At 43.6% G+C, this 144179-nt stretch overlaps 3 protein-coding genes across 3 annotated transcripts; 2 read left to right on the top strand and 1 right to left on the bottom strand.

Moving 5' to 3' along the window:
- Positions 1-59478: 59478 nt before the first annotated feature.
- Positions 59479-60522, top strand: LOC310855614 (aquaporin-3-like; the record flags this gene model as incomplete). The annotated part of the gene is made up of 1 exon (XM_083760699.1): positions 59479-60522. One exon carries the CDS (start codon positions 59479-59481, stop codon positions 60520-60522), a length of 1044 nt encoding a protein of 347 aa, XP_083616825.1.
- Positions 60523-75971: 15449 nt separating this feature from the next.
- On the top strand, positions 75972-86229 carry vps26c (VPS26 endosomal protein sorting factor C). The gene is made up of 8 exons (XM_083769686.1): positions 75972-76205; positions 77477-77620; positions 78425-78574; positions 80031-80111; positions 81973-82047; positions 82358-82508; positions 84489-84641; positions 85674-86229. The coding sequence occupies exons 1-8, from the start codon at positions 76146-76148 to the stop codon at positions 85754-85756; spliced, it is 897 nt and encodes a 298-aa protein (XP_083625812.1). The 5' UTR covers positions 75972-76145; the 3' UTR covers positions 85757-86229.
- A 1254-nt stretch (positions 86230-87483) lies between these two features.
- Positions 87484-141600, bottom strand: ttc3 (tetratricopeptide repeat domain 3). The gene is made up of 47 exons (XM_083760901.1): positions 141546-141600; positions 139870-139986; positions 137063-137105; positions 136562-136721; positions 130852-130933; positions 129384-129437; positions 127546-127675; positions 126082-126167; positions 124638-124732; positions 124168-124230; positions 123633-123687; positions 120916-121090; positions 120042-120111; positions 119456-119513; positions 118575-118611; positions 117789-117858; positions 117300-117606; positions 116333-116479; positions 115650-115730; positions 114795-114904; positions 114092-114218; positions 112477-112599; positions 112273-112374; positions 111259-111351; positions 110236-110300; positions 109638-109780; positions 108637-108975; positions 107780-108034; positions 107509-107555; positions 106021-106071; positions 105760-105842; positions 105331-105489; positions 104294-104599; positions 103008-103260; positions 102558-102617; positions 100563-100712; positions 99496-99635; positions 98722-98790; positions 98077-98173; positions 97563-97666; positions 96619-96703; positions 94747-94848; positions 93943-94214; positions 93070-93184; positions 91433-91564; positions 89198-89290; positions 87484-88115 (listed from the first exon to the last, which is right to left on the bottom strand). The coding sequence occupies exons 2-47, from the start codon at positions 139969-139971 to the stop codon at positions 87975-87977; spliced, it is 5631 nt and encodes a 1876-aa protein (XP_083617027.1). The 5' UTR covers positions 139972-139986; positions 141546-141600; the 3' UTR covers positions 87484-87974.
- Positions 141601-144179: the final 2579 nt, after the last annotated feature.

The following is a 144179-nucleotide window of genomic DNA, read 5'->3' as shown; positions in this document are numbered from 1 at the left end:
ATGAAATAATGTGCATTGTGCATTATTTTTGACATCAATTGTAATTATCCATTTGTGTGTGTGTGTGTGTGTGTGTGTGTGTGTGTGTGGGTGTGGGTGTGGGTGTGGGTGTGGGTGTGGGTGTGGGTGTGGGTCGGTGCATGGACAGCTAATCTCTGGCACCGTTGGCGTCATCACCACCATACTCTGCGCACACACACACACACACTCCCTGAATGCCAGAGCTGAACCCAGAGACACATAAACTTAGACAAGACGCCCTTTCCGGCTCTGAGGCGCGTGTTTAAATTGAGGCGCAATTTTCCCGACATTCCTTGCAAAGCATTTTGCCTTCAATGAGCACTTCCGCGTGCGTAACTTAAGTCCCGGAAAAAGACGCGCTGTGATTGGTCCAGACCAGTAGTCACTTGAGTGACAGCGAGAGACATGGAGGAGTCGTATGAGTGAGTGACGTCACTCGGGCAGTGACGCAGCATGCCTTCGGCAAACGCCTTCAGCACTTCTAAATAAGAAAGCTGTGGAGAACTGTTGCTTTGTGTTCACTCTTTAAAGTGTTCTGTTAGTAATACCCCTGGCTGTGATTGTTGTATTAATATGTTTGTAATAAATGTTTGTTGGTCTTGTTTCGTATTGTAATGTATTGTCATGACTGTTAAATTATTTGTTTAAAAAAAGAAAAAAAAAAAGAAGCACTGCACTGCACTTCTGCTTGACTTCCTGTCTTCATAGGGAGACACGTCGCACCAATGAACTGCAAGGCATCTATTTATTTTAATATATATGGCTGAAACTCTGCCCCAAGGTTTTCACATTGGCCTCTTATAGCGCCACCAGGAGGCCGCTTTGTGCAAAACAATTTTTTCGACAGTACACCTACCGATTTTGTCAATCTAGAGCCATTCAACGAAACAATGCTGCAAATCGTGAGCACTTTGTGTGATTTCCGTGAAATTGTGCACGCACATTCCCACTAGGCCGAGGAAGAAAGGCCACTGGAACATTTTCAACTCAGCCTCATGGTGGCGCTATAACTGGACAATTAGTGTTTTTACCTCTAACTGCACGGATCTGTGTAAAACTTTCTATGCACACTCCCTAAAGGCCAAGGAAAAACCTTTGCCTGGAACTTTTCACATCTGATCTTTCTAGCGCCACCAGGAAGCCGACATATGTAAAACACATTTTCTAATATTACTCCTTCCTTTCCAAATTTCACGCAAATCGGTACACATGCTCTCCATGATCAAGATAGGTTTGTTTGATTTCTCATAATCCATCCTGATTGGCTACAATTGGCTTCTAAAGGTTTCAGGAGTAGCCCGCTTTGTACAAATCGCCACAACTCCTCAATGCAATGTCCAATTGCGGTGAAACTGCATCCATATTCCCACTACGCTGAAGAAGAAATGCCACTTGGCAATTATCAAATCAGTGTCATGGTGGCGCTACAACAGGCCAAGTCACGTCACACACATTGCATGGCTGCCTGCATGCATAGCTAACAGGGGCCCTTTCGCCAACCCCGCCTCGGGTGGGTACTGATGACGCGGAGGTGGGAACACGCCCCCCCCAGCACCCACAGTGTGTCCAGTGGGAATCGAACCCAGGACCTTCTAGCTGTGAGGTGACAGCACTACCAACTATCAACTTAAATTTTCTTCAACACCACTTTGAGTGCCAGGCTAGGCACTCGAAGGGGTGCCTATAGAGCGTCGCAGTCCCGCCCCCTCGAGAGACCCGGAAAAGAAATCCCCGTTCATTTTCCTCATAGACTTTTCAGAAAGTATTTATTTAAAGACGTTTACGCCGCGGACAAAGCCAACTCTTGTCGTGACAAATCATGACAACAAACACAATTTGTCGGGCCAAACAAAGAATTAGTAAGTAGAAAAAACGGCAGCTTACAACACTTTTTTGGTTGTTTTTCTTCTTTGTAATTATTTGTTTGGTCCAAAATATTGTGTGTGTTGTCATGATTTGTCACGACAAGAGTTGGCTTCGTACAACGCTTAAAATGTCTTTAAATAAATACGTTTTGAAATGCCTATGGGAAAAATGCATTGGGATTAATTTCCTGGGCCACTCGTTGTTCTGAAACGGGGAGGGACTGCGACGCTCTATAGCCTAATGCTATCTTTTGCTGATAGCATTGGAGTCTATATTCTTCATTATTCAGTGGTGAGAGTCCTTGGTGAGATATTGTTGATTTACACAGTGATGATTTGGAGCCATGTCATCTGCATTGGCCACTGACAGTGAAAACTTCACACTGGAGTCAACACAGCCATCCACCAGAATAATAATGGAATGCACTTCCCATCACAGTCAGAACTGCAGCCTCACTCCCAATCTTCCGCCGTAGTCTGAAAACCCACCTCTTCAGACTCCACCATTGCCCTCCGTAGCACTTGCCCTAGCCTAGCCCCTTAGATAGCACTTTATGTAGACTTAGATAGTGTTTTAAACTGACTTATAGCTTGTTACGTAGACAGCACTAGAATTGCATTTTATGTAGTCATAGCACTTTATAGTAGATGATTCATGATAACTATACTGTTTATATATGTGATGTACTGTAAGCCATGCTTTTTGTTATTGCTTAATGTAAGTCGCTCTGGATTAAGAGCGTCTGCTAAATGCCTAGATTGTAAATTGTAATGTTTGAGCGCGTCGTGCTTCAGTACGTTGACAAGCTATATGGAGATGCTGATATTCCTTACCAGCTGGATTTGGCCCCTTCCCGCAGAGCCAAAACTACTAATAGGTGTACTGACCATGGTATTACTGCGATTAACTGGCCAGCCAACTGGCCTGACCTGAACCCCACAGAGAAGCTAGGTTGTATTGTCAAGAGGAAGGTGTGAGACGCCATAGATTCAACAGTACAAATCAAAGGAAACGTGTATGGGCTCATGCCACGCCCCATAGATGAAATAATTGGTTCAAAAGTAGCCCAGAAAATGTATGGACTGCATATATTAATACACTTTTCGACATTTCTTGATTAAAATAATCATGTTTTTAGTGGTCACGTAAAATGTTAGAATATTTTGAGTTAGGATTATTTTTTTCATGAGCTGTATGACATTCAAACCAAAAAAAAAAGGTTGTAAAGTATTTCACTTGTATGCTTTTAAGTAAACAATTGGGAGTACTTATTTCACCACTGTAAACTGCCTGCATGCACTTATCTCCTACGTCAGGGGTTCTCAACCTGGGGGTCGCGAAATAATTAAAAAGGATTGTAAGGATAATTTAAAGGATATTTCAGGAGGAAGGAGTGTGTCGTGTGTGTGTGTGTGTGTGTGTGTGTGTGTGTGTGTGTGTGTGTGTGTTAGTCAGTCAGGTGTAAAATCTCCCCTCTAGTAGTTGCTCCTATCTGTCGAGGTTGTCGAAAAGTTGTCGAAAGTTGACATAAGAATCCCCCAGTGAAATAACTAGTGGGTTGTTGTTGCAACTTGCTGGCTGCAATGCAATGCTATTATCCCATTGGCCTCTCGGCTAGAGGCAAAAAGTGTCCGGTTGCCATATAGGGAACAGCCATTCAGAAAGATAGGTGACTACGGGCAGCCAATGAAATGATGAGTTGCCACTATATCAACCTGATAGAAAGTAGACCAGCCTGGCAGCTGGTAAAAATAGCTGATCTGCAGCTCAAAGCGCTTCACAGTGCAATGTGAAGCTTATAGATGGCCTACTTTCGGCCTGAAGCCCAGAGGGTCGGGTCGGGTCAGGACAAAACGCTTTTTACGGTAAACCACACCAATGCAACTCATGGCAACTCAATGTGTTGCATTGGTGTGGTTTTCCTTAAAAAACGGTTTGTCGCTACCCGACCCTTTGGTGTGGTTTGAGCTTAGAAGGGATGAAATTAAAATGTTTCTTTAGTCATAGAAACACGTGTGCTTGCATGGATGTGTGTGTGTGTGTGTGTGTGTGTGTGTGTGTGTGTGTGTGTGTGTGTGTGTGTGTGTGTGCTTGCACGTGTGTCCATGTTCATGTTTTATGTGTGCGAGCAACAAAATAAACCCGCTTCTGGGTCTCTTTTGCCGTGACAGTCGTGTTTCTCACTCTGGCTCCTCAAAGTCATCCTGTGTGCGCACGCACGCATGTGTGTGCGTGCACACACACAGAGCATTGCATGGCTGCCTGCATGCATATAGCTAACAGGGGAACGTTCGTTCACTTTGCATTTCTGCTGACATTGCAGATCCCACAAGCTCATAAACAGCAGTGTTTATCACACTTCATGTGGAGCACGGTTTATTGCTAAAGAATGACAGGCAAATCCTCCACAGAATCCACAGCGATCAGCTTTAAAATAAAAGACCAGAATCATATGGTGGAACGGATTCTGTAGGCCTACTCAAATTTGTATTTGTTTTTTACTCAATTTTGTACTTCATTAGACACCCTGGAGTTGTTTTTATGTGCAATGGTGTATTAACTTTGTATTTAGGGTTTCTTCCTGGAGGCTGAACCCTTGACAGTCAAACGGGCCAATGAAGTAAACAGTAATATAGTGACACCACACTATCAGCCCCTCCCCTAACCCCTCCCCCTTTATCATACAACTACATCTGTGGGTGCGGCTTCAGTTCAGGTGGATCACCACCCATCACCACCCACCAGGCAATCCAGGCATACTTAAATGAACTGGTGGGCGTGTCCACATAAAAGCATGATTTTAACAAATACTGTACACTTTTTGGAAAAAGTTCTTCCCCCTTATATTGTAATAATACCTGATGATCATGTTTTAGGGTGGAAAAAAATGGTGGCACTCCATCTTTAAAATATTCACTATGAGTAAAAGCACACAATTATTGACTTTTTTTCCCCTTCTTTTTGTAATAGGTGACGAGCTCACAACGCTCCGATATGTAGTGGAGTGGAAAGTAACCCAATTCCCGCCAGCATTAATTAATCCCTCGATAGCGCATTGCCAAGATTTTATCGCACATAACACTTACTTTGAAGGGAATCGCAATGAAAAAATGCTGTGTGTGTGGTGTCTTCAGTCTTCACCGTTTGTTGTTCTCTCGGTCGGTGGTGCTACAGGCCGTTGTGAAAAACCTTGTCTTCCCCAGAAACGGCCCCTCGATGTCGTTTCTGAGATACAGGGCTTTGAATGTCCAGCCTATACAATGCAAGTGGATGCGTGCGGATCTTAAAAATGGCCGCGGCCACTGTCCCACTTGGCCTGCAGCTAACATTTCGATCGGATAAAAACATGGAGTAAAGAATATAAACCCTGGAAAACGGAGGTTCCGGGTTTGGCAGGCTATAGGGTATTAAATTATACCTTAGGGTTTCGCCAGGTTAAGTAGTGACATTTACAGTATATAAGTAGTTCTCAAGCTTTTTTTGCTGGCGACCCCCAAAATAGAGTTGACCCCCGTCCTTCACACCTCACCTGTGGTCACATAGATAGGCTACTTGCCAGTTGCATGGTGCTTTTAGGTGGATCTCACACAGTAGCAGCTAGAGGTGCACTGTTCCATCCACCATTCCAAGCAGAGTTGTTTTTGGCGGCACATTTAGATTTTAGTTTTAGTCATAGTCTCTTGAATAGCTTTCATTTAGTTTTAGTCACATTTTAGTCACCTGGAATGTGTCTGGTTGGTTTCAGCATGCAACAAAGTGTAAAATGACATACTGGATCTCTTCCACTAGTCCCTTCCTAACATTTTAGTCTAGTTTGTATTTGTTGACCAAATTTCTTTTAGTCATCGTAGCTTAGTTTTCATTTAGTTTCCATGTAGTTTTCGTCAGTGAAAAAAGATAGTTGACGAACATTTTTTTGTCATAGTTTTAGTCGACGTGTTTCTGAACTGCACACAGCCCTCCCATGAGACACAGACCCAGTGGAAAACTAGACAAAGTGCCAATCGGCACAGGTCTCCACCAGGGCAGGTCAGGTTGTGGCCTCATGGTGGCACTATAACAGGCTGTTGAGGAAGATTTGGGCCGGAGGTTCGTGTTGGAGGGATGCAGGTACAATGTTTTTCCATGTGTGCATACATAAGTTGTATACAGATCGATGCAGTTATTACGGAGCCCCTAAGGGGACATTTCTAGGTAGATTATTTAAGAGATGGTGGTTTATGTTTTCTGGTATGGAAAAACATTTTAGATGTTGGCAGGAAAAAAACAAGGCTATAACATTTTTCTTTTAGGAGATGGAAATGTTTTGAAAGGGGAAAGATATTTTTTTTGGAGGGGATGACAATTTTCGAGGGGGTGACAAAAATAAATCAAGGCTGTGACTATTTTTTTTTAGGAGATGAAAATGTTTTTAAAGTGGAAAGACTTTTTCAAAGTCGTGCGCACGACTTTGAACTCGTGCGCACGACTTTGAAGTAAACAGAAGCACATGGCTACCTGTCAACAGAAGCACATGGCTACTTGACCCCCAGCGACCCCCAAATGGTAACTCTGTCATTCCTCTACCGTTTTGGACGGGGGTGGGCTCATTTGAATCGTGTCGCCCCCCTGGGGGCGTCTTTGGGGGTCTCAAGGTTCGGGGACCCCCAGGGACCCCCAGGGACCCCCAAATGGTAACTCTGTCATTTCTCTACCGTTTTGGACGGGGGTGGGCTCATTTGAATCGTGTCGCCCCCCCGGGGGCGTCTCTGGGGGTCTCAAGGTTCGGGGACCCCCAGGGACCCCCAGGGACCCCCAAATGGTAACTCTGTCATTTCTCTACCGTTTTGGAAGGGGGTGGGCTCATTTGAATCGTGTCGCCCCCCGGGGGCGTCTCTGGGGGTCTCAAGGTTCGGGGACCCCCAGGGACCCCCAGGGACCCCCAAATGGTAACTCTGTCATTTCTCTACCGTTTTGGACGGGGGTGGGCTCATTTGAATCGTGTCGCCCCCCCGGGGGCGTCTCTGGGGGTCTCAAGGTTCGGGGACCCCCAGGGACCCCCAGGGACCCCCAAATGGTAACTCTGTCATTTCTCTACCGTTTTGGAAGGGGGTGGGCTCATTTGAATCGTGTCGCCCCCCGGGGGCGTCTCTGGGGGTCTCAAGGTTCGGGGACCCCCAGGGACCCCCAGGGACCCCCAAATGGTAACTCTGTCATTTCTCTACCGTTTTGGAAGGGGGTGGGCTCATTTGAATCGTGTCGCCCCCCGGGGGCGTCTCTGGGGGTCTCAAGGTTCGGGGACCCCCAGGGACCCCCAGGGACCCCCAAATGGTAACTCTGTCATTTCTCTACCGTTTTGGACGGGGGTGGGCTCATTTGAAATGTGTCGCCCCCCTGGGGGCGTCTTTGGGGGTCTCAAGGTTCGGGGACCCCCAGGGACCCCCAAATGGTAACTCTGTCATTTCTCTACCGTTTTGGACGGGGGTGCGCTCATTTGAATCGTGTCGCCCCCCGGGGGCGTCTCTGGGGGTCTCAAGGTTCGGGGACCCCCAGGGACCCCCAGGGACCCCCAAATGGTAACTCTGTCATTTCTCTACCGTTTTGGACGGGGGTGGGCTCATTTGAAATGTGTCGCCCCCCTGGGGGCGTCATTGGGGGTCTCAAGGTTCGGGGACCCCCAGGGACCCCCAAATGGTAACTCTGTCATTTCTCTACCGTTTTGGACGGGGGTGGGCTCATTTGAATCGTGTCGCCCCCCAGGGGGCGTCTTTGGGGGTCTCAAGGTTCGGGGACCCCCAGGGACCCCCAAATGGTAACTCTGTCATTTCTCTACCGTTTTGGATGGGGGTGGGCTCATTTGAAATGTGTCGCCCCCCTGGGGGCGTCTTTGGGGGTCTCAAGGTTCGGGGACCCCCAGGGACCCCTAAATGGTAACTCTGTCATTTCTCTACCGTTTTGGACGGGGGTGGGCTCATTTGAATCGTGTCGCCCCCCAGGGGGCGTCTTTGGGGGTCTCAAGGTTCGGGGACCCCCAGGGACCCCAAAATGGTAACTCTGTCATTTCTCTACCGTTTTGGACGGGGGTGGGCTCATTTGAATCGGTGGTCTCAGGGTTCGGGGACCCCCAGGGACCCCCAAAGACGCCCCCGAACCTTGTATCCCCCAGGGGGGATACACGATTCAAATGAGCCCACCCCCGTCCAAAACGGTAGAGAAATGACAGAGTTACCATTTGGGGGTCCCTGGGGTCCCCGAACCTTGAGACCCCCAAAGACACCCCCAGGGGGGTGACACATTTCAAATGAGCCCACCCCCGTCCAAAACGGTAGAGAAATGACAGAGTTACCATTTGGGGGTCCCTGGGGGTCCCCGAACCTTGAGACCCCCAGAGACGCCCCCGGGGGGCGACACGATTCAAATGAGCCCACCCCCTTCCAAAACGGTAGAGAAATGACAGAGTTACCATTTGGGGGTCCCTGGGGGTCCCTGGGGGTCCCCGAACCTTGAGACCCCCAGAGACGCCCCCGGGGGGCGACACGATTCAAATGAGCCCACCCCCGTCCAAAACGGTAGAGAAATGACAGAGTTACCATTTGGGGGTCCCTGGGGGTCCCTGGGGGTCCCTGGGGGTCCCTGGGGGTCCCCGAACCTTGAGACCCCCAGAGACGCCCCCGGGGGGCGACACGATTCAAATGAGCCCACCCCCTTCCAAAACGGTAGAGAAATGACAGAGTTACCATTTGGGGGTCCCTGGGGGTCCCCGAACCTTGAGACCCCCAAAGACGCCCCCTGGGGGGCGACACGATTCAAATGAGCCCACCCCCTTCCAAAACGGTAGAGAAATGACAGAGTTACCATTTGGGGGTCCCTGGGGGTCCCCGAACCTTGAGACCCCCAGAGACGCCCCCTAGGGGCGACACGATTCAAATGAGCCCACCCCCGTCCAAAACGGTAGAGAAATGACAGAGTTACCATTTGGGGGTCCCTGGGGGTCCCTGGGGGTCCCCGAACCTTGAGACCCCCAGAGACGCCCCCGGGGGGCGACACGATTCAAATGAGCCCACCCCCTTCCAAAACGGTAGAGAAATGACAGAGTTACCATTTGGGGGTCCCTGGGGGTCCCTGGGGGTCCCCGAACCTTGAGACCCCCAGAGACGCCCCCGGGGGGGCGACACGATTCAAATGAGCCCACCCCCGTCCAAAACGGTAGAGAAATGACAGAGTTACCATTTGGGGGTCCCTGGGGTCCCCGAACCTTGAGACCCCCAAAGACACCCCCAGGGGGGTGACACATTTCAAATGAGCCCACCCCCGTCCAAAACGGTAGAGAAATGACAGAGTTACCATTTGGGGGTCCCTGGGGGTCCCTGGGGGTCCCCGAACCTTGAGACCCCCAGAGACGCCCCCGGGGGGCGACACGATTCAAATGAGCCCACCCCCTTCCAAAACGGTAGAGAAATGACAGAGTTACCATTTGGGGGTCCCTGGGGGTCCCCGAACCTTGAGACCCCCAGAGACGCCCCCGGGGGGCGACACGATTCAAATGAGCCCACCCCCGTCCAAAACGGTAGAGAAATGACAGAGTTACCATTTGGGGGTCCCTGGGGGTCCCTGGGGGTCCCCGAACCTTGAGACCCCCAGAGACGCCCCCGGGGGGCGACACGATTCAAATGAGCCCACCCCCTTCCAAAACGGTAGAGAAATGACAGAGTTACCATTTGGGGGTCCCTGGGGGTCCCTGGGGGTCCCCGAACCTTGAGACCCCCAGAGACGCCCCCGGGGGGCGACACGATTCAAATGAGCCCACCCCCTTCCAAAACGGTAGAGAAATGACAGAGTTACCATTTGGGGGTCCCTGGGGGTCCCTGGGGGTCCCCGAACCTTGAGACCCCCAGAGACGCCCCCGGGGGGGCGACACGATTCAAATGAGCCCACCCCCGTCCAAAACGGTAGAGAAATGACAGAGTTACCATTTGGGGGTCCCTGGGGGTCCCTGGGGGTCCCCGAACCTTGAGACCCCCAAAGACGCCCCCAGGGGGGCGACACGATTCAAATGAGCCCATCCCCGTCCAAAACGGTAGAGGAATGACAGAGTTACCATTTGGGGGTCGCTGGGGGTCAAGTAGCCATGTGCTTCTGTTGACAGGTAGCCATGTGCTTCTGTTTACTTCAAAGTCGTGCGCACGAGTTCAAAGTCGTGCGCACGACTTTGAAAAAGTCTTTCCACTTTAAAAACATTTTCATCTCCTAAAAAAAAATAGTCACAGCCTTGATTTATTTTTGTCACCCCCTCGAAAATTGTCATCCCCTCCAAAAAAAATATCTTTCCCCTTTCAAAACATTTCCATCTCCTAAAAGAAAAATGTTATAGCCTTGTTTTTTTCCTGCCAACATCTAAAATGTTTTTCCATACCAGAAAACATAAACCACCATCTCTTAAATAATCTACCTAGAAATGTCCCCTTAGGGGCTCCGTAAGTTATAGCTAAAAACAGGAATTGGCCTGTTATAGCGCCACCGTGAGGCTGATTTTGAGGAAAAAATTGTGGCATGTCGTCCTCGGCCTAGTGAAAATGTGCGTGTATAATTTAACGGAAATTGCACACTGTGTTTGTGATTTGTGGCCTTTTTTCGAAATGGACGAATCGTGTGAGCTTTGGAAGCCAATCTTAGCCAATTAGGATGGAAGATGGGAAATGGTGCCGCTCCGTGTTGATCTCATGACTATGGAGATCATGTGTACCGATTTGCGTGAAATTTGGATAAAATCTGAAGGAGTAATAATAGAAAATGTGTTTTACATATGTCGGCCTCCTGGTGGCGCTATAAAGAGCAGATGTGAAAAATTCCAGGCAAAGGTTTTTCCTTGGCCTCTAGGGAGTTGGCATACAACGTTATCCACAGATCCGTGCAGTTAGAGGTGAAAACACTTTTCGGCCAGTTATAGCGCCACCTTGAGGCTGAGTTGAAATTGTTCATGTGGCATTTCGTCCTCGGCCTAGTGGGAATGTGGGTGCACAATTTCACGGAAATCACGCGATGTGTTCATGATTTTCAGCATTTTGTTTGAAACTGAGCACTCCTGTGAATTTTGGAAGCCAATCTTAACCAATCAGGATGGAGTGTGAGAAATCTGAAAGACCGGTTTCGTTGAATGGCTCTAGAGAGACTGTGTACCAATTTGCGTGATGTTTGGACAAAATCTGTAGGTGTACTGTGCAAAAACTTGTTTTGCACAAAGCGGCCTCCTGGTGGCGCTATAACAGGCCGTTGTGGAAAGTTTGGGGCAGAGGTTCATCGTTGGCATCCAGGGAGTGTGTGTGCAAAATTTGGCATCGATGGGGTTAACGGTGGCCGAGATTAGCTGCTCACGGACGGACGGACGGACGGACGGACACACGGACACACGGACGGACGGAGTGCAAAACATACTCTCCCCACATGCCTTCGGCCTGGTGGAGACAATAATCGTGGCTTTTTATCATGATCATTAGTGAGGATATGAAGATAGTGGTGAAGTGGTCGTTTAACGGACGTTGCAGGATCACAATGTCAAAGCAGAAGGAAGACGCTTGAGCTCAATGCGCCAGAGGCCATTCTGCTACAAATGAAACCTACTACTATACTCCATTTTGTTGCAACATGAGAATGACACAGCTCCTATATTTTCTGAGATATACATAGCCTACCCCGCAAGTGATTTGTGTCTCGTGTGAATGGGGCTAATGCCGCAATGGATAGGCCTAAGGACTCTGCTGTCGGGCAGAAACCCTTTTATATCCATCTTTTTATTTAGGAAAAGTTAATATTTGCCTAAATCAGCTCTTCGTGAGTCGTGACATTGGCCACATACAGTATGGTAAAATGGCCTATATCCTGATTGAAAAGGATCATGCTGAGTGTGACCTATAGCCATTTTATGTTGCCTAAGTTATAATTAAAGACCATGTATGCGACATGGGCTACTTGTCTTTGGCCTAAGTCTCATTGTCTTGTGGCTTGTGACGTTGGTTATTAATTCGGCCCAAGTCAGGTTTACAATTGCACAAATTGGCCTGTGTTTAATCCTCTATCTATGTTACATAACTGACTCATGTCATTAATAGTCATACATTGTTATAAATGTCAAATGATTAAGAAACATCAGTTTGCTTTGGTTCAATGTGATGAAAAAGTTGATTTTAAAATGACACAGGCCACTATTTTAAGAAGTTGACACTAAAGGAAAGGGTGGGGGCTTGCAGTCTTTGTTGGCTCTGACGTGAGTCCCTGTCAAAACAGCCAGAGAAATGAAAGTGACACGTAACTCCATCATAATGGGCCATTTATAGTGAAAGGCAGAGTGCACATACAAAAGGCTAATATCTCACACAGCCGAGCCAGCGCTGTGCTGCCCCAGATAGCAGTGTTATTATTGTCTCCACCAGGCCGAAGGCATGGGGGGAGAGTATGTTTTGCACTCCGTCCGTCCGTCCGTGTGTCCGTCCGTGTGTCCGTCCGTCCGTGTGTCCGTGAGCAGCTAATCTCGGCCACCGTTAACCCGGTCGATGCCAAATTTTGCACACACACTCCCTGGATGCCAACGATGAACCTCTGCCCCAAACTTTCCAGAACGGCCTGTTATAGCGCCACCAGGAGGCCGCTTTGTGCAAAACAAGTTTGTGCACAGTACACCTACAGATTTTGTCCAAACATCACGCAAATTGGTACACAGTCTCTCTAGAGCCATTCAACGAAACCGGTCTTTCAGATTTCTCACACTCCATCCTGATTGGTTCAGATTGGCTTCCAAAGTTCACAGGAGTGCTCAGTTTCAAACAAAATGCTGAAAATCATGAACACATCGCGTGATTTCCGTGAAATTGTGCACCCACATTCCCACTAGGCCCAGGACGAAATGCCACATGAACAATTTCAACTCAGCCTCAAGGTCGCCTATAACTGGCCGAAAAGTGCTTTTACCTCTAACTGCACGTATCTGTGGATAACTTTGTATGCCAACTCCCTAGAGGCCAAGGAAAAACCTTTGTCTGGAATTTTTCACATCTGCTCTTTATAGCGCCACCAGGAGACCGACATATGTAAAACACATTTTCTATTATTACTGCTTCAGATTTTATCCAAATTTCACGCAAACACATGATCTCCATAGTCATGTGATCAAGACAGGTTTGTTTGATTTCTCATATTCCATCCTGATTGGCCACGATTGGCTCCTACAGTTTTCAGGAGTAGCCCGCTTTGTACAAATTGCCACAACTCCTCAACGCAGCGTCCGATTGCGATGAAACTGTGCACGCATATTCCCACTAGGCTGAGGAAGAATCCTGGTGGAGATAATAATAATAATAATAATGTTGCTGTTGTCTGAGGTGATGTCTGGTTGTTGGCTGATCCAAGATTTGGGTCACACTCACAAGGTGGCGGTAATGCACCAACAACTGGATGCCAACTGCCGTAAAACAAGAAGAAGAAGAAGAAGAAGAAGCCATTTTGACAGAATGGTGTTCACTGTTCATCAAGCATGGTAGGCCAAATTGTTTGTTGCAGCTGATGCTGCCACTGGCTTTTGGTTGTTTTAGCACTTTAGTCTGTGTCAACATTAATCAAATGAGTTGACCACAAATGAAGTGCTCTGCTGCTGTGTCTATAGAGACGTGGAGATACCGGTAAAAAGCATACATGTGTTGTACATTCTACCTGTATCTGTGTATTTAAATGCACTTTTAGTTTTGTAATATCACTGTCTTTTCTTGTAGCTGTGGTGCTGTTGATGTCCCCGGCCTTGCCCTCACATTGATTGTGCTGTAGTATCACTGCAAATCAAAGTAGTTTTTGTTCTTTTAATAATGATTTGAATGCAGTGTTTGCTTATACCAGGGCTGGCAACTAATGTGTTTTTCCGTTTCCTTAACCCATTTAGACCTGAGAACAGATTTTACAAATGTCTTCTAAATCATGACAGATTTCTGAAAAAACTGTTTCTATGTCAGTGGTGCTCAAACTATTTCATGTCAAGGACCCCCAGAATTATCTGTATTTGGCTGTGGACCCCCACCTCAATATATGGTGTTCCAGGGACCCCCCCCCCCCCCCCCCCCCCAGAACGATATATTTGAGTTAAAAATGTTCACTGTGAAAGAATATATATAAGATTTTCACACATTTTCAAGATTTTTCAAAAATCGCAGACCTACAAGCTCGTAGAGCGGAGGTTGTAGATCTATTTTTCAACAGTTAAAGTTTAAAATAATGGTTAAAGTGGTTAAAAGCTATAAGGCGACACCGATGCGACCCCATGGTCTAAATGGGTTGAGGGGACCAGTCTTTTTATGTTGTTGTTAAATTGAGTTATCCATTTAGTTTGTATAGGCAGTTACTGTAGACATTTGAGTTGTTTTCTATACTGGCACGTTTTAATTGTTTTCTCTAATCTGTAACAATCTGTTACCTTGTTCACGGCCGGGTCCGCCCTGCTGCACACGACTTTCCTCTGTTGTTGGGACCTTTGGGTGTTTATTGGTGTGTATGTTTACCTCCACTGCCTTGACTATACAATAACTATTGTATTGTTGGATAAACCTGAAGCCAATCCCTAAATAGGCTATTTAAAGTTTAAGTCACGCACTAGAGGGTTTACAGGAGGTATAATACATTGAGTTGTCCCCTTTTCTTTCCCCAATATAATTTTGGTATAATAGTTGGTGTTTTTATATACTGTGTAGCCACATTGAAATAGTTATATTGTACACACACACACACACACACACACACACACACACACACACACACACACACACACACACACATTACTGCTTGTTTGATATTTTGCTGTGGTTACTTATTTACTTTTATCATCAGTATATCTTTTAACTTTTAATTTAATTTTTTACGTGTAGGGCACAGTTTATGGAAACCTCGCTCAATGTCTTCGCTACTCCTGCACAGCAACGACCCACTGCGCAGACAGAGCACCAAGGACCCACTGCGCAGACAGAGCACCAAGGACCCAATGCGCAGACAGAGCACCATGGACCCACTGCGCAGACAGAGCACCAAGGACCCACTGCGCAGACAGAGCACCAAGGACCCACTGCGCAGACGGAGCACCAAGGACCCACTGCGCAGACGGAGCACCAAGGACCCACTGCGCAGACGGAGCACCAAGGACCCACTGCGCAGACAGAGCACCATGGACCCACTGCGCAGACAGAGCACCATGGACCCACTGCGCAGACAGAGCACCAAGGACCCACTGCGCAGACAGAGCACCATGGACCCACTGCGCAGACAGGATGGACATCACAGTGAGTACCACTCGGCACCCCCTGCTCTCTCTCTAACCGTGCACAAACACCCAGCATCATATTTTATATTCAGTGGTGGAAGAATTAAGTACAAGGATGATTTACTTGACCCATTCAGGACGGGAACCCGCTACGAGCTTGTAGACCTGCTATTTGTTTTGAATGGTGAAAATGTGGTGCAAATCTTTGAATATATATATATATATATATTCTTTCACATTTTTAATTCAAATCTTTGCTTCTGGGGCGGTCCCATATTTTTAGATGGGGGGGGGGTGTCCAATTAGTACTTTTACTTTTTACTTTAAGTATATTTTGGTGCCAATACTTTTGTACTTTTACTCGAGTAATTCTTGAATACCAAACCAGACTATGTATACGATTTGGTAATGATACTGTACTTTTACTTAAGTACAAACTGTGAGTACGTCCTTCTTTTCTTGGAAATACATTGAACTGCTATTACAAGATTACAAAAGGCATAATACATAAGCAGTGTAATATTAAAAATAAGAACAGCAGCATGAAATGTGTTAGCCTATATAAAGTAAAAACAAGCATAGAACGGTGTGAAAACAATACTGTCATCTCATTTTAAACGGTAACAAATGAAAACAAGATTAGCTTGCAAGTTTATAAATTGCCCCATGCAATGACATCATGGAGTCCATTATTGAAGTCCATTGTAATTGATTCCAGGTAAATGGAGCGCTAAAACTGAAGGCTGTTTTACGGCCGGCTGGCTGGCTGGCAATTAAAGCAGACGGGAAACCCTGGGCTGTTCCAATCATTATCAAAAAGGTTTTATATTTATTTGGCTTGCTATACTAGGGATACTATACTGTAAGAAGCTTGGGGGCTCTTTTGGGTCAAACAACAGTAGTGTGTTGCTGCTAGAGGCCCATTGGCTCTGTGTCTCTCCAATTGATGATGTTTGGTTGTAACCCCAATCCTTGTGTTGGGAATTGAAGTCTCCTGTATATATGGCAGCTGCAAATCCCAGCAGGGGTGAAGGAATTCACATTATCATGTCTTCTGCAGATGAACTTCCACCAACTTCTTCTAATACCACCACCTTCTAATACCACCTCTTTCTGACACGTCCTAACACCACCTCTTTCCATGTTGGTGGAAGCTGATCTACAGAAGAGTATAGATGTGACCAGATTTGACTGAGGGACTGCCATCGCGCAGCCTCCAACTTTTCACCAGAGGAGAAAAACTGAAATGATTTATGTTGTATCCAAAATGAGATAATACCTTTTTTAAGAGTTTAGGTAGGTGGTTCCACAATTAAATACATTTAAATTGAAGTTTTAACTTTATGTTGAATTATTGAGAGTAATCGAAATCTAAACGCAATATTCTTTGTAAAATGTATAAAGTTGATTATATTGATTTGAAATCAATATAATCAACTTTATACATTTTACAAAGAATATTGCATTATTGGTAGTTGACATTACACATACACCAAACCAATCATGATCTTAATATATTGGTTAACTCACTATCTTTGACTTTAGACAATCAAAGACAGTGGGGTTGTAACCCCAATCCTTGTGTTGGGAATTGAAGTCCCCTGTATATATGGCAGGTGCAAATACCAGCAGGAGTGAATGAATTCACATTATCATATGTCTTCTGCAGATGAACTTCCACCACCTTCTTCTAATACCACCTAGAAGAAGATCTAGATCAGCTTCCACCAACTTCTTCTGAAAAAAATCCAAAATGAGTTAATAGCATAGGCATGCAGACTCTTCACAAGCATGTCTCAAATAAATGTGCCTGCCTTCTATAAAGGGGGACTTCAATTCCCAATACAAGGATTGGGGTTACAGCCAAACATCATCAAATGGAGTGACACAGAGCCAATGGGCCTCTAACGCCAACACACTACCGTTGTTTGACCTAAAAGAAGCTTCCACTCTGCACAATGGAATACCCATACCGGTAACAAGAAGACTCGCCCCGTTTCTGTTTTCCTCCCAGAATTTTCCCCAATGTGAGGGGTGGGAGAGGCTGGACAGCAGACGGCTGGACTTTGAATTTCTCTAACTATAAACTTTCATGACAGCAGACAGCATAAGTACAAATATAATTCATGAAAAGCTACTACAGTGAAGTCTGTTCACAGAAGTTGTTGTAGGATATGTGGGGATTATCTGACGAGGTACCATTTGAGTGTGCAAAACCTTACATATACTAAATAATACTAAATTGTTTATAGGGTCAATATAAGTAAAAATAATATAGCCTTTCCACAGGAGTATCTTTTTATATTTTTCCAAAAAGAATACAAACAGCCAATAGCATATTACAAAGTTATCCCCCTCACTGGTGACAATTCCGGGAGGAAAAACGGGCAAGCACCGGGTCGAGTCTTCCGGTATTCCCCATACCAACCCAGACCTGGCCTTTGCCATGTGTCAGCAATGTAAATGCATCAGTACCTCAGTCAAGTGCAGTATCTTGCAATTTATTACAATTTAGGCATTTAGCAGAAGCTCTTAATCCAAAGCGATTTACATTAAGAACGAACGAAAAGCATGGCAATACATCACACACAAAACAACACGAACACACACGAAACATGAGTAAGCTAAGAACGTAACAGTATATATCTATATAATGAAACTATACATATATGGGCCTATGGGCCATTCTACCGAATTTCTTCAAATTCAGAGTTGGAAATTGTGTGAAATTTGTATCCTATTTTGGAAGAACTTTGCACCATATTTAAGGGACACATATTTAGTAAAGGCACAGTCATTTATCATATCGTATTTTAATAATGTATTGGAATATCTTTTCTCTCCCCAGATTTGTCAAAAGTCTATTATATTTTTTATTCCCCCCTGTAGACCATTTTTAAGAATTTATGGGGTTCCACAATTGAATACATTTAAACTGTAAATGTATGTTGAATTATTGAGAGTAATCAAAATTTTAACGCAATATTCTTTGTAAAATGTATAAAGTTGATTATATTGATTGAAATCAATATAATCAACTTTATACATTTTACTATAAGAATATTGCATTATTGGTAGTTGACATTACACATACAACTAACCAATCGTGATCTTAATATATTGTTTGATAACTCACTAAAACCAGTGTTTCGGTAGTGACTGCACTGTTTCGCTAGTGACCACAGCATTGTCTTTACAATGCGATGCCATAGTCACTTAACTATTTTGCTAAATATTAACTCATAAGATGCTTTACATTTGCTCAAGCTACTACTAAACTACTACTGCCTGATCACTTCGGTGCTAGGTCGTGTGGAAGCCCAACCATCTCCTTTGCCTCCATTCTCACTCTGTCTCTCTCTGCCACATTTTTTACATTTTGTTTTGGTATTTTCAAATTTGGTATTTTCAAATGTCATATTGATTCCTTGTGCAAAAAGCTTAAATTCACTCTGGGTTTCTTCTACAGATTGAAGGCTTGTTTTGCTTGTTCAGCTCGTAAAAAACTGGTCATTGGTCTCTTTCTGTCCCAATTGGATTATGGTGATACCATTTATAGGTTTGCCTGCTCCTCAACCTTGACCAAATTGGATCCCTTGTACCATGCTGCATTGAGATTCATAACAAATGCACCTTTCAGAACACATCACTGCACGTTGTTTGCTGCAGTCGGTTGGTTCTCATTGGCAGCTCGCAGGCTTCAGCATTGGCATATTTTCATTTATAAAGTAATTCTGGGTGACCTGCCGTCTTACATTTCATCCAATTTCGACCTGGTCCAAAACGGCTTAAACCTCAGGTCAAATGCTTGGCTGCGGTGTGTAGTACCAGCATTCAAATCCGAGGGGGGTAAAAAATGTCTGGCCTTCTTTGGCCCTTGGTCGTGGAATGATCTACAGTCCAGACTAAAATTGGCTTTGAAAGTTCCCTTGAGAAGTTTCAAAAGGATCATCTTTGATGTACTATCCAACACTTGCACATGTTTGGATATGTACTAGCCTATGTTCATGCCTATATATTTATTATATCGGCTCAGATCGTGGGTATTGTGTATATGGTGTATTTTGCCCTGCTACTAAAAGGACAGGTGACTTGTTGTATTTATGCATATATAGGTACTTTAAGGTGTATTATGGATGTTGTATTTATGCATATATAGGTACTTTAAGGATGTATTATGGATGTTGTATTTGCTGGTTAAAAATGTAACATTGACGATGTGGTATTGAAGTGTATTTTTTATTTATTTAAAAAAAAAATCATGAATTGAACTTTAGGGGTTAGAGGTTGGGACAGCCACCGTCCAATAGGAAGTAACATATAAAGTATGTTTTTTATATATTTAATTTCACATTATCTCAATTAATGTTTTGTGATTAATTAGACCATACTATGACATTACAGTGAAAAGTCTGAACACTACACTGTGTTTTTCATTGTGGGACTGCAATTTGAACTAATTCGGTAGAATGGCCCATATACTATACTAATATACTATAAAGTGCTATGACTACATCTATGTAACTGCTATACGGTAAGTCAGTATAAAATGGCTGTTGGGACAGATGTTACCAGGGCGTTGTCTTTGTTTGGTGTCCGTTCTCTCACACAATCACTCAGTATATTGAACCATCTACTGGCCTAACATTTTGGTACTTATTATGGTCGGGGCTGAGCCTCGGGCCGGCCTGGGTAGGGTAGGGCCGGGCCTTAATTTTCAGGCCCATTGAGAACTCTACATCTACCCCTTCCCTTCCCCATCCCCTCCTCCCTTTTCTCCTCCCTTTTCTCCTCCTCCCCTTGGTTGCGTGGGTTCGTTTCCCATCAGTGCGATTGTTATTAACACTGTACAGACTCACAGTCCAGTAAGGCCTGCCACTAATTCATCATCCGGGGAGCCACTCCCCGGAGTTATTTTCTGTCTCCCACTCTGCAGTTCCATGACTGTGGACCAGGCTTCTTCACGGAGCCTTCACTGAGCCTATCAAGAGTGTGACTGTGGACCCGGCCTCCTCACAGAGCATGACCATGGACTGCTACCATATCATAGTACACCACAACACTGTATTTTATCTTAACATTTATACCACTTCATATGATCTGACATCATTGTGGCAACATGTTGAATGTCCTCACTTGTAGCAGGCATTATGTATGTGGGGACATGTGGGTGAATGTCATTGCTCGTAATGGCTTAGGTATGTGACTCTTCCCTTTGCATCAGGTATCATCTGCTTGACTCTTCTCGACACCCACAAGCTCTCTGGCACTGAATCGTCCATAATCATAACGTCTGCTGTTGCCAGGTTCTTCTTAATCCGAGTGCATTTTTGTGGCTCTTGAAGCAGAGACAGGTACTCGCCCATCTCTTCCAATACAAGTCAACAAGATACTGCACTTTTTCACCCTTCAGCATGTATGAGACTTATTTTGTGAACAGCTGAAATGGCAAGACTGAGGTGCTGATATAATTCCATTGCTGACCCACGGCAAAGGCCAGGTATGGGTGTTCCATCGTGCTGGGCTCTTTTGGGTCAAACAGTAGTGTGCTCTGTGTCTCTTCATTTGATGTTTGGCTGTAACCCCAAACCTTGTGTTGGGAATTGAAGTCCCCTGTATACAGTATATGGCAGGTGCAAGTAGACCTCAGCTTCCACCAACTTCTAAAACCACCTTCTTCTAACACCACCTCCTTCTAACACGTCCTTCTAACACCACCTCCTTCCATGTTGGTGGAAGCTGATCTGCAGAAGATATATGATGATGTGAATTCACTCACTCCCACTGGTACCAACCCAGACCTGGCCTTTGCCGTGTGTCAGAAATGGAAATGCATCGGCACCTCAGTCATGCCACTTGAACTGTTCACAAAAAACTAGTACATACACACTGAAGGGTGAAAAACACCACCTCCTTCCATGATGTGGTGGAAGCTGATCTGCAGAAGACATGTGGAATTTAGAAAATCTATGTAAAAATGTTAAAAGAAAGACATGTACGGTTAACATTGAACGTGTCTGTTACATAAGTGTCAAATAAACTTTATCATGAAAACCTTTGTCTCCCACTCTGCAGGTCCATGCACTTCTATTATGTACCCCCAGCTGCCTCAAGTGTGTGACCGTGGACCAGGCCTCTTCATGGAGCCAGCAACAGAGTGCCTGCCTGGAAATGGTCAAGTATCATATGTAAGCTAAGAACCTAATTTCTATGTAATGAAACTATGCATAGATACTATAGTGCTACTGTATGTCTAGAGTCACACAGATGATACCTGAGGAAAGGGGCTGGTCATTTGTGTGCAGGCCAAGACGAGCACACTGGAAAGACCTGTGGACAAGTTATGCCTCATCTGTGAGACGGAAACTAACGTTTAATGTGTTCATGAAAAAGTTTATTTATTGGATCAGTGTCTCTCCATTTGATGTTTAGCTGTAACCCTAATCCTTGTGTTGGGAATGATAGTCCCTTGTATAGACCGATTCAGTAGCGGGTCTCATGGTCGCAGCCTACGTATTTCCTGTAGGCGGACTCGACATAGCTGCGGGAGTAAAACCCTCACCAGGCGCACCTCTTCCACTACAGTGAACGGCAGAGTGACTGATGTTAGTTTGCCTCAAACTTTACTCCTTTACCTGCTTTTTTACTAACACTAACATTACAAAGATGCCCAGAACATCGAGATGAACCTGTGTAGTTTATGGCTGCTCCAACAGTAGTGGCAACATAAAAATAAAATAAAAACGGAATGTCTAATATCCACCGCGATGGCGGAGACCAGAGCCATTGAGTAATGGTTGAGACGAAGCAGTGAAAGATACATAACGCCAGTCTTACCCAATACCAAATATTTCTGTTTTATTAACACAAGGCTGCTGTACTTTATACCTCATACTTTAAATGCTTAGTATGAGGTATAAAATACAGCAGCCTTGTGTTCATAAAACAGAAAGATTGGGTATTGGGTAAGACTGAAATGATGTATCTTGCAGGATTCTTCACTGCTTTGTCTCAACCATTACTCAATGGCTCTGGTCTCAGCCATCGCGGTGGATATTAGACATTCCGTTTTATTGTATTTGTTATGTTGCCACTACTGTTGGAGCAGCCATAAACTACACAGGTTCATCTCGATGTTCTGGGCATCTTTGTAATGTTAGTGTTAGTAAAAAAGCAGGTAAAGGAGTAAAGTTTGAGGCAAACTAACATCAGTCACTCTGCCGTTCACTGTAGTGGAAGAGGTGCGCCTGGTGAGGGTTTTACCCCCGCAGCTACGTCGAGTCCGCCTACAGGAAATACGTAGGCTGCGACCATGAAACCGGTACGGAATCGGTCTAGATAGCACGTGCAGGTAAAAGCGGTAGTGAGTGAATTCACATTTCCGTGTATCTTCTGCAGATCAGCTTCCACCACCTCCTCTACCATTTCCTTCTAACAACACCACCTCCTTCTAACACCACCTCCTTCTACCACCACCTCCTAACACCACCTCCTCCTAACACCACCTCCTAACACCACCTCCTTCCATTATTTCTGCAGAAGCTGATCTGCAGAAGACATGTGAAATTTAGAAATTATGTATAAAATTGAAAAGAAAGTCATGTACTGGGTATGGTGTGTCAAAATGTCTCCTCCCCCCTTGTATTGTATGTGTTTTTGTATGGATAGTTTTATCATTTTTAAGAATGTGCTCAGGGACTACAGATGTAAACTATCTTTTGGCTAACTCTGTCCCATTTACATGGATGTGAAAACTGACATGTTGATTAATGAGCATTGTCCCTGTCAAATAAATAAGCATTGTACAGACTCACTGTCCAGTAAGGCCTGCCACTAACTCCTCATCCGGGGAGCCACTCCCCGGTTTTTATTTTTGTCTCACACTCTGCAGTTCCATGGACTTCTACTATGGACCCCCAGCTGCCTATCAAGAGTGTGACTGTGGACCAGGCTTCTTCAGAGAGCCTTCACTGAGCCTATCAAGAGTGACTGTGGACCCGGCCTCCTCACAGAGCATGACCATGGACCATATCATAGTACACCACAACACTATTTTATCTAAACATTATTATACCACTGCATATGATCTGACATCATTGTGGCAACCTGTTGGTGACTGTCCTCGCTTGTAGCAGGCAATATGTATGTGGGGACACGTGGGTGACCACGGAAAAGGCCAGGTCTGGGTTGGTATGGGTGTTCCATCGTGCAGAGAAGAAGCTTGGGTGCACTTTTGGGTCAAACGGTATAACCCCAAACCTTGTGTTGGGAATTTAAGACCCCTGTATATATGGCAGGTGCAAGTAGACCAGCAGATCAGCTTCCAACAACTTCTAATACCCCCTTCTTCTAACACGTCCTTCTAACACGTCATTCTAACACCACCTCCTAACACCACCTCCTTCCATGTTGGTGGAAGCTGATCTGCAGAAGTGTGTGAATTCACTCACTCCCACTGGTACAAACCCAGACCTGGCCTTTGCTGTGTGTCAGCAATGGAAATGCATCGGTACCTCAGTCATGCCACTTGAACTGTTCACAAAAGACTTGTATACACGCTGAAGGGTGAAAAGTGCAGTATCTCGTTGACTTATTTTGGAAGAGATGGGGTGATTAACCCCATGGTCTCTGTCCCTACTATATGAAGTTGTAAAACTGTGGAATAATGTTGTGATTCAGTCATGGAATAACGCTATGTCAAGCCTGGATCTGTAACATCTTTTCACTGAGAATCAATTCATATAAATTCCCCTAAACTTTGTAATTCAGTGTGGTCTGTATTCCTGCGTCTTTTTAAGGGTCTTTTACCAAGGTGTTTTATCCATTGCCTGGATTGTGTTCAAAGTGTTTTTCTAGGATTGGCTAAGGTGACTAAAGGATTGTATTTAAAGGGTACCCTTTAAATAAAATCCTTTAGTCAGTCATTTGTGAAAGGAAATGTATATAGTTGTATACTGATTCATTTGGTATAATTCAACCTTCTCTCAAAGGTTTATCCATTGTGCTATCTTAAATTGACAGCTCACTATATTTGAAAACTAGGCCTAAGGTTTTTGAAAATGTTTCTTACGGTCTTAAACTGACAGTCCTATATTTCTATAACTATTAGAATAATTTCTTTGGGGTTTTTCCATTACATTTTTCTGGTGGTCTGGACATATTTTAATTTAAGGTCCTGGTTCAGACTTACATTATTAACTTATACATATAAAATAAAAACATTCTCATCATAATGGTAAAATTAGAACCATCACTGTCTCTCCATTTGATGTTTTGCTGTAACCCTCTTCACAGAGCCTATGTGACTATGTACTCTGCCTCCTCAGAGATCACAACCATGCACTGCTACCATGTTATATTACACCACTACACTGTATTTTATCTTAACATTCTTATTCCACTATATACTGTATTATCTGACATTGTTATACTATATATTATCTTACACTATTACCTTTACTGCATGTCTTCCCCCACCTCTCTCCCGTTTCCTGTCAGCCTACTGTCTGTCCCTTCAAAAAATAAATAAAAAAAAAGGCGTAAGCCGCAAAAAAATATCTTAAAAAAAAGACATTTGAGGTTTTGGTGGCATGGGATAATAAAGTTGTTTTTATTTTTGTTGCTTCCTCTTGCCTCATGTAAAGCATCTTTGGGTAGTCAGAAAGGCGCTTTATAAGTGTGAGATATTGTTGCGACCATAGGTCGCATTTACTATGAAAACCTGCATCTCCCGTCCGTCCGTTAGTTAGTCACCCAGGCCTCCATACTGTATATGCATGTCGGGAGCGACGGTGTTGTCGGACTAATGCTTGTCGGACTGATGGTATGTCTAACAAATGTATGCACCCCAGATATCACAATCACATTGCACAATTTGTAGATGTTTTGCTTACTGTGTAAGCACCTGTCCACAGGAGACTTTTCTAAAATATGTTAACACTATATTCTACATATCAAAATCACACAAAAAACAAGCAGACATAATCATTCAGGTAACCAATCAGTGAAATTGAGAATAAATAAAATTTGAATGAATGAATAAATATTTTGGGAGTAATTAAACGTTAGAGTTGTCGAGAAATACAATATCATGAAGAAAAAACAAAAGGCATACATGTGTATTACATCTAAAACAGTAAACAGTAAAACAAAGGTCATTCCATTTATTAGGACCACAGAAGCTAAAAGCAGATCTACCAAGTTCAGAGTTAACTTTTGGTACCTTGAATTTGGGGAAATTAATTGACTGGGTGTGGTAGGGTTCAGAGACCCTTTTCAGGAACGATGAGATGTATTTAGGACAATCTCCAAGCATGGCTTAACAAGTTGTGTAATGTTGTGTCTTCCTCTGTAATGTATTTTTTGTTGTCATTGATGTTTTTTGTGTGGCTGTAGCTGGGGTGAAAGCCCAAGACAAATTTCCCTTGTGGACATCGATGAGTGGTAAACAGAGTCTAGGGATTTAAGAGTGGATACTACTACATGTCTATAGATTATGTCTCCATAATCCAAGACGGACAGGAACACTGCCTCAACTACCCTCTTTGTGCTAATGACACTTCTGGAAAATAACAGAAGACAAGTAACACATTATTGTCTGCTGTGTTGCTATTCGATGTGTACACTGTAATTTATTATAGAGGTATGGCATCTAAAGAGCACAAAGTACCTTTCTGAACGCACCAAGTATCGCCAAATCTCGCGATACTTCAGAGCCAGAAACGATACCTGCTGCTGTTTAGATCCTCAGATAAAATTATATACTGTGAATTCTGTGCACATCAAAAAGTAAGTGATTAGAAAACAACCTGTGATATGTCTTCTGTTATTTTCCAGAAGTGATTACTTTACAAAAGGTCTCAATTGTTCATAAATGTTTGTTATGAGCTGGTCCAGCCGGCTCCATTCACTGCCATGTATTAATTGCACTTCCGGTGTGAGTTTGGCTCCCATGAAAGTGTCCATGAAAGTGTCATGGCGCAGCCCAGTCACGTGACCACTTCTCTTCCTTCTCAGAGCTTCTTTGGTGTCAATAGCTTGTAGTGCACAAAGAACATCATTACAGGACACAGGTTGAAAGTGGAAATTAAAATCATGTCTTTCCGCCTGTACCTGATGATTTCCATCAATATGGGGCCCCCGAATAGTTGGTGTCAAATAAGTTGCCTGCATTTACAAAATGCATGTTAAAATATACCAAGTTTAACTGGAACGGATCACTGACACATGCAGGTGCTTCTTCGCAAACCCTCTCAGTACTTTATTCTAGTGTATTTCTCGTTTTCTGTTGTGCGGAAAGCCTTTTCTGCTGAAAATAGCCGACTGACAACCTTGTCGATATGATATTTTGCTTGTTTGGGATGGCTCGGGTTAGGGTAAATAAAATATCACATCATTATCAATAATGGTCTAAGGGACGGTGCCCTCAGTACCTCTCATACCTGTGTGTGTGCCCCCAGCATCCCCGGCGGGAATCGAACCTGGGACCGTCCAGCTGTGAGGCGACAGTGCTACCATTACCAACTGCACCAGGGTTGGGAATCATTCGTCTAAAACGCAACAGGCCAGTGTTTTTATGCATCTCACAAAGTCACAAGTGTACTTTATACATGATAGATTAATGAAAATGTGTTCATGTTTAAGTTTGTTTATAGTTTGAATTGTTATGCCTAAATTAGTCTGTACCTTCGTTTTATTACAGTACTACAACTCCCACCCTCCGGCCCCCCAGCAGTACTACAACTCCCAGCCTCCGCCCCCCAGCAGTACTACAACTCCCAGCCTCCGGCCCCCCAGCAGTACTACAACTCCCAGCCTCTGGGCCCCCAGCGGTACTACAACTCCCAGCCTCCGGCCCCCCAGCAGTACTACAACTCCCAGCCTCTGGGCCCCCAGCAGTACTACAACTCCCAGCCTCTGGGCCCCCAGCGGTACTACAACTCCCAGCCTCCGGCCCCCCAGCAGTACTACAACTCCCAGCCTCCGGCCCCCCAGCAGTACTACAACTCCCAGCCTCCGGCCCCCCAGCAGTACTACAACTCCCAGCCTCCGGCCCCCCAGCAGTACTACAACTCCCAGCCTCCGGCCCCCCAACAGTACTACAACTCCCAGCCTCCGGCCCCCCAGCAGTATACCTCACCCCAGCCAGTCTCCTCCTCCTATGCCTCACCCCAGCAGCCGGCCTCCTACGCTTCGCTTCAGCAGCCACCGGTCTCCTCCTCCTCCTCCTACACCTCCCAGCAGCACCCTAACCCTAACCATAACCCTAACCCGCCGGCCTCCTCCTCCTACGCCTCCCAGCAGCCGCCGGTCTCCTCCTCCTCCTCCTACACCTCCCAGCAGCACCCTAACCCTAACCCTAACCCGCCGGCCTCCTCCTCCTACGCCTCCCAGCAGCTGCCGGTCTCTTCCTCCTCCTCCTATACCTCCCAGCAGCCCTAACCCTAACCCTAACCCTAACCCGCCGGTCTCCTCCTCCTCCTTCTCCCAGCAGCCGCCGGCCTCCTCCTCCTACGCCTCCCAGCAGCCGCCGGTCTCCTCCTCCTACACCTCGCCCCAGCAGCCGGCCTCCAGTTCAGCGCTACCCGACCCAGCCCCCCGCCCGACTTAAAGCCAAGCCGTACCCAGTGCATCCTCCATCACCTCTCTACCCAGCGGTTAGTCTCCAGGTATTCCCATGGCTCCACTCCACATGCCCCCTATGCCTGATCCCCTCCAAGTAGTACCTGCTCAACCCAAGCCCTGTCCAGCACCAGCTCCTTTCCAGGCTCCCACCACGCCTCCCCTCTTAGTGGTGCCTCCAGAGACACCCCAGACAGAGCGCACCCGGCACCATCCCCATCGCTGCTGCACGTCCAGACGCACCCATGGCTGCAGCACATCCAGCTACACTCTGCACCTCCTCTGCAGCAGCCGTGGTCCTTAACTCCCCTCCAACACCGATTCCCTGACTGGATCCAACCCCTTGGTCGGCCCCCAGACCTTCATCCGAGGTGGCTCTGCCACCAGACCAGGGTTGTGAGCTCTCATGGGGCGGCTTAGTGGCTAAGGATAGACATTGCCATCCCTAGGTATATCGACCTGGGACAGTGGCAATTTGTTTTTGGTTTATTTTCTGTGTCTTGTTAGACGGGTGCGGGGTTCGGCTCAAGTCTTTACTATCAAGACCAATTTCAGAAGAAGAAAACAAACAAAAAAGCTGTGTAGTAGTATCCAGCAGTTAGCTCAGTCTGATGAGAGGCTGGCCTTGGGAGCCACAGGTCCAGCGTTCAAATCCCACATTAGTCAAAACTGTGACACTTTGCTTTGCACACTGAGTTCCAGAAGGACAACTTTAAAGCAGCCCAGAAATTCACCATGATTGTCTGCCTCAGTGGCCCAGCGGATAAGTCAAATGATATCCGTAGTATACCTAGTAGAAGTGTGCCGGTTCAAACCCGACATACTCCTAGTAGGCCGTGATGGTTCAAATCACTGACACCTAGAGTAGGAGTGGCCCAGTGGATAAATCAGATGATATCCATAGAATACCTATTACAATGTGCGAGGTTCGACACAAGTCTTTACTATCAAGACCGATTTCAGAAGAAGAAAACAAACAAGAAATCTGTGAAGTAGTATCCAGCAGTTAGCTCAGTCAGATGAGAGGCTGTCCTTGGGAGCCACAGGTCCAGCGTTCAAATCCCACATTAGTCATAACTGTGACACTTTGCTTTGCACACTGATTTCCAGAAGGACAACTTTAAAGCAGCCCAGAAATTCACCATGATTGTGTGCCTCAGTGGCCCAGCGGATAAGTCAAATGATATCCGTAGTATACCTAGTAGAAGTGTGCCGGTTCAAACCCGACATACTCCTAGTAGGCGGTGATGGTTCAAATCACTGACACCTAGAGTAGGAGTGGCCCAGTGGATAAATCAGATGCTATCCATAGAATACCTATTACAAGGTGCGGGGTTCGACTCAAGTCTTTACTATCAAGACCAATTTCAGAAGAAGAAAACAAACAAAAAAGCTGTGTAGTAGTATCCAGCAGTTAGCTCAGTCTGATGAGAGGCTGGCCTTGGGAGCCACAGGTCCATGGTTCAAATCCCACATTAGTCAAAACTTTGACACTTTGCTTTGCACACTGAGTTCCAGAAGGACAACTTTAAAGCAGCCCAGAAATTCACCATGATTGTGTGCCTCAGTGGCCCAGTGGATAAGTCAAGTGATATCCGTAGTATACCTAGTAGAAGTGTGCCGGTTCAAACCCGACATACTCCAAGTAGGAGGTGATGGTTCAAATCACTGACACCTAGAGTAGGAGTGGCCCAGTGGATATATCAGATGATATCCATAGAATACCTATTACAATGTGTGAGTTTCGACACAAGTCTTTACTATCAAGACCGATTTCAGAAGAAGAAAACAAACAAGAAATCTGTCTAGTAGTATCCAGCAGTTAGCTCAGTCTGATGAGAGGCTGTCCTTGGGAGCCACAGGTCCAGGGTTCAAATCCCACATTAGTCATAACTGTGACACTTTGCTTTGCACACTGATTTCCAGAAGGACAACTTTAAAGCAGCCCAGAAATTCACCATGATTGTGTGCCTCAGTGGCCCAGCGGATAAGTCAAATGATATCCCTAGTATACCTAGTAGAAGTGTGCCGGTTCAAACCCGACATACTCCTAGTAGGCGGTGATGGTTCAAATCACTGACACCTAGAGTAGGAGTGGCCCAGTGGATAAATCAGATGCTATCCATAGAATACCTATTACAAGTTGCGGGGTTCGACTCAAGTCTTTACTATCAAGACCAATTTCAGAAGAAGAAAACAAACAAAAAAGCTGTGTAGTAGTATCCAGCAGTTAGCTCAGTCTGATGAGAGGCTGGCCTTGGGAGCCACAGGTCCAGGGTTCAAATCCCACATTAGTCAAAACTGCGACACTTTGCTTTGCACACTGAGTTCCATAAGGACAACTTTAACACAGCCCAGAAATTCACCATGATTGTGTGCCTCAGTGGCCCAGTGGATAAGTCAAGTGATATCCGTAGTATACCTAGTAGAAGTGTGCCGGTTCAAACCCGACATACTCCAAGTAGGAGTTGATGGTTCAAATCACTGACACCTAGAGTAGGAGTGGCCCAGTGGATATATCAGATGATATCCATAGAATACCTATTACAATGTGTGAGTTTCGACACAAGTCTTTACTATCAAGACCGATTTCAGAAGAAGAAAACAAACAAGAAATCTGTCTAGTAGTATCCAGCAGTTAGCTCAGTCTGATGAGAGGCTGTCCTTGGGAGCCACAGGTCCAGGGTTCAAATCCCACATTAGTCATAACTGTGACACTTTGCTTTGCACACTGATTTCCAGAAGGACAACTTTAAAGCAGCCCAGAAATTCACCATGATTGTGTGCCTCAGTGGCCCAGCGGATAAGTCAAATGATATCCCTAGTATAGCTAGTAGAAGTGTGCCGGTTCAAACCCGACATACTCCTAGTAGGCGGTGATGGTTCAAATCACTGATACCTAGAGTAGGAGTGGCCCAGTGGATAAATCAGATGCTATCCATAGCATACCTATTACAAGGTGCGGGGTTCGACTCAAGTCTTTACTATCAAGACCGATTTCAGAAGAAGAAAACAAACAAAAAAGCTTTGTTGTAGTATCCATCAGTTAGCTCAGTCTGATGAGATGCTGTCCTTGGGATCACAGGTCCAGGGTTCAAATCCCACATTAGTCATAACTGTGACACTTTGCTTTGCACACTGATTTCCAGAAGGACAACTTTAAAGCAGCCCAGAAATTCACCATGATTGTGTGCCTCAGTGGCCCAGCGGATAAGTCAAATGATATCCGTAGTATACCTAGTAGAAGTGCGCCGGTTCAAACCCGACATACTCCTAGTAGGCGGTGATGGTTCAAATCACTGACACCTAGAGTAGGAGTGGCCCAGTGGATAAATCAGATGATATCCATAGAATACCCCAGGTAGGAGGACAGTAGGCTGAGTTCAGTCAGGGGTAGTGGGAGAGTAGGAAGGGGATGGGCCAGTCAGTGGGAGAGTAGGAAAGGGAGGGGCCAGGCAGGGGGAGAGTAGGAAGGGGAGGGGCCAGGCAGGATATCCATAGAATACCCCATAGAATACCTAGTACAAGGTGTGGGGTTCAGGTAGGAGGACAGTAGGCTGAGTTCAGTCAGGGGTAGTGGGAGAGTAGGAAGGGGATGGGCCAGTCAGGGGGAGAGTAGGAAAGGGAGGGGCCAGGCAGGGGGAGAGTAGGAAGGGGAGGGGCCAGGCAGGAGGAGAGTAGGAAGGGGAGGGGCCAGGCAGGAGGAGAGTAGGAAGGGGGGGGGGCAGGCAGGGGGGGAGTAGGAAGGGGAGGGGCCAGGCACGGGGGGAGTAGGAAGGGGAGGGGCCAGGCAGGGGGATAGTAGGAAGGGGAGGGGCCAGGCAGGGGGAGAGTAGGAAGGGGAGGGGCCAGGCAGGGGCAGAGTAGGAAGGGGAGGGGCCAGGCAGGGGCAGAGTAGGAAGGGGAGGGGCCAGGCAGGGGCAGAGTAGGAAGGGGAGGGGCCAGGCAGGGGGAGGGGCCAGGCAGGGGGAGGGGCCAGGCAGGGGGAGGGGCCAGGCAGGGGGAGAGTAGGAAGGGGGAGGGGCCAGGCAGGGGGAGAGTAGGAAGGGGGAGGGGCCAGGCAGGGGGAGAGTAGGAAGGGGAGGGGCCAGGCAGGGGGAGAGAAGTCAGAGGGGGGTATTCCTATTTTTTTTAATAAGTTTTTATATTTAAATAAAAAATAAAAAAATAAAAAAATAAAAATTAAAAATTAAAAATTAAAAATTAAAATTAAAATTAAAATTAAAATTAAAATTAAAATTAAAATTAAAATTAAAATTAAAATTAAAATTAAAATTTATAAAATTATTTAAAAAATCAGGAAGACCCCCCCCTCTGACTCTCCTACTCTCCCCCTGCCTGGCCCCTCCTTCCTACTCTCCCCCTGCCTGGCCCCTCCCCCTGCCTGGCCCCTCCCCTTCCTACTCTCCCCCTGCCTGGCCCCTCCCCTTCCTACTCTCCCCCTGCCTGGCCCCTCCCCTTCCTACTCTCCCCCTGCCTGGCCCCTCCCCTTGGTACACTCCCCCTGCCTGGCCCCTCCCTTTCCTACTCTCCCCCTGACTGGCCCATCCCCTTCCTACTCTCCCACTACCCCTGACTGAACTCAGCCTACTGTCCTCCTACCTGAACCCCACACCTTGTACTAGGTATTCTATGGGGTATTCTATGGATATCCTGCCTGGCCCCTCCCCTTCCTACTCTCCCCCTGCCTGGCCCCTCCCTTTCCTACTCTCCCCCTGACTGGCCCATCCCCTTCCTACTCTCCCACTACCCCTGACTGAACTCAGCCTACTGTCCTCCTACCTGAACCCCACACCTTGTACTAGGCATTCTATGGGGTATTCTATGGATATCATCTGATTTATCCACTGGGCCACTCCTACTCTAGGTGTCAGTGATTTGAACCATCACCGCCTACTAGGAGTATGTCGGGTTTGAACCGGCACACTTCTACTAGGTATACTACGGATATCATTTGACTTATCCGCTGGGCCACTGAGGCACACAATCATGGTGAATTTCTGGGCTGCTTTAAAGTTGTCCTTCTGGAAATCAGTGTGCAAAGCAAAGTGTCACAGTTTTGACTAATGTGGGATTTGAACCCTGGACCTGTGGCTCCCAAGGCCAGCCTCTCATCAGACTGAGCTAACTGCTGGATACTACTACACAGCTTTTTTGTTTGTTTTCTTCTTCTGAAATTGGTCTTGATAGTAAAGACTTGAGTAGAACCCCGCAACTTGTAATAGGTATTCTATGGATAGCATCTGATTTATCCACTGGGTGACTCCTACTCTAGGTGTCAGTGATTTGAACCATCACCGCCTACTAGGAGTATGTCGGGTTTGAACCGGCACACTTCTACTAGGTATACTACGGATATCATTTGACTTATCCGCTGGGCCACTGAGGCACACAATCATGGTGAATTTCTGGGCTGCTTTAAAGTTGTCCTTCTGGAAATCAGTGTGCAAAGCAAAGTGTCACAGTTATGACTAATGTGGGATTTGAACCCTGGACCTGTGGCTCCCAAGGACAGCCTCTCATCAGACTGAGCTAACTGCTGGATACTACTAGAAAGATTTCTTGTTTGTTTTCTTCTTCTGAAATCGGTCTTGATAGTAAAGACTTGTGTCGAAACTCACACATTGTAATAGGTATTCTATGGATATCATCTGATATATCCACTGGGCCACTCCTACTCTAGGTGTCAGTGATTTGAACCATCACCTCCTACTAGGAGTATGTCGGGTTTGAACCGGCACACTTCTACTAGGTATACTACGGATATCATTTGACTTATCCACTGGGCCACTGAGGCGCACAATCATGGTGAATTTCTGGGCTGCTTTAAAGTTGTCCTTCTGGAACTCAGTGTGCAAAGCAAAGTGTCACAGTTTTGACTAATGTGGGATTTGAACCATGGACCTGTGGCTCCCAAGGCCAGCCTCTCATCAGACTGAGCTAACTGCTGGATTCTACTACACAGCTTTTTTGTTTGTTTTCTTCTTCTGAAATTGGTCTTGATAGTAAAGACTTGAGTCGAACCCCGCACCTTGTAATAGGTATTCTATGGATAGCATCTGATTTATCCACTGGGCCACTCCTACTCTAGGTGTCAGTGATTTGAACCATCACCGCCTACTAGGAGTATGTCGGGTTTGAACCGGCACACTTCTACTAGGTATACTACGGATATCATTTGACTTATCCGCTGGGCCACTGAGGCACACAATATTGGTGAATTTCTGGGCTGCTTTAAAGTTGTCCTTCTAGAAATCAGTGTGCAAAGCAAAGTGTCACAGTTATGACTAATGCGGGATTTGAACCCTGGACCTGGGATCCCAAGGACAAACTCTCATCAGACTGAGCTAACTGATGGATACTACTAGAAAGCTTTTTTGTTTGTTTTCTTCTTCTGAAATCGGTCTTGATAGTAAAGACTTGAGTCGAACCCCGCACCTTGTAATAGGTATTCTATGGATAGCATCTGATTTATCCACTGGGCCACTCCTACTCTAGGTGTCAGTGATTTGAACCATCACCGCCTACTAGGAGTATGTCGGGTTTGAACCGGCACACTTCTACTAGGTATACTACGGATATCATTTGACTTATCCGCTGGGCCACTGAGGCACACAATCATGGTGAATTTCTGGGCTGCTTTAAAGTGTCCTTCTGGAAATCAGTGTGCAAAGCAAAGTGTCACAGTTATGACTAATGTGGGATTTGAACCCTGGACCTGTGGCTCCCAAGGACAGCCTCTCATCTGACTGAGCTAACTGCTGGATACTACTTCACAGATTTCTTGTTTGTTTTCTTCTTCTGAAATCGGTCTTGATAGTAAAGACTTGTGTCGAACCTCGCACATTGTAATAGGTATTCTATGGATATCATCTGATTTATCCACTGGGCCACTCCTACTCTAGGTGTCAGTGATTTGAACCATCACGGCCTACTAGGAGTATGTCGGGTTTGAACCGGCACACTTCTACTAGGTATACTACGGATATCATTTGACTTATCCGCTGGGCCACTGAGGCAGACAATCATGGTGAATTTCTGGGCTGCTTTAAAGTTGTCCTTCTGGAACTCAGTGTGCAAAGCAAAGTGTCACAGTTTTGACTAATGTGGGATTTGTACCCTGGACCTGTGGCTCCCAAGGCCAGCCTCTCATCAGACTGAGCTAACTGCTGGATACTACTACACAGCTTTTTTGTTTGTTTTCTTCTTCTGAAATTGGTCTTGATAGTAAAGACTTGAGCCGAACCCCGCACCCGTCTAACAAGACACAGAAAATAAACCAAAAACAAATTGCCACTGTCCCAGGTCGATATACCTAGGGATGGCAATGTCTATCCTTAGCCACTAAGCCGCCCCATGAGAGCTCACAACCCTGGTCTGGTGGCAGAGCCACCTCGGATGAAGGTCTGGGGGCCGACCAAGGGGTTGGATCCAGTCAGGGAATCGGTGTTGGAGGGGAGTTAAGGACCACGGCTGCTGCAGAGGAGGTGCAGAGTGTAGCTGGATGTGCTGCAGCCATGGGTGCGTCTGGACGTGCAGCAGCGATGGGGATGGTGCCGGGTGCGCTCTGTCTGGGGAGGTCTCTGGAGGCACCACTAAGAGGGGAGGCGTGGTGGGAGCCTGGAAAGGAGCTGGTGCTGGACAGGGCTTGGGTTGAGCAGGTACTACTTGGAGGGGATCAGGCATAGGGGGCATGTGGAGTGGAGCCATGGGAATACCTGGAGACTAACCGCTGGGTAGAGAGGTGATGGAGGATGCACTGGGTACGGCTTGGCTTTAAGTCGGGCGGGGGGCTGGGTCGGGTAGCGCTGAACTGGAGGCCGGCTGCTGGGGCGAGGTGTAGGAGGAGGAGACCGGCGGCTGCTGGGAGGCGTAGGAGGAGGAGGCCGGCGACTGCTGGGAGAAGGAGGAGGAGGAGACCGGCGGGTTAGGGTTAGGGTTAGGGCTGCTGGGAGGTGTAGGAGGAGGAGGAAGAGACCGGCAGCTGCTGGGAGGCGTAGGAGGAGGAGGCCGGCGGGTTAGGGTTAGGGTGCTGCTGGGAGGTGTAGGAGGAGGAGGAGGAGACCGGCAGCTGCTGGGAGGCGTAGGAGGAGGAGGCCGGCGGGTTAGGGTTATGGTTAGGGTTAGGGTGCTGCTGGGAGGTGTAGGAGGAGGAGGAGGAGACCGGCGGCTGCTGAAGCGAAGCGTAGGAGGCCGGCTGCTGGGGTGAGGCATAGGAGGAGGAGACTGGCTGGGGTGAGGTATACTGCTGGGGGGCCGGAGGCTGGGAGTTGTAGTACTGCTGGGGGGCCGGAGGCTGGGAGTTGTAGTACCGCTGGGGGGCCGGAGGCTGGGAGTTGTAGTACTGCTGGGGGGCCGGAGGCTGGGAGTTGTAGTACCGCTGGGGGCCCAGAGGCTGGGAGTTGTAGTACTGCTGGGGGGCCGGAGGCTGGGAGTTGTAGTACTGCTGGGGGGCAGAGGCTGGGAGTTGTAGTACTGCTGGGGGGCCGGAGGCTGGGAGTTGTAGTACCGCTGGGGGACCGGAGGCTGGGAGTTGTAGTACTGCTGGGGGGCCGGAGGCTGGGAGTTGTAGTACTGCTGGGGGGCCGGAGGGTGGTAGTTGTAGTACTGTAATAAAACGAAGGTACAGACTAATTTAGGCATAACAATTCAAACTATAAACAAACTTAAACATGAACACATTTTCATTAATCTATCATGTATAAAGTACACTTGTGACTTTGTGAGATGCATAAAAACACTGGCCTGTTGCGTTTTAGACGAATGATTCCCAACCCTGGTGCAGTTGGTAATGGTAGCACTGTCGCCTCACAGCTGGACGGTCCCAGGTTCGATTCCCGCCGGGGATGCTGGGGGCACACACACAGGTATGAGAGGTACTGAGGGCACCGTCCCTTAGACCATTATTGATAATGATGTGATATTTTATTTACCCTAACCCGAGCCATCCCAAACAAGCAAAATATCATATCGACAAGGTTGTCAGTCGGCTATTTTCAGCAGAAAAGGCTTTCCGCACAACAGAAAACGAGAAATACACTAGAATAAAGTACTGAGAGGGTTTGCGAAGAAGCACCTGCATGTGTCAGTGATCCGTTCCAGTTAAACTTGGTATATTTTAACATGCATTTTGTAAATGCAGGCAACTTATTTGACACCAACTATTCGGGGCCCCATATTGATGGAAATCATCAGGTACAGGCGGAAAGACATGATTTTAATTTCCACTTTCAACCTGTGTCCTGTAATGATGTTCTTTGTGCACTACAAGCTATTGACACCAAAGAAGCTCTGAGAAGGAAGAGAAGTGGTCACGTGACTGGGCTGCGCCATGACACTTTCATGGGAGCCAAACTCACACCGGAAGTGCAATTAATACATGGCAGTGAATGGAGCCGGCTGGAACAGCTTATAACAAACATTTATGAACAATTGAGACCTTTTGTAAAGTAATCACTTAACAGTAACAATAACAGAAGACATATCACAGGTTGTTTTCTAATCACTTACTTTTTGATGTGCACAGAATTCACAGTATATAATTTTATCTGAGGATCTAAACAGCAGCAGGTATCGTTTCTGGCTACGAAGTATCGCGAGATTTGGCGATACTTGGTGCGTTCAGAAAGGTACTTTGTGCTCTTTAGATGCCATACCTCTATAACAAATTACAGTGTACACATCGAATAGCAACACAGCAGACAATAATGTGTTACTTGTCTTGTTATTTTCCAGAAGTGTCATTAGCACAAAGAGGGTAGTTGAGGCAGTGTTCCTGCTAATCTATAGACATAGCATCCACTCTTAAATCCCTAGACTCTGTTTACCACTCATCGATTCGATTTATTATGGTATACTCACCATTGTGTCTATTATAAGGTCAAGGTAAACTTTGTCCACAAGGGAAATTTGTCTTGGGCTTTCACCCCAGCTACAGCCACACAAAAAACATCAATGACAACAAAAAATACATTACAGAGGAAGACACATTACACAACTTGTTAAGCCATGCTTGGAGATTGTCCTAAATACATCTCATCTTTCCTGAAAAGGGTCTCTGAACCCTACCACACCAGGTCAATTAATTTCACCAAATTCAAGGTACCAAAAGTTAACTCTGAACTTGGTAGATCTGCTTTTAGCTTCTGTGGCCCTAATAATGGAATGACCTGCAAACAACATTAAAATTGACCACATTGGTACCCTTGAGTCGTTTTGAAACCTTGGTGAGCATGTAATACACATGTATGCCTTTTTTTTCTTCACAATATTGTATTTCTCGACAACTCTAACGTTTAATTACTCCCAAAATATTTATTCATTCATTCAAGTTTTATTTATTCTCGAAATTTCACTGATTTGTTACCTGAATGGTTATGTCTGCTTGTTTTTTGTGTGATTTTGATATGTAGAATATAGTGAAAAAGTCTCCTGTGGACAGGTGCTTACACTGTAAGCAAAACATCTACAAATTGTGCAATGTGATTGTGATATCTGGGGTGCATACATTTGTTAGACATACTATCAGTCCGACAAGCATTAGTCCGACAACACCGTCGCTCCCGACATGCATATACAGTATGGATGCCTGGGTGACTAACGGACGGACGGACGGGAGATGCAGGTTTTCATAGTAAATGCGACCTATGGTCGCAACAATATCTCACACTTATATAGCGCCTTTCTGACTACCCAAAGATGCTTTACATGAGGCAAGAGGAAGCAACAAAAATAAAAACTTTATTATCCCATGCCACCAAAAGCTCAAATGTCTTTAAGATATTTTTTTGTGGCTTACGCCTTTTTTATTTTTATTTTTATTTTATTTTAAAGGGACAGACAGTAGGCTGACAGGAAACGGGAGAGAGGTGGGGGAAGACATGCAGTAAAGGCCGTGTCGGGCTCGGGAGTCGAACCCGCGGCACACTGCGACTGGATTACCAGTCGGGTGCCCAGACGGTTACGCCACCGCCTGGGCTCAAATATCCTTTTGAACATAGTCCAATCCCCTTACACAATAGTCCACATTTCACATATAAAAGCCTGTATTCCAATACCTCAAAATCTCAGCCACTCCAGCATGGTGGTGTTACGATGACATTGGTGACCTGCTGAAATATGTGAAATTCGTGTAGACAATCACAATGTCAATGCCTAGTGGTATTTAGGCCTTATTGTATTGAAAGATCTCCATAAAGTTGTGTGACGTCCACAAGATCGATGGTCACATATTTCAGCAGGTCACCAATATCACCGAGTGTGAGTGAGCAAGTGGGCGAGATTTGGGGTATTGGAATTTAGAAGAAACATCAAGCAGAACCCGACTATGTCGGGGGAAGAGAAAAATAGAGAGACAGAGGAAACACAGGCAATAGTAGTAGCAATAGAAATAAACGTAATAGTGTAAGATAATATATAGTATAACAATGTCAGATAATACAGTATATAGTGGAATAAGAATGTTAAGATAAAATACAGTGTAGTGGTGTAATATAACATGGTAGCAGTGCATGGTTGTGATCTGTGAGGAGTCAGAGTCCATAGTCACATAGGCTCTGTGAAGAGGGTTACAGCAAAACATCAAATGGAGAGACAGTGATGGTTCTAATTTTACCATTATGATGAGAATGTTTTTATTTTATATTTATAAGTGAATAATGTAAGTCTGAACCAGGACCTTAAATTAAAATATGTCCAGACCACCAGAAAAATGTAATGGAAAAACCCCAAAGAAATTATCCTAATAGTTATAGAAATATAGGACAGTAAGAAACATTTTCAAAAACCTTAGGCCTAGTTGTCAAATATAGTGAGCTGTCAATTTAAGATAGAGCAATGGATAAACCTTTGAGAGAACGTTGAATGATACCAAATTAATCTATATACATTACCTTTCACAAATGACTGACTAAAGGATTTTATTTAAAGGGTATTTCACATACCCTTTCAATAAAATCCTTTAGTCACCTTAGCCAATCCTAGAAAAACCCTTTGAACACAATCCAGGCAATGGATAAAACACCTTGGTAAAGACGCAGGGATTCAGACCACACTGAATTATAAAGTTTAGGGGAATTTATATAAATTGATTCTCAGTGAAAAGATGTTACAGATCCAGGCTTGACATAGCATTATTCCATGACTGACATCACAACATTATTCCACAGTTTTACAACTTCATATAGTAGTAGGGACAGAGACCAGGGGGTTAATCACCCATCTGATCTCTTCCAAAACAAGTCAACGAGATACTGCACTTTTCACTCTTCACTTCAGCGTGTATACAAGTCTTTTGTGAACAGTTCAAGTGGCATGACTGAGGTACCGATGCATTTCCATTGCTGACACACAGCAAAGGCCAGGTCTGGGTTGGTACCAGTGGGAGTGAGTGAATTCACACACTTCTGCAGATCAGCTTCCACCAACATGGAAGGAGGTGGTGTTAGGAGGTGGTGTTAGGATGTGTTAGAAGGAGGTGGTGTTAGGAGGTGGTGTTAGAATGACGTGTTAGAAGGAGGTGGTTAGAAGTTGGTGGAAGCTGATCTGCTGATCTCTCGATCTACTTGCACCTGCCATATATACAGGGGACTTCAATTCCCAACACAAGGTTTGGGGTTATACCGTTTGACCCAAAAGAGCCCCCAAGCTTCTTCTCTGCACGATGGAACACCTATATCAACCCAGACCTGGCCTTTTCCGTGGTCACCCACGTGTCCCCACATACATATTGCCTGCTACAAGCAAGGACAGTCACCAACATGTTGCCACAATGATGTCAGATCATATGAAGTAAGTAGTATAATAATGTTTAGATAAAATAATGTTGTGGTGTACTATGATATGGTCCATGGTCATGCTCTGTGATGAGGCCGGGTCCACAGTCACTCTTGATAGGCTCAGTGAAGGCTCTGTGAAGAAGCCTGGTCCACAGTCACACCCTTGATAGGCAGCTGGGGGTCCATAATACAAGTCCATGGAACTGCAGATTGTGAGACAAAAATAAACACCGGGGAGTGGCTCCCCGGATGATGAGTTAGTGGCAGGCCTTACTGGACTGTGAGTCTTAATGTTTATTTATTTGACGGGGACAATGCTCATTAATTAATCAACATGTCAGTTTTCACATCCATGTAAATGGGACAGAGTTAGCCAAAAGATAGTTTACATCTGTAGTCCCTGAGCACGTTCTTAAAAATATCCATACAAAAACACATACAATACAAGTGTTGTAACAATCGCACTGAATGGAAATGAACCCACACAACCAAGGGGGGAGGAGACACTTTGACACACAATACCCAGTACATGACTTTCCTTTAAATTTTATACATATTTTCTAAATTTCACATGTCTTCTGCAGATCAGCTTCCACCACATAATGGAAGGAGGTGCATGGTGTTAGGAGGTGGTGTTAGAAGGAAATGGTAGAGGAGGTGGTGGAAGCTGATCTGCAGAAGACACACGGAAATGTGAATTCACTCACTACCGCTTTTACCTGCATTTGCTATCTATACAAGGGACTATCATTCCCAACACAAGGATTAGGGTTACAGCTAAACATCAAATGGAGAGACACTGATCCAATAAATACACTTTTTCATGAAAACATTAAACGTTAGTTTCCGTCTCACAGATGAGGCATAACTTGTCCACAGGTCTTTCCAGTGTGCTCGTCTTGGCCTGCACACAAATGACCAGCCCCTTTCCTCAGGTATCATCTGTGTGACTCTAGTCTAGACATACAGTAGCACTATAGTATCTATATGCATAGTTTCATTACATAGAAATTAGGTTCTTAGCTTACATATGATACTTGATGGCCATTTCCAGGCAGGCACTCTGTTGCTGGCTCCATGAAGAGGCCTGGTCCACGGTCACACACTTGAGGCAGCTGGGGGTACATAATAGAAGTGCATGGACCTGCAGAGTGGGAGACAAAGCTTTTCATAATAAAGTTTATTTGACACTTTTTTGACACTTCAATTAACCATACATTTAATGCTTGCGACCAGCAGCAATAACTTTGGTTTGATTCATGTATATGTGTTTCAAGCCTTATGGCCTGCTGTAAAACCTTTTGCCCTTCGGGGACACTAATAAACAACCTTGAACCTTGATACATGTCTTTCTTTTAATTTTTTGTACATAGATTTTCTAAATTTCACATGTCTTCTGCAGATCAGCTTCCAACACATCATGGAAGGAGGTGGTGTTTTTCACCCTTCAGTGTGTATACAAGTTTTTTGTGAACAGTTCAATTGGCATGACTGAGGTGCCGATGCATTTCCATTTCTGACACACGGCAAAGGCCAGGTCTGGGTTGGTACCAGTGGGAGTGAGTGAATTCACATCATCATATATCTTCTGCAGATCAGCTTCCACCAACATGGAAGGAGGTGGTGTTAGAAGGACGTGTTAGAAGGAGGTGGTGTTAGAAGAAGGTGGTTTTAGAAGTTGGTGGAAGCTGAGGTCTACTTGCACCTGCCATATACTGTATACAGGGGACTTCAATTCCCAACACAAGGTTTGGGGTTACAGCCAAACATCAAATGAAGAGACACAGAGCACACTACTGTTTGACCCAAAAGAGCCCAGCACGATGGAACACCCATACCTGGCCTTTGCCGTGGGTCAGCAATGGAATTATATCAGCACCTCAGTCTTGCCATTTCAGCTGTTCACAAAATAAGTCTCATACATGCTGAAGGGTGAAAAAGTGCAGTATCTTGTTGACTTGTATTGGAAGAGATGGGCGAGTACCTGTCTCTGCTTCAAGAGCCAGCAGAAATGCACTCGGATTAAGAAGAACCTGGCAACAGCAGACGTTATGATTATGGACGATTCAGTGCCAGAGAGCTTGTGGGTGTCGAGAAGAGTCAAGCAGATGATACCTGATGCAAAGGGAAGAGTCACATACCTAAGCCATTACGAGCAATGACATTCACCCACATGTCCCCACATACATAATGCCTGCTACAAGTGAGGACATTCAACATGTTGCCACAATGATGTCAGATCATATGAAGTGGTATAAATGTTAAGATAAAATACAGTGTTGTGGTGTACTATGATATGGTAGCAGTCCATGGTCATGCTCTGTGAGGAGGCCGGGTCCACAGTCACACTCTTGATAGGCTCAGTGAAGGCTCCGTGAAGAAGCCTGGTCCACAGTCATGGAACTGCAGAGTGGGAGACAAAAAATAACTCCGGGGAGTGGCTCCCCGGATGATGAATTAGTGGCAGGCCTTACTGGACTGTGAGTCTGTACAGTGTCAATAACAATCGCACTGATGGGAAACGAATCCACGCAACCAAGGGGAGGAGGAGAAAAGGGAGGAGAAAAGGGAGGAGGGGATGGGGAAGGGAAGGGGTAGATGTAGAGTTCTCAATGGGCCTGAGAATTAAGGCCCGGCCCTACCCTACCCAGGCCGGCCCGAGGCTCAGCCCCGACCATAACAAGTACCAAAATGTTAGGCCAGTAGATGGTTCAATATACTGAGTGATTGTGTGAGAGAACGGACACCAAACAAAGACAACGCCCTGGTAACATCTGTCCCAACAGCCATTTTATACTGACTTACCGTATAGCAGTTACATAGATGTAGTCATAGCACTTTATAGTATATTAGTATAGTATATGGGCCATTCTACCGAATTAGTTCAAATTGCAGTCCCACAATGAAAAACGCAGTGTAGTGTTCAGACTTTTCACTGTAATGTCATAGTATGGTCTAATTAATCACAAAACATTAATTGAGATAATGTGAAATTAAATATATAAAAAACATACTTTATATGTTACTTCCTATTGGACGGTGGCTGTCCCAACCTCTAACCCCTAAAGTTCAATTCATTAAAAAGTAATGATTTGTCACTTTCCTAGATTTATTTTATAAGGAAGTTGAAATAATGAAATTGATTGATTTGTTTTAATTAAAAAAATATATATAAAAAAATGCTGTCCCAATGCTGTTTTCATGTCACTACCGGAACAGAAAGAGTTTAAGTCCATAGATGGAGCCTGGTTTAAGCCACACCCCCACACTCTTCACTAAGAAGTGACAGACTTCATGGCCAAATGATGAGTTTTTTTGATTTTCTGCTAAATGTGATGTTTCTATTCATGTACATCAGTTTAAAGCTGTTTTTCTTAGGCATGTTTTGCCTAGCATTGTAGAGTAAAGCTAAAAACTAGATAAAATTGTCACTACCGAAACAGTCACTACAGAAACAATTAGTCACTAATTAGTGACATGATTGTTTCGGTAATGACAAAATTGGATGTTTATGCTTTTTAATGTACTTAATTCTGATTTCTATTTCATCATGTGGTCCAAATGTTTTATTTTATTGTTGTTTTATGTTTTATTAACCTTTATTTAACCAGTAAAATCACATTGAGACTGCGTCTCTTTTACAAGTGGAAACTGGCCAAGAAGAGGCAGAAATAAAAATAAAAAACCACATTGTCAATGTTACATTTTATATATATGCATAAATACAACAACTCACCTGTCCTACTTTTTAGTAGCAGGGAAAAATACACCATATACACAATCTCCACGATCTGAGCCGATATAATAAATATATAGGCATGAACATAGGCTAGTACATATCCAAACATGTGCAAGTGTTGGATAGTACATCAAAGATGATCCTTTTGAAACTTCTCAAGGGAACTTTCAAAGCCAATTTTAGTCTGGACTGTAGATCATTCCACGACCAAGGGCCGAAGAAGGCCAGACATTTTTTACCCCCCTCGGATTTGAATGCTGGTACTACACACCGCAGCCAAGCATTTGACCTGAGGTTTAAGCCGTTTTGGACCAGGTCGAATTTGGATGAAATGTAAGACGGCAGGTCACCCAGAATTACTTTATAAATGAAAATATGGCAATGCTGAAGCCTGCGAGCTGCCAATGAGAACCAACCGACTGCAGCAAACAACGTGCAGTGATGTGTTCTGAAAGGTGCATTTGTTATGAATCTCAATGCAGCATGGTAGGCCTACAAGGGATCCAATTTGGTCAAGGTTGAGGAGCAGGCAAACCTATAAATGGTATCACCATAATCCAATTGGGACAGAAAGAGACCAATGACCAGTTTTTTACGAGCTGAACAAGCAAAACAAGCCTTCAATCTGTAGAAGAAACCCAGAGTGAATTTAAGCTTTTTGCACAAGGAATCAATATGACATTTGAAAATACCAAATTTGAAAATACCAAAACAAAATGTAAAAAATGTGGCAGAGAGAGACAGAGTGAGAATGGAGGCAAAGGAGATGGTTGGGCTTCCACACGACCTAGCACCGAAGTGATCAGGCAGTAGTAGTTTAGTAGTAGCTTGAGCAAATGTAAAGCATCTTATGAGTTAATATTTAGCAAAATAGTTAAGTGACTATGGCATCGCATTGTAAAGACAATGCTGTGGTCACTAGCGAAACAGTGCAGTCATTACCGAAACACTGGTTTTAGTGAGTTATCAAACAATATATTAAGATCACGATTGGTTAGTTGTATGTGTAATGTCAACTACCAATAATGCAATATTCTTATAGTAAAATGTATAAAGTTGATTATATTGATTTCAATCAATATAATCAACTTTATACATTTTACAAAGAATATTGCGTTACATTTTTGATTACTCTCAATAATTCAACATACATTTACAGTTTAAATGTATTCAATTGTGGAACCCCATAAATTATTAAAAATGGTCTACAGGGGGGAATAAAAAATATAATAGACTTTTGACAAATCTGGGGAGAGAAAAGATATTCCAATACATTATTAAAATACGATATGATAATTGACTGTGCCTTTACTAAATATGTGTCCCTTAAATATGGTGCAAAGTTTTTCAACAATTTCCAACTCTGAATTTGAACAAATTCGGTAGAATGGCCCATATATGTATAGTTTCATTATATAGATATATACTGTTACGTTCTTAGCTTACTCATGTTTCGTGTGTGTTCGTGTTGTTTTGTGTGTGATGTATTGCCATGCTTTTCGTTCGTTCTTAATGTAAATCGCTCTGGATTAAGAGTGTCTGCTAAATGCCTAAATTGTAATAAATTGCAAGATACTGCACTTGACTGAGGTACTGATGCATTTACATTGCTGACACATGGCAAAGGCCAGGTCTGGGTTGGTATGGGTGTTCCATTGTGCAGAGTGGAAGCTTCTTTTGGGTCAAACAACGGTAGTGTGTTGGCGTTAGAGGCCCATTGGCTCTGTGTCACTCCATTTGATGATGTTTGGCTTCCCCAATCCTTGTATTGGGAATTGAAGTCCCCCTTTATAGAAGGCAGGCACATTTATTTGAGATATGCTTGTGAAGAGTCTGCATGCCTATGCTATTAACTCATTTTGGATTTTTTTCAGAAGAAGTTGGTGGAAGCTGATCTAGATCTTCTTCTAGGTGGTATTAGAAGAAGGTGGTGGAAGTTCATCTGCAGAAGACATATGATAATGTGAATTCAATTCACTCCTGCTGGTATTTGCACCTGCCATATATACAGGGGACTTCAATTCCCAACACAAGGATTGGGGTTACAACCCCACTGTCTTTGATTGTCTAAAGTCAAAGATAGTGAGTTAACAACCAATATATTAAGATCATGATTGGTTTGGTGTATGTGTAATGTCAACTACCAATAATGCAATATTCTTTGTAAAATGTATAAAGTTGATTATATTGATTTCAAATCAATATAATCAACTTTATACATTTTACAAAGAATATTGCGTTTAGATTTCGATTACTCTCAATAATTCAACATAAAGTTAAAACTTCAATTTAAATGTATTTAATTGTGGAACCACCTACCTAAACTCTTAAAAAAGGTATTATCTAATTTTGGATACAACATAAATCATTTCAGTTTTTCTCCTCTGGTGAAAAGTTGGAGGCTGTGCGATGGCAGTCCCTCAGTCAAATCTGGTCACATCTATACTCTTCTGTAGATCAGCTTCCACCAACATGGAAAGAGGTGGTGTTAGGCAGGTCAGAAAGAGGTGATATTAGAAGGTGGTGGTATTAGAAGAAGGTGGTGGAAGTTCATCTGCAGAAGACATGATAATGTGAATTCCTTCACCCCTGCTGGTATTTGCAGCTGCCATATATACAGGAGACTTCAATTCCCAACACAAGGATTGGGGTTACAACCAAACATCATCAATTGGAGAGACACAGAGCCAATGGGCCTCTAGCAGCAACACACTACTGTTGTTTGACCCAAAAGAGCCCCCAAGCTTCTTACAGTATAGTATCCATACAGTATAGCAAGCCAAATAAATATCAAACTTTTTTGATAATGATTGGAACGGCCCAGGGTTTCCCGTCTGCTTTAATTGCCAGCCAGCCAGCCAGCCGTGAAACAGCCTTCGGTTTTAGCGCTCCATTTACCTGGAATCAATTACAATAGACTTCAATAATGGACTCCATGATGTCATTGCATGGGGCAATTTATAAACTTGCAAGCTAATCTTGTTTTCATTTGTTACCGTTTAAAATGAGATGACAGTATTGTTTTCACACCGTTCTATGCTTGTTTTTACTTTATATAACACATTTCATGCTGCTGTTCTTATTTTTAATATTACACTGCTTATGTATTATGCCTTTTGTAATCTTGTAATACGCAGTTCAATGTATTTCCAAGAAAAGAAGGACGTACTCACAGTTTGTACTTAAGTAAAAGTACAGTATCATTACCAAATCGTATACATAGTCTGGTTTGGTATTCAAGAATTACTTGAGTAAAAGTACAAAAGTATTGGCACCAAAATATACTTAAAGTACTAATTGGTTAAAAACGTCAAAGAATATATATGAAATAATATATATATATTCAAAGATTTGCACCACATTTTCACCATTCAAAACAAATAGCAGGTCTACAAGCTCGTAGCGGGTTCCCGTCCTGAATGGGTCAAGTAAATCATCCTTGTACTTAATTCTTCCACCACTGAATATAAAATATGATGCTGGGTGTTTGTGCACGGTTAGAGAGAGAGCAGGGGGTGCCGAGTGGTACTCACTGTGATGTCCATCCTGTCTGCGCAGTGGGTCCTTGGTGCTCTGTCTGCGCAGTGGGTCCATGGTGCTCTGTCTGCGCAGTGGGTCCTTGGTGCTCTGTCTGCGCAGTGGGTCCTTGGTGCTCTGTCTGCGCAGTGGGTCCTTGGTGCTCTGTCTGCGCAGTGGGTCCTTGGTTCTCTGTCTGCGCAGTGGGTCCATGGTGCTCTGTCTGCGCAGTGGGTCCTTGGTGCTCTGTCTGCGCAGTGGGTCCTTGGTGCTCTGTCTGCGCAGTGGGTCGTTGCTGTGCAGGAGTAGCGAAGACATTGAGCGAGGTTTCCATAAACTGTGCCCTACACGTAAAAAATTAAAATAAAAGTTAAAAGATATACTGATGATAACAAAGTAAATAAGTAACCACAGCAAAATCCCAAACAAGCAGTAATGTGTGTGTGTGTGTGTGTGTGTGTGTGTGTGTGTGCGTGCGCGTGCGTGCACAATATAACAAATCTACTTTAATGTGGCTACACAGTATATAAAAAATGGCAGGCAAGATAAGATAATAAGGTGACAAGTTTATAATTAGCTCTCCTATGAAAGGGCGGGTCGTACCGAGGACACCAACTATTATACCGAAATTATATTGGGGAAAGAAAAGGGGACAACTCAATGTATTATACCTCCTGTAAACCCTCTAGTGCGTGACTTAAACTTTAAATAGCCTATTTAGGGATTGGCTTCAGGTTTATCCAACAATACAATAGTTATTGTATAGTCAAGGCAGTGGAGGTAAACATACACACCAATAAACACCCAAAGGTCCCAACAACAGAGGAAAGTCGTGTGCAGCAGGGCGGACCCGGCCGTGAACAAGGTAACAGATTGTTACAGATTAGAGAAAACAATTAAAACGTGCCAGTATAGAAAACAACTCAAATGTCTACAGTAACTGCCTATACAAACTAAATGGATAACTCAATTTAACAACAACATAAAAAGACTGGTCCCCTCAACCCATTTAGACCATGGGGTCGCATCGGTGTCGCCTTATAGCTTTTAACCACTTTAACCATTATTTTAAACTTTAACTGTTGAAAAATAGATCTACAACCTCCGCTCTACGAGCTTGTAGGTCTTCGATTTTTGAAAAATCTTGAAAATGTGTGCAAATCTTATATATATTCTTTCACAGTGAACATTTTTAACTCAAATATATCGTTCTGGGGGGGGGGGGGGGGTCCCTGGAACACCATATATTGAGGTGGGGGTCCACAGCCAAATACAGATAATTCTGGGGGTCCTTGACATGAAATAGTTTGAGCACCACTGACATAGAAACAGTTTTTTCAGAAATCTGTCATGATTTAGAAGACATTTGTAAAATCTGTTCTCAGGTCTAAATGGGTTAAGGAAACGGAAAAACACATTAGTTGCCAGCCCTGGTATAAACAAAAAAACTACTTTGATTTGCAGTGATACTACAGCACAATCAATGCGAGGGCAAGGCCGGGAACATCAACAGCACCACAGCTACAAGAAAAGACAGTGATATTACAAAACTAAAAGTGCATTTAAATACACAGATACAGGTAGAATGTACAACACATGTATGCTTTTTACCGGTATCTCCACGTCTCTATAGACACAGCAGCAGAGCACTTCATTTGTGGTCAACTCATTTGAAGACATTAATGTTGACACAGAATAAAGTGCTAAAACAACCAAAAGCCAGTGGCAGCATCAGCTGCAACAAACATTTTGGCCTACCATGCTTGGTGAACAGTGAACAGTGAACACCATTCTGTCAAAATGGCTTTCTTCTTCTTCTTCTTCTTCTTCTTCTTGTTTTACGGCAGTTGGCATCCAGTTGTTGGTGCATTACCGCCACCTTGTGAGTGTGACCCAAATCTTGGATCAGCCAACAACCAGACATCACCTCAGACAACAGCAACATTATGAAAATTACACAAATATAAGGTTAGTGTTCTATAGGGTTAACAAAACTCACTTTTTATTGAAGGATTAGGTTAATAAAGGAATTCTTACATTGGGCCCCTTATGAAAAGAATACTCTCTTAGGTAAATTGGTTGATGATCTACCGGTAGTTACAGAATCCGGCCTTCCCAGATCTACATTCTGGCAATATTTGGAATTGGGGTTTGAACTCACCATCTCCCGATCATGTGGCAGCATTCTAACACACTGAGCCACTGGGTCCAGACAATTCACACTGCTTTTTTGTTTGTTTTATGTGAGATCAGCCTAAGAGTCATAGGATTTTCTGTACAGCATTTCAACTGCCGAAAGCCTGGATTGAACCAGGGACCTTTAAATATTCATTCTAATGCTCTTACCAACTGCGCTATTTCGGCTTGTAAGTGTCACATCCAGAATATATTTTTCAATGTTGATAGATAAAAAGCGTCTTATTTGTTTACAAACTAATGTCCAATGGTCAAGGTCTCATATTCTCCTGAACTTTGACCCAGGCCGGATTCATAATTGTCACCTTATGCTCCAGATCATCATTTTACTCTTAACCTACTGCCTGTTGTTCTCCTTATAATGTCATGTCATTCATATGTTTATGGTCAAAATATGTTTTCATCTGTCCCATTTAATATCTTGTTGACTCCTTATTCAGTCTCCATGGGGTCTGCCTTCAGCCACAAACTTTCAATACTGTAGGCGCTGTTTTTAATTTGATATGCAGCTGCTGTGTTATCAGTCTAGTTTGACCTTGGCCTAGTAACTTGGTGCATGGAAAGAAGTTATCTACAGGTTGCCTGGTAACGCCTGCCTAGGCGCTGCCGCTCTCCAGGCTTCAATGGGCATCCCTGTGCGGGACAGAGGACATGAGCGCCATCCTCATCATCTAGGCGTTGGACTAATGAGGGAGCGCCAACACTGGTTTTGTCATCTGACATTGCGGACATGAAACATCTCCAGCCAATGAACTTGATATCAACCAATCTGACGTGATCTGCAGTATTTAGCCTGGAACAATACTGTGAAGAGGAGTTCAGTTCAGTTCAGTTCCGGAGTTCAGCTCAGCTTCGGTGATTCATTTGGAATCAACAATTGATTATTCTAAATTATATTGATGTAAATAATATTCTGAACCTGTAGCACATTCTCTATGTAAATTGACTATATACCTACTAAAATAATTGTTAAACCTTAAGCTCTCTCCGAAACTTATTTCATCCTGCCTCCAAATAATTTTTGTCTCCACCAGGCCGAAGGCATGGGGGGAGAGTATGTTTTGCACTCCGTCCGTCCGTCCGTCCGTCCGTCCGTGTGTGTGTGTGTGTGTGTGTGTGTGTGTGTGTGTGTGTGTGTGTGTGTGTGTGTGTGTGTGTGTGTGTGTGTGTGTGTCCGTCCGTGTGTCCGTGAGCAGCTAATCTCGGCCACCGTTAACCCGGTCGATGCCAAATTTTGCACACACACTCCCTGGATGCCAACGATGAACCTCTGCCCCAAACTTTCCAGAAGGGCCTGTTATAGCGCCACCAGGAGGCCGCTTTGTGCAAAACAAGTTTTTGCACAGTACACCTACAGATTTTGTCCAAACATCACGCAAATTGGTACACAGTCTCTCTAGAGCCATTCAACCAAAATGGTCTTTCAGATTTCTCACACTCCATCCTGATTGGTTAAGATTGGCTTCCAAAGTTCACAGGAGTGCTCAGTTTCAAACAAAATGCTGCAAATCATGAACACATCGCGTGATTTCCGTGAAATTGTGCACCCACATTCCCACTAGGCCGAGGACGAAATGCCACATGAACAATTTCAACTCAGCCTCAAGGTGGCGCTATAACTGGCCGAAAAGTGTTTTTACCTCTAACTGCATGGATCTGTGGATAACTTTGTATGCCAACTCCCTAGAGGCCAAGGAAAAACCTTTGTCTGGAATTTTTCACATCTGCTCTTTATAGCGCCACCAGGAGGCCGACATATGTAAAACACATTTTCTATTATTACTCCTTCAGATTTTATCAAAAAATCACGCAAATCGGTACTAATGATCTCCATAGTCATGTGATCAAGACAGGTTTGTTTGATTTCTCATATTCCATCCTGATTGGCCACGATTGGCTCCTACAGTTTTCAGGAGTAGCCCGCTTTATACAAATCGCCACAACTCCTCAACGCAGCGTCCCATTGCGATGAAACTGTGCACGCATATTCCCACTAGGCTGAGGAAGAATCCTGGTGGAGACCTGTGCCCAGAAGGGCACTTTTTCTAGTTCTTATTAGTATGAATGGGAAAGGAGATGGTGTTCCTTTGAACAAAGTCTCATGTGTTGTGGCCTTATGGAAACCAACCTTATGAATGGCTGATGTGTGATTGTTTGTACAGTGTGTACAGGACACACACACACACACACACACACACACACACACACACACACACACACACATGCATGTCTGCCATAATGTATCCTCTCCTCCTCTCCTTTCTTCTCCTGTAGGACTGCTGTCAAAGAAGCGTTGTTATGGATCCCACCAACATTATAGGTGTCTGATTGGCTCCCAGGCGGACATAGTTTTACTGGGGTTAGGGTTAAGGTTAGGTTTAAGTAGGGCTATAGTTTTACTGGTGCTAGGGTTAGGTTTCTGGGACTTCAGTGTTTTGTACCATGTAATTGTATGTAAAAAGAACAGAATGGTTGCTTTATAGCCATTTTTGTTGAAGAAGACTCTGGGCAATTATGTTTTTTGATGGGCGCTATGCGCCATGCCCCTCCTATATAAAGGTTTAATGTTTGTCTTTAGTTCAATGTTTGTTTTGTAAACGCCATTGACAATGAAGGGAAAATGTACATTATAATGTACCTCATTACGTCATATTGTCTCTGTATTGTTAATGGCGTTTAATGTTTGTGTTGGCACCGTCAACATGAGTTAGACTTTAATATATTAGCACCCCTCACGTCACACGGTGTGATTTTGTTTTTCTTTTATGCCAGTGTTAATTTTTCGTTGGCTAAGATTCAAACTAAATTGTTTAAGTTACCTAGGCAGGCCTAAAGTTCAATGGTGTGTTCAAAGACTGAGCTTAAAGGCTAAGGTTAGGTTTACAGTAGGACTATAGTAGCATGCCAGAGTTTGTGTTATTGCCATTGAGAATTCATTGGGCATTTAAATTAAATAACTCAGAAACTACAAAACATTTCAAAGTAAAGAGTTCCAGCATGTGTCTCCACAGTAAGCTGAATTATAAAAAGTGTGAATTGAGTTTCTAGGTGAAGTGATTTGCCATGAAAGGTGAAAGTGATTTTTTTACATTGAGCCCCATTATACATGTCTCATATTTGGTTTCGGACGGCATACTATAGTATGTCGTTTTTCGTGATTTTGGAGGATTTGAACAAAAGATGAAAATCACGAAACAGGCCTACTATAGTTCATGGTTTCAGAGAGCATACTATAGTATGTCATTTTTTCATGATTTTGGGACACTATGTAAGAGCCAGGACTTGAACTTGTGGCCTCCTGATTCCCAGGCAGGCTCTGTACCCAGTGAGAAACTGTGCTCTCTGTGTACGAAAAGCAAAATAAATAATGAGAAGAGCCAGAGACTTGTTTCCAATGTGGTTAATAAGCATTCAAACGTCTAGAGATAAACAGCCCATGGCCTCAGACGGCATACTATGCATGCCGTTTTTCATCATTTTTGAGGATTTGAAAAAAAAGACAAAAATCACTCCGAGGCCATGGGCTGAAGGAAACTGACCCCATGTTTTGTATATTGTGTATATTTTATTTGAATCATTTACATATTTTGCAAGAAAGTGTGAAGCATGACTGGGATGACCCCCATTATAAATCCTCAAATGTTAAAGCACTATATTTCTAAATCTATGGAACATTTCAGAGATTTGTTTTCAGGCAAACATGCAGTCCACCTTAAGATGAACATATTAGAGTTTGAATGGGGTTTCTAGGTGTAAGTATGTAGGACTAGTATAGCGTGCCGAGGTTTGTGCTATTGCCATTGGCAAAATATGCATTGGGCGTTTAATTTAAAATGCTCAAAAACTACACATCATTTCAAAGTAAAATGTGACCATTTATTCAAATAATTATGAATAAATAAAATAAAAATGCATGAAACATAAAATTGCTATAAAGAACAATCAAATATATATTTAATTTGCTGTATGTCCAAACCATTCTAGATCTGTCTGTCTGTCTGTCTGTCTGTCTGTCTGTCTGTCTGTCTGTCTGTCTGTCTGTCTGTCTGTCTGATCTATTTATCTATGTATGTATTACTTCCTATACTTTACAACAGAGTAGGCTATGTTTATATATCTCTTCTTTCAGGGTTCTTTAATCAATAAATCGTTCATAATTTATTCATGATATTAATTTAATTTAATATAATACGTTTTTGAGTGCATGCAGGGTGCCTACTTCCACTCGCCTGTGGTGTGTGTGTGTGTGTGTGTGTGTGTGTGTGTGTGTGTGTGTGTGTGTGTGTGTGTGTGTGTGTGTGTGTGTGCGCGTGTGTGCGTGCGTGCGTGCGTGCATGCATGCGTGCGTGTAAGTCCACACACACAGCTGCAGCGGATGAGATGATCCATTCACTCTGACGGAACCAACCAATGACCGACGGACTTTCCAATGACATGGTTCAACAGACCCGGATACTGTAGCTTTAGGTTTAGCTTTAGGTTTAAAATGGAGACGCATGGAGTGTTTGGGGCTGAAAGGTAAGGTTTTTATCCACCATTAACTCTATTGTTTAAACATTAGAGTTGTTAGAAGGACTTTTTGTTGTTTATTGTGACACTAAATGGACAAGACTATGAGGATTGGGTTGGTCCTTTTTGAGATGCAAACAAGCTAAACTAAACCGGTGGGAAGTTAATCACTACATTTACTGAAGTAGGCCTACTGATGGGTATTTTTAAATAGAATCCATCTTTAATAATGATAGCTTTGAAAGGACTGTATAATTTAAAATAAAGAAGACTAAGAATGATCAATGACAAGCTTCGATAGCTGAGAGCTGGAGAGCTGAGAGCGCTCCGGCGCAGAGAGCCAAAATGCACCGGAACTCTCAAAATACTTTTAGGAGAGGTAATCCAATTACAATAGATACTTAACTTTAGCTTTTACCAGGATACTTTAAGTAAATAGCCATTATAAACACTGTTACATCAGGAGGATTACCCAATAAATGTCAAAATGTTACCTGAGTCCACCCAAGGAGAGACATCCATATCAAAATGAGGCTTTTAGTCATTTTTTATATATTGTTTCAGAGAGACAGAACAAGATTCACATACAGCATAATTTACAATCAAATTGCACCAGACCAAGAGGGGTCTGGTTGGTGGTTGGTTTCTCTCTACCGTCTCCAAAATGGGAGACAGTATATATACTTCGTCAATACAAAATGGAGAATGGTACAAAGTAGACGTGGCAGAATTCAAGTCACTAGATGGAAAAACACCGACCCTAAACCGGAAGAGCACAGAGGTTGGCTCGGCTTTAAAGGATAAATTGTCTATGGCATACAGTCTCGGCGAGCTGATAAGAGAATGCCTGCATGGCCTTCAAGGTCAGATACATGTAGGGCTCTAGACAGACAGTGCAATAATAATTCTTACTAACTAAACGCCATAAGACAGCGTGAAGTCACTACACAGGGCAACCAGATTAAAAGGTCAAAAGGTCAGAGGGCCATTCACCCATAAAATATATACAAAATTATCTATCAAACCCATCGCATTTTATGGGCGAAGGGTCATGTGACCTTTGACAAAATCAAATCCTCAGGGGAAACTTTACTTTATACTATGGATCAAAATGGAACAGAATGGCAACAGGAACAATGAAAAATAAAAAACACAATGATTTCAACTTTACTAGGCATACAATCCTTATTTAGATGGTACTGTGGGAAAGAGAAAGAATGGCTTTTCTCTCTTGATGATTATGATGGTGATGAAGAGGATGTCTTCAGGGTTGGCAACCATACCCAGCAACAGATGCAGCCTCCTGGCCGGCGAGATGTGTCATTTGACCACATGAGTGTTCATTTTTAGAGCAGTTCTTCTGTCTCGCCATCAGTTCGTTGTCTGAACTGAATCTGCGAGAGTTCTTTTGGACAGTCAACCAGCTCGTGGTCAGAGCGGACTACTCTGATTCTTCGCCCCTCCCCCCCCCCCATAAAGACACAGGTTCACAGATACACTCGATCTCTGCAAACAGACATGTGGGCGATACTGATATGGCGTCACAAGGTTCAAGAGCTTGGAGAGGGGAAACGGGGTATTCCGATGGTGATATTATTCATGCGCTCCAGCGCGATGTCGCAACAATGTCTTTGGGAGTCCCTTAGTACCATATACAGGTCAGATATAGAATCAAGTCGATTCCGGGGTGAATTAATGCCTAGTCCAATCAAACTCATGATGATAAAAACCAAAATAATAAAATGGAGAAGGAGATGTTCCTATAATGGCAATTTAGGGGAAATATGACCAAATATGAAATTTAAAATAACCAAAATATGATGTGGGTTATTGAATCATAATGGAATGAAATTTAGATTGTCCCACAATGGGATAAATCAGTTCAAATACTCTATATGTAATGGGCTCTCAGATCAAATGAAATAGAATGACTAAAACCTTTTTATTAAATCAAATGAAATCAACAATAATGTAACTCGTAATCAATTGGAGGTGATTAAACATAGCTTGGAAAGCGGAAATTAGCCAACAGGAAAGGAAAAAAAACAACAACAACATAAACCACATAAACATGAAAACAAAAATGTAATAAATTTGTTCCAAATGGGAAATCTATGGGCAACTAGTTAGACTGTTCTGGGGTTGGGCCTAACCAGTGAATTTAGACGGATCTGCGCTGGGGGGTCGGGATCAAGTGTCAAACCTTGTATACAAGAATGGAATTTCGAAGTCCACAATCAACCACAAACAATTTTCCGAGACCTCCACGCAGAGAGGACTCTCCCTCCTAGTTGTGGGCTTTGAAATTCTCCGCTTGTCTCCCGACCGCGACTCCCCCCCCAGCAGTCCGTGTCTGTAAAACAGAAAAAAACAAAGAACAAACTGGTGAATGACATGAAAAACCAAATTATATATCTATTCACCTCACTCTTAACCCGCCACATCTATATCGAGTGGCAGGAGAATAATAATGAACAAACTGGTTCTTAACAAAAATAATAATAATAACATAGCATCATGAGAGCTAGATAGAGAGAAAAAGTATGCATATTACTATGAGTGATTTTCGTTTTTTTTTCAAATCCTCAGAAATTATGAAAAACTGCATGCTATAGTATGCCGTACGATATGGGCTATAGCCCATCGTCTCGGAGTGATTTTCGTCTTATTTTCAAATCCTCAAAAATGATGAAAAACTGCATAATATAGTATGCCGTACGATATGGGCTATAGCCCATGGTCAAAAATAATAAAAAACGAGGATTCAAAAAAAGTCGAAATTCACTCCGAGACCATGGGCTATAGCCCATCGTCTCGGAGTGATTTTCGTCTTTTTTTCAAATCCTCAAAAATGATGAAAAACTGCATAATATAGTATGCCGTATGATATGGGCTATAGCCCATGGACAAAAATGATGAAAAACGAGCATGCTATAGTATGCCGTACGATATGGGCTATAGCCCATCGTCTCGGAGTGATTTTCGTCTTTTTTTCAAATCCTCAAAAATGATGAAAAACTGCATAATATAGTATGCCGTATGATATGGGCTATAGCCCATGGACAAAAATGATGAAAAACGAGCATGCTATAGTATGCCGTACGATATGGGCTATAGCCCATCGTCTCGGAGTGATTTTCGTCTTTTTTTTTAATCCTCAAAAATGATGAAAAACGGCATGCTATAGTATGCCGTACGATATGGGCTATAGCCCATCGTCTCGGAGTGATTTTCGTCTTTTTTTCAAATCCTCAAAAATGATGAAAAACTGCATAATATAGTATGCCGTACGATATGGGCTAGCCCATGGTCCAAAATAATGAAAAACGAGGATTTGAAAAAAAGTCAAAATTCACTTTTCGTCTTTTTTTCAAATCCTCAAAAATGATGAATAACTCAGAAACTACAAACATTTTCAAAGTAAAAAGTTCCAGCATGTGTCTCCACAGTAAGCTGAATTACAAAAAGTTTGAATGGAGTTTCTCGGTGAAAGTGCTTTTTTGACGTGCCAGTGTCTGCCATTGAGCCACATTGTACATTTCTCTGAAAGCACTATATTTCTAAAACTATGAAACATTTCAAAGATTCCTTTTCAGGCACACATGTCCACCGTAAGATGAACGATTTTGCTAGCTGTATCTATCTCCAATAGTTCACTAGAGCATACAGTCCTAAAAAGGAATTAAACAATGTAGAAGTAAAACAAACTTACAGAATATCCACAAGACCATGGAGGGTGTTGTCTGCGCATGTCTGCTGTGATGTGTATGGCTGTGTGCAGGCAGGAGGGCGGGGCTAACTCGTCATTTACACCAATGATGTCGTTTTGCTATGGCAGGTTACATTCACCTTACATCGCTCAGCAAATGTAACTGGTTGTAATGATAGCTAACTAGCTAACTAACTAATGATAGCTAAAGGGTCTGAGCTAATGCCAAAATAAGCTCCGACCTTCCTGAATAACCCGGAAAGGAAACAAGGATCGTAGAGTTACGGTGGACACGTGGCATTCCTTAGGTGTGCGTATGCCTGCCACCTATCGGCAAAGAAAAGTTAATGAACTGGGTGTGGCCACGTAGAAAACATAATTTTAAAACTTTCTGTGTGTACACCTTTTTGAATAAATAAAATACAAAAACAAAACAACCTTCCTCATAATCATAATACCTTAGGTGGAAAAAATCACAGCACTCCATCTTTAAAGGTATATTCAGTGATTTCAACTTAATTCAAATATCTTTTTTTTTTTTTGTGATAATCCACCCTACTATAGAGTGTGTTGACCACATAAGGAGTTCCTCCCTGTCCCCAGTTAACCCCTGGGGGTCAAAAAACCATAGGTTTCGTTTTTGGCTAGGTGGCCCAGCCTTCATCCAATCAGGATAGAGAGGGGCCTTAGTTCCGCCAATCATGATCGAGCGGGGGCGGGCCTTGGTGTGTGTGCTGTTGGCCTGTCGCATGTCCCCCCCACTGTAGTGCGTGCATGTGCACATCTTTTTTTTCTTTCCAAATCACGCAAATCATTGAATGCTCCTTTAAGTAGGTTTGGAACCGGAAGCAAAACAATACTTCTCCGCTGAAGTGGGACCCAAAGTGGGCGTATCACTATTCAGCTTGGAAGATGCAGATGTGATATAAAAAAATATATAGAACCAAAGTTCTTTAGGTGGAAAAGGGGCCTGAGAGTGTCTACACATAGAACCAAATGGGTTCTATTGTTCGGTTACCAATCATTTAGCTGGGGACCCTGTGGAAACCCCCATCAAGGACCCCCCCAGGGCCTACGGGCCCCACTTTGAGGACCACTGCTGTACGCTAGCTCATTGGCTCGGTTGCCAAATGAACAATGGCCGACCACAGCCAATGGCAGGGATTTGGGGGGGAGGGTGACGTGACGTCATCAAAGTCAACGGGTGGGTGAGTATAAAAGCACGGTAAAGGCGATGGCTTGTTCAGACCGAATCAAGATGACATTAGGTGTGAAATATGCAGAGTTCAGGAGGAAACATTCTCCCAAGGCCGTCCACGGCGTGTGGCGAGAGATGCTGTCCGAGTTTCTGGGCACGTTCATATTGATCTATTTCGGATGTGGCTCCGTGGCACAGGCGGTGCTGAGCTATCCTCCGACCCAACCAGTCTCTCTGCAGAGGGCCGACATCCTGAGCATCAACCTGGGCTTTGCCTTGGGAACCATGATGGCCATATTCCTCTCGGGCGAAACGTCGGGAGCCCATTTGAACCCCGCCATCACCCTTCCCATGGTGATCATGCGCAGGCTGCCCGCGTGGAAGTTTCTGTACTATGTGACCGCACAACTCTTGGGCGCATTTTTCGGAGCGATGGCTGTCTATACGGTGTATAATGATGCTATTATGTATCGTAACCCAGGAAGCAAAAACAGGCTTATTTATCCAGATATGGACACGGCGGGCATATTTGCAACGTATCCCGGTGAACATCTCGATTACTTGAATGGCTTCATAGAGCAGATCTGTGCAACCGGTTGCCTGTCCATGATGGTCCTGGCCATCACCGACAGGAAGAATATGGGCGTTCCGAAGGACGTTGACGACGCGGCGCCGCCGGCCTACATAATCTCCAAACGGTTCCTGGAGGCCCTGAGCATCAGCCTGGTCGTCCTGGGCATCGGAGTGTCCCAGCACCTAAACTCCGGCTACGCCATCAACCCCGCGAGGGACCTGGGGCCGAGGCTGTTCACCTTCTGCGCGGGATGGGGATCGAAAGCGGAAGTGGAAGGGAACTCAGATGTCTGGAACGTCTTCTATAATCCTAAGTCTAAGATAAAGTTCTGGTTCTGGGTCCCCGTGTTGGGACCGATGTTGGGTGGACTTCTGGGAGCAGGTATGTATCACCTCTTCATCGGGCTGCACCTCGCGGAACCCAGGCAGGGTGACAGGGATATCTCGGTGGTCGAAGACATCAGCGACGATCAGGCGCAGCCGGGAGAAGCGGCGGTCGACTCGAACCCCGACGGCGCTCAAATTCCGTAGGGGACTTTCTACTTGTCGCCATACAACTCCTTGCAACCAAACGGTTTGCGAGGAGTTGCATAGGCGACCCATTGGTGTGGTTTGAGCCGTTGAATTGAACCAGTTGAACCAGAGTCACTTGGGTCGACGTGCAACAGGACATAATTAACACAAGACAAACGCTACAACCGAAATGATTTGGTGACCATGTAGACTTTATACAACTGTTCTGTTGCCAGAAGGGGGGAAAGATTATTGTATTTTTATTTTGATGCTAAACAGAACTATATTGTAGGTATACAGTTTAAGCTAGTGATTTAAGGACCCTCAGTTTGATATGCATGAGCACCCGCTGACCCACATTTCATATGATTTTTTTGTATAAGTAATCTAACTGGGGCGTGTACAAATTCCATTTGTACCCTTTCAGAGTTACAGACCTGTAAGCAACCAATTTACCAGTGATGTCGAGATATTCCTTCTGTTGCCAGTAGGTGGTGCTATGACTAACTCAATATTATCATGGGTGTCTTCTGGCAAGGTATGTTAGCAAACATGTGCTTTTTGGGCCAGGGTTGGCCCAAACATACAAATGTATTATTTTTTAACCATTTAGTTTTTAACCCAAATGTAGTTTGTGTAGTTTTAGTAGTAGATTCCTTCCACTATTTGCCAATGTTGTTCTATCCTATTGACTCACCTGCCACTGAGGAGCCCCCAACGGGAGGAAGCAGCATTTCCCCCCTACTCTTCCGCCCCCCCCAGCCATTACGAGTACTTGCAGCGACGAATATTACCCTCCCCATCGAGCTTCCATCCATCCATATTCAACCAGAGTCGGGTCGCGGAGAGCAGTGACCCAGACCTTAGCCACTTCCTCCTGGGGGGGGGGTCGGATCACGAGGTGACCCGAGGCCAGCGTGGAGATGTGATCCCCGGGGTCTCTTCCCAGTGGGACGGATCTCCCTAGGGAGACACTCAAGTGTTTGCGCCCGGCCAGGCCGGATGCACTGCTGTGGATTAGAGCCAGGACTCTGCAGTGGTGGACCGATATTTCCCATGAATCTTTAATATCTGCTTGTACAACACAACATGGTTCATGGCATGAAAAATAAAGTATTTTAAATTATAATTTTGTATTTATAGCCAAATCATTTTTTTAAGCCCCTTTCCCCCAATTGAGTCATTATGCCAAAGTATTCCTCCACACACATACATTTCTGTATTGACAATGCTGTTGTACCCTATACTGGTTCACCTGTCAGTGAGGAGCCTCCACCGGGAGGACATACTGTTGTATACTACTGGTTCACCTGCCAGTGAGGAGCCTCCACTGGGAGGACATACTGTTGTATACTACTGGTTCACCTGCCAGTGAGGAGCCTCCACCGGGAGGACATACTGTTGTATACTACTGGTTCACCTGTCAGTGAGGAGCCTCCACCGGGAGGAAAAAGCAGGCTCTTCCCCCAGAAGAGTATGTGCAGCATAAAGAACACTGAAGTAAGTAAGTAAGTAATACATTTTGAAATGAACGGGGCAAAGAACATATTTTTCTTTATGATTATTATCTTTTCATTTTAATTTAATTCATTATAATTTGTGTAGAGACCTTTTCACACCCGTCTACCATTTAAACAAAAGACGATTGATCGGACTGTGACTTTAGTAGCAATACAGTGCATGCATGTGGAGAAAAGGCATAATTTTTATTATTTTGTTGACAGCACAGATGAGTGGCTTACATCTGGCTACACTGACATTAAAAGACCATTGATATTCCACTGTAGTCAAAATGTGACTTTGGTATGGTGCAGAATAACAGGAGATGCCGTCAGCCATGAGTTGTTTTCATATTTGCCCCAGCCCTGGCTAAAGGACGCTCGGCCGGACCAGATTGCCCCGCAACAAGCTTCTTTTTTTAATATCGAAAATATTGACACTTTCAGGATTCAACTTTTTTTTTTTGAGGGGCGCCCTATATGCCCAGTGTTGTGTCTTTGTGTGTACCCCATAGCAATGATTTGATTGGCTGAGCACGGAATGTGAGGACAGAAAAGTGAGGACGCCAAAAGTGAATGGCCGGAATGTGATGATGTATGTTGATAAGAGCGCCCCTCAACTTCATACGAGTGTGATTTTCTTTAATGAACGTGGGATAAATTGTTCTTAACAATATCAGAACATTTTTTATTTAATGTATGTATTTAACGTTTAAAGAGTACCCCAAAAGTACCAGTAGCCCCATTTGAGAGACTATGATTGATAAGACCAGTCACTATGGAGAGGTGATGGAGATTAGCACAAGCAGCAGAAACCAAGCAGCTCTGCTCACCTACAATCAGAGCCCTGGTTGATAGGCTGTGGGTGAAGGGTGTGAAGGCTGTGGGTGAAGGGCGTGTTATTTTCAAATGCTTCCACCTTACCTAACAGTTATTTTTGTCAGAACACAACATTGTTGAACCACAAACTCCAAACACATTTCATTGCCATCCGTTGTGTTTGCAGATCAGTTATTTCTATCTTTTCTTTTCTTCTTTTTTACGTTTTTTTTTGTTGGGAAACTTGGAACCATTTCCAGTGTACTTTATGAATACATAAATGAATGAATAAATTAATGAATGAATGACATTTTTATTTTCGTGTCATGCCACCATTTTGGACCATCCCATATGGGATTATTATTAAGACACACAACACAGAAAGAAAACAACAGACATTACAGTGACTTGGTTGTTATTTGTGCATTTAACATTGACCGCCAACACCCCCATCTGGTGTCTGAACAAGGTACTCCAGGACTGCCGCCCAGTCTGAGACTCTATAGTTTGAAGTTGCCTTGATTGTTATTTAATTCAACGAAAACATACATTTTGTATACCGAGGATCATATCGTTTAGAGAAACGAGCCGAGAAATCAAGCTCGTTTTCAGCCAAAAAGAAGAATCCGAGATATTCCAAGATCTGCGTTCCAATATAGACAGCATAAGCCAGCAGAGTTTTCATTTCCGTTTTGTTTTTTTGTTGTTGTTTTTCCATCGGACAGTTACCGGAGTGTATGATGTGACGACATTTGAGGTTTGGGGGGACGGGTACCGTCCTAAAGTCGGCTCTTCGGTGCTACTGAAAATGTCTGACGAGCCGAAATCATTTCGGCACTACAGCGCCGAAAAAGAAGAATCCGAGATATTCTAAGATCTGCGTTCCAATATAGACAGCATAAGCCAGCAGAGTTTTCATTTCCGTTTTGTTTTTTTGTTGTTGTTTTTCCATCGGACAGTTACCGGAGTGTATGAGTGTGTACAGGATGAGGACACGTATTTAAAAAGGTGTCAAAAGTTTGGACCGGAAGGTGTCAAAAGGCGCTAATGGCGCAGAGTGAGTTAAAATGTTAGACTAACAAAAGACACCCAAGGGATTTCTGGACCACAGGCCTGGTGGTTCAAGTTGTACACACCCGGTCTCAGTCTTTTTCTCTTTTTTTTTAAAAGCAGTGCTTAATGGCCACTTCAACAAGAGACTATGTCTGTCTGTACAGTTGCAGCTACATGTCTACAAGTAGAATGAACACCTGCAACTTATTACAACCAAAAGAGACCCAGGACACACTCACGGCACATGCGTGACACATGACACAGCACACACTAGAGCAGCATATCTGGCCTTTTAATCTTGAATTACTACTATTATTATTATTGCCATAAGAAATACCTCAACCAACTGCTTACCGGGAAGACATGCATTACCCGGAGAGACACATGCAGCTTCAGGATGCACATGGCTCAATGAAAGCCACCGCTTCACACTGGGCCCATATTGTTTGTTTTTGGTTTTCCTAGTGTGACTCTGAACTACAAGGATGGAAAGCCATTGTAACCGGTCACCACCTGATGTCTCAAATAGAACTGCACACATTTTTGTTCACATGTTTTATACTTTTATTTTATTTTATGTAGAACCAAAAGCACCCATGTTTACGCTCTTAGGGCCGATTCATACTCGTATTTTATAGCCGAATAAAAGTCGGTTCGGCTCTGTAGAGCCTACAATGTGACGTCATTTGAGGTTTGGGGGGACGGGTACCGTCCTAAAGTCGGCTCTTCGGTGCTACTGAAAATGTCTGACGAGCCGAAATCATTTCGGCACTACAGCGCCGAAACAGCGGAGTATGAATCAGCCCTTAGAGTTCGAGACCCTTTAAGGATTAATTTGGACCCCTATGGTGGTCCCCCTGAGCCAATGTTGAGAACCATTTGGATTACTGCAGTCTTGTAAAATTACCATCTACAGATGCGTTGATTTGAAGGGGCACTGCATGGTCCCTCCAACGCCTTTAAAATCCATCTATGGACTTTAAATGTTTGTTTAGAGCACTTTTGAAATATAGAGTGGCAGCTCATGTTTGTTTAGAGCAGTAAACCTGACGTCATGAGGCAGCCAAGTCTGTGGACTTTTAATGTTTCTTAGAGCACTACCACGTGAAGTCATGTGGCAGCGAAGTCTATGGACATCATTGTACAGTATGATGTATGATGATAAGAGTGCCCCTCACTGTGATTTTTCAGATGTGATTTGTCTTTTTGTGAGATTTGTGAGATTTCTATAGCGTAGAATAGATTGAGGTTTCAGTGAAGTGATATGCACATGCATGATTTTCCCATCAGGACACGCCCCCCCCCCCCCATGTATGGCTCTGCATTAATGTAATAAACATATGCGCTGTGAGCCAACGTGAGCCATGATGACAGATGTCATACGTTTTGCAGATTCACTGTTTTGCCTGTTTACACGGAGAAGGGATAAAACGGCGTTCTCAAAGATTTCCACTCTGGAAGGTGGTTTCACTTTGTTGTGTTTTCACCTCCTGAAAACACCATTCTCGTCTAAAGGGACACCAGCAAACGATACTTTATTTTGCCGTTTTCTATGAACACCATTGTCGTGTAAAGACCACCTTAACTTCAATATAAAAGACACTCAGGTTCAGGTTTTTATACCAGGCAACATATGAAAACCATAGACTGTAAAAAGATATGGATAAAGCGTTCGCCGGGTCTGATATGGACGTAAGATGAAGCCAGACAGTCCTTGTATTGTAAATACAATAGATCCGTTTGGGCCCAGCTGGCCCATTGGCTGGCCCAGACAACGAGGCGGGACTTCCCCCCTTCTTCTTAGTTGGTTTTTATTTTGACTCAAACGGGGGTTGGCTCCCGATCATAGACTGTAACGGTAGCCACGCCCCTCAGAACATACTTGACTTTATGGTATTTTTTTTAATAAGACTTTAAACTAGTGACTGGAAGCAGAAAGTATTCATGACCATGTTTATTAAGGTAATACAGTCTAGGTGAAGTTGGGCCCAAATACATGGACCATTGGACCTCTATGGGGCTATGGGTTTTTTTTTTGGGCCCAATGACAGCGCCACAACAGGCCATTATATCCCGATTTCCTTAGTGGCTTCTGTCTGACTGCCCCCCTGATGAAAACCCAGGAAAAAGACAGAGGCGGAGGCCATCTATCAGGGATAGCTGGAGCCAGTGGAGCTCCACCCCATTCATTGACAGGGCTGGCACTGAACAGGTAATCAGGGGCATAAAGGGGACGTTCAAGAACACTTATTGTAACACGTAACACAACATCACATTACAACAGTAATACAAGGGAGAACATTGCATTAACAGATAAATAAGGCCATCATGCAAACACAAAAAAAAGAAAGAAAAAGAACACTTGACCCCCGACCCCGGTCACACACACACACACACACACACACACGCAATTCATACTCAGTTATTTAAAGCAGAAATTCAAAGCAGAAATTGTCATATTCGTATCATATTCATTGTGAATGTCAGGGTGCATGTGTGCGCGTGCATGTATGCACGTGCGCGCGACCGTGCATGTGTACATGCGTGTTTGAACATAGACAAAGCATATAGATAAGCAATAATAGATTAGATAGAGTGATGGCGGCAGCGCTACCGCTCTGTCATCTAGTGGTGATTTAGTATTTGAGGAGTTTCGCCTCTTAATTGTTCTAGATCAGGGATGTCAAACTCAAATACACAGTGGGCCAAAATAAAACAATTGGTACAAGTTGAGGGCCGGACTGTGCTTCAACACATGGGCACCGATCATGAGGACGTCCCAGGCAAACGGCAAAAAAGTAAATGCATTACAAACTGAAAATGCATTATTATTACGCTCAGTTTCCTGTTCTATGATCCTCACAAAGCACTGCTTTCATAGTAAAATGATAAAGTAAATCAAATCAGTTGCATTCATTTCTTATCATAGTCTTCTTAGGTAATATTCTTTCATTACAGCCACACAGAGGTTCCAACTTCCCCCTCTGCCTCCTACCTGACTTGAAAACCCCTGTTTTCAGAGTCCACCTTTCTTTTAGCCAGTTTTGGGGAGAGGGGTATAGCTGAAAGTTGACCACAGGCGTTCCCGCATAACTTCCAGGTACGATGATGTCACGCGCATACCCTCTATAGAAACAAGTATGAAATGGAATGAGTTCAAACAAATGTTTAAAATGTACATATTAAATAGAATAGCTTGGTACGGGAGTTGTAGGTTTTGTTTTGGTGCATCATTCTGACTGTATTGTGTTGTTTGTATTGCTTTCAATGTGAGTCACTGAGTGTGTAAACACTGGGACGGATGTAGTTTGAGATGAACAAAGAAAGACCGGATAGGTACTGTACGTTACTTTTTATACACACAACTTCTTCCTACTCTTTTTTTCAAACATGGAACATAATTTACTGAAAACGAAATGAAATGAAAATGAAGTAATGTATCAAATGCAGACATGAGACAGAGTAACACAAGTGAAGCTGAGGTGAATCACCTGGCTGGCAGTGCAGTTGGACATGCACTGCTTGTTGTCAGCTGACAAGTAGGAGTCGGTGGGACAGGAACACTTGTAGCCTCCTCCAGGTGAGAGCAGACACAGGTGACTCCATTGTTGGTCTGACATGGATGACCAGACACTGCAGGGTGGAGAAAACATGCAACACATGTAAGGAATATGAGAACACACACCATGTTACAACAGTGCTTTATAAACCTGTTGTAACCAAGAGACACGCCGATGTGTGTAAGTAAAACAATAATAAGGAACACCTGTATTCATAATGAAAACAGCTGTTCTACAAGTTCACAACACATCCCGCCGCGATGCATTGTGAAATTGAACAATTTTAAAATTTCCTTTTTTTAATCTTCCATTTATTCATGTATTAACCCATTTTGGGCGGGAACCCCTTTTAGTGTTTTCAGCATTATGTTATGATTTAGCTATTGAAAAAAGCAGATCTACAAGCTCATAGCGCGGCCGTGCTACGAGCTTGTACAGTAGGTCTGCTATTTTCTTTTAATCGTGAAATTCAAATCTTAAAACGTTTTTAACTCAAATCTTTGCTTCCGGGGGGGTCCCTGGAGCAACATATTTTCAGATGGGGGTCGGTGGCATATGTAATTCTGGGGGTCCTTGACATGAAATATGGAGTACCACTGAGGCACTGGCACAGAAACGTGAGCTATTAGAAAACTGTCGAAACTGTGTGTGTGTGTGTGTGTGTGTGTGTGTGTGTGTGTGTGTGTGTGTGTGTGTGTGTGTGTGTGTGTGTGTGTGTGTGTGTGTGTGTGTGTGTGTGTGTGTTTCAAAACATATCAATTAATACAACAATACAGAAGAACATGAACATACATGAAACATAATGCATGAGTAATAATGAGTGTTACAGCAGGTGGTACAGACCCTCAGGTTGTCTAGAGGGGTGGTAGATGTGGATGTCATTTGGACTGTTCAGCTTGCTGATGATTCTGGTCTTGTTGATACCATGAGTCTTGTTGGCTCTGTAGATGGAGCTGGTCGTATAAGAAGAATAGGTTGTCCAATAGATGTGATCCTCAAACACAGTAATAGACCTGATGCTGTCCTGACCATAGACTGTAAAAAATATGGACAAAGCGTTCCCCGGGTCTAACATGAACGTAAAATGAAGCCTGTAATAATATGCTAATTCCTGATGTAAGTCGCCATCTTTCTAGATCCGTTTGGTACCAGCTGGCCATTGGCTGGCTCCGTTTTGTACCAGCTGGTCATTGGCTGCCCAGACAACGAGGCGGGACTTCCCCCCTTCTTCTCCGTTGGTTTTTATTTTGACTCGAGTGGGAGGAGAAGACTCTTGAGTGGGAGGGGAATCCCGATCATAGACTGTAACGGTAGCCACGCCCCTCAGAACATACGCGACTTTATGGTCATTTTTTTAATTAATGGGACCATAATTTTCCAAAAAGAATATTATGACATTAGAAATGAGACTTTAAACTAGTGACTGGAAGAAGAAAGTATTCATGACCATGTTTATTAAGGTAATACAGTCTAGGTGAAGTTGGGCCAAAATACATGGGCCTCTATGGAGCTATGGGGCTTTTTGGGTCCAGTCCAGCGCCACAACAGGCCATTATATGAACTACCGATTTCAAATGAGGCTTCACGAAATATCTGGCTGACTGCCCCCCTGGTCCTGACTCACAACTACAGACACACAGAACCCCAAATACAAAGAGTCAGACTGTTATAACATGCAGGATTAAAGTAGTACAAATACTGCTTTAACATACAATAGAGTATAACAAAGTGAACAATGTTTTCTGTGTGTGTGTGTGTGTGTGTGTGTGTGTGTGTGTGTGTGTGTGTGTGTGTGTGTGTGTGTGTGTGTGTGTGCGTGTGTGTGTGTGTGTGTGTGTGTGTGGGTGTGTGGGTTTGTGTGCGTGTGTGTGTGTGTGTGTGCGTGTGTGCGTGTGTGTGTGTTAAATGTATCTTTATTTATTTAACATATTCTTTTGGAAAGTATACTATTAAATATGTCAGTATATGTCTTTGTATATTTATTGTCATAATCTGTCCTGTGCAATGTTTGATTACGAAGCCTTAAAAGCAATCTGAAATTAAAATTGATTCATGTGTTTTAATGTTCAATGTCAAAAACACAATTCAATTTGTTAATAGCAATTATTTGTGTGACAATTAACCAACGTAAAAGTGTAAACGTGACAGCCCTATTCACAGGATGGTTGATACATTCAGTGTGTGGTTCATGATGTCACCACAGTGTTCTTACCCGTAGCGTACATCCACAGCTATGGTCCATGGCTGGTCCAGGTCAGTGTTGAGCAGGACTGTTGGGTACGACCCGTTTAGTTTGGACACCCCTATGGTGTGATGCACAGGGTCAGTCCAGTATAGGTTTCCTCCTATCCAATCAACAGCCAGACCCCGTGGGCGTGGTGTGATGGTCAAGGTGTCGTGAATGACCTGTTAATGAACCATACATGCACTCTGAATATACTCACCACGACGTCATTCTTACATTATGATAGTTAGAGTGTGGGCTGCATGGGGTACGTGCGTGCGTGCATGCGTGTGTACACTAACTCAGTGGTTCTCAATATCAAGAGTAATATACTGAATCAAACTGAGTCAAACTGAATAATATAAAACAAAAATAGTCTCATCTTTTTGTGCTGCATATTCCACATTGTGTACAGTAGATATCTATATAAATTACAGCAGTTAAAGTATTTAACTGCTGTAATTTAGTTTAAAAGGTCAAGAGATTTAACTTAAATCTCTTGACCTTTTAAACTAAATGTTTTCAAAAGGCAGCCAACACAACTGTACTCTGAGAAATATGAAATATGTGCTATTTTTTTTTTTACACATTACATGTTTTTGGTTAAGTAATACCTTACAGTACTCGTTACTGGGTTAAATAATAATATTACAGTAATATACAACAAGTAACTCGTTACTGCCCAACTGGGTATTATAAGTACACTGAGTACTACTACTAGTATAAATACAACAAGTATCCTGCATTCATCCTCATAGTTGTCGTTGTCACACTGACCTGGACGTCACTGCCGTTGATGTTCATGACATTGATGTAAGAGGACCGTTGTGTCAACTCTATCCAGTAGATCTGCTGCTGCTGATAGTCAAAGTCCAGAGACACTGCACGCTTCAAGTCCTGTCACACCACAGCAGTTGTGTTAGTCTCAGACTGGAATACATTCCAGCAGATCAAAAGCAGTGCGTGTAGAATATTGTATAGGATTACTATAGGATGTGTTGTTAATTATGTCCAATGGTTTTCACCTGTTTGAGCTCTGTGGAGCTGGAGCCGTCCTGATCCTCATCAGGTTGTCATCGTTGGCTGAGATGAGGAAGGGCTCCACCTCTGGATAAAGTGAGACATTACACTTGAGTTGGTTTACTTTTAGAAATACACACTTACTTTTAAGCAAGACAGACAGACGGACAGACAGACAGACAGACAGACAGACAGACAGACAGACAGACGGACAGACGGACGGACGGACGGACGGACGGACGGACGGACGGACGGACGGACGGACGGACGGACGGACGGACGGACGGGCACGAACGCACGCACGCACGCACACACACACACACACACACACACACACACACACACACACACACACACACACACACACACACACACACACACACACACACACACACACACACACACACACACATACACAAAGACACACACACACACACGTTTAGGGTATAAATACCACTCTAGTTAGTATTACCAAGGTATATTTACCACTCAAGCTATTACCGGTATTAAAGTATTTACCTTATATAGGGAATAAACAGGTAATCATAAAGAGAAAATGATATGTATTCATGTAGGATACTAATACATATTTACCAGGCCTCACTCAAGTTAAAATCATGGAATTAGTAAACAATTAAGGATATACTATACACTAGGCTATAGATAGTATTTAAAGTACACAGACACATCTTTCTCCCAGTCTTCCACACGCGTGCACGCTTGTGCATGCACGCATACTCTCTCTCTCTAGGCAAGCAGGTCAATAGGGGAGGATGGGGGAAGATGAACCACTTTTTACTTAAGTTGTCCTGGAAGCAAAGCAAAATGAGATGGCAGTCAAATCTAATGATCTACACATATTTCAGGATGTCCTCTATCAATTGCAATGATGAGTAAGCAGCTATTTCAAAGGGCCATGAAAATATGACCTTTTCAAAAAAACTGGTCATGTGGCTCAATTTGCCCCAGGTAAGGGGTAAGTTGATCCAAAATTGAACCACATGATATTTTAATGTAAAGAGCTTAAACTTGAACAGATAATGTATTCACTTATTGAAAATAATTTAATAACAGTTTTCCCTTTTGCAAATAGTCTTATTTATCTGTTTATTTATTATTGAAACAATATAAAGACAATTAAATAAAGTTTGTTATTCAGAACCTTATAATATTTGCAATATTGTTAATACAATATAGCACATTTGCAAACATTTGCAAACATCCAAATTAAAGGTCATTCAGTATAATTTGAGTAGCAAATACTTAATACAAAAATATGAATGGTGATTCACATTAAGAAAATTGGCTCAATTTACCCCAAGGAATTGGTTCAACTTGCCCCATGGCCACTTTTTGACAAAACATGGCCAGCTTAATGCTCCAGGCTAATGTTTAGCTAAATGATTCACATGGGTTTTATACATTGGTAGCTATATCACCAACATGCATGATATATAAGTTTAGACCTGGGTGCTTTTGCTTTAACATAAAAATGATTATTCCAGAAAAGTTTTCTTTTTTACTTTGACCAGCAAAAAACACTTTTTTGTGTAAAATGTACTTTCCACTTTGTCCATGTGTCTCTCATCTTCACAGTCAGGTTGAAATGGTGGGTGTGTCCTGATTTTGAGGTCACATGACAACTCATGTGTGTAGTTTTAAAGATACAGGGGGTGGTTCAACTTACCCGACGGTTCATCTTCCCCCATCCTCCCTACGGCCTCTCGACCGGACTGTGCAAACAAATGGCAGTGGCAGGGGAGGTACACATAAACGGTACAGGGTTCACACACACACACACACACACACACACACACACACACACACACACACACACACACACACACACACACACACACACACACACACACACACACACACACACACACACACACACACACTAGTTGATCTAAGAGTACAATGACTGGCACATTTAAGAAAGCTCACATACACACACATAAAGATGATCTCATAATGACTGGCACATTTAATTGAACACATCACATACACCCACACACCCAGCGAGCAGAGTCCGGAGGAGAGGACCAACTTCAAAGAGGGAGGATGGCCAAGATTGCACCCCCTGAAGAAATGAACTATTCTGATTGGACTATATACCTTGGTATATATATACCTTGGAACTATTAAATATCTCTGGATCCCATGGAATCTTTACTCTCTAGTAGCGATGTGACACCGATGTCACTGACTGAATGGGGAGTCCAGAGGTCTACCGGTGGCTAATTCGTTGACTTCTGTCGGTAACATTTGTCCATATCCATATTTGATTCATTACTATTGTATTAGGCTCAATTTATAATGTTGTAGACATAGGGACAAACATAAATGTACACTAGTTATTACGGCTTTTATTATTAAACCATATTGATAATTATAACTCTATGCTGTGTATTTATTCCTGAGGTTGGCACAAGTTATGGGAAATAATCATGCAAAACGAACGCGTGTTGATATCTGGTTTTCTGTCTGTACCTCCTTGGAGGTTAAAGGTGAAAGGCCAGAGGTTAAAATCTTCTCTAGAACACACGCACGCACGCACACACACACACACACACACACACACACACACACACACACACACACACACACACACACACACACACACACACACACACACACACACACACACACACACACACACACACACACACAGTCTTACCCATGGTGTCATGTGACGGTGTAGCATGGAGAGCTGAGGAGGAACATAACAAAGTCAATGAGCTTCAGTGGAACAACAGCATGGTTGGTTGTATTTGAAGTTTATCTGTTGAAATAATTAATACACGTGAAAGATGACCTTTAATTGGTTCTCCTCTTCACTGCTATTTATTTGCCCCAGGATGGGAATCATGAGTAACTACGATTTCTATCAGAGCTCACATGAAATGAAAATATTTTGTTTTAAATTAACAGGTTGGCTGCATTTTAGTCTATAGTGCTGCTCTACTGCAGGGGTTCTCAACGTTTTTGGCGGGACCCGTGGAAATGCTTTGGCCGTGTCTCGCGACAACAATAATAAAAAATAAAAATAATTAGCATAGGCTATGTTTATTCTCATAATTATAATTTATAAACCCACGTCCTCACAGACATGCAACACATCTCATTATTAAGCATAACTTATCATACAACGGCGTCAGTGATACAGATCTACAATCTCAACAACACTGAACAACACTGTTACAACTCATTGCGCTAAAAACGGCCATATCCACTTTTCCAGGAGATCATAAATGTGGGGGTCCTTGAGAGGGTTCCAGGGGGTCCCCAGCTAAATAATTCACATAATGAACCCACAATCACACACACAAGCAGTCAAGCACACGCACCAACCCTCCCTCCAGGTCCCCCCCCCCCCCCAGGTTCCCCCCCTCCCCTCCCCCCAGGTCCCCCCCCCCCTCCCCACAGGTTCCCCCCCCCCCCCTCCCCCCGCTCCACCACAAGCCTCACAGCCTGTGTGTGTTGATAGCCGTACAGACCACTGTGGAGAAATGGATTGATTCAATAATGATGTTCAATAGATGAGCGATCACAGCCACACCCAGCCTATAGCCTATCCTGGCTCCACAGCTACATGATTGACAGTTACAGTGTGTGTGTGTACAGTGTTTTTATGTGGCTGTCATATTGGAAACAGCAGTAAAACAAGCGGGGCGCAGCAGGTGCTCCGAGGGATTTCTCTCTCACACACACACACACACACACACACACACACACACACACACACACACACACACACACACACACACACACACACACACACACACACACACACACACACACACACACACACACTTTCAACTACTTGGTTTGCACAAAATAAAACAAACACGCGAAACAACCTCATCAAAGAAAGAAATGAAGGACAAAAAATGCAGGGGCACTGATATCTTTGTAATAATATGAAACAAAGATCATATTTAAAACAAACATACAATAATAAGCCTATATGCAGCCCATACCTAAACTAGAACACTAATGTTTAATATTATCACACCATCACCAACATATACTTGGCCTAATATTCCATACAAATATTTCTCATCAAAATATATTAAAGGTACTCTTCTTTAATGTTAAAATATCACAAAACATTTTAAACATTTTGTATTTGTTCACCAGATTATGAGTAGCGACATGGTGAGTTTGGTGACGTAATAACTACATACATGCTCATACATGCTCACCGAGTGGCGCGCTACAAGCTTGTAGGTCTGCTATTTTTGAAAAATCGAAGAACGACTGACATAGAAACATAGCTTTTTCAGAAAACTGTCGGGATGTAGAAGACATTTTTTAGAATCTGATCTCAGGTCAGAATGGGTTAAGGCAACCGGCCGGTTCCACGTGCTAGGTGCCCTTTTTTTCACTTGAGCACCTGCCCCTCTAAATGTCTGTGCACGCCACTGCTTAGCAAGGCTCAGGCTTGTCGGCTTGAAGGTTTAACACGTGTCATCATTTCTGGTCAATAAGCATGATGGTATTGTACATCCTGCTCTGTGACCTCTCGTCTATGTGTTGATTAGTGACATGTCAGCTCTTCATATCTCTAAGTACATCATCATGTGCTTTGGATGTATTCACACATTTCTTGTTGACAAGAAGCTAAAGTTCCTCCTGCCCTACATAGTGAGTGTTAACTCTGACGGTCTGCAGCAAGTGCACACACACACACACACACGCACGGCACACGCACGGCACGCACACGCGCACGCACACACACACACACACACACACACACACACACACACACACACACACACACACACACACACAACTTCTGTAACTTAAAATAGCATTTTACATAGCACTATAGTGTATATAGCATAGTTACATTATATTCCACTGTTTTCTTTAGCTTAGGCTATGTATGATTCATGACCATTTAAAAAAAATATATTACGATGTTTTTGTTCTTGTGTTTGTCTTCTTTTAAACCCAACTCACTCACAACAACATCTTAACTCACTCACAACAACATCTTAACTCACTCACAACAACATCTTAACTCACTCACAACAACATCTTAACTCACTCACAACAACATCTTAACTCACTCACAACAACATCTTAACTCACTCACAACAACATCTTAACTCACTCACAACAACATCTTAACTCACTCACAACAACATCTTAACTCACTCACAACAACATCTTAACTCACTCACAACAACATCTTTGAGGGTAAAACCAGGGCAGTACTGCAGCAGGGCCTGCGTGGGGCAGCAAAGCGCCTCGCAGCGTCTCAGACTCCCAGAAAATAAATAGTAGAATGCAACTTACTCTTTAGGAAGTAAATAATACAGCGTATGAGAACATGGAGCTTCAGTGAGCTATACTGTTTCATGTATTAAGATTATTATAAACATCACAACCAGATCGATCGATCGATTGATCTATAGCTCAATTCGTGGTTGATGCACATGTTGACCCACAACAACAATGTCGAGCGTCTCTCTGGACATCAGACTGAAACGAGCAAACAAGGTTTATCATGAAGGGGTGAGTGCTGGTTGTATTCCATTAACCTTTAATGACTGTGTGTGCACGGTATGATGATTATGATCCCCTGTTTTTCATAATTATCTGTACGCCTTTAAATGTTCTGATGAATTGAACATGGAGTCTTAGTGCTTTATCATGGTTTCGTCCTATCAAAGTAACAGTTTTTGTATCTTGACTTGTGCTTTCGTCTGAAATGTGCCCATTGTACACACTGTGATAAAAAATAATATGCTTAGGTAGGTTATTGCATTATCGGGTTATACTATTGTATTACTATTGTGTTGTAATATTATTGTGTGATTGCGTTACATTTTGAGGATAGATCAACATTCAGTCCATAAAGTGGCTTCCTTTTCCTTAATGTCACGAGACTGGAATCACATGACTAGCACTGGACCAGGGCTATCACATGACATGTGACGTGTTGGGTTTACATGTGTCAGCATCAGGCCTATTTTATCGATTCTGACATTTTCAAACGAGGTTCTAAATCTTAGCCTACATATAGCCGCAATTTGCAACTCTAGATTTTTTTACAATGGGTTGAATCTAGAGTTGCAACAAGCTCCATCCACTTCCTATTCATCATTTTTGGTTTGTGATCTGCTTGTCTTAAATGACGTTAAACTCACCAACATTGCAGCTGCAGTCCAAGCTTGAATTATCCTCTTTCAATCTGCCGAGCTTGTTTTTCATAAAAATCCCCCGTAGACATGTTATGAGCTACTTTCTGTCCAAAATATTCCAAGAGTGACATTCCGAGCCAGCCATTTTGTATTTTTGCAACGTGCCGTAAAACAAGATGTGAGGGGGAGCGCTTGTTTAATAGAATGTTATGAAAAACAAGCTCGGCAGATTGAAAGAGGATAATTCAAGCTTGGACTGCAGCTGCAATGTTGGTGAGTTTAACGTCATTTAAGACAAGCAGATCACAAACCAAAAATGATGAATAGGAAGTGGATGGAACTCTAGATTAAACCCATTGTAAAGAAATCTAGAGTTGCAAATTGCGGCTAGCCTACATACAGGCCGAGTGGCTGCCTGTGATGTTTCATGTATATTCCATAGGAAAAACGCACCCTTGGAATACTCGATCGCATCATGTATAGTTTTCTTTCCTAAAATGCAATTTGGTGGTCAAATGCGGAAGTAGCCGGTTCTTCCGGGTGCTTCAAAACGCCACTGAGCAACTTCCACTGACATGAATAGGGGGGGGGGGGGGGTCTCTATCCTTCTTTATACTCTATGGGTGTCACGTGGTCTTTCAGGAGGTCCTGGCAGGCGTGGTGGTCCTGGCTCTTAAAGAGGCGGTGCAGCATCAAGGCATCTCCCTCACCATGGAAGGCGTGGTCAACCTCCAGCTGAGCTCCAAGAGCGTGGGTGTGTTCGAGGCCTTCTACAACTCTGTTAAGGTCAGTGCAAGGTGTATGAAAAAGAAGATAAAGACACCCAACGACATTTTCCGCTATCACGCAATTCCAGACGGCAGATCCGTCGCACCATGGGAGCCAAACTACTCACCGGAAGTTTGGTGGAATGCACTGAGTCTATGAGAGCCCGGTGACCAGCTCATGAACACTATTTCTGAATGTCTGTTGTGTTGCTTTTCGATGTGTACACTGTGTCATTTTATAAAGGTATCTAAAGACCACAAAGTACGTTTCTGAACGTGCCAAGTATCACAAGACTGTCCACCGTTTCCCGTTCGTTTCTGCCTGAGACAGAAACGATACCTTTTTATAAAATGATGTACCGTGGACATCGAAAAGCAAGTGATTAGAAAGCAACCTGTGATACAGTAGCCTATGTCTTCTTTTATAGTCCTCGGTGGCGCGCTATGAGCTTGTAGATCTGCTATTTTCAAGGTCAGCACAAATGTGATGAGGTCAGCACATTTTTCCTTGTGCAAGAGAGTGTGTGTGTGTGTGTGTGCGCGCGTGCGTAAGCTCACAGTGCGACACAATATGATTTTAGCTAATTAAAGAAAGACATTTTTAAGCAAAAATGGATGTGTGTTTATAGGTTTTGAAACAAAGAGAACGATTAAGAAGAGCATGTCACTAAATAATTACTACATGGCAATGGCATGCATTGAAACATAGTGTTATTTCCCCCCTCGTTTTGCACATATGAGGTTTCCACACGATTTCAGTATTTTGTATAAATGTGATGATCACGTTTTGTCTTGACTATCTCGCTCGCTGTGCTGAAACCAGCCCATCCAGCTGATCAATGTGAACATGGAGGTGGCCAAGGCAGGGAAGGTCCCCGGAGGCAAGACGGAGATCCCCTTTGAGTTCCCCCTGAACACCAAGAACAACAAGGTCTTATATGAGACCTACCATGGAGTATTTGTCAACATACAGGTAATCTATAGATGTCTATGAGACCTACCATGGAGTATTTGTCAACATACAGGTAATTTATAGGTGTATATGAGACCTACCATGGAGTATTTGTCAACATACAGGTAATCTATAGATGTCTATGAGACCTACCATGGAGTGCTGTTTCCGTCAACTGAAAACCAAGACGGGGAAAATGTTCGTCGACTACCTGACGAAAACTAAATGGAAACTAGGCCATGGTGACTAAAACTAAGACTAAATATGCTGACGATTCCGTCATATATAAATATATATATTTATATATATATATATATATATATATATTTTTTTTTTATATATTTTTTTTTAGATCATCTATTTTCAGCAAGTGAAAAAAACTGGCGGCATCAAGGCCCGCCAAATATATATTTTGTCCGACTAAATCAACTGTAGATTTAATCGACTAAAATCTTATATTTAGTCGACTAAAACTAGACTAACACTAATGATGACCTAAACATGCGAGCGGTTCCGGATGTTCTCTCCGTATTTAATGTCCGTCATCAGCCGTTATCAATGCAGCCAGTATGGACATTTCCACATACTGAAGTTGTCAGCCATTGTCTGACATTGTCTGTTGGTCGCGTTGTCCGACTATTAGTAACCGTAACGGGTAAATCTAACCCTAACCTCAGTCTTAACCGGGCCACGTAATTCCCTTAACCTCCTATCGGTCTTAACCGGCCATGTAAGTCATTTCACTTCTGCATTTCTTAGTGGCTTACCCGCGGTAGGCAGTATGTGGAAATGTCCTAGTCTAAGAACATACTGGTGATTAGGTTGATAAGATTAGAAGTGAAATCAGCAGTTCTCACAAGATTGTTTCCCCATGTGTCAAAACTAGCAGCTCGTGTGGCTCTAGGTGACCTGCTGGCAGCTTGTATAGCTGCTGTTTTTTAACCCATTCTGACCTGAGATCAGATTCTAAAAGCTATGTTTCTATGTCAGTCGTTCTTCGATTTTTCAAAAATAGCAGACCTTCAAGCTATGAGCTTGTAGATCTGCTGTTTTTAAATAGCTAAAGCATAACGTAATGCTAACACCAAAAGGGGTTCCCCCCTAAAAAGGGTTAAAATGGAACACAGATCTATATTACATATGAATTAGTATTCATTAATACGTATTCATTTAAACGGTGTGTTTAAATTGCCTTTGGCTTGATATGAGCGTGTCTTGAGCAGGGTTATTGCAGTAAACTAAAACTAATCAGAAAAACGAGAAAGCAGAATGTAAAGGGAAAAAAAAACAACATTTCAGTTAACAGAAAAAACAAACAAACAAACAAGGCTTTACAAAAATATATAAATAATACAACTGTTGTCCGTGTACAAAGTCTTTCTCAGTGCTGCATGTGTGCATTAGGGGGCTATGCACACATAGTCTATCCATAACTTTCCCATTAGTTGAATAATGAAGCATGTTTTTTTGTTCCCAGTATACTCTACGTTGTGACATGAAGCGCTCCCTGTTGGCCAAAGACCTGAGCAAGACGTGCGAGTTCATGGTGCACTGTCAGGTGAGAGGTCACTGTCACTGTCAGGTGAGAGGTCACTGTCACTGTCAGGTGAGAGGTCACTGTCAGGTGAGAGGTCACTGTCACTGTCAGGTGAGAGGTCACTGTCAGGTGAGAGGTCACTGTCACTGTCAGGTGAGAGGTCACTGTCACTGTCAGGTGAGAGGTCACTGTCACTGTCAGGTGAGAGGTCACTGTCACTGTCAGGTGAGAGGTCACTGTCACTGTCAGGTGAGAGGTCACTGTCACTGTCAGGTGAGAGGTCACTGTCAGGTGAGAGGTCACTGTCACTGTCAGGTGAGAGGTCACTGTCACTGTCAGGTGAGAGGTCACTGTCACTGTCAGGTGAGAGGTCACTGTCACTGTCAGGTGAGAGGTCACTGTCAGGTGAGAGGTCACTGTCACTGTCAGGTGAGAGGTCACTGTCACTGTCAGGTGAGAGGTCACTGTCAGGTGAGAGGTCACTGTCAGGTGAGAGGTCACTGTCAGGTGAGAGGTCACTGTCACTGTCAGGTGAGAGGTCACTGTCAGGTGAGAGGTCACTGTCACTGTCAGGTGAGAGGTCACTGTCACTGTCAGGTGAGAGGTCACTGTCAGGTGAGAGGTCACTGTCACTGTCAGGTGAGAGGTCACTGTCACTGTCAGGTGAGAGGTCACTGTCAGGTGAGAGGTCACTGTCAGGTGAGAGGTCACTGTCACTGTCAGGTGAGAGGTCACTGTCACTGTCAGGTGAGAGGTCACTGTCAGGTGAGAGGTCACTGTCAGGTGAGAGGTCACTGTCAGGTGAGAGGTCACTGTCACTGTCAGGTGAGAGGTCACTGTCACTGTCAGGTGAGAGGTCACTGTCAGGTGAGAGGTCACTGTCAGGTGAGAGGTCACTGTCACTGTCAGGTGAGAGGTCACTGTCACTGTCAGGTGAGAGGTCACTGTCAGGTGAGAGGTCACTGTCACTGTCAGGTGAGAGGTCACTGTCACTGTCAGGTGAGAGGTCACTGTCAGGTGAGAGGTCACTGTCACTGTCAGGTGAGAGGTCACTGTCACCTGTCCTTCAGAAGACACAACGCACAACACAACACGCACACGCTGACACAATATGTGACTATTTTCGATACGGTCATGGCGCCAAGACTAACTGTTCAGGAGAGGAGAGGAGAAAAACGATTTATTTTGGGTTTTTGAGTGGTGCACCGTGCAACCACTCCAAGGAACAGGGGCGGCGGCGGTGGCTCAGGGGTAGAGTGCCTGGATGGTAACCGTAAGGTTGCCGAACCCGGGCTCCCCCAGAGTTACTGTCGAAGTGTCCTTGAGCAAGACACTGAACCCCTAATTGCTCCCGATGTGCTGGTTGGTGCCTTGCATGGTTTCCGCTGCCATCGGTGTATGAATGTGTGTGTGAATGGGTGAATGTAATGCACAATCTATGTAAAGCGCCTTGGATAAAAGGCGCTATATAAATGCACCATTTACCATTTACCATTTATAACAGCAATGTCCGTGTTAACCTATGTGTTAACCTATGTGACAATGAGTACCAGACAGTAGGGGCAAAAGTGGTGCTGTTGTGCCAGAAACGGAGACAGAGAGATAGTGCTGCACTGTTGCCTGCTAATGAGAGAGCGCGAGAGAGATAGAAGCTGGGGGGGGGGGGGGGGGGGGGGAGTTGCACCACTCAGTTCACACGGGTGTGATTTTTTTGTCCAAAATTAAATGAACTAAGTACAAAAATGAACTAAGTACATTTACTCAAGGTCGGTTGTATTTCCAAATTCCAATACTTTTATTTCTACTCCACTACATCTCAGAGACAAAATATTGTACGTTTACTACACTACAATTATTTAAAAACTTTGCTTGCTCCTCTCAGGCGCAGAAAGCCAAGCTGACGCCCACTCCCGTGGACTTCACCATCACCCCCGACACTCTGCACAACGTTCGAGAGGTCAGCACACTGAGACATCTTATTGTGAACCATTATTTTTTGCTTTCAATGATAGAGGAGTTCTTTAACCCATTTTTGGGTGGGAACCCCTTTTGGTGTCAGCATTATACGTTATGCTTTAGCTATTGAAAAATAGCAGATCTACAAGCTCGTAGCTTGTAGGTCTGCTATTTTTGAAAAATCTAAGAACGACTGACATAGAAACATAGCTTTTTCAGAAAACTGTCATTTTCAAACAAGACATTTTTAGAATCTGATCTCAGGTCAGAATGGGTTTAATCCTATTGTGAACATTGCTGTTTCACCACAGAGGAGTTCGCTGCCTAAGTTTGTGATCCGCGGCCACCTGGACGCCACCAACTGCGTGATCAGCCAGCCGCTCACCGGAGAGATCATGGTGGAGAACTCCCAGGTTCCCATCAAGAGCATTGAGCTGCAGCTGGTCAGAGTGGAGACCTGCGGTAACTTGTCCGCTTCATTTACAGCAGGGGTGCGGTAACTGTCTGCTTCATTTACAGCAGGGGTGCGGTAACTGTCTGCTTCATTTACACCAGGGGTGGGGTAACTGTCTGCTTCATTTACACCAGGGGTGCGGTAACTGTCTGCTTCATTTACAGCAGGGGTGCGGTAACTGTCTGCTTCATTTACAGCAGGGGTGGGGTAACTGTCTGCTTCATTTACACCAGGGGTGGGGTAACTGTCTGCTTCATTTACAGCAGGGGTGCGGTAACTGTCTGCTTCATTTACACCAGGGGTGGGGTAACTGTCTGCTTCATTTACACCAGGGGTGCGGTAACTGTCTGCTTCATTTACACCAGGGGTGGGGTAACTGTCTGCTTCATTTACACCAGGGGTGCGGTAACTGTCTGCTTCATTTACACCAGGGGTGCGGTAACTGTCTGCTTCATTTACAGCAGGGGTGCGGTAACTGTCTGCTTCATTTACAGCAGGGGTGCGGTAACTGTCTGCTTCATTTACAGCAGGGGTGGGGTAACTGTCTGCTTCATTTACAGCAGGGGTGCAGTAACTGTCTGCTTCATTTACAGCAGGGGTGCGGTAACTGTCTGCTTCATTTACACCAGGGGTGGGGTAACTGTCTGCTTCATTTACACCAGGGGTGGGGTAACTGTCTGCTTCATTTACAGCAGGGGTGGGGTAACTGTCTGCTTCATTTACAGCAGGGGTGGGGTAACTGTCTGCTTCATTTACAGCAGGGGTGCGGTAACTGTCTGCTTCATTTACAGCAGGGGTGGGGTAACTGTCTGCTTCATTTACAGCAGGGGTGGGGTAACCGTCTGCTTCATTTACAGCAGGGGTGGGGTAACTGTCTGCTTCATTTACACCAGGGGTGCGGTAACTGTCTGCTTCATTTACACCAGGGGTGGGGTAACTGTCTGCTTCATTTACACCAGGGGTGGGGTAACTGTCTGCTTCATTTACAGCAGGGGTGGGGTAACCGTCTGCTTCATTTACAGCAGGGGTTGGCGGGTGGGCGGGCGACTTTGACGATGGAGAGGGCCACTATATTTACACACTCACTCCAGAGGAGGGGCCACATTGCATACAGTTCGGAGCAAAAATGGCCGATCCACAAGCTCAAAGTGCGTCGCACTGCGACGTGTTTTGAGCTTGAAAACTGAATATTATTTTCATTTTTAATTGTAATGCTGAAAAGTAACATAACTGTATGAACTAAATTCTAATACATTGGACATAAAAAAACAACACTAACATTTTAATAATACTAATTTAGACAGAAGTAATTAAAGCGAGTCACATGTTTGGAATTGTAACAGCTGAAATCAATAATATATCAGTATTGCGATATTAACCTGAGGGCCACATTAAGTGAAGGTGGGGGCCGCATGTGGCCCCCAGGCTGCCAGTTGTCCATGTATGATTTACAGTGTACACTTTACACACATTGGAGGCAGTTAACTAAGTATATTTATTTACTCAGGTACTACTTATTAAGTACATTCATTTAATTGTCAGGGTGGAGACATGTGGACTAAGGTAATTTCATTACATCTATGAGCTTAATTTAAAACATGATCTGTCATGTTCTCCATGTGACAAACCCTGACTTATTTTTAATGGGCAAACTATATTCCTTTTAGGGCCTGAGGCCGATTCTACAAATGTTTGCATGTCAAGAAACCCCCAAAGTATATGTATTTGGCTGCTGTATTTGCTTCTGGGTGGTCCCTGGAACAACATATTTTTAGATGGGTGTCGGTGGCCAATTACATATATTTGTTGGGGTCCTTGACATGAAATGAGAACCACTGACATAGAAACATAGGGTTTTTCAGAAAACTGTCAGGATTTAGAAGGCATTTGAAGAATTGTCTTCGGGTCTAAATGGGTTAAAATGTAAAGGTTGTGTCGAAGGCCACACAGTGTTGTTAATTAATTCAACGCATGTCGTCAATTTGCAGGTTGTGCGGAAGGCTACGCCAGGGACGCCACAGAGATCCAGAACATCCAGATAGCAGAAGGGGACATCTGCCAAGGCCTCTCCATCCCCATATACATGGTGTTCCCCAGGCTGTTCACCTGCCCCACCCTGGAAACCACCAACTTTAAAGTGGGTACGTCGTATCGCTGTTCTATCGTTTGTTCAGTGGATCCCCAGCGGCTGATGGCCAGGCGACGGCTAATCTTCCTGGGGAGTGGGACCATCAAAGATTTACATAAATCCATGAACTTATCGGCAGGGGTTGACTCTTAACGGTTGCCCGACTGCCTGTGGCGTATATATATAAAACTGTCGGGCAGGAAGTGGAGTTTGCTTTCAGGTTGCCCAGCGGGCAAATGCATTCCGTCTTCAGTAAAATAATATTTACTGAAGACGGAATGCATTTGCCCCAGAACTTGTTCTTCATAAATAGCATATATTATTATAAGCTATTTATACAGAACAATACTACTCTTTTTTTTTTCTTTTGACAAGCTTTGACAAGTTTACCTATCATTTTATAATGGAAAAGTTACTTTTCCGGGCATACAGTATGCCTCTGAGACCTTAGTGTCGAGCCCTGATTATCACAAACATCCCGAGTGCTACTCTAACTCTGACCCATAAGGTTTGTGTACATGTTCATGTTCAGTTGAGCCACTTTGTTCCGCTAACACAGTGTATAAATGGGGCTATCCTTTATATCCTTCCATCTGATGCTGCCTCAACCTCAAATGAAAGCCAACAGTCTGCATTGTTACCTTGTGTCAATTGGGGCCTTTTTAAATGCATGTTGGCGTTTTAACCTTTTTGTAATAAAGTACCTTTTATTACAACAGGTACTTCTTTTCAAGCCTGCCACGCTATTTGAGTTTTGTCCCCGATATACACTCTATACACAAAGAATAACTCTCCCTACTGGTAAATGGACCCTTACACTCTCAGAGTAGACTACACGGCCATTTCAAACCCACTGAAGGACACTTTGAGACCCACTGGTGTAGCAGTGTTTCCAGTGAGCCAACATGCACACCAGCAGCACCCTGACTCTGTTTGACCAGAATGGGACAGAGCCTTCATTAGTATCATCGGTAACACCTGTGAAGGAGGTAGGGACCCAGGTGTGCATAGAGAGCCCATTGAACACATGTTTTGTCTCCTGCAGAGTTCGAGGTGAACGTTGTCATCGTCCTTCACGACGATCACCTGATCACAGAGAACTTTCCACTGAAGCTGTGTCGAGTGTGAGACGGGGAGACCACATGACTGAAGAGAGACCAAACATGGGACCACAAACGCACTATAAAATGTACTTCATGTTGTCACAATGTGTGTTTGTGAAGATATAGACTATATGTTGTGGAAAACACTTTCCTATCCTCACACAAACCACTTACTCAAAAAAAAAAAAACTTTAAGGAACGTCTGTTGTTCCTGCACCGAGTTAGCTACTAATTAAGAATCTAATTCTAATTCTGAAAGAGCTTCAACTGTCAAAATAAATGGTCTAAAATATTGTCCACCAAAATCATACATAACAGACCATTTGGCCATGAATTGTTTCATGTTTACATTTTGTACAAAGACATTAAAAAAAATAAACTGTCTTTTCTCCATGGACTATTTTTGTCCATGAATTGTTTTATTTGAAGACGTTCCAAGGTTACATTTGTGTACACAGACTGTTTTTTTAATACTGCATTAAAAGACGATGGCATAGCTATGACAAATCGATTCCAGTTTCTCTCAAGGAAGTGATTTTTATCTTGTACAAAATGAAAGAAAGATTGTCTTCACAGAAGAACCTCACGCACTATGGTTTGCTTTGAAAAATGGCTCCGAGATACATCACTCTGGAATAATAAATGGAAGGTTAATATCTTGTTTCTGTATTGAAGAGCAACAACAATCTAGAAGGTCAGTTGACACTAGATGGGTTTGGCAGACCGATTGAGGCCAATGGTTCTTTCAATGTAGTCTGATAAATGACCATGCATAAACTCATACTAATTGAGCAATTGTAGTGAAATTAACTTGTCATTCAACTTTTACATAGCCTACAAATACACTATCTCCCAGTCCCATGTTATAATGTCCCGCTCGAGACAGTTTGAGGACCAGTGACAGAAGTGCATTGTTGTAGGGTGGTTCTGCGACATAGATTTGATTTAAACTTTGAGGTGCAACATATCCTACCCAAGAAAGCTTGATCCTACCCTGGATTCAAAACCCAGGTGTCCCACATGAGACAAATTAAGCTCATCGAGTGAAGAGGATCTCCCCTGGCCGAGCAGGGATGCCTCCTACTGGCCGAACAGTAGTACTGTTTAGAGAGTTTGTGTCATTGCATTAAGAGTAGTTGTTAGACCTTCACGGGTCGACAAAACCTTTTTGACGTCATGTGCCATGATTTTATAATAAAATTGTGCCGTATCAACATTCAATTTAATTGTGCACCACATCAAAATACAATATTTAACAGATTTCAACTGCATAAATATAACCTTTATAACTTACATTGTAGCCATCCCCCGGACTCTCGAGTAAGAATTCAGTTTGATTGAAATGCATAATGTGCAGGATGTAATTAATTGGCATACATGTGAGGGGATTTAATTTAAATAGACAGGCTTTTAAATGCATATCATTGTAAACAGTGAGCCCCTAGCTGAATGGCTAGACATATCCTGCCTGGCAAGCATAACGGTCTAACGGTTTAATTCAGACATGTCCAGACCAATAAACTGCTCCACTCCCCGGTCACTCACTAGAGAAACACTCCACTGGGTGAAGCTGGGTGGGAAGTTGAATTCCTACGGTGTATCAGCACAAGTAACACCACAATGATTTACTCCTAGTCAGAGACGAAATGTTTTTATAATCGTTTTTTTCCCTTTTTTTTAACCTTGCTCTGTGCAGCACTTTGGAACCTTGAGTTTAAAGGTGCTATACAATACAATTCATCATCATTATTTATGGGGGCAAAATGTCTTTATTTTTAGGACGATGAAAACATACAGCATATGTATCTACATTGTCAATAGCAGATGTGTACATCAACAAATACTGATGGCAAACAGAACAGTTGCTAAATTCTTTCTTGGGTTAACATTCCACTGCCAAAAAGGTGCTTCACTAAGACCTTGAAGCGAGAGACAAGAGACAATGCCACATTTTAATTAAACGATTGGTTAAAAAATAAAAAGTAAAAAATAAAAGCAGTTAAATCAAACGGGTGGTTAATAGGATTACACAACATTAAAGCTTAATTTATGCCCATCGCACGATTTCAACGCTCACAACCGATCATCAAGCTAACTGCGTCGTTAGCTTGCTAATTGGTTGTTTTCCGGCAAGCGATACAATCGTACAACGCGGTATACAATAACGGGACTCCACCAGGAACATATGTAATGAAAACAGATTCGGGAAGGACATTAAGATGGGTTTGCAGGGGCCTCATACATTAGGAGAGGTTGGCGGAGGGGTGGGGGTCTCGGCGCAGCATTCTGCCAGCGGCGGGAAGCATGGGGAAGTCTTCGGGAAGCACGGCGTGCTCTCTGCACGTCGGGCACGTGCTCTGCTCTCTGAGCCACGACTTAATGCACTGTTCAGACGGAGAGAAAGAAAGATTGACTTAATGCACTGTTCAGACGGAGAGAAAGAAAGATTGACTTAATGCACTGTTCAGACGGAGAGAAAGAAAGATAGACTTAATGCACTGTTCAGACGGAGAGAAAGAAAGATTGACTTAATGCACTGTTCAGACGGAGAGAAAGAAAGATAGACTTAATGCACTGTTCAGACGGAGAGAAAGAAAGATTGACTTAATGCACTGTTCAGACGGAGAGAAAGAAAGATAGACTTAATGCACTGTTCAGACGGAGAGAAAGAAAGATAGACTTAATGCACTGTTCAGACGGAGAGAAAGATAGATTGACTTAATGCACTGTTCAGACGGAGAGAAAGAAAGATAGACTTAATGCACTGTTCAGACGGAGAGAAAGAAAGATAGACTTAATGCACTGTTCAGACTGAGAGAAAGAAAGATTGACTTAATGCACTGTTCAGACGGAGAGAAAGATAGATTGACTTAATGCACTGTTCAGACGGAGAGAAAGAAAGATTGACTTAATGCACTGTTCAGACGGAGAGAAAGATAGATTGACTTAATGCACTGTTCAGACGGAGAGAAAGAAAGATTGACTTAATGCACTGTTCAGACTGAGAGAAAGAAAGATAGACTTAATGCACTGTTCAGACGGAGAGAAAGAAAGATAGACTTAATGCACTGTTCAGACGGAGAGAAAGAAAGATAGACTTAATGCACTGTTCAGACGGAGAGAAAGAAAGATTGACTTAATGCACTGTTCAGACTGAGAGAAAGAAAGAGACTCAATGCACTGTTCAGACAGAGAGAAAGAAAGAGACTCAATGCACTGTTCAGACCGAGAGAAAGAAAGATTGACTTAATGCACTGTCCAGACAGAGAGAAAGAAAGAGACTCAATGCACTGTTCTGATGGAGAGAGAAGACAGATCGTTAAGACAACAGAGAATGCAAGTGATAACTCTTAAAATGATGAGACGAAATGCGAAGTTTGCTGTATTCATATTAGTTCTTAGGGTTTTGAGGTCACATTAACGGTCACATATACAGCACTGAACAAGGAGTCCGTTTGTTCCTCACCTCTTTGTGGAAGCTGTGTCTGCAATCCAGCACACACACGTCGCCTGCAGTCATCTCATCATGACAGATGATGCACGGGTCATCCACGTTCAGCTGGACACAACACACACGAGAAGTTACTCTTTCATACTACTGTTGGAGCGTCAACTCGTCACATGTAACGTTTGCTTTTTCATATACGCGCAATAGCCCAAACATTTACATTCTCGTAGAGGTTTTTTTCCGATTCTGACGAATCTCTCTACGAGAGTCTAAAAGATAACCCTGCCCCTTACGTCGAAGAAGGAACGTTTGTGCCTCAAAATCACTCTTACCTTTACTTGTACAAATGCAAAATCTAAGCTGCTTTAAATGTTGCCCCACTTGTTTGTGAGGTGTTCGCAATCAGATTAAACACAGCACATGCTTATTTTTCAATAAAAAAGGTATTTTAATCCACTCTGTTTCTGAATCCTCCATTGTAAATGCGGAATATTGCCCGCGCCCCTAGCGGCCAGGGTTCTCTTGCGCATTTACAATGGAGAGAAAAGCAAGATGGCCACCAGATTCCGAGACAGAGTTGATTAAAATACCTTTTTTATTGAAAAATAAGCATGTGCTGTGTTTAATCTGATTGCGAACACCTCATAAACAAGTGGGGCAACATTTAAAGCAGCTTAGATTTTGCATTTGTACAAGTAAAGGTAAGAGTGATTTTGAGGCACAAACGTTCCTTCTTCGACGTTAGGGGTGGGGTTATCTTTTAGACTCTCGTAGAGAGATTCGCCAGAATCGAAAAGAACCCTCTACGAGAATCTAAATGTTTGGGCTATACGCGCAACACCACAAGGGAGGGCAGTGAGAGACTGGCAAGGGCACCGTGTCAGGCTTACGGAACTCGTAGTGAGCAAGCTGAGGGACAAATAGAAGGGACACATACATGGACACACTGAGGCCCCTTTTCCACCAAAAGAACCAGTGCCGTTCCGAACCTTGGTGCTTTTTGTGAACCGGTCGCGAACCGGCTGCATTTCCACCAGATTGAACCCTGGTTCATTTGGTGGCGCTATTATACCTAAACACAAAATGTTGAAAAGGAGAAGGATCCGTCATGCACGCAGACGCCCCGAGGGCGTTGCACAACACAAACCGATGTAAACGGTATCCACGAGGTTGTGATGTCAGGGTTACAAGTTATTATAACGCCCCGCAAGTCTCAGCTGGATTCTGGATCGCGATGCATCCGTATACGTTTGGATCATTTCATGTTTGCGTTGGCAATTAATGTAAACTTATTTTTGTTCAAAGATGGTTGATCGCATCGAATATCTGTTGCGTGTGTCACTGTGTCTGCGACCTCCCAAGTTCCAACCCACTGACAAGTTCCAACCTACTGACAAACCCACTTATATCGTCTCGGTTCACAAAGCGCTGCGTGCAATTACAAAGCTGAACCACCGTTTTGTGGTTCACATTGGGGACGAACGTTTATGGTTCGGAACCAACTCATTTTCAGTGGAAACACTCTGAACTGGTTCAATATTTGGCGGGAAGAAAGAACCGAACCGGTTCAACCCCGAGTGAGGTTTTGACAGCGAAGCAGAGCTAAAGAAAGGCCCGGGAGTGAAGGGCAGTAATCCAGGATTCCCGAGGTGGCGTCGGCTAGTCTGCGTTCCTACATCACATTGTTAGTGGAATATTTGGAAATGCTTTACTTTGTTACTGGAATATTTGGAAATGGTCTACTAGACTGTTTTTATGTTGTTTACCTTTTTTATGGTATAGTTGCATATTGTGTTTCGACATTTAAGCAGAACCATGTCATTAATACACATTTCTACTGCTGAGCTGCAGCTACAAACAGCTGTTGACTGACGCCACTCTGAGAACCATTGCTCCAAGTGTCTAAACTTCTAAAGGAAACCTCAAGGTTCCTTGAGAGGGTTCCAAATTTGTATGAATGTACGCGTGCATGTGGTTTCATTTGTACTCTCTCAAAAGCTATGGGGGTCGGTCCTTAAAAGTCAAATGTTTTAGAGAACCACTGGACTGGAGTGATTTGCGTGATGATCGCGTATGTTTAGTTAGAGTTCGGAACAGTGGGTTGGGCACTGTATCCAGTTCGTTGCTGGTGCTGGACACAGAACAGTTCAAAAGAAAAAAAAGTCAGCGTTTAAGTGTTTTAAGTGTTTTTAACACATTCACAATTGCATGGCAACATATTGGCCTTCATGGGACGTTTGGATGGACACTCACAGCATGGGAGGGTCGGTTGCCTCCCAGGGTCTGCCAGACCGGGCCCGTAGCGGGCCCAGGAACGGCCACGGGAGTCCCACTGCGCTGTGGGGTGGACCTGTTGCTGCTGCTGGCTCCGCTGTTCACCTGCTCCTGGAAACAGAACAGAACATGTCACTGCGCTGTGGGGTGGACCTGCTGCTGCTGCTGGCTCCGCTCTTCACCTGCTCCTGGAAACAGAACAGAACATGTCACTGCGCTGTGGGGTGGACCTGCTGCTGGAAACAGAACAGAACATGTCACTGCGCTGTGGGATGGACCTGCTGCTGGAAACAGAACAGAACATGTCACTGCGCTGTGGGATGGACCTGCTGCTGGAAACAGAACAGAACATGTCACTGCGCTGTGGGGTGGACCTGCTGCTGGAAACAGAACAGAACATGTCACTGCGCTGTGGGATGGACCTGCTGCTGGAAACAGAACAGAACATGTCACTGCGCTGTGGGATGGACCTGCTCCTGGAAACAGAACAGAACATGTCACTGCGCTGTGGGGTGGACCCGTTGCTGCTCCTGGAAACAGAACAGAACATGTCACTGCGCTGTGGGGTGGACCTGCTGCTGGAAACAGAACAGAACATGTCACTGCGCTGTGGGATGGACCTGCTCCTGGAAACAGAACAGAACATGTCACTGCACTGTGGGGTGGACCTGCTGCTGGAAACAGAACAGAACATGTCACTGCGCTGTGGGGTGGACCTGCTGCTGGAAACAGAACAGAACATGTCACTGCGCTGTGGGGTGGACCTGCTGCTGCTCCTGGAAACAGAACATGTCACGACACCAACGCCGAGCTTAGGAGCCGACCAGGGTGGTGGTGGTGGTGGGGGTGGGGGGGAATAGACAGCCTGGAGAAGAAAACAAAACAAAACACAAAAAAACTATTTTGTGTGGGGCCCACAGAGATTGCTTGTCCAAGGGCCCAGAATGTGGTGCTATACCCCTGTCTGTGTCACCTTGGCTTTTAACCACTTTAACCATTATTTTTGAACTTCTAGCTATTGAAATAATATCAGATATCACAGATTTTTTTAGTGCAAATATATATTCTTTCACAGCATCGTTTTTTTAAAGTCAAATCATTGCTTCTGGAGCGGTCCCTGATTTTCAGATGGGGGGGGGGGGGGGGGGGGCTGCCAAACACAGATAACTATTGGGGTCCTTGACATTGAAATACTTTGAGCACCACTGACATAGAAACAAAGGTTTTTCAGAAAAAATAAGACATTAAATCTGGTCTCAGGTCTCAATGGGATAACACAAACTTTGTATTTGGTTTGGCCCATATAACCTTTACACATTTGCCACGGTCAGACGCAAACACACCATTTCCTGAAATAGTGTGGCTGTCGGGCAGAAACGTAATCATGTCCATATTTCAACTTTTAGTTAAATGTTTGGGGTTTTTTCCCCCGTAAATCGATTGCCCTAGAATCGATTGCGTGGAACAACGTATTTTCAGATGTCGGCGGTCAATTTACTATATTTGTGGGGGTCCTTGACATGAAATCGTTTGAGCACCACCGATATAGAAACACAGGTTTTTCTGAAAACAGTCATGATTTAGAAGACATTTAGAGTCAGTGGAGGAGGGTGTACCTGGTGGTCCAGGATGATCTGCGTCACTCCACTGGCCACGTCCTGGAAGGCCATGCTGTTCAGTTGTCTGCCGTTCATCACACGGAACTCCTGGACAAACTTGATCAAGTCCAGCCTGGGAAACGAGTTAGCGACACACGCATTAAGACGCTTTACGCGCGTTCAGTATGGCGGCAGGCTCTCTCGGAAATATGGACCGGGAAAACCCATTAATTGACATTAAGAAATGATCAGGTTAAATTAAACGTGAAATGTGAGCTTACCACAATGACAGACGGGTAATAGATTAATCCACCGGTAAGGTTATCAACTATAACTCAATGACTGAATTAATCGATAATTTGCATCCCTAATCGGAAATGAAACCACACGGATGCTTCGCCAGTCAATGTACTATGCTAAAATGGCCTAAAATGAACCCATTTTGGGCGGGAACCCCTTTTGGTGTTAGCATTATGTCATGCTTTAGCTATAACATAGCTAAAGAAAAATCGTAGAACCACTGACAGACATAGCTTTTTCAGAAAACTGTCAGGATGTAGAAGACATTTTTAGAATCTGATCTCAGGTCAAAATGGGTTAAATATATAAAAAAATATAAAATTATATGGTTGCGAGTGTAAGTGTGGCGTGGTGTTCACCTGGTGTAGTTGTGAGTGTAAGTGGTGTTCACCTGGTGTAGTTGTGAGTGTAAGTGGTGTTCACCTGGTGTAGTTGTGAGTGTAAGTGGTGTTCACCTGGTGTAGTTGTGAGTGTGGCGTGGTGTTCACCTGGTGTAGTTGTGAGTGTAAGTGGTGTTCACCTGGTGTAGTTGTGAGTGTAAGTGGTGTTCACCTGGTGTAGTTGTGAGTGTAAGTGTGGCGTGGTGTTCACCTGGTGTAGTCGGGGAAAACACTGGACAGGTGCTCCAGGACGCGCTCAAACACAGTAGGGGGTTGTTGGGCTTCCAGGGTCTTGGCCTGGGGCCCTGCGGCTCCCGGCGGTGGAGAGGCCCCAGCCGCCGCTGCCGCCGCCGCCTCGGGGTGGCCGTGTGTGGGGGGGCCCTGGTGGCTGGGCCCTGTGGGGCCCCGCGCCGCCTGGGGCCCCTCGTAGGGGCTCTGTGACGACGGAGGGCTCTGCGGCAGCTGGTGGACAGACAGGAACATCTGCCACACAACACACACACACACAAACACACACACACACACGAGTGTTAAGGTTTGGTCATTTAACCAATAATTGGTTAGAAGACATTTGTATAATCTGGTCTCTTAATTATCAAGAGACCAGATTCTACAAATGTCTTCTAAATCATGATAGTTTTCGGGGAAAAAAAACCTTTTCATGAAACCTTTTCATGTCAAGGACCCCAAAAACTATAATGGAATTAATTTGCCGCCGACCGAAAATATGTTGTTCCAGGGTTGTTCCCCCCCCCCCAGAAGCAAAGATATGAGTTAAAAACATTTGCTACGAGCTTGTATATGTGCTATTTTTCAACAGCTAAAGTTTAAAATGCGGCTGGGGGGGTCCCTGGAACAACATATTTTCAGATGGGGGTGTTGGGGGCCAATTACATATATTTTTGGGGGTCATAGAAACATAGGGTTTTTCAGAAACCCGTCAGGATTCAGGAGACATTTGTAGTCTCGGTTCTAAATGGGTTAATAATACAAGTATTCAATCAATCACTCTTACTGGTACAACTGGTGTCTGGGGAGCGCTGGGGACGCTGATGGAAGGCAGAGATCCCAGCCTTATGCCCATCTTCACCTGGTCCATCTGCACCTGGTACTGGGACTACACACACACACACACACACACACACACAGAGGATGGGTTAGATCCCAGCCTTATGCCCATCTTCACCTGGTCCATCTGCACCTGGTACTGTGACTACACACACACGCTTATCCGACACCATAGGAGTGACATGCGGAAACAACGATCGGGGGAAAAAAAAGATGATCCTGACAGTTTATAGCCTCGGAAACCCAGACGTTTTTATTTCCAGGGAGGAAAGAAAATTCTGGGTCCGAGTCCACTTCAATTCGGCATAGAGTAGCGCAAACGTTGATCACTCTCTGCTGATTTCTGATCGTCTGCACCTTTGTAAAATTGACATACACACGCACACATGTACGCACACACACACTCCTCTCTCTGTCGCTCTAAGTAATTAGTCTCATGTCGCGCAGCTGCGCACAGTTTCTCCCGGCGGATCCTGCCGGGAGCTGCCTATGCCATAAAAAGCATAGGTGAGTTCCAGGCTAGACAGTTTATGACATCAGGAAAACTAATGTCAACTTTGTCTTGTTTTGACTAATTTGTGTAGAAAGAAGATCCGGTAGGTATGTGCCTACGCCGACCGAATCACTGCTGTTGCAAAACGATCTGATTCTGGACCAAAACTGTACACCACTTCCTTATTGGAAACGACGGGAATGTAAACAAATGGATTTGATCTCGTCCGCTTGTCACTAAGAACACACACAACGGACGTGTTTGCGGGAGACACTTTAGAAGACACTTTAGAAGAAGTGTGTAAAGTGTCTGTGTCTGGGATTGCTCATATGCGAGGCTGTAGCTGGGTGCATCTCAAACAGCGTGGAGACTTCTGTTTACAAACGAGTTGGAAACGCTGCAGTACTGCTTGAGTCTATCTCCGACTAAAATAGTAACTTTATAAATCTATCTTAAAAGACGAAAATAAAACCGCATGAGTTTTCCTGATGTCATGAACTGTCAGAATCAAAATGCTAAAAGAGTGACTTTGAGAGCCGTTTCCCCGTTACAATGGAAGTCAATGAGCGACTATTTTTATTTCTTAAATTGCTAATAAACAACACAACTGAGCGAAATAACTCATGGAATGGAATAGTTTGCCCATAATAAGGTAAGAAAACAACCCAAACCTCTCAAAAAGGAGTCTTACCCGTTACGGTTGGCGAACATGCCTGCTCCGTGCTAGCGGTTATGGTTACGGTTAGGTTAGGGTCTGAGGTAGGTTGTCGTTCCAATGACAGTCGGACCAATAATAGTATGTCGGCACTAAAGCCTGTACACCACAGGATTGTATTACTATATTTGCGAGGACGACAATTTTATGAATTCCATGTTAAAATGTTCTCTTTTTTTGTTGCTGTAAGCCTAAAGCCGAAAACTAGCAGATCTACAAGCTCACAACGGCGATGTGTCATCAATCAGAGCTGGTATGTGGGCTTCACGTCTTCCATGTACACAATGACAACCCCGGCGGTCCTCTCACCTTTTCAATTCAAGGACCACCAGAACTCCCGAGAGCGTACAAATGGAACTCTCACGGTCCATTTGGTTCCATGTGTACACTCTCAAGAGCTACAGACCGGTAACGGGTCCACCTGTAAACCCCTGGGCCTATTGGAACCGTTAAAGGGAACCGTTAGGGAATGGGAATTGTTAAAATCCTAAGGGATCCCAACCCTAGCAGTGTGTCTGTGAGTGACGAATGGTGTTGTAGTGTCTAGCTGCTGCGAGTGATGATTCTGAATGCTAACTGCGTCGCTAATTGGGTGTCATGATCGACTGTACCTCAACGTTGAAGATCTTGTCCTCGGCCTCTTGAACACAGGCTCTCCAGTTGCCTCTCGGAACGTTCAAAACTTGAGGGGGGAACCTGGAAAAGATCAGGACGCCACAGAGCGGTGTGAATGGAACTGGTGCGTATGCTAGGGAGCGAGCGCACACCAGTGGTACTAAGGCGCCGACCAAGGCAGGTAATAATGCTACTAAGGGAAGGTAGTGGTACCCTCACAAAAAACATGCAGGTTTCCAATCCTGGTCGCTATACTGCCTCCCCCTGGCCAGCCGGGGGATGGAGGGGAAAGGAACTGGTTGGAAGATCGTGTTCCTTCCACGCACTACGTCCAACCAGGGAAGCCCCCCCCCCCCCTGTAGATAGCAGATCTACAAGCTCATAGCGCGGCCGTGCTACGAGCTTGTAGGTCTGCTAATTTTTTTTAATCGTGAAAATGTGGCACAAATGTTTGAATATATTGACTGAGATAACGTTTTTAACTCAAATCTTTGCTTCTGAGGGGGTCCCTGGAACAACATATGTTGAGATGGGGGGGGGGGGGGGGGGGGTCGGCGGCCAAATACATATCCTTCTAGGGGTCCTTGACATGAAATAGTTTCTTCTTGGATTTAAAAGGCATTTTGTCCTCAGGTCTAAATGGGTTAAATACATGTTTTGCATCATGGCTAAGAGTTGAGCGGCCTCCTACTTCTCAACGTATACAAACGAAACCAAAGACAGGACAGTAGGTAGCAGTGTGTGCGCGTGCACGTAGAATCGTTAGAAGCCGGATAGTGTTACTCTGTTGGCACAAAACCCTTTCAAGTCTTCAAGCATAGCTCTTGGCCATTCCCTGGACCTACCTGGGCGCCACCTCCTCCAGTTTGACCATTCCCTGGACCAACCTGGGCGCCACCTCCTCCAGTTAGCATAGCTCTTGGACATTCCCTGGACCTACCTGGGCGCCACCTCCTCCAGTTTGGCCAGGATAGCTTTGGCATCCGAGCGGGACCTGTAGAGGTCATGCAAGGCCTGGTCCCGTTGGTTCTCCATGTTGGACAGCTGGTGGACGAAACACAGGTGCAGTTTAAGTCTGGTGCTCAAATTATTTTGGGGGAGGGTCCCCAAAAACTGAATGGCTGGCTGGGAAATGGAAATGAAGAGTTTACACAGTACATGCATACACCTTCCCTAATGATTATATCTGGTTTCAGTATTTATTTATGGTGTATTGTCTCCATTATTAAGGTTATTGTGCAGGTAATTTATATTGGGGGTGGGGAGGGAGTCCCGGGACATTGCCAAAGCATTTCCGCGGTCCCCGGCCAAAAACGTTGAGAACCTAGAGCAGGGGGTGACAACCTTTTGGGGCTGGGGGACCCCCCGAAAATACTTTGGACATGTCTCGCGGATAGGAGCTCACGTTGGTGTCTATAGGTGAGGTCAAAGTTAAAGGGAGCACAGATGCAGACCTGAGCTGCCTGGGACCTCCTGCCGGCTTTGGCACACAGCTCCTTGCATCTCCTGATCTCGTCCTCCAGGCTCATCTTCTCTGCTGCCGACTGGTTACTGTGGAGACAACAGCACACGCTCACCATCTGATGTCACCACTGTTGCCGTGCGCCATTACTGTGTGAGGACCCATTTACACATCCAGATTGGAATAAATAAGTCTTGAACACAAACAAGTCACATGGAATCGGATTTTAACAAATGCGACTTGAGCCACATTCAGAGGTGTTGTCATCTCAGTCTGAACGCAGCCAGTAACCCGATCCAAGTCAGATTCCGTGTGACTCGTTTGTGTTTAGACTTATTTAAACAAATCAGATTCCAATCTGGATGTGGAACACATATGATTCAGGCTGCATTTGGTGACAGTCCGAAGACACAGATCCGATCTGCAAATGCAGCGTGAACTGTCGGGACAAAAGATCGGATTTGAGAAATAAATCAGATTTTACTCCGATTCGACTGGGTGCCGATCCGTTTGTGTAATGTTTCGATTGCCACAGCAAACTGCTGCAAACATTTCTGACCAAAATACCGGGACATTTTGCATGGTTTGTCATCGCTGGCCTCATTTGCGCAGCGTTTTCCCATGTACCTACACTTACCTTAGCTCCAAGAATCGCTCCAGCTGCCTGTCATAACCGAGGCCCTTCTCTCTGATGCTTTTGGTAATGCTGTGTGACACAAAGAGATTAGACGCCGTTAAAACATTCACAAAAACACATGTCTGTGAATTTTGCGGGAGAGCCGCAGATTATCACGTCTGCTCGGACACCTCGGGATCACTTAACACAATCAGCAACGGGATTTCTTTCAAAATAACAGCTCGGAGTGCCGCGCAGATATGGCTGCTTTTACTCTGTAAGCCCCCCCCCCCCCCCAGACATATTCAGAGCCAAATTATTAGTGCATGACGGAGTGCGTGACGGAGGGACAATTTGGATTATTATCAGCGTTTCTTTTCAATCGTGATAAACGATAACAGCGATCATTGTCCCATCCCCAGCAGAGACAACCGAGAGCCACGGGTTGCGCTAAACGTCAGTTCAGTGGTTTTAAACCAGTGGTCCTTGGGGGGGAAGGGGGGGGGGTTCCAGCTAAATAATGGAGAGTTGGTAACCAAATGGTTAAATTATTGTTAAACATCTGCATCAGTTAATTTACAAGAAGTGTACAAAATTTGTGAATGTAGAAGAATTGTTATTTTGATCGTTTGCCTGTTATCTCTCCCAATGGTACCAACAACAGCAGGATGGAGATGTGTACATATTCTTTAGTTTTGGGTCTGAGAGGCTAACTGGCATCGATTGGTGGTCCGTGGCTCAAATGCCCAATAAACAATGGGCCAGTTGAAAACCACTGGTGTGGTCAGTAGTCACCTCTCCTGCGCCTCGGCCAGTGCTTTGATCTCCAACTTCAGGGACTTGAGGGCCTCCTGGTTCTCCCTCTTCTCTCGCTGGTCCCGTTTCACCTCATCCTCCAGTTTCTGCTGGAACAGCGCCAGCTCTTTGTTCATCACCTGCACGTTGCACACACACACACACACACACACAGTTCATTTCGTCAAATGAAACTCTGAACAAAACAAAAAAGAAAATGTTCGTCAACTACCGTTTTTCACTGACAAACTAAATAAAAACTAAGCTATGAGGACTAAAAGTCTGCCAATAATAACTAAACACAAATGTTTAGGGGACTAGTGGAGAAGAGATCATGTAGAACTAAATGTTTAGGGGACTAGTGGAGAAGAGATCATGTAGAACTAAATGTTTAGGGGACTAGTGGAGAAGAGATCATGCAGAACTAAATGTTTAGGGGACTAGTGGAGAAGAGATCATGTAGAACTAAATGTTTAGGGGACTAGTGGAGAAGAGATCATGTAGAACTAAATGTTTAGGGGACTAGTGGAGAAGAGATCATGTAGAACTAAATGTTTAGGGGACTAGTGGAGAAGAGATCATGTAGAACTAAAAAGACATTTCATGTTCGGGTGTTGCACTCTGAAACTCAGGCTCACAAGGCCAAAATGCATTTTTGTCGACAAATCAAACTGACTTTACATTTCTGCTAAGCAGCGAGCTATATAGGCTTCGGTTAATTCCATTTATATTAGGGCAAAGTCGACGGTGTAGCCGCAACGGGGAGGTGGTGTCACATCCGCTTTATCCCCGGATGGGACCCTTGGCCGGTCGTTGAGTTAACACAGCCACCTACCTGTGTGTTGGCACTCATCTCAGCGTACTCGGGTTGTTGAGTTAACACAGCCACCTACCTGTGTGTTGGCACTCATCTCAGCGTACTCGGGTTGTTGAGTTAACACAGCCACCTACCTGTGTGTTGGCACTCATCTCAGCGTACTCGGGTTGTTGAGTTAACACAGCCACCTACCTGTGTGTTGGCACTCATCTCAGCGTACTCGGGTTGTTGAGTTAACACAGCCACCTACCTGTGTGTTGGCACTCATCTCAGCGTACTCGTCTCGCAGGATAGCGATGGCCGCTCCGCGCCTTGCTTTGAAGCGGTCATGGCTGGACTTCATGGCATGGATGCGTTTCTCCAGGTCCCTCTGGCTCTTCTCCATCTTATTGATCTCGCCCTGGAAGGTGGTTCAAAGCACCACACAGACCATATTCACACGGTGGCCCATCTTGCCATTAAGTTAATAAAATGCCACCCTGCCACCACGTGAATATGGTCAAAAACTATTCCTACTTCCGGGCCCCTTCACAGGTGTTACCGATGATACTAATGAAGGCTCTTGTTCCATTCTGGTCAAACAGAGGAGTCAGAGGAGCAATGTTTTCCCGCTGGAAACACTCTGCTGACACCAGTGGGTCTCAAATGGACCCGTACGGGTGTGTAACTCTGAGAGCGAGTGTACAAATGGAACCAAATGGACCCGCATGTGTCCATCGGTACACTCTCTATGTTGCTGCCCCCGGCCCTCTGGAATGCACTCGCCAACAAAACATACAGTAAGCACATAAGCCCCATTTTATACGTTGGCTGTGTGGGAAAATAAGCCAACTACAAGCTCACAATGTAGCTCAATATCATTTTCTTTTAACTTTTTTTAAATGCAACAGTGAATTTCTTGTTCTACATAGTGGTGATTTATAATGCACTTTACATTCGTAAACAATAAGTAAATGCATATCTTAGTGGTATTGCTACTTTCTCCTAAAATAGAAATTACAACTAGAAAAAGTGCCCTTCTAGGCCATTCCACCAGGCGGATAGGATTGTGTGAGATGTTTGGCAAAATGTTTAGGAGTACCGGTAATATAAACATGTTTTTTTTCATTTTCTTCATTTTGTTGAGGAAATGCAGAGCCAGATCACTCATAGCATCTGAGGATAGAATGGATGAGCAGGACATTTGCAGCATTTTGAACGAAACGGGCCACTCCTGAAAACTTTGGAAGGCAATCTTAGCCAATCAGTGTAGAATCTGAGAAATCCAACAGACATGACTACAGAGATCATGTGGACTGATTTGCGTGAGATTTGGATTAAATCTGTGCGACTAACATAAGAAATGTGTTTTGCAGATTATAGCGCCTCATGGTGGCGCTATAACCGGCAGATGTGGAGGGATGCAGGGACAATGTTTTTCCATGGCCTCTAGGGAGTGCGCATACATAAGTTGTATACAGATCGATGCAGTTATAGCTAAAAACAGGAATTGGCCTGTTATAGCGCCACCGTGTGGCTGATTTGGGGGGAAAATTGTGGCATGTCGTCCTCGGCCTAGCCTCGATACCCAGGCTTTCATTTCGTCTGCGCGAAAGATGAAAGCCTGGAAAAAGCCGTGGGCTGAACCAGTCTAAAAGTGGGAGTCAACCCTTCCGGGTGGGCGTCGCTCTAAATTATGTGACGTAGCGCTGCACTAGGGGGGAGAGGAGGGGCCGGGGGTGACGGACAGATCGATGAGATCCAATCAGGGTGCGCGCATTTCTGAGGCGCAACCCGCCCCTCTAGACCAGAAATGTCTCTGCTTAGGTCAGGCTATCCTCGGCCTAGTGGAAATGTGCGTGTATAATCGAAACGGACCAATCGTGTGAGCTTTGGAAACCAATCTTAGCCAATCAGGATGGAAGATGGGAAATGGTGCCGCTCCGTGTTGATCACATGACTATGGAGATAGTGTATACCGAATTGTGTGATGTATGGATGAAATGTGCACGAGTAATCTACAGAAATGTGTTTTGCCTAAATCGGCCTCATGGTGGCGCTATAACAGGCCGTTGAGGAATATTTGGGGCAGAGGTTCGTCGTTGGCATCCAGGGAGTGTGTGTGCAAAGTTTGGCATGGATTAGCTGATAACGGACGGTCGGAAGGACAGACACACACGGACGGAGTGCTAAACAAACTCTCTCCCCATGCCTTCGGTCTGGTGGAGACAATGAGTGTGTACACGTGTAACGACATGGAACTCACGTTATTCACGACTTCAAGAGGCTCAAGTTTTTCTGTGTTGACCGCTACTGCCCTCTTAACCTATAAGAAGAAGAAAAAAACCCAACAAAAACACAGAAGCTAAATAATTTAGAACACTTTGTGAATCTTGCTTTATATACTTCAGCTATTGAAAAATAGCAGATCTACAAGCTCGTGCAGCGCTACGAGCTAGCAGATCTGCAATTTTTAGAAAGATTGTGAAAATGTGCCACAAATCTTTGAATATACTCTTTCAGAGCGAACGTTTTTGACTCAAATCTTTGCTTCTGGGGGGGGAGCAACATATTTTCAGATAGGCCAAATACAGATAATTCTGGGGCTCCTTGACATGAAATATTGAGCACATAGGTATTTCAGAAAACTGTCATGGTTTAGAAGACATTTTCGACGTCAGGCCTAAATGGGTTACAACAGCAGACCTGCACCCACCTGTACGACCGACGGTTTCCGCGTGGCGAGCTTCTGGCCAGCGGCGGCGGGTGTCTTGGAGGCGCTCTCCCCCGGCTCGGACACGGCGGCGCCGTCGTCCATCTGACTCACATACAGGTCCAGGTCGTGGTCCAGGTCGCTGGCGGAGAACAGCGCCGTCTCTGCCGCGGCGCAGTACGAGGCGGCCAGCTCGCGCCCTTCGCCGCTCACCAGCGGCGAGAGCACACCGTCGTACAGGAAAGGACTGGGGAGGCTGGGGAGGAAGGCAAAGGTTATAGGACCTCTTCACCACTTCTCAACGTCTCTACATATCATTGGTCCTCACTAATGATCATGATAAAACACCACCATTCTTGACGCGCGCGCACACACACACTCATCTCTCTCTCTGTCGCACTACATGCTAATTCCTACACAGGTTGTGCTTATAACCACGCCCCCGGGCAAGTTACGTTTACTGAGGTTAAGGTTAGGGTTAGGCTGTCAATCACAGCGACTGGCCAATCACAGCGCATCGACTGCACAACCCGTGTAGGCTTTGGTATGTTGCCTCTGTCGCTCTAATTAATTAGTCTCATGTTGCGCAGCTGCGTCTAGATTCTCCCGGTGGATCCTATGCCATGGAAAGCATAGGTGGACCCCAGGCTACGTTCTCGTTAACCCATTCTGACCTGAGATCAGATTCATACGAGGTTTCCACTGGACACACACTGGTCTGATTAACCCATTCTGACCTGAGATCAGATTCTAAAAATGTCAGTCGTTCTTCGATTTTTCAATAGCTAAAGCATAACATGATGCCAACACCAAAATGGGTGCCCGTTCAGAATGGGTTAACTGAACTAAATTAAAAACTAGCAACAGGGAAAGAAAAGGGATAACTAACTGAAACTGCGTTTACAGAACGACAAAACTAATATGATATGATTGTCAAAATGCCCTTAGTTTTTTTTTTTTTTGTTACTTTATTCATAAGCTTAATCTGAATATGTAACTGAATATTTGTATCATTATATTTACATTTTTAAATGCCATATTTTCTTTAGTTTTAATTTCACAAGACAAAGACTCTGGCCCTTTTCACTCCCACACCTTGTCAGGTGCAGGATTGAAAAGATACTAAAACTAATAAAAAACTAAACTAAAACCAATACTAAAACTAAACTAAAACCAAGTGCCGTCACAAAAATAAAAAATGAATAAAAACTAGCAATAAAACTTTAATAAAATAAAAAAGGTCCAAACAAACTAAAGCTAAACTCTAATAAATATAAAACTATTACCACCTTGGGAGGAAGTCGGCGTCAGAGGAGGGAGGGTAGTTCCCGATGACGTCCAGGTCGTCCAGGCCGCCCAGGCCTTCCACCAGGGCGGCGCCACCGCCACCACCGTTGTGCAGCAGCGCGGCGGCGAGGCCCACGCTCAGCGGGCCCACGGCCACGAAGCGCGGCGAGTCCAGCAGGAAGGGCCGCAGGCCGCCCGCCGCCTGGATCTGCTGCCGCGCCACGGGGGGGAAGTAGGACAGCTCGCCCACCAGCAGCGGGTCCTCGGCCGCCAGGGGCCCGTGCTCCTCCAGGATCTGAGCAAAGTAGCTGAGAGAGAGAGAGAGAGAGACACACGAGAACAAACAAACCAAAACTACAATTTAAAAAAGTGTTATGTTCCAGCTTTCAATCGTGGCCGTTGGGCAGAAAACCCGCGGCTGCATATTTCAGCTTTTGTTCAAAACAAAATTTGTAAATTAACCCGTGTTTAGGACTGAGGCCGATTCTAAACACGGCGGTTCTTAAAATGCCTTCTAAATCCTGACCTAAGTTTTCTCAAAAACGTCAAATATTTATTCAAACATTTACAAAAAAAAGGTTATGTTGGATACTGTGCATAGCAACAAAAAGGGTTCGCGTCCCTGAAGGGTAAAAACTAAAGGGGTTTTCCCGTTTTCCAATTTAAAAAAAAATGTCTTTAAAAGTTTTCTGAAAAACCTTATGTTTCTGTATCAGTTGGGCTCAATATTTCATGTCAAGGACCCCAAAAATGATATGTAATACACCTTAGTGCGGTCAGGGTTGTTGTACTCACTCATACAAACTCTCTTTAGTGGGGTCAGGGATGTACTCACTCATACAAACTCTCTTTAGTGGGGTCAGGGATGTACTCACTCATACAAACTCTCTTTAGTGGGGTCAGGGATGTACTCACTCATACAAACTCTCTTTAGTGGGGTCAGGGATGTACTCACTCACTCATACAAACTCTCTTTAGTGGGGTCAGGGATGTACTCACTCATACAAACTCTCTTTAGTGGGGTCAGGGATGTACTCACTCATACAAACTCTCTTTAGTGGGGTCAGGGTTGTTGTCTAGAATGTTCTTATAGCGGCTTCTGCAGCCGCCACCGGCGCTATACTGCTCCTCAAAGTCAGCCACTCGCTCTCGAAGGTGATCGGGCACGCTGAACGGATCGTTCTGATTAAGGAATAACCTGTGGACACAAAGCCCGAGTTAGAACATTAACATGTCGACACAAAGCCTCAGAGTTAGAACATTGACACATCAGCGCGATCGTACTGATGGAAAGTGCATTCGTCTCAATACGCAGTGCTGTGAAGTGTGAGGATTTAACCCATTTACACCCGAGTTAAAAACATTCACTTATATATATTCAAAGATTTGCGACACATTTTTACGATTTTTCAAAAATACTAGACCTACAAGCTCGTATGAGCTTGTAGAGATGGGTTAAGCAACTTACAAAGAATCGTCCTCATCCAGAAAGTCTTGTTCACGGTCCTCTCTTAGAGTACCGCCTCTCATCCCAGACAAGATGATAACGGGCTGAAGAAAAGGGAGCAACATTTCAGCATGGCGTTTAAAAGACAAAGCATCACTTATACTCTGTAATACCGCCGGCCCAAAATAACAGACTTTAATAATAACCATGCTTCTTGATAAAACAAGTGTTTGAGCGAGCACACGTCTTCATGCTCCCACAACAACACAAACATTTTCTCACCTTCAGTGGTTTCTTTTTGCGGCTTTTGTTCTTGGTCTTAATAGGAGAATTCTGAAAGCACATGATTTTACATGAGTGTCATCATATATTGATGAATCAGTCAGACCAAAAAGCGGCCGCTGCACTCCTCTGAGTCCTCTGCATTTGAAGTCCATCGCTTGGGCAGTTCCATACGCCATGTGCGTTTTCCAGACTTTTCAGGGTGCATTATGTGTCTTCTAGCCATTACAGAAACAATTGTAAAGCAGCAGACCACTGGTGGCTGGTGGGATCGATTCTTTTTTTGTTTTGAAAATGGAATGAATGGAAGTCAATGGCGGTCGAATCGGGCTCAACGACGCCATGAAGTGAAGTCCCAGATAAACATGACTGACGTCACAATACAGACGCCATGAAGTCCCAGATAAACATGACTGACGTCACAGTACAGACGCCATGAAGTCCCAGATAAACATGACTGACGTCACAGTACAGACGCCATGAAGTCCCAGATAAACATGACTGACGTCACAGTACAGACGCCATGAAGTCCCAGATAAACATGACTGACGTCACAGTACAGACACCATGAAGTCCCAGATAAACATGACTGACGTCACAGTACAGACGCCATGAAGTCCCAGATAAACATGACTGACGTCACAGTACAGACACCATGAAGTCCCAGATAAACATGACTCACGTCACAGTACAGACGCCATGAAGTCCCAGATAAACATGACTGACGTCACAGTACAGACACCATGAAGTCCCAGATAAACATGACTGACGTCACAGTACAGACACCATGAAGTCCCAGATAAACATGACTGACGTCACAGTACAGACACCATGAAGTCCCAGATAAACATGACTCACGTCACAGTACAGACGCCATGAAGTCCCAGATAAACATGACTGACGTCACAGTACAGACACCATGAAGTCCCAGATAAACATGACTGACGTCACAGTACAGACGCCATGAAGTCCCAGATAAACATGACTGACGTCACAGTACAGACACCATGAAGTCCCAGATAAACATGACTGACGTCACAGTACAGACGCCATGAAGTCCCAGATAAACATGACTGACGTCACAGTACAGACGCCATGAAGTCCCAGATAAACATGACTGACGTCACAGTACAGACGCCATGAAGTCCCAGATAAACATGACTGACGTCACAGTACAGACACCATGAAGTCCCAGATAAACATGGAAGCTGTGACGTTGACATGATAAGAGTGTGTGTCAGATTTGAGTTAATATTAGGCCTAATGTTGAACCCAACATATATTTGGTTGTTACTAGTAGAGTCCCCGTTATGAACCCCGAATTGCCACTTCTATTCAACGGACAGGCAGAACTTAATCCTAGCATGCAAACAGGGCAGGGGTGAAAAAGGTCAAGGACAAGATTGCGACTATTTCTGCTAGGATCTGCACAAAGCACACAAGTGTCTCACGGCTTTTTCGCCGTAAGGCAACACGTTAAGCACTTACATGTTCATTTTCATTCTCAGTCTTCTTTATGACTAAACAATGGCCATCTGAAAGAAGTGAGACAAAACACGTTAAAAAAGGAAGACAACGCAGGGGGCCACGAAACAAAAACAACAACTTACCACTTGAACGAGTGATCGCTCACCCACCGTTTCAAAATGTTCATCCCAGAATAGTGTGTGTGCACGTGGACTTTCAAAGAGCTCACCCACCGTTTCTAAATGTTCATCCCAGAATAGTGTGTGTGCACGTGGACTTTCAAAGAGCTTACCCATCATCTCAAAATATTCATCCAGAATAGTGTGCAAGTGGACAAACTCATGCCTGTGCTCCTCCAGAGTCCAGATAAGGAGCCTCTGGTCCTGCTCCGTTAGTCCAGTTAGTCCCGCTACAGTACTATCACTAACAACCTGTGCGTTTCTTTGCAAAACAGCGTTCATCGGCACAAAGGTGAACAGAACAGTCTTGTCCAGGTCCTCCAGGACAACAGAGTAGCGCTCCAGAAACTCCCTGGCGGCGTCCAGACCTTCGGAATCCAAGAGGAGAAAAAAAAAAGAAAACAAACTGTGATCACAATTTATAACCCATTCTGACCTGAGATCAGATTCTAACGCACAGATGAATGGTGGTTCTTTAATATCATCTTTGTAAAATTAGGGAAAATAGCTGATCTACTGAGTGCACAACACGATGCGACAATTTAGCATTCCTGCGGTGGAAACCTGTATTGCCTGCAATGTTATCTTCTATATAGTCATTTTATTCAGAAACTATGTGGTTTCTATCCCAAAGCGGTAAACACACTAAATGCTGCTAAAACATAAGCTCTAGAAGTGCAACAATGAGTAATAATAAAAGGGCTTCCAAGTGCAATAAGGGCTTGTGCAATAACAGGAAGTACGTGTGTGTGTGTGTGTGTGTGTGTGTGTGTGTGTGTGTGTGTGTGTGTGTGTGTGTGTGTGTGTGTGTGTGTGTTTTATATTTGTGATTTGATGCAATGATTCGATGACTTTTAATTTTGTTCTTAAATTTTAATTTCGTAGTACGTGATGTTACAATGACTATACAGATCTATTCTATTTCATGGTACCGTTTGCAACGCCATGTCAAACTTTTTAATGCACCGACCTGCACTGTCCAGCTGACTGGCCCAGTCCTGCAGCTTGGGACTGATCTCCACACAGCTGCAGAGGAAGTGGATGAACACGCGCGCCCACACCCTGTTCTTGCGCTCCAGGAGGAGCTCCGCCACCTGACCCAGCGTCTGGGGCTCCTGGCGCAGGCCCCCGCCCAGGAGGCCCACGGCCAGCGCGTTGCCCTTGGCCTGGTCCAGCTCCACCCAGGGCCTCAGGCTGCCCCACAGGGCCGTGACGCGCGGGCACTTCTCCTGCTGGAACGACTGGAGCCGCTCGCTGATCTGCAGCAGCACGCGGTCCCTGTAGAGGAGCCACGCCGCCTGGGACGTGTCTGGTGGAACACACACACACAGGGTTAGGACGGTTAGGGGGGTTAGGACGTGTCTGGTGGAATGACACACACACACACACACACACACACACACACACACACACACAGGGTTAGGACGGTTAGGGGGGTTAGGACGTGTCTGGTGGAATGACACACACACACACACAGAGTTAGGGTTAGGACGGTTAGGGGGGTTAGGACGTGTCTGGTGGAATGACACACACACACACACACACACACACAGAGTTAGGGTTAGGACGGTTAGGGGGGTTAGGACGTGTCTGGTGGAATGACACACACACACACACAGAGTTGGGGTTAGGACGGTTAGGACGTGTCTGGTGGAATGACACACAAGCAGCACAGCGGGTTAAACACCTTTTTGGGGTTTTTTAAGACCCGAGGTCGCTTCTACAAAATGTCTTCAAATATAAAGCCTGACAGCTTTCTGAATAAGCGATCTATGTCAGCCTGGTGTTCAAACTTGTTCACGTCAAGGAGCCCGCAAATTATACGTGCTTAGCCAGTAGCCACTGAATATTTGTAACCATTCACACATACACTTCCGCACTGTGCATTTTTAGATGAGAACTTTTTTGGGGGCAGAATGTTTAGCGTCGTTCTCACTGGCGGTATGACACTGAAATGTCATAGAGGAGTACCTTTCTCCAGAGATTGGCCTACTGCGTTCTCCTGTGGAATGTGGTCATTTTCAGACACCTCACTCTGGTCATCTTCATCAGATGCCTGTCGACGCTGTTTCCGTTTGAGCTTGCGTTCTTCCTTCGATTTTAACTTCTTGAGACTGGAAACGAGCCACAAAACGGAGAATGGAATCAGGCCACTGCGTCCGAACACCTAAACATCTTTCCCTAAAATGTGAATGCTTCCAGTCCGTGTCAGACGCTGAAGTCACAGTGCGACATAACGGGTGTAAAAAGTACTCACATTTCTTTACTTAAGTAAAAGTATCAATACTGCAAAGTAGAAATACTGCAAACAAGTAAAAATTCCGGAATGGAAAATGTACTTGAAGTACAAAATTATTGGTATCAAAATACACTTAAAGCACCAAAAGTAAAAAAGTACTCCGTCACTGCCCATTTCACAAGTTCAAAATGTATACAAAATCTTTTGAAAATAGCCAATCTACACTGTGAGTACAACAAAATGATGTGAGACTGTAAACATGAATACATGAGATTATCAAGGCTTCCATTTTCAGTCAAAGCATTCATGTGATTGGGTTATGCTGCTCACCTAGAACATGTCTGATTTACTTTAAACTTCTTTGGACCCTCAGGTTTAGAGATGACCGTCTCAAACTGAAAAGAGAAAGGCGGTTCGTACAGGTTTTGCACCGTTGTGATCAGCATACATTCTAGTGTTCAAATAGCAAATTAAATAACCCATTTTGACCCGAGATCAGATTCTAAAAAGGTCTTCTACATCCTGACAGTTTTCTGAAAAAGCTATGTTTCTGTCAGTCGTTCTTCGATTTTTCAAAAATAGCAGATCTACAAGCTCATAGTGTGCCACCGAGTGGCGCGCTATGAGCTTGTAGATCTGCTATTTTTCAATAGCTTAAAGCATAACATAATGCTTTAACACCAAAAGGGGTTCCCGCCCAAAATGGGTTCAAATGATCTTCATTATAATGCATCATTATATATTATAAAAGTGTTTTATATTATGGCTAGTGTTTTTTATGGCAGTCAACACGGCTTGGTTGAATGCTTGATTCCGATTGGTCAATCAGCCGTGTGTCATTTCTGGACAATGACCGGTGGACTCAATAACAGACCAGCGTCAAACCAATGGCTCACAGACAGCACCTGCTGCGCTGTATCCAACATGGCAGCCATGTAAACAAATGCACAATGTCATTTACAGCTAAACATTGCCCTCGAGAATGTTTTTGAAAACATTTGAAGTGATAAAAAGACGATCCAGTAACCGAAAATGTATTCCATTTGATCCATTTTATGCCAGTTGCAGCCGGCATAAAATGTATGGAACTTACGGTCTTGATCTCCTGGAGATCATGGTCTTGATGTCCTGGAGATCATGGTCTTGATCTCCTGGAGATCATGGTCTTGATCTCCTGGAGATCATGGTCTTGATCTCCTGGAGATCATGGTCTTGATCTCCTGGAGATCATGGTCTTGATCTCCTGGAGATCATGGTCTTGATCTCCTGGAGATCGTGGTCTTGCTGAAACGTAGCCAGAGAATGATGATACAATGCAACGGTGACGTCCCTGGTGATACCAAGCCAACTTACCTTACACTTTATAAGGCCTGTTGAACCATAGATGTGAATACTATTGATTCTACCCACGCAGTCGGGAGTGAAGCATGGCTCCTGTAAGAAATCCTGCAAGACAAGACAATAAATGGGGATTTGTATTTTTTTGCAAAGGCAGCTTACAAAGTGCTTTACAAATCCCTTCAAGAGTGTATTGTGTGAAGTGAAGAGACTGCATTAAACGTGGCATTAATGTATATGATTCCAACAACTCCTTCAAAAACCTAACCTAAGGTTTCTGAAAACCTGCAAATTCTTATTAAGACATTTAAAAAATAATCATGTATAGAAACAACTAACAGGCTCCGATGGCCAAGCAACAACAACCAATGAGACACGGACGTAGCTCCCGAATTCAAAGGTACACCAACGTATAGGTTGCACCAGTTCTGAATGGGTTAATTAAACTGATCAATGCCAAATATTATCAAAGTATTCTGAGGTGTCCCTGGACTTGAGTCAAGGCCAGTGTTGATTTCGTCGACTACAACTATGAGGAAAAATGTCTTTCGACACCAAGGAAAACTGAATAAAATATAAACAAAAACTAAGCCATGATGACTAAAACTATGACAAAATATATTGACAAGACACAAGTCATTTTACACTGTTGCATGCTGAAAATGGCAGATTACAAGCTCACAACGCTTCACAGCGCGACGCATTGTGAGCTTGTAGATCGGCTATTTTGTGCATGGGTAAAATGAGAGCATTACGACAGCATCAAGGCCCCAAAAACGTCAATGTAGTCGACAAAATCAACTGTAGATTTAGTCGACTAAAACTAAATGAAAACTATTCAAGAGACTATGAGAAAAAGCCAAAATGTGCTGTCAAAATCACCACCCACTTTGAGAAGCCCTGCCTTATGAAATGCTGCCATGCCATTAGCCTGGCATTGCCAGGAACATCATTTTACTTATTTTATGATATGAATGATGCACAAATTTTCTTTGGTCATTTTGTTATGTCGTGTGTTTATGCAAATACCTTGTCATTTCTGTCTGAAAATGCTGCCGCTTTGAGCGTCTTCCAACAGTTCATGTGATACTCCACAACACAGCTCTGGCAACAACCTATTCTAATGAAACCCTGTGGAAGAAAAGGACATTGGAAACGGCATGAAAAACCAGCCGCACGACAGCAGGGCAGCGTCCTCGTCTACAACATGACCACCACGGAGCGACGTTTCACCTTAAAATCTGGATCCGTGAAATAGATTTCAACCTTCAAATGACCGAGGCAAGTCTCATGACAACAAATGGCATCGGGGTGTGGTGGAAACTTGCACGAGTCCATGGCACCCGCCAGAAGTTCCTAATGGAAGGAAACACAGATTTGAGATGTTTGACCCTTTTAGACCTAGACAGTTTTCTGAAAAACCCTATGTTTCTACGTCAGTTGTTCTCAAACATGTTCATGTCGAGGACCCCCAACAATATATGTAATTGGCCGCCGACCCCCCATCTGAAAATATGTTGTTCCAGGGACCTCCTCCCCAGAAGCTAAAATTTGAGTTAAAAACGTTCACTCTGAAAGAATATATATTCAAAGATTTGCGCCACATTTTCACGAAAAACTACAAGCTCGTAGCACGGCACCGAGTGCCACGCTACGAGTTTGTAGATCTCCCAAAATGGGTTAACAGGGTTTACAAAGAATGAGCCAGGAGGAAATTGTTTACATTGCTATAGTTCGCTGTCCTGATCCGATCAGAGCTACCGTATATAAAATAAAATAAAGTGTGAGGATAAAACAGTCTTTAACCCATTCTGGGCGGGGTTCCCTATTTGTACCTTACCCCCTCAGGCCGGGAACCCATATTGGGGTTCTGTACAGTATGTACAGTATTCAAAAATGTAAAAATTTTGATTCTGCTATATCAATATTTGAAGTTTTTCAGAAACCTTAGGTCAGGATTTAGAGGCGTTTTTAGAATCGGCCTTAGGCCTGAATGGGTTAACTTCTCTGCCAAGGACGACCTACATTTATAGTCACAGTATGCCATGGACGACATGGACTTTTTTACTGAAAAAGAAAACCTTTTCTTTTCTTTTTTTTACAATTCTGAAAATGTGAACGCGCCGGTTATATTCCATCCAGGTCCCGGCCTAGAGCCGATTGAAAAGCATTGGAATTTAGCTCAAATTGAGTTGATAATACAAAACATCGATGTTTTTGGAGCTCAATAAAATAACTAGTACTGTACTTGCACACCCGAAATCATCATATATACAGTTAACGTGTTTGTGTGTGTTAGGTTGCGCACAGGTGGTGAAAAACAACCATGCAGTTTTCATGCTCATACCTACCCAGCCAGCCAGGCAGTTTCATGCTCATAGCTAGCCATGCAGGCACCCACACACGTAAGTCCGTAAGGGAGTGGCTGGCACCACTCAAAAAGGTGTCATTTAAATCCCAAGACAAAAACAAATGACACATTTATAGCGGGTGCATTATGCATACATACGTTGGTTACACATACTAACAGTCCGACAGGCATTAGTCACACAACACCGTGTGTGGCCGGTTACAACTAACCCGTGGCTGGTAAAACTCACCTGTGGCAGGTTAAAACTAGCATGTGGCTCCCAGCATGTGTGGCAGGTTAAAACTAGCATGTGGCTCCCAGCATGTGTGGCAGGATAAAACTAACATGTGGCTCCCAGCATGTGTGGCAGGATAAAACTAACATGTGGCTGTGAGGTTAGGTTTAGGGTAAGGTGTCGGACTGTTAGTGCGTCGGACCGAACACATGCACCCGTTTATAGATATGGCTCAAAATGACAATACAAAAAGGAGGATCTACCTTGAAATAATCGATGTTTGTTTCTTTGACAATCTCTTTAGTCATAGGCCAGGTGAGTTTACCAGGTGTTATTTGATTCTTAACCATCTGAAGAGAGTCTGAAAACTGACTGTGGGCCTCTGGATACCTGGGAGGACGGAACAACGTTCATAACAAGTTCAGTTTATGAATTAAAAAATCACCAGTCAACGTAGAAGCAGTGTTTCATTCACCCCATTGTAAAATATGTGCATGATGACACAGAGATATGCACAGCAGCAAGTACAGAGTTAGACATTAAGTACCCATTTAGGCCTGACGTTGAAATAAAAATAATGTATTCAGTGGTTCTCAATATTTCATGTCAAGGACCCCAAAAATTATTATGTAATTGGCCGTCGACCCCCAATCTGAAAATATGTTGTTCAAGGGACGCAAAGAAGCAAAGAATTGAGTTAAAAACTGAAACTCTGAAAGAATATTCAAATATTTCAGGCATATTTTCACGCTATGAGCTTGTAGATCTGATATTTTTTCAATAGCTAAAGTATAACATAATGCTTAGTTAAAACACAAAAAGGGGTTCCCGTCCAGAATGGGTTAAGATAGCAAGTAATACAGTGGAAAAGGGTATGCCACGGGTGCAACAAGGACATGTAACATGCGTGCTACTGTATATATAGCCTGTGCATAATGTGTTTGCGAGGTAAATGACATAATGTACCTGTTCTCTTTGAGATACACTTTCCCAATACCGTAGTACACAAAACACTGGAACGTCCTCTCCTCGTAAGACTTGATCTTCTCATATTGTCTTTGTGCTTCCGCAAGTTCCTATAATGGGCACACATGCATTAGAAAGCACATTTAGTTTGGCTAGTGTAGACCAAAGAATTGTTTTACATTCATTAACCCATTCTGACCGGGCACCCATTTTGGTGTTAGCATCATGTTATGCTTTAGCTATTTAAAAATAGCAGATCTACAAGCTCATATCGCGCCACCGAGTGTCGCGATACGAGCTTGTAGGTCTGCTATTTTTGAAAAATCGAAGAACGACTGACATTTTTTAGAATCTGATCTCAGGTCAGAATGGGTTATAATCAGACCAGTGTGTGTCCAGTGGAAACCTCGTATGAATCTGATCCCAGGTCAGAATGGGTTAAGATGTAGCATTATTATGCTGCAGATGCCTTTTGCTTGGAATTAATATATCTCAGGGTTAGAACTGGGAGTCTCACCAGTTACAATAGACGGTAACGGTAATTACATTGACAAGAAGTGAATCCATTAGTGACAAGACTATTAGAACAATTCAGACCAACAAATGTCAAGGCCCTGACAGACAAAGTGTTAATGACGCTCGCATCGATGACACAATAGTTGACATTGAAGACGTTTCTTTTAAAGAGGATTTATAATGGCCAAACTTGGCACGTTTGAACTGATCAAGGCCTTGATTGTTTTGGTGTTCAGGTTCTATTTTGACACGCATAGAAGCGTGCTCTGAAAGAACTTATTCATGCAGTGATAAAAACAATGTTGGCTAAGTTCACTGTGCGATATAGGTTGAACCCACCTGAACTTGGCCAATTTCTGTCAGAGCAGACGCTTGTCCATAGAGCAACAGAACGACATCAAGTGTAGACATTCCAAGTTCCTGCAAAGACAAAGAAAATAACCTTTTTGCTTTGGCACGGGTGCCAACATTGGCACAGCAGAGGGTGAACACTGGCACACTGGCATAAGTGTGAGAGAGGTGATTTTTATTTAAATTTTAAATGTATATAAAAAGGTTTAAAGTTAAATTAAGTCCACTCACATCTGTATGCAAATTACATCCTGCACATAATTCTACATTAATTTAAACTCACATTCATTGAACTCTGACTGGGGAGACAGTGGTACAGATACAAATTTAGTCTAAAAATGTTTTTAAAGGAGAAACAATTAAGGTTGCTATGTGTGTATGAACAATCAATGTCGGATGGAAATATATAATTTGAATGTGGTGTCATAATTAAATGTAATGTCGATATGGCACGCGACTATCAAGAAAATAAAGACACGGCACTTCATGTCGAAAATGTTGCAGACCCCTGGTGTAAACGTATGTTTTCTCATGCCAATAAAGGCCTGAATTGAAATGAATTGTGTGTGTGTGTGTGTGTGTGTGTGTGTGTGTGTGTGTGTGTGTGTGTGTGTGTGTGTGTGTGTGTGTGTGTGTGTGTGTGTGTGTGTGTGTGCGCGCGCACACTGTACCTTGGGTGTGTTGGCTTCTATCAAAGCCAAGGCCAGGGAGAATGCCTGCTCAGCGTTGCGGCTGCACAGGTTAGTGAGAGCAACGTGGGCGTCCTGCACTGCCGACCTGAGGGCCTCCCGCATGTCTGGCTTACTCTCTGCTACCACCTGGTGGGGACGAGAGGCACATGCAACACAACTTCACAATGCATGTTGTCCAGAGCATGACGGTCAAGGCAATACTTCAGTTTTAAGTACAGTGAGGTGATCCGTCCAGGACATACATTATACAGCCTTGCAGGAATTAGGACACAATGGTCAATAAAAAATAAAATGTTGGCTCTATTGCCATTAAAAGAAGATGAAGTTATATATTATGTCCTTAACGATGGGAACAATTTAAATGATTTTGGCATTTGCCATTACTTCCCACACATCAGAGTACAGATGAGCTGGTGCACACCTCTTCTCAGCACAGATCATCGTGTTTCAGCGCTTTCCGACGCCTGGCGTTTTTCTTAATTTATTTCAAGCTGGAAACGGCTCAACTTTGGGAAAGGAGCGCCGGTCATTTGAACCTCCGGATTGTATGCGACAACCCGGGAATTTACAACAAGTCCATGTTTACATTGTTTCAGCTAAGCTATATGTGAAGACAGGACGTTTTGAGCATTTTGATTCAAAGCACTAGTCGGACTCAAAAGGCATTATCTGTGGACACAAACCCCTAAGGGTCCATTTGGTTCCTAACAAGCAATCACTTAAAACATTGTACGAGTCCTTGCAAATTGATGCCCTACTTCATCATCCAAGAGTGTCACACAAAAGCAGTGAAAATAGTCAATTTACAAGCTGAGTGACAACATATTTTCACCATTTTAAATCGCCTTTAAAACAATTACAGCGGAACATGCATGGTTTTTCGACCCCGATAGCGACGAAACGCCACGTGAAACAAACGTGGCAGCGCGTTTCATCCGAAGCTTACCGTGTCTTTGGTTTTGTTCTTTCTGTCTTTCTTCTTGCCAGCGACGGAGGAGTCCTCCGCACTGCTCTTCTTGTCTGCTGCGTCCACCTTCTTCTTGCTCATTGCTTCCACCTTCTTCTTGTCTGCTCCTTCCACCTTCTGTTCTGAAGCCTTCGGGCATGGAGATGAACGAGCCGGCGCCGCAGACACCATCTCTGGGTTGGACTTCTTGACTGGGCCCGACGGCGCCGGCTCAGGACATTCTGTCCTGCCAGCCTCCCTTGCATGCGAGTTGTATACTGACTCCAGTAGTTTACTTTGAGAGCCACTGCAGTAGAAAACAAAAATTCAGATTTTGTTATGGTATGGCAATGGTCCAAAGTGGATAACTATTAACCCATTCTGACCTGAGATCAGATGTTATGGTATGTTATGGTATGGCAACGGTCCAAAGTGGATAACTATTAATGTTTTCAATCATGTCACATTCATCAATGCCACAATACAAACCTTGTGATTTCTCGGATTGCTTTATACTCCTTTGATTGTTTGGGGTTCGTCTCCCCATTTGGTTTATAACCTTTAAAGAAAAGAGAGAAGAGCAGTGACATATAGTCCATGTCTGTGCAGTGGGAAACACAAGACTAGACACTCGACATTGAAGGGCAGCGCTCCAAAACACTGCTGGTTCACAAGCAGGAGAGTTCAGTACACCTTCTCCCCATGCAGCCAGCCAGCCACTATTGACAAGTTGTGTAATGTTACTTCCTTCAAACGGTGCTACCAATGATACTAATTAAGGCTAGTTCCATTCAAGTCAGAGTCAGGGTGGTGCCTGGAAAGGCTCTGCTACACCAACCAGAGCCTTAATTATCAGCCTATCATTGGCAACACCTGTGAAGGAAGTTACATCTGGGGCTGTGTCCACAGAAAGTTTCTAGAGCTGCCAGAGCCACGCCCTTTTTGAAACTAGCTCCTCGCCACTCGCCCTACGCACTTCCCCTCGGTGTGAGCATAGATATAGAAATAGTAGAGAACGTTCACTTCATTTCACAAGAAGAAGCATTACCAAGTTAAACGTGCGAGCCGGTATAACCAGGATTTAGTATTGAGTAACATCAGCACGGTGTTCAATCCAGCTCAATCTGAGCCGTAATTCAGAGAAAAGGGGGCTGTAAAGGTCGGGCGGCCCCAGCATTGTGTGCTGGCCGTGATATTTGTATTCCTAGGATCCGTGTCCATAATATTCCACAATTAATGAAACCAAATGGCCCCTCGTGAGTCCCTTCAACTTACCTGGGTTGGTCTTCATTACCACTCCCATGTTGTAAGACTAGTAGGAGACAGAAGGACAAGCGTCAGAATGTTTTGCTTCTTTGTTGAGGTGGCAGAAGGTTGTATCTGGTGCCAAATGTTTAGTAGGTGGTGTAACAGTTAATCAATGGTTAAATAAATCAAACATCAAAAAAGGCATTTACATTTCCTAGATACAAGCTCATGGCGAGCTTGTACAACTGCTATTTTTGAACCTTTTTGAAAAATCTTGAACGTGTGAGAAGAAGTAATTTCTTTCTAAAAACTAATTTAGAAAGCTTTTGTAAAAATTGGTCTCAATCAATGGGTTAATACTAGTCTCGCATGGCCAGACTGTTGCCGGAAATGGCAGCTTCCTTACTCAGATTTAGTTCCAGACTGTATAATATAGCATTCGGAGATTGTGGAACAGTCCTCTGGCTACACGAGACTAGCTTAACAATACAGAACACAACTTTACAACAGCAACAGTCTGAATTTACAGGAGACATGGACTAACTTTGCCACTGTAGGCTGGTTTTAGTCTGAATTTACAGGAGACATGGACTAACCTTGGCACTGTAGGCTGGTTTTAGTCTGAATTTACAGGAGACATGGACTAACCTTGCCACTGTAGGCTGGTTTTAGTCTAGATTTACAGGAGACATGGACTAACCTTGCCACTGTAGGCTGGTTTTAGTCTAGATTTACAGGAGACATGGACTAACCTTGCCACTGTAGGCTGGTTGTAGTCTGAATTTACAGGAGACATGGACTAACCTTGCCACTGTAGGCTGGTTTTAGTCTGAATTTACAGGAGACATGGACTAACCTTGCCACTGTAGGCTGGTTTTAGTCTGAATTTACAGGAGACATGGACTAACCTTGCCACTGTAGGCTGGTTTGTGTGTTACAATGACTTCCGTCTCTGATGGGTCCGGTCTGCACAAAGTCAAAGAAAACATGTCACACATGTGGCCTTTTTTATCACCATTTGTAAAATGGTGGAATTAAAATGTCATGGCTGAAAAACGTAATGACAACGAGGTTTTATAATTCTAAACACATGTTGCTGCTGCTCTAGATACAGCCAACGGGAACCCCTTTTGGCGTTTTAAGCAATATGTTATACATTAACTATTGAAAAATCTGCTATTTTTTTAAGCTTTTTTTCTTTTCTTTTATTATCAAATGCCTAGGAGTAGGACCATTCATTGTTATGGAATATGATTCTGAACATGTATTCTATTGCCAGTTTGACCGCTTCACATGTTCAAATGACTAGTAACTGCAGATAGCCGATCTACAAGCTCACAACACTTGTAGATCTGCTATTTTCAGTGTGCGGCGGCATGAGATCATAAAGGAAATGCTAGCTAGCTTATATGGAATCCAAATGACTGAAATCAGTAATGGCGACTGAGCGAGAACATATAAATATTGTAAAACAATTGTTTTAGTAGTACGTACTTTTTATATGGTAATTCCTTCAGCATCCTATTTTCATAAGGTAATTCCTTCAGCCTCTTATCAAGGGAACCTAAAAGTTGAGAGTAAGCACAATGTTTAGATATGACAGAACACACAAAAGAAATTACATTAAGATTTCTGGTCTTGCCATTTAACTATGGTTGTGCAGCAAGTGCAACAATGTATATCAATTTAAACAAGGACAGATTTACCACTTAGTGAAACCCACCCCAGATGCACAAACGACATGTAAACATGTGTAATGGTGAGTTTCAAATAATGAATGGTGCAACAGTTATTACTAACAGTTAGTTACACCCGACGTGCAGAAACAACGGTGGAACATGCGCTGCTCCCGTGATTTTTCGTTCCCCCCCCCCAGTGATTTTCAACCTTTTTCACATCAAGATCCATTATTCGGCATTTGATCCACAGACCACCATTTGATGAGATATAGCCTATCGGACCCAAAACTAAAGAATATTTTGTTGATCGTTGATCAAAAATAACAATTCTGTATACGTTCTCTAATTGTGTGGACTTCTTGTCAAATTAACCCATTTTGGGGAGGGAACCCCTTTTGGTGTTTTAAACATTATGTTATAATTTAGCTATTGAAAAATAGCAGATCTACAAGCTCATAGCACGAGCTACGAGCTTGTAGGTCTGCTATTTTTGAAAAATCGTAAAAATGTGGTGAAAAATCTTTGTATATATATTCTTTCAAAGTGAATGTTTTTAACTCTAAATGGGCTTAACTAATGCAGCTGCTTAACAATAATTTAACTCCCGAGAGCGTGAAATTAAACCAAACGGACCCGTACAGGTCCACCTGGTTGAAAACCACACTGGGTCTGGGTCATCATGGGAATACCTTTAATATCTTTGGTGTCGACGTCCAGGTCGTTGAGGAACTTGAGCTGCTGCTGCTCCAGGTCCTTGATGCCTTCCTTGTCACCCTTGCACAGGATCTGGGCGTTGCTGTTGGCTTCGATGGCTCTCTTAATCTCCCCCAGGGAGAACAAGGCCTCCGAGTAGCGGTAGTGACCCTGTCGAACGAAGGAGAAAAAACACCAACCTCAAGCGATCGTACTCGCGTGGCCGTCAGGCAAGTAAGCACATTTCTATTTTAGTTTTAGTCAGTCTCTCGAAACGTTTTCATTTAGTTTTAGACCACATTAGTCTAGTTTTAGTCGCCTAAATACCATAAGATTTTTTGACAGACTAAATCTACAGTTGATTTAGTCGACTAGAATGTATTTTGGGTTAAAACACGGCAGGCTAGTGAGCAGCAAAGCTGCAGCTATATCAAATGAATAACAGGTTGTGTTAGATTTCGCTGTGTCGAGAGCCATGGGTGTGTCAAAGTGCAAGCGTAGATAGTCAACAGCATTGTCAATAGACACCGACACACCCATTATTCATGCAAATAGCAGACTACACTTTAACCTTGTAGATAGGCTATTATCACTTGTTTTACTTTCTTTTTTGAGTGGTGCAACCACTCCTACAACCAGCAATGTCCCTGTACCTGTGTACCTGTATGTTGTCATGAGCACGAGTGTGTGACTTATTAATACCAGTAGGGGGCGCCAGAAACGGAGAGAGATGAGAGAGAGGGGGGAGTTGCACCACTCGGTTCACACAGGTGTGAAAAGGGGGAATAGTAAGGGTAATGGGAATATATAGAATTTGAAGTGGTTAAATTGTCTGGACATTTACTTTCTTTATTTTTTACACATGGCCATTTTACGCATGGCCAAATGAGGGACTTATGCGTGTCTGTGGGTTTTATGAACATTGAACCAATGAAAAGTATTGATAAGAGCTTGTGACTAAATAATAACTACAATGGATTTATCAGTGTTTCTTTCCATTTCCAGAAAAGCAACCGCCCACCGACGTTGGCGACGTTTCAACTCAAATCTAACAGCCTGGAGCGATGCTGTGGGACGTCAGGGCTGGGCTACTATGCATGTATGACACATTGCGTCCTGTGTTATAGGTTTTGATGAATTGAGGACACCAATGGAAAGAAACTGAAGGGGCATACCTCGTGGTACTGTACTGTACTGTACTGTACTGTACTGTACTGTACTGTACTGTACTGTACTGTACTGTACTGTACTGTACTGTACTGTACTGTACTGTACTGTACTGTACTGTACTGTACTGTACTGTACTGTACTGCACCCGTTAGGCATGTATCGATTCACTCAACTCACGATACGATTCCTATCACGATATGAGGTTCACTTCACGATACTTTTATTTTATTTTAATTTTATATAATTTAGCTTCCCCCCTGAGATTTTTTTATTTAACTACATTGCAAAAGAAGTAGCATTACTTTTGACAGCGCAGAAACATAATTGCCTTCCTTGATGAGCATCAACGACCATCATCACCTGGGCACAGTCAGACACACACAGCTCCCCTCTACAGTCACAAACAGCTCCCCTCTACAGTCACAGACACACACAGCTCCCCTCTACAGTCACAGACACACACAGCTCCCCTCTACAGTCACAGACACACACAGCTCCCCTCTACAGTCACACACAGCTCCCCTCTACAGTCACAGACACACAGCTCCCCTCTACAGTCACAGACACACACAGCTCCCCTCTACAGTCGCAGACAAACAGCTCCCCTCTACAGTCACAGACACACACAGCTCCCCTCTACAGTCACAGACACACACAGCTCCCCTCTACAGTCACAGACACACACAGCTCCCCTCTACAGTCACAGACAAACAGCTTCCCTCTACAGTCAGACACACACAGCTCCCCTCTACAGTCACAGACACACACAGCTCCCCTCTACAGTCACAGACACACACAGCTCCCCTCTACAGTCACAGACACACAGCTACCCTCTACAGTCACAGACAAACAGCTCCCCTCTACAGTCACAGACACACACAGCTCCCCTCTACAGTCACAGACACACACAGCTCCCCTCTACAGTCACAGACACACACAGCTCCCCTCTACAGTCACAGACACACACAGCTCCCCTCTACAGTCACACACACACACACACACACACAGCTCCTCTACAGTCACAGACACACACAGCTCCCCTCTACAGTCACAGACACACACAGCTCCCCTCTACAGTCACAGACACACACAGCTCCCCTCTACAGTCACAGACACACACAGCTCCCCTCTACAGTCACAGACACACACAGCTCCCCTCTACAGTCACAGACACACACAGCTCCCCTCTACAGTCACAGACACACACAGCTCCCCTCTACAGTCACAGACACACACAGCTCCCCTCTACAGTGCTCTACTACTGAAAGTGACTATCATCTCTCCAAAAGCACTTGAATATGATGGAATATGACTAAAGCTCACATTTCACATCACACACTATCCACCCTTTTTTGAAAATCGATTTTTTTTATTTCAATGAATCGATTAATATCGTCGGGATTAATATTGATATATATCGGTATATACGATATATATCGTTACGTGCCTAGTGCCCGTCCTTGCAAACTGCAAATAAAGTATTCATCTGAGACAATCAATCAATGCATTACTTCAGGTGCTGCTTATTACAAGAAATAAATACCTTTGCCCACAGCGGCATTATCAAAGTGGCCCGTTTTCCATCACCAACGGCTTTTCTGTAAAGATACAAAAATAATAACTGTCTCAATCAAATCATTTGTCTTGGAATTTTAAGAGCATTTAGTTATCACATTGTGAGAACACACAGACACAAGTTGAAAGTTGTGCTTTGCCTACTGTAGTGAGCACGTAAAGTCAGTCAGTAACATCAATTATACTGTACTAGTCCTTACCCGTTGTGAGATATTTGCCCCCCCCCCCCCCTTGTGGCCGTGAAGGGTACTGCGCCCAGGTGCGTTTGTAATTGAAATAAATTAATAATCATTAATGTGTCAAATCGAAAAAAGGGCTTCGTTACGCCCTCCATATGCATATGGTCAATGCCTGTGTGAAAAGTGGGAGTGATTGGTGCAGGCAGTAAGGAGTTACGGCACTGTTTCTGACAGACACACGGACACACACACACACACTCAGACATTCGGTTAATTATAGTATGATGATATGATGATATCATGTGAATCAAAAGCGGTACTTACAGATATTTCTCACACCGGATATAGCACAGGGCTCTGTTCCCATAAATAACGTGGTTTTCAGGGCTATAAGAAAAGAAGAACAGATCGTGAAGACTAGATTGTAATTCCAAAAGACAGAATGTGCCTGCACTACACTGTTACTGCGCTAACATTTTCATTTTAATTAATTACTTAATTATTATTATTTTTTTCTGTTCTTTTTTCACCTAAACGTCATCAGTGATGTTCATTGCAATGCCATTGCAATGTCATTGGTCATGCTATTTGCATATAAATACCCCCCCACAGAGGCTGAAATTCACACAAATTAAAAAATTCCTCCTCGTTGTCTGGGCCAGCCAATGGCCAGCTGGGGCCCAAATGGATCTAGAAAGATGTCGACTGGACTGACGGGCTTCATCTTACGTCCATATCTAACCCGGAGAACGCATTGTCAATATTATTTTTTACAGTCTATGGTCATGACTCACTGATATCTGATGGCTTTGGAGTAGCACTTCACCGCAGCCTCGTAGTTCTTCTCTGTGAAGTGCTCGTTTCCTTTAATCCTCATCGTGTCACTTTTCTGAGGAACACAAATCAAACATCATTTACTCTCAACGTGGAAAACTGGCAGATTGTCATCGTCTTTCCAGGTGCAAATCGTTAATTCCGTCGACTAAAACTACGACGGGAAATGTTAGTCGACAAAAACTATATAAGAATTGGGACCAAAACTAAGGCTAAATATGCTGACAATTCCGTCAACAAATTAAAAACTAGACTAAAATGTTAGGGAGGGACTAGTGGAGAAGAGACCAAGTAGAACTAAAGGACAGTTTAGTCATAAAAGTCATTTTATGTTTGGTTGCCCTCTGAAAACAGCAGATCTAGCTCTCAACGTGTTGCAGATTGGCTATTTTCAGCATAAAGTCTGGCATTACGATGCCATCAAGGCACCGCCAACATGCATTTGTAGTCGACAAAGCCAACTGTAGATTTAGTCCACTACAGTCGTAAACATCCAATGTACAAATCGTAATGTACAAATGGAACCTAACGGGTCCATTTGGTCCATAAGGGTTAAATTAACAGTGATTTTGCAATATAAATTGGGGTTCCAGAGATGGAAATGCCATCAAATGGGTGTCCATAGACTAATGCATGTCAAACTGGGGGTGCTTGACATTAAAATGGTTGAGAATCACTGCTAGAGCTGTAAAAGAATATATATATTATTATTATGGGGGTCCCTGACATAGCTTTTCAAATGGGGGGTCTGCGGGATAATGTCCATGTGGGGGTCCTTGACAAGAAAAGGTTTGAGAACCACTGGTCTAAACATTGTGTGACGGTCTGAGGAAGAGCTTCGGCTCAAAAACGTTACCACTTTCTCATAGTCAAAATTATATGGGAGCAGAGCAGTGTTGTTTTTGGCAGCTAATTTTTATTTTAGTTTCAGTCATAGTCTCTTCAATAGCTTTCATTTAGTTCCAGTCACATTTTAGTCACCTGGAATGTTTTAGTGTTAGTCTAGTTTTAGTCGACTAAATTTAAGATTTTAGTCGACTAAATCTAGTTGATTTAGTCGACTACAATGTATTTCGGCGGGCCTTGATGCCGTCGTAATGACTGTTTTTACACTTGCTGAAAATAGCCGATCTACAAGCTCACAACACGTCGCGCTGTGAGATGACTTATACTGGATCTCTTGTCCACTAGTCCCTTCCTAACATTTTAGTCTAGTTTTTATTTGTTGTCAGTATATTTAGTCTTCGTTTTAGTCATCATGGGTTAGTTTTCATTTAGTTTCCATTTAGTTTCCGTCAATGAAAAAAAGGTAGTCGACGAACATTTTTCGTCATAGTTTTAGTCGAGGAAAACAACAGTGTAAATGTTATGTGCGCGGGGAATCTTTCATTTCTGTTCTCTGACCTCGACAGCCCATTTGTTTGGGGTGGCTTTCAGAGACACCATGGTGCCCTCTTTGTTCTCCCCCATCGCCTGCACATACTGCGCATCTGAAACCAGAGGAAACACACAGCATTTGTTGACAGTGTAACTTATTAGCAAAAGTGCCGATGCACACCTCAGAAGGCTAGTGACGGGTGCGTAGGGCAATAAAGCATACTTAACCCATTTGACCCGAGATCAAATTCTAAAAATGTCTTCTACATCCTGACAGATTTCTGAAAAAGCTATGTCTTCTATGTCAGTCGTTCTTCAATTTTCAAAAATAGCAGACCTACAAGCTCGTAGCGCGCCACTCGGTGGCGCGCTATGAGCTTGTAGATCTGCTATTTTTCAAAAGGGGTTCCCGCCCAAAATGGGTTAAAAAGGTTGTCTTTGAAAAATAAAGAAGGGTTCTGCAGGCGCACACTGTCGGAAACTTGCCAAAAAACAGACAATGTTGTTGACAATTATCTGTCCTGATGAAGGTCTAATCGACCGAAACGTTGTTTTTCAAAGATAACCTTTTCCAGTGTAACTACATTGTAACTACCGTAACTAAAGCTTTCAAATAAATGTAGTGGAGTAAAAGTACAATATTTGGATCCGAGATATAGTGGAGTGGTAAAAGTAAAAGTATTGGAAATACTCAAGTACAGTACAAGACAAGTAGTAAATGTTACTTTCGACCACAGCTTTTTTTATGGCAACACATTTTCCCTTATGAACAACAAAAATCACAATTATTTGCGGTAGTCCCAATAATCTGAATATTTTCCATTCATGAATTCATACGTTAAAAAAGAAAATTGGAAATAGCCATTCTAAAAGTTTAAAACGGACACCGTTTTTGAATTATTTTGCATAATCATTTGTATAAAATATATTAAGTATAAAATCATTACATGCATGTCCTATTTTGACCATGGTACATTATTTTGATTACTGACCTGACCTGTTCCAAGTTCTGTCGTACAAAGTGTGTACCTCAAATTGCATTCTAATTTATACAATTCCAGTGTGTGAGTCTGTGCGTGCGTGCGTGCGTCTGTGTGTGCGTCTGTACGTGAGGAGGACAACAATGATGCGAGCTGGAATAAAGCAAAAGGAAATCTCATGACGGAAAATGTAATGATGACGTTTTAGGTCGACCAGCTGAAGAAATCACAGATTTGAGGCATTGAGGTTGCTTTTATGACATTTCCGAGGCCATTCGTGTTTCTGGAAGATGCTTCTAAACTTGCATTCTATTGCTAGTTTGATCACTTCAAATACATCTTACTAATGACCGGAAATAGATGTACAAGACGCGCTGTGAGCTTCAGAGCAGCTATTTTCGGTGTGCAGCAGCAACGCTTTCACGGAAGACTTGCGCCTGGTTTCTAGGGAATCGCCTGGTTTCTATGGAATCACCAAGGACTGAGATCAGTCTGAATCCCATGAACTTACATTCAGTGAAGAGGTGCTGCAGAACAGCGAAGCACAGCTGCTTGTGGCCCAGCTCCTGGACACGCGTGAGGATGTCTTCGTCGGCGCGCTCCAGCCAGCACATGGCGTCCTCCAGGACCTCGGGAGCATTCTGCGGGGGTGGGAGAGGAAAACGCATGACATCAGCTTAAACCCATTCTGACCTGAGATCAGATTCATACGAGGTTTCCACTGGACACACACTGGTCTGATTAACCCATTCTGACCTGAGATCAGATTCTAAAAATGTCAGTCGTTCTTCGATTTTTCAAACATAGCAGACCTACAAGCTCGTAGCGCGCCACTCGGTGGCGCGCTATGAGCTTGTAGATCTGCTATTTTTCAATAGCTAAAGCATAACATGATGCCAACACCAAAATGGGTTCCCGTTCAGAAAGGGTTAAACCCATTCAGGACGGGAAGTTCTTTTGTTATACTTTAGCTATCGAAAAATAGCAGATTTGCACCCCATTTTCATGATATTTCAAAAAGATTGCAGACCTACAAGCTTGTAGCGCGGCACCGATACAGTTCCTAGAATGTCATAGTGGTGGATGGTTCTTCTTGTACGAGGTCTATCCGTCTATCTGGACTGCCAGATATTGTGTGCCAGATATGTTTTTGCCACATGCAAATTTCAGTGTCCTTTTTAGTGACAGGAGATAATTCGGCCAACACATCGGTATCGGACGATATTGGCCTTATTTTATTATATAATAATGTTGTTAATTTTTTTTTTTTTTTTTTAAGCCTGAAAAATACTTTTGTGATTTTCTGTGTTTTCTGGGGAAGCTTTCAAAAGAGTCAACAAGTTGGAACATTTTAAAATTCAGAGTAAATTCAGCATGGCAAAGATAATATTTTTTCTAATACAGAATGAGATCATATCGACATTGGTTATCGGCCATAACAGCAATTAATTATATTCGATATCTATATTGGTGAAAATGTCTCATCGGTACATCCCTAGTCATTTTATATACCAATTAGTCATGGGGGTGGGGGGGGGGCAGCTCATTAATTATCCCTGTAATTAATTAAATGCCAGAGCATTGCCACAAAGCTCTGGCAATGTCAACGATGTTGTGTAGTTAACGGTAAACTGGACATTAAGCTACATTTTCCAGTCTCATAACTTAAAAATGCTTTGGTTACTTTGCGTACTATGACATGAAATAAGGTTTTGTTTTTTGTTGAGTGCTTACAGTGGAAAAATACCTTTATACAGGCGTTGTAAACCCCACATTTGGATTTGGGGTTTACAAATAATCTTTTATTTATTTGTCCTGTACTGTGCATACATTCATTACCATATAGAGAAGTAGAAGGAAACGTACTGTATTTCATTGTGCAGTAAAAACATGCCCAGGCATGTTCTGGTGGTATGAGCATATACTCATTCATATTTTGAACAAGCCGCTTAAATCACATTTCACTTACAACTAGTCCGTTTCTGTGGAAAAGCAGTGTTCTGGATTTTCAGCATATCAATAAACTGAATTAAAATACATTTGATTCTGCCACAATGGCCAGACTTGATGAGCAGACTTTACAAATTAAAAAATATATATATCGGATAATTGGACCCAATCCAAACATTTAATGCAGAGGTCCTCAAACTATTTCATGTCAAGGACACCAAAATGTTTACAGGTATTTGTTTGGGGGTGGCAGACCATATTGGAAAATGTTATGCCAGGCCGAGGGAACAACATAAGAGAAGATTTGTCTATATTTGTCAAAATAAACTGTTCAAAACAGTTTATGTTCCTTATTTTGCTGGAACAGCCTCAAGGACCGGGTTAAGGGAACCAACTTACCAAGTTAAACTTGTTGCTTATGAAGACTGCATGCTTGGTTTGGTCCATGTCGTACTGGAACACACACAGAAAAACACTTTGATGAGCATAAACAGCACAATATGTTCATAGGAACAGACAGCGACATTAACACAATTAGTGCCGGGATTCCTTCAAAATAGAAGCTCTGGGTGCCGGGAAGATATGACCGCTTTTACTCTGTATGTTGAGAGATAATGCAAATTAGGTCTGTTCTAAAATAAATATGAATAAAAGGCTATAGTTTTTATAACGGCATGACGCCGTTTTGAAAAATAAACCACTATGGTGTCACATAACACAAATCATTGCAATAATTGTCCCCAAAACACAAAAAATACAAGACAACATAAAAGCCCCATTTAAGCACATTAATTTTTGTAATTAATCTCAGTGGACCTGAAACTTAAGAGCTCTTGGAATTAATTCTGTAGGACATAGTCATTATTCAAAATCAACGTATATAATTTCCGATGCATATTGTATCCTCTGTATTGTGAATCGTATTGTACAATGGCATGTGCATCGTATCTAGCCGTCAGGCGGCATTGTCAATTTTCTTAACCCATTTTGGGCGGGGACCCCTTTTGGTGTTAGCATTATGTTATGCTTTAGCTATTGAAAAATAGCAGATCTACAAGCTCATAGCGCGCCACTGAGTGGCACACTACGAGCTTGTAGGTCTGCCATTTTAGAAAAATCGAAGAACGACTGAAATAGAAACAGCTTTTTTCAGAAAACTGTCAGATCTCAGGTCAAAATGGGTTAAAAAAAAGACCGTTGCGGTCGGGGGCCGTGCACCACATGTTTGAGCATGTCCAACCGCAAGGACAGACACGGAGGCACGTGTTTGCTGCATGCGTCCCGACAACGCAGTAACATTATTATTCTTTTGCTCCCGAGTGCGGGGTCTGAGCGGAACGCACATGAAGATAAGCTATGGAGCGCGGGGTGGATCAACATGAGCAGATAGCGAGTGTGGCAACAGCGCCCTGGAGCGAGGAGCGGCTGTCCCCCTCGCTCCACGCCGCCAACATGCTCCGTTTTCCGGACAACATATGTGACCAGATTTGACTGAGGGCCTGCCATCGTGCTATTAACTCAAAAATGAGTTAATAGCACAGGCAGACTCTTCACATACTAGACTCTAGTATGTGAAGAGTCTGCCTGTGCTATTAACTCATGCTCTAGTAACTAGAGCATGTTTGAAATAAGTGTCAGAGCTGATGTACCGTAACGTTAGAGACCACAGAAGTGAAACTTGCAAGCCTGTTTTCTCAACTCGCTGTTTTCTGCAAGACATTACTTTATATATCTCCAAAAGTGAACGACCAATATGCCAATTTGAAGCTATGATTCCCTGCTTTCATATGAGAAGAACCAAAATTAAAACAAATCCAATGGCAGTCCCTCAGTCAAATGTAGTCACATATATCAATTAAAGACTTACACATCCCTTCTCCAGCGCTGTCAGAATTGATTCCAAGGTTTCTATCTTGTACAGCCGCTTCACAGTGAGGTCATTCTTATGACTAGAAGAGGAATACAAATACAATCAAGTTATTTTCGACAATTCGGAGGGGTGGCAATGACACTGTCATCCAATTGTATTAACATTGGCTAATGGGAGAGACAGGCATTAGTTAGCGTCACAATTCTTTTAACATCTTTAACCAAATGTTATACTTTGACTATTCACAAATAGAGTGCGACACTGAAACATCTTGGTATTCTTTTCTTTTTTTTAAGCAAACATTTTTAACACAAATCTTTGCCTCTGACCCAAACATCTTCAAATGTTGAGTAAACGGAGTGAGTGGCATGCGTTAGGGTTCCTTTTTAAATCTTAAGTCGTCGGTGTTAATTCAACATTAGTACACTCTCACAGTTGCAGACCTGTAAGGGTCCATTTGGTTCCATTAATACACTCTCACAGTCACAGTTGCAGACGCGGACACGACGATATAGAATGAGTGATTTAAACCAAATCGTCAAAGTGGCCAGTAAGTTTATAAGCAAGTCAGAAAACCAAACTGTCAATTCAATACTTTTAACAGCTGCAAGATAAGGCCAGTTCTATACTCCTCACAGCTCCAAGATAAGGCCAGTTCTATATAGTCCGGGAGCTAGACCCAGCCCTCATAGCAATTTTTGCTACCTTTTTTTCACTATTATTTCCTGTTAGCATATACCATGGGCCATCTCAAAATGAAGGGACCACTCCCAACTCGGGGCCGTTTGGTTTCAGGGGCCCAAAAACCCCTTTTTTGGTATATGTCTCTGGCGAAATTGTGTAAAGGCAAATAAAAAATCACTAAAATTACATAAATACACATGGAAGTGTGAAATTTGGCATGGAGTATCCTGACACATAGGGGTAAGTATCAGAATAGGATTTTGGGGCTATCTACCATTGTATTCTTAAATATGACCTACATCATCCTCAGAAACACAAAAATATACACTGTCCGCTTAACAAATAACAACAAAGATGGTTATTTTCCAGCACATTAGGGTGAATATAACTGCCTCACTTGTATATAGAAAACTTCCCATATCCTTAAGCTTCAATTTAAGCCCAAGATGACCTCTCTATCTTGAAGATTACTCTTTCTGTGGCCAAAATGCTGCACTATACCTCAAATCGGAGACATTTTCATTATCAGTCACTATAGCCTTCCAGAGTCCTAGAATGTAACAATAGGTTCACATGTTCTGCAACTACTGCTGTCTGAAGTTAGAAACATGAATACTACAGCAGGAACACAAATGCCTTTTATTATATTTATATTTATTTATTATATTATATGCACATAATAGCTTGTTTCAGTACATAGCCTATCAATAGTCACCCAAATCAATGTGCACCCAAATGTAACAGTGACCGAGTTAAAGACAAAGGGAGACACAACATAAAAATACTGTATGACAAGGGGGCATCAGATTCCTTGTTTTTATTTTTATTTCTTTTTTTCATAATTTATCAAAGAAATCAAAGAAAACAACAAAAACAACCACAACAAAATAATTGTTATACCACTGCATATTTTAAACCTTAAATTCACAACCCTTCCATATTGACAACTACTTTAGGTTTATTCATCATCAGATTCATCTTCCTCCTCCTCTTCATCATCAGAATCATTCATATGTGTATGAATTTCTTCTAGGTCATCCTCGTCTGTCCCCTCTTCAGACAACACATCAATGAGGGCTTTGGGGGTGACGTCACCTTCAAACCATAGAGGCTCTAGTTTGCCATTTTCTGAGTTCAGATGAAACCCATGGTCAAGAGGTGATGGAATTTCTGGGTTATTCTCATGAGCCCTCTTCCAGATGCATACCTGGAAGTTAACTCTTTTGACATGCTGCAAGAGGACCCTCTTGCATGGTGGAAAAGTTGAAAGGTCAAGGGAAAGACCTGGTCGAAGCTCGAGGCTTGAGCCACACATTTTCTTCACCTTGATCTCTCTTGCCTCATCCACACGCTTCACTCGAGGACCAAAGCTATAGAGGCGACAGGTGAACTCTTCAACACCAGTTAGCACAAGATCAAGTTCCCAAGAGTTCCCCACTGTGGCAAAGATCTGAATGAACTTAGAATGCTGATTCAGAAGCTTGATGGGTCGCACCTTTCCTTTGCCTTTGAATGCAGAGGTGCAGTCAGCACCAGTGAAGGAATGCAAGGCCAGCAAAGCTGAAATATGTTCTTGTGAATAATCTTCAGCCAGCTGGTTGATGTTAATCAGCTTATCTCCCATGTCAAATATGACATCAACTGTGAAGGATTTGGCATAATAGAGGAGAATGAAGAAAATGTGAGAGTCTCTGGCTCTGACTCGGACAGTTTTGATGTGAGGCATTGTGCTTTGGATGTGATTGATGTAGATGATCACCCTCACATCAGTTTCTTCATGTGTTGAATTCAGATCAGGTAGAAGTGCTTTGGAAATCACTCCAGCTTGAGCTTCTATCCTGAAAGCTTGACCAGCCTCAATGAAGATGATGGGCCTTCGGAGTATCTCTTCCATCATATCTGGAGAGCTCCAGTGCTCGAGAATTAGATGTATGAGTGACTTCTTGTTGTCATCATTTGTGAGGAAACCTTTCCAATCTGCAGGTCGGCGAACATTCAGACCATTAACTATGTACCGCTCACCACAACCTCTGCGATCCCTCTCAGCTGATTTTGAGAAAGTGGAGCTCCCTTCTCCTGGTCAATGTGGTCTCATTGTAGATGGTAATGCCACATTCTATATGAGCAATGTGCCCCAGACAATGAAGACTATATCAGAGAGCATCTTCAAAAGTCAACCTACTGCTGCAGAAACAGTATTCAGTACTGACACTTATGTTGACCGACTTAATTCACCAAAATCAGCTGAGAGGGATCGCAGAGGTTGTGGTGAGCGGTACATAGTTAATGGTCTGAATGTTCGCCGACCTGCAGATTGGAAAGGTTTCCTCACAAATGATGACAACAAGAAGTCACTCATACATCTAATTCTCGAGCACTGGAGCTCTCCAGATATGATGGAAGAGATACTCCGAAGGCCCATCATCTTCATTGAGGCTGGTCAAGCTTTCAGGATAGAAACTCAAGCTGGAGTGATTTCCAAAGCACTTCTACCTGATCTGAATTCAACACATGAAGAAACTGATGTGAGGGTGATCATCTACATCAATCACATCCAAAGCACAATGCCTCACATCAAAACTGTCCGAGTCAGAGCCAGAGACTCTGACATTTTCTTCATTCTCCTCTATTATGCCAAATCCTTCACAGTTGATGTCATATTTGACATGGGAGATAAGCTGATTAACATCAACCAGCTGGCTGAAGATTATTCACAAGAACATATTTCAGCTTTGCTGGCCTTGCATGCCTTCACTGGTGCTGACTGCACCTCTGCATTCAAAGGCAAAGGAAAGGTGCGACCCATCAAGCTTCTGAATCAGCATTCTAAGTTCATTCAGATCTTTGCCACAGTGGGGAACTCTTGGGAACTTGATGGGCTTGTGCTAACTGGTGTTGAAGAGTTCACCTGTCGCCTCTATAGCTTTGGTCCTCGAGTGAAGCGTGTGGATGAGGCAAGAGAGATCAAGGTGAAGAAAATGTGTGGCTCAAGCCTCGAGCTTCGACCAGGTCTCTCCCTTGACCTTTCAACTTTTCCACCATGCAAGAGGGTCCTCTTGCAGCATGTCAAAAGAGTTAACTTCCAGGTATGCATCTGGAAGAGGGCTCATGAGAATAACCCAGAAATTCCATCACCTCTTGACCATGGGTTTCATCTTAACTCAGAAAATGGCAAACTAGAGCCTCTATGGTTTGAAGGTGACGTCACCCCCAAAGCCCTCATTGATGTGTTGTCTGAAGAGGGGACAGACGAGGATGACCTAGAAGAAATTCATACACATATGAATGATTCTGATGATGAAGAGGAGGAGGAAGATGAATCTGATGATGAATAAACCTAAAGTAGTTGTCAATATGGAAGGGTTGTGAATTTAAGGTTTAAAATATGCAGTGGTATAACAATTATTTTGTTGTGGTTGTTTTTGTTGTTTTCTTTGATTTCTTTGATAAATTATGAAAAAAAGAAATAAAAATAAAAACAAGGAATCTGATGCCCCCTTGTCATACAGTATTTTTATGTTGTGTCTCCCTTTGTCTTTAACTCGGTCACTGTTACATTTGGGTGCACATTGATTTGGGTGACTATTGATAGGCTATGTACTATTATGTGCATATAATATAATAAATAAATATAAATATAATAAAAGGCATTTGTGTTCCTGCTGTAGTATTCATGTTTCTAACTTCAGACAGCAGTAGTTGCAGAACATGTGAACCTATTGTTACATTCTAGGACTCTGGAAGGCTATAGTGACTGATAATGAAAATGTCTCCGATTTGAGGTATAGTGCAGCATTTTGGCCACAGAAAGAGTAATCTTCAAGATAGAGAGGTCATCTTGGGCTTAAATTGAAGCTTAAGGATATGGGAAGTTTTCTATATACAAGTGAGGCAGTTATATTCACCCTAATGTGCTGGAAAATAACCATCTTTGTTGTTATTTGTTAAGCGGACAGTGTATATTTTTGTGTTTCTGAGGATGATGTAGGTCATATTTAAGAATACAATGGTAGATAGCCCCAAAATCCTATTCTGATACTTACCCCTATGTGTCAGGATACTCCATGCCAAATTTCACACTTCCATGTGTATTTATGTAATTTTAGTGATTTTTTATTTGCCTTTACACAATTTCGCCAGAGACATATACCAAAAAAGGGGTTTTTGGGCCCCTGAAACCAAACGGCCCCGAGTTGGGAGTGGTCCCTTCATTTTGAGATGGCCCATGGTATATGCTAACAGGAAATAATAGTGAAAAAAAGGTAGCAAAAATTGCTATGAGGGCTGGGTCTAGCTCCCGGACTAATACTCCTCACAGCTCCAAGATAAGGCCAGTTCTATACTCCTCACAGCTGCAACATTAGGCCAGTTTTAGCTCTCAAGACTGTTCTTATCGTTTACACAGTTTACACCGTGAATATCAACCCCGTCACTCCAGTAGCTGGTTTCCGGCCAGGAGGTGAGGCGAAATAAACGTTCCGACTAATTCCTCTGTACCTGCAGCCATTGCATTGGTAAACAATGAGTTGATGTGCCTCGCCTAGGCATGGCATGTTTGACCATAAACACCTGACATTACCTTCTTGTTTTTAAATGTCTGTGGAGTCTGTATTATTATGATTTGTTCATTTATTTATTTATTTAAAAAGAGATGAAAATATGCTAACAAATGGCGGTCTGTGGTCTAAACGCATACAGTATTGTCTCATATGTCCAAAACTGTTAATTTTCAGGTTTAGAATAAAATAAATCATACTTGTGTGAAGTGAATGGGGCCCACTGTGGCCGCCACATGACATCACTGCTTAAAAAAGCAAACATTAAAAGTCCATAGACTCAGCTCAAAACACATTTCGAGCTTGTGGATCTTCTACTTCCGTATGATCAAGCAGGGCATGAATTCATTTACGAAGACAATGCGGCGATATCAAAGTGGGGATCCTGTTCAAAGCACATCACCCAGAGTCATACTATGACTCAAGTCATAGTATTGACTCAAGTCATAGTATATTGCAGGACTTACTTTGAGTCTATAAAGCCCACTTGCACTGCCCAGCGGGTTGTATTGTTGGTCTCTTGGCGCTGGAGCAGGATAGGATACCAGAAAGTACAGACTTTCATCAGCTGGCCAGCCTCCTTTTTCACCTTGTGAGGGATGTTGTTCCACCGGTCGAATACCTTTTCTACAGAGAAACACACACATAAACTATGTTCAGGCCCACATAAACTAGGTCCAGGCTACGTCAAAACAACAAAAGCGTACTGTAAATCACTCTGGATTAAAACATTTAACCCATTTTGAGCTGAGATCAGATTCTAAAAACGTCTTCTACATCCTGACAGTTTTCTGAAAAAGCTATGTTTCTATTTCAGTCGTTCTTCGATTTAAAAAAAAATAGCAGACCTACAAGCAAGACATGATGCTAACACCAGAGTTCCAAATGGACCCTTCCAGGTCTGGAACTCTGAGTGTACAAATGGAACCCAATAGTGTTCCAAAAATCATTTACCGGTAGTTCCTTACCTGAAGGATTGATGGTCACAACTGGCCGCTCACCACCATAAATCTAAAACAAGAGAGTACAATGGGTGACTCATCAAATATATGAAACAGACAAATGTATTTAAAAGCATATTATTGTAAAGATATTGTGTACAGTATCACTGGGGCAGTCAGTGCTCTCACTCTTTAAGTAATGTCCATGACTTTACCAGGACATTTTAAGCGACACCTATGGACAAGGCATCGTCATTTTGTACAGTATAGTTCATAATACTGTGCACTGTAACAGATTTTGTTCTAGGTACATTATGGTTCCGCTTGGGCTCAGATTTCAGAATCATAAAACTAGTGATGGCATTTACCATCACATTCATAATACTTCTTATGGGCGGGAACCCCTTTTGGTGTTTTAAGCATTATGTTAATACTTTAGCGGTCTTTAGCTAGTGAAAATAGCAGATCTACAAGCTCGTAGCGCGGCACTCGGCGCTACGGGCTTGTAGGTCTGCTATTTTTGTCAGGATTCTGAAGGCATTTGTAGAATCGTCCTCGGGTCTAAATGGGTTTAATGGTCTAAAATAAATCGGTGTTAGGCAACGGGCAGCACGAAGGCCAGAACTGGTCAGCCAGCGATGTCAGGCCGGGCACATTATTTTGTAACCAAAGAGGGGTTTCAGGGGGTCCCGAGCTGAAAAGGGACAATGGTCAAATTGGACCCTCATTGGTCTGTAAGTCTGTGTATAAAGGGAACCATTTGTACACTCTAAGCATTATGGAGGTCCTTGGAATTAAAAGAGTCAACTAGAGAATCTACCCCCACCTGAAGAATGCGTTTATGCTTGTTGAGTTTTAGGGGGCGGGACGGGCCCAAAATGTATCAGGCCCGTTGAGAACTCTAAAGTGAATTACATTGCAGTTTTTTTATACCGGTTTTCTCCATATCTAAGAAAAGACCTCGAGCTCCTATTCTACGAAAGAGCTGGTTTGAAAGGGAGCATGACTAGTACGTAGCAATAAGCTACATATTATATGGCAGTCAGTCAGACATCTCAAGAGCTACCAAGAACAACATGTTCAAAGGCTGTGTGGAACGTATCCTTCTTTAGTTCCATTTAGACCCGAGGACGGTTCTACAAATGCCTTCTAAATCCTGACAGTTTTCTGAAAAATCACACCCGTGTGAAGTGAGTGGTGCAACTCCGTGCGGGTGTCCCCAGGGGGGGGGGGGGTTCCAGACCCACAGGAACAAACCCAGGGTGCCGGCCCGATTCCGGCGAGACGCCCCGCGTCCGAAACGGTTGAGAAATGACAGTTACCGTGTGCTGGTCCCTTTACTGTACCCTCTACTGTACTGTACTGGCACACCCGAAATCACCATATATACAGTTAATATGTGCGTGTGTGTTAGGTTGCGCACAGGTGGTGAAAAACAGCCATGCTGTTTTCATGCTCAGACACACCCACCCACCCAGCCACCCACCCACACACAGCTCAGTAAGGGAGTGGTTGCACCACTCAATAAACCAATGTTTCTATTCTTAAACATTTTCATGTCAAGGACCCCCAAAGATTATATGAAATTGGCCTCCGACCCCATCTCAAAATATGTTGTTCCAGGGACCAGCCAGAAGCAAAGATTTGAGTTAAAAACGTTGGCTCTGAAAGAATATTCAAAGATTTGCACTACATTTATGATTTTTCAAAAATAGCAGACCTACAAGGTCATTTAGGATATTCTTCTGTGGAGACTACCCTGCCCATCAAGAGGAACAAGAAGACCACTCACATTTCCAGATGTTCTGACACAGGACTGACTGTGAATGAACTTGGTGTGGCAACGAGCAACAGACACCATGCAGTGGAGGCAGCTTGTGTCGCAGATCTCGAGGGCAAATAATAAAATCTCGTAATTATCAATTTAAAACAATAAAAAAAAAACGCTTAATTTTTATCCCACGATTTTGTAACCCATTTTTCACCCCTGTGTCAATTATCTAATGTGATCCTGGGCTCTACACACCCTCCACCAACCTAGTCCCCATATATGAGGGACATGGGGAGAGCAACGGACTTGAACTCATGCTCACTTCATGCCCGAGTGTCCAAGTTGCTCCTTTACACCTGACAGGGGGGAGTTACCCTGGTTGGACGTAGCGCGTGGAAGGAACACGTTATTCCAACCAGTTCCTTTCCCCTCCATCAGGCGTCCCGGCTGGCCAGGGGGAGGCAGTTTAGTGACCAGGATTACTGCATGTTTTTTGTGAGGCCCTTTCGCCAACCGCGCCTCGGGTATGGGCACTGATGACGCGGAGGAGGAAATACGCCGCCAGCACCCACAGCGTCCCGAGCGGGAATCAAACCCAGGACCTTCTAGCTGTGAGGCGACAGCACTACCAACTGTGCCACCGTGCCCCCTAATTCCAACATTTTTGAGTGGTGCCTAACTGTCTGTCTGTTTGGGGTATGACCCATTGACCCCTGCAGCTGATTGAGGTCACACTGCTGCGCAGCCTAAAGGGCCATTCACACTGAGCAGTAGAACTCTGCAGCCAGCCAGCTGCAGAGTTCTACAGAGTTGAGCAGTCTGCGTCGCTCAGTTCACACGGGTGTGATTTTTCAACTGGATTTTGATGAATGAAAAGGATCAAAGATATATATTTTTTTTTTAAAGCTACAAAGTTTGGTAACAACTGGACTAGTACAATCATTAGGGCCCCGTTCACACATACACAGACAGGCATTGTTTTGAAGTGTTTTGGCCTTTCATCCACACACACATCATGCAATTTGGCCCTTGAAAACCGACAGTTAAGCATCCCAAAACTTACAGAGTTCAATCGTTGTTTGAGCTCGTCTGAGTCCGGATATTCGGGCTCGGAGTCTGAGTCTGACTGCATTTTTTCTGAAATAACGAACATGGTCACGGACATATCTCGAACATTAGGCTGTGGAAAAGAAGGAGAGGTTTTTTTATTTATTATTGGGGAGTGTGTTCGGCTGTACGCCCAAGCACAGTTCCATATAGACAGAAAGATAGATTGACGGAGACAAGACAGACAGAATCACGTATTGTCACATCACAAGTTTTCAAGCGTGTGCGTGTTTATGTTTTGGTATTCACTAGTGAATTACACGCAGATTTCACATTCACACTGGTTATGTGAGGTGCACGGTTTTGTCAAGACAAATCTTGTCTATGGGGGTTTCTCTTGGCAATATTGGTAGAGGGCGCAGTATAGTAACAAAAAGTATGTTTCTTCCGGTAAAAAAAAAACCTTTCTGGCCAAAAAGTGTGTTTTATACGATGGGGGGGGGGGGGGGGGGGCTCACAGTGCGTCCACTATAAGTCAAGTAGGATTTTTAATAACACAAGCCGTTTCGTTTGTTTCATAAAACATATTTTCATAAAATAATCATAATAATCATCAGTGATTATTTTTTCTAATTGTTGGGGATTGGAAGCACAATAAGTAAAGTTTTCTCTACAGCTTCAACGGTGGTGAGTTTAACGTACCGGTAGTTTAATATAAGGAGATTTGCAATTGTACTGTCTATGCTGCAACCCAATTTGCCCTTCGGGGACACTAAATAAACTTGAACCTTGAACCTTGAACCTTGAATTTGGATCAATGGGGATTTCAATGGAGGGTAAAATTGCGGTAAAACAGGTAAAACACAACAGGTAAAGTAACGAACAGCTTTTGAGCAACACGTCGATTTCGCCCACGTCTTTTACCTGCGATGTGACGACAACATAACAAGTTGATTCTTAACACATTTAACTGTACATCCTGGCCTTAAAAACGAATGTCACCACGACACGGTTAGTATTAACAGTAACACCCCTATGTCAGAAGAAAGATTTGTCATTTAGTTACTGATTCACGGGCATGCTTTAAAATAACCCAGAGGTCACTTATTTTCTTCTTCTTTTTTTGCACCCAAGTACCACGGATATGTGTGACCGCAGAGAAACATGTGGAATGCTGTCATGTCACGTTGTTGGGCTGCTGAACTGAATGGGGGTCGTTTGTTGTGCAACACAACAGCATTCATTCGATTAAGGTCGCCGATTCCTGCGTGACACACACACACACACACACACCACCACATCTGATCTAGATCCAATGTGGGTGGGCGGCTGCCTGGTGTGTGTGCTCGTGGCGTCTAGCCTAAAAAAATAGACTCTCGTAGATGTATTTTTATCGATTCTGACAATTGTCAGAATCGATAAAAATACATCTACTTGAGTCTATTTTTTTAGACTACAGTCAGATAAACAAGAGAACAGTCCACAACAATCTTTTTTTCCCCTCTCCTTCCCCCTCGCTCGAACTTTTACCCACAACAACAACACAACAAAGACCGGAAGTGCGCGCGAAAGGCAAGCCTAACTAAAAGCACGGCATTCGAGTTAATTTTCTAACGTGTAATACAAACATGTACTTTTTTTTAGGAGTAGGTGCTGTGAATATAACATGCATTTGTTTGTAGATGTACTCGCCTCGTCGGCGCACAGCCGTCCACCTCATTGTACGTTTACAGAATGGAGTGCAGAATGCGGAAATGAGTTGGTGTCTAAAAAAAACCCCTTGTTTCTACGGAGGCCCCGGTGGGACACGCCGCGCGGCACCACTGAAATGGACTTTGATTTGATTGATTTGATTGACATTTTTTATTTCAAGTCAATACAAAGACTGCTACTTCGAGGATTGATTGATTGATTGATTGATTGAAATGTTTATTAACAGTTTGCAGAATTTACAGTACATTTCAAGCACAAACTCAATACAAAGACTATTAACTGTGAGTGGACGACCCAATTAAGCATTACACTTGTTTACAACAGGGTCCACCTTGTTCAATTCATCAAAACATTTAGAGACATACAAATAGACATTTCTATGTAGCTAAAGTACAGAACAGGAATTCATCATATAGGAAGCAAAAAGGGAAAAGATACATAGGCCTATACAGTGAGGGGAAAAGGGGGGGGGGATTCAGATTTTACAGAGGCCAGTTTCGAATTGCAGCCATCCGTAGGTGCCCTTTGAGAGCGGTTTTGAAGGAGTCAAGAGATTCACATGTCTTAATGACTGTTGGTAGGGCGTTCCACATTTTGGTGGCATAGGAGCGAAAATAATTTAGTCCCTTGTTTGTGCCAAATCTGGGTTGTACATGGTTTGACGAAATGATTAAAACAAAAAGCACTAAAGGGACTTGTTTACATTAGGGTCCTCCATTTTCAATTCATCAGAACATTTAAAGACGTAAATATTAAGCACAGGAAATCATTCATCGGTCATATAAAAAAGGGAAAAACATATACAGTATGGGAAAAGGGGTGGGGGGCATATCAGAGATTCAGTCTTTCTTTCAGAGTAGTGTAGCAATAAGGCTCTGTGATAAGTAAAAGTCCTGCGTTCAATGAAATTACTTGAGTAAAAGTAGTATTTATTCGTAGTTCGTAGTTTATTCGTAGTAGTTTAATTCCACAGATTATTTAAATGCTTTAGTTTACAATGTGCACCATGTTTTCGAAAATAACTTTCGAACTACAAGCTCATAAATAAATGTATATAGGCCTATATGTATTTTTTTTAAACTATTTAATTGCATTCTTCTCACAGGTCTGCAGGTCTTTCTCACAGGTAGACCTACTTTTTTTAAACAAATCTTTATAACAGTCATGACATTGACATATACAGTACAATACAATACCAGTACGAGAAGCGACCTCGAGGTCGGGCTATAATCTTCGGGCCTGTTCAGAATCAGAACTCTATAGTTTTCGCCGGCTGCCGGGCGCGGCTGCATTAATAACTTTGGAGCAGGCCCGCCAAGAGTTTAAATGGACAGGTATCAGTCAAAAGGGAGACATCGAAGAGGAAGGATGGATGAGGAAGGGATCAACATATGGAATGTCAGAACAGATTCTGACATACGTATATACATAAATGGAGATCTAAGGGTTTTAGGTTTGAGGTCAGATCATGTATAGAGTTGCTGGCCAATATCGATGACATCAGGGATCTCCATAGCCTATAATGGGCTTAATTGCGACAGCAGGTTGCATTTACTATGTCATGTGATGTCACAAGACCTGGCCACCATATATGGGGGCTTTCCCATGTTGGGAACTGAGCAGTACATATATGGGGATTTTGAGTGATACACTGACTGACTGACTGACTTTCGGACATAAAATGTACGATTTCATAGTAAATGCGACCTGCAGTCACAACAATACAATACAGACACAAACAACAAAGTTATTAATACAACAATACATCTAGAGCCAGGGGGAATTAAGCTACTATAACAGAATTCCTCAAAGAGTGAACACAAAGCAGCAGACTAAATTTGGATTTATGTACAGTATATGAAATGTAGAAGCCAAAGAGCACATTTTGCGGGTAAAGATAAAAGTCAGAGTCAAATATCAACAATATACCGGTCCGAGATACCGTAGGAAGATATCCTACCAAAACTTGTTATAGTGTGGGTAGGCTACTGCAAAATAACTGAAACATGGTTTTGGGTACACTTCACACAATGAACAATTCACACAGATATCTTTCTTGAACTTAAGAAGATAATGACTTGCGGGGCCAGATATAGGCATGGGCAATGGGCATGCGCGGGTAGGCAATGCCCCCCTAAATGCTCTGACTGCCCCACCAAAAATCCCAAATTTCAAAGATATTGCAAATTAAAGGGCTTAGGCTACATTTAAAACTGTTTGAAACACTATGCTACTAACTATAACTACAAGTTACGGAGCAACGGATTGTGTGGCCTTGGTCTTGCCCTAATGGGACTGATCGAGGGTAGCTACCAGGACGTAAGTCGGGACTTGATCACCCCGGCTGGGTCACCTGAGTGAGGGGTATGATGTTTGAGAGACCCGAAACCCTGATGACCTTGGGATACATCACTGAGGATACCCAGGTGCATCTATGGGATGTTTTCTTTAGTTCTAGTTATTCTATTTATAGTGACTCATAGGAATAGACTACGTGACAACCAGGTATAGTCTGGTGACCACCGGAGAGACGGGTGACAGCCGGAATGTAGACGGCACCCGGGAGCAGTATGGGTTGGCGCCCCAGCCTGCATCTTCCGTGAGGAGGAAGCC

The sequence above is a fragment of the Protomyctophum parallelum genome (genome assembly GCF_964188405.1).
Source record: "Protomyctophum parallelum genome assembly, chromosome: 1".
Lineage (NCBI taxonomy): Eukaryota > Metazoa > Chordata > Actinopteri > Myctophiformes > Myctophidae > Protomyctophum > Protomyctophum parallelum.
Note: the sequence above shows the minus strand (reverse complement) of the source record. Positions and strands in the feature narration are given on the sequence as shown.

Coding starts and splice junctions, on each gene's coding strand:
- vps26c (XM_083769686.1), top strand. CDS start 76,146: ATGTCGAGCGTCTCTCTGGACATCAGACTGAAACGAGCAAACAAGGTT. Junction 82,048..82,357: donor CTCTGCACAACGTTCGAGAG/GTCAGCACACTG, acceptor GTTTCACCACAG/AGGAGTTCGCTGCCTAAGTT. Junction 84,642..85,673: donor AACCACCAACTTTAAAGTGG/GTACGTCGTATC, acceptor TGTCTCCTGCAG/AGTTCGAGGTGAACGTTGTC.
- ttc3 (XM_083760901.1), bottom strand. CDS start 139,971: ATGTCCGTGACCATGTTCGTTATTTCAGAAAAAATGCAGTCAGACTCA. Junction 117,859..118,574: donor GGTAATGAAGACCAACCCAG/GTAAGTTGAAGG, acceptor TTTTCTTTAAAG/GTTATAAACCAAATGGGGAG. Junction 110,301..111,258: donor CAGGCCTTATAAAGTGTAAG/GTAAGTTGGCTT, acceptor TTCTCTTTTCAG/TTTGAGACGGTCATCTCTAA.